The 115197-nt window shown below is 49.4% G+C and overlaps 3 protein-coding genes and 1 long non-coding RNA gene across 9 annotated transcripts; 3 read left to right on the top strand and 1 right to left on the bottom strand.

The window, feature by feature from the left end:
• The first annotated feature begins 26963 nt into the window (after positions 1-26963).
• MMP9 (matrix metallopeptidase 9) lies at positions 26964-34555 on the top strand. The gene is made up of 13 exons (XM_045444405.1): positions 26964-27398; positions 27895-28127; positions 28487-28635; positions 28920-29048; positions 29137-29310; positions 29567-29740; positions 30386-30562; positions 30664-30819; positions 31651-31924; positions 32047-32186; positions 32504-32654; positions 32747-32850; positions 34242-34555. The coding sequence occupies exons 1-13, from the start codon at positions 27261-27263 to the stop codon at positions 34358-34360; spliced, it is 2118 nt and encodes a 705-aa protein (XP_045300361.1). The 5' UTR covers positions 26964-27260; the 3' UTR covers positions 34361-34555.
• A 4750-nt stretch (positions 34556-39305) lies between these two features.
• Positions 39306-75915, top strand: SLC12A5 (solute carrier family 12 member 5). Of its 4 annotated transcripts, none has more exons than XM_045444398.1 (26): positions 39306-39482; positions 52584-52678; positions 52984-53115; positions 53427-53573; positions 54994-55048; positions 55544-55674; positions 56780-57021; positions 57761-57972; positions 59587-59757; positions 60052-60150; positions 60292-60349; positions 62210-62384; positions 62978-63096; positions 63406-63504; positions 64444-64563; positions 64826-64930; positions 66076-66244; positions 68058-68253; positions 69137-69306; positions 69730-69861; positions 70798-70905; positions 72025-72147; positions 72246-72445; positions 72735-72749; positions 72990-73123; positions 73330-75915. In XM_045444398.1, exons 1-26 carry the CDS (start codon positions 39362-39364, stop codon positions 73419-73421), a joined length of 3420 nt encoding a protein of 1139 aa, XP_045300354.1. In that variant the 5' UTR covers positions 39306-39361; the 3' UTR covers positions 73422-75915. The 4 variants fall into 4 exon arrangements, with proteins under 4 accessions (XP_045300354.1, XP_045300356.1, XP_045300355.1 ...); XM_045444400.1 differs by lacking the exon at positions 39306-39482 and adding an exon at positions 46531-46698; XM_045444399.1 differs by lacking the exon at positions 39306-39482 and adding an exon at positions 46705-46965.
• Positions 75916-76569: 654 nt separating this feature from the next.
• Positions 76570-108078, bottom strand: NCOA5 (nuclear receptor coactivator 5). 3 transcript variants are annotated; one of them, XM_045444404.1, is made up of 8 exons: positions 107922-108078; positions 94699-94765; positions 85680-86006; positions 83923-84059; positions 82819-82945; positions 80775-80974; positions 79083-79426; positions 76570-78643 (listed from the first exon to the last, which is right to left on the bottom strand). In XM_045444404.1, exons 2-8 carry the CDS (start codon positions 94734-94736, stop codon positions 78596-78598), a joined length of 1221 nt encoding a protein of 406 aa, XP_045300360.1. In that variant the 5' UTR covers positions 94737-94765; positions 107922-108078; the 3' UTR covers positions 76570-78595. The 3 variants fall into 3 exon arrangements, with proteins under 3 accessions (XP_045300360.1, XP_045300358.1, XP_045300359.1); XM_045444402.1 differs by having other exon boundaries at positions 79106-79426; positions 107922-108076; XM_045444403.1 differs by lacking the exon at positions 94699-94765 and having other exon boundaries at positions 79106-79426; positions 107922-108041.
• Positions 108079-108238: 160 nt separating this feature from the next.
• LOC123580099 lies at positions 108239-112933 on the top strand. The gene is made up of 2 exons (XR_006703133.1): positions 108239-108472; positions 112660-112933. It is a non-coding gene; the product is annotated as an uncharacterized LOC123580099 (long non-coding RNA).
• The last annotated feature ends 2264 nt before the right edge of the window (positions 112934-115197 follow it).

Raw genomic sequence — 115197 nt, 5'->3', positions numbered from 1 at the left:
ACAAAAATTTTTTAAGTCTTTATTTATTTTTAAAAGACAGAGGGGTGCCTGGGTTGCTCAGTTGCTTGGGCGACCGACTTTGGCTCAGGTCATGATCTTGCAGTTTGTGAGTTCGAGCCCCGCGTCGGGCTCTGGGCTGACAGCTCAGAGCCTGGAGCCTGCTTCGGATTCTGTGTCTCCCCCTCTCTCTACCCCTCCCCTGCTCACACTCTGTGTCTCTCTGTCTCTCAATAATAAATAAATGGCGAGTGGGGAAGGGGCAGAGAGAGAGAGAGGGAGATACAGAATCCGAAGCAGGTTCCAGGCTCTGAGCTGTCAGCCAAGAGCCCAACGCGGGGCTCGAACCCACCAGCCGTGAGATCATGACCTGAGCCGAAGTCAGACACCCAACTGACTGAACCACCCAGGCGCCCCTAAAAATTTTTTTTTTAATGTTTATTTTTGAGAGAGAGAGAGAGACAGAGTGCGAACAGGGGAGGAGCAGAGAGAGAGACACACACACAGAATCTGAAGCAGGCTCCAGGCTCTGAGCTGTCAGCACAGAGTTGGATATGGGGCTCAAACTCAAACCAAGAGATAATGACCTGAGCCAAAGTTGGATGCTCAACCAACTGAGCCACCCAGGCGCCTCATAAAAAAAAATTTTTTTTAAGTTTATTTTGAGAGACAGACAGAGTGGAGGAGGGGCAGAGAGAGAGAAAGAGAGAATCCCAGGCAGGCTCCATGCTGTCCACCCAGAGCCTGATGCAGGGCTTGAACTCATGAACCATGAGATCATGACCTGAGCCAAAACCAAGAGTCAGATGCTTAACCAACTGAGTCACCCAGCAGCCCCAACATTTTTTAAAATTTTATTTATTTATTTTGAGAGAGAGTGGGGGAGGGGCAGAGAGACAGAGGGAGAGAGAGAATCCCAAACAGGCTCCTCTCAGCGCAGAGCCTGAGGTGGGACTTGAACTCGTGGACCGCGAGACCTATGCTGAAATCAAGAATCAGATGCTTAACTGACTGAGCCCCCCAGGTGCCCCTTCATAGTCATTTTTAAACTGTAATCATCCCAACAACCAGAGATCCTAGAGACTCTCAATATTCCCATGTGACAGATGAGGAAACTGTGGGGCAGGAGCAGTGAAGTGACTAGTTCAAGATCATGTGCTTGATGGTTAGCAGAGCTGGGATTCAAACCCTGGTTCCCTGACTCCCGGTCCAGTGCTCCTTCCACTGTACTAGATGTCCCAGGAGGGCAGCAGAGCTGAGAGTAGGCACTTAGCAGGTGGGTGCTCCAGGGTCCATCTCCACCTGCTGTCCTGGTGCCACGCCATCTATGGATTTAGCTAAACCTGTTCTTAAAAACCTATTTATAGCTTGAAAGTGTACCACCACTTGAGATAATGAGTCCCTTAAGTTGACTTCCCATGGTGTAAATTAAGGTTTCTTTTTATTTGTCCTAAATTTTTCTCTTTTAGGATTGGTGGAAAGGTGGGGTACGGCCTTGGGACCAGAACACTTGAATTCAGAAAACAGGCTGCAGGCAAACAGTGTTTGCCTGTGGCGGCAGTTCCTGAAAACCAGGCGGCAGGTGACATTTATGCAGACATCTCATCTGATCATCACAGAGACATGAAGGATAGGCAGCCCCTGGATTTTCATGTCTTTTAAGGTGTCTTGTTGCCTGTGATATTCCCAATACTTAGCACAGTTTTGCATCATGAGGAAGCCACTACATTCCTATTTGTTGAATGAATCAATGAGCCCTCCTTTTATAGGTTGCGAAGCAGAGACACAAAGTATCAAAGGTCTACCCAAGGAAAATAAGATCTGTGCCAGATGATTCTAAAGAGGAATCTAATATGGAGAGTTAGTTACAAAGTTTGCTGGGTGAGCAGAAAGATCGACCCCCTGGGGAAGGTGAGGCAAATTTGAGATTATCAACCACTCAGGAAGCCATGACCTCCCCTAGGGCTGGAGCCCTGCAGGGAAGAGATGGCATTACCAGTGACTGGGGCCACAAAGAGGAGCCTTTGTAGCCTTTCCAGCAGAAGCTGCAACTCTGGAGGAGACATCCTGGCTGCTACAGCCATCCCCTGCCCTCCAAGGCTGACCGGGATGGGGAGAAATGCCCTGACTTCTCCTTTCATTTTACTCTCATCTCTCACCAGGGCTTCCCGTTGGTTGAACCCAGCCAGAAGCCAGTTGGCAAAGGAGCCCAGGAGGCATGGTTTGCAGGGACCAGCCTCTGCCATAAGAAGAGGAGCAGGAGAAGGGCAGTGAATGGATTTGAGATAAACAGAAAAATTAAGTGGCCCAAATAGTCCCACACCTACAAAGAAGCCACATCGTGTGTATGCCGTCCTTCTCCCCCCAACTCCATCTGATCCTTCTAAGGCTCTTCATCTTCCCACGTTCACCTTAAGCATTACCTCCTCCAGGGAGCCTTCCGGGACTCCTTCCCAGCAGAGTTGCTCTCTCCCTAGTGTATCTTCCTCTAGCACGTTCTACATGCCTCTGTCATAACATATACCACGGTGTAATGCTGCCAGTTATCTCCCAGCATCCTCAACAGATTTGGCCTCCCAAGGCCAGACCCAGGTCTGATTTTTTTTTTTTTTTTTTTTCCTCTACTGGGAAGAAAATGGTTGTTGAATGAGCCAGGGGTAACATGGGGTCTGGAGTCGGGCTGCACCTACGGTGCCAGTATTCCAGAACCTACATTTATATGTTGTGTGACCTTGGCCGGCCCTCATTCCCTCTGAGTCGTAGTTTCCTCATCTGTAAAATGGGAATAACAATACAGACTTTGAAGAGTGAAAGGGAGAATGTGTGGCAACCCAGTGAAGCTCAGGTCCTGGTCTACAGTCAGCCCCCACCTCTTCAAGTTACTTAACTCCACATCTCCACTGCCTCACCTATAAATTGGGGATGGTTTTAATACTTCACATGGTATCTCTGAGCATTAAATGAAACAGTGTAACAATGTGTGGAAAACAGTGCAGGCTCGCAGTGAATATGGGCTCCTAGCATCATGTATGGGGCCCCACCCAGCAGCTGAACACTGAACAGGTAAGTTCTTAGTGCTGTATGGCAAACAGGGATCTTGATTTTCTTGTTTCCCCCTGGAGCCCCATTACCAAGAACAGTTTCCGGCACATAGTAGGTGCTCAACCAGTCTTTGTTAGGCCATTGACCAATGACGGAGCCTATGTCGTGATGATATTCTGCTTCTGAGCCAGGGCTTGTGTGCCTTCCCCCTCAGTCCCCGGCACCACAGAGGATGCCTGTTCTATGCCAGCTCAGCCCAGGCCTGCAGACATCTACAGGTCAAGTGACCATCGTGGAAGGGAAGGTGGGGACTACTGGGCCTATCAAGAGGGGCCATGAACAACAGGAGACAGGGGTCCGGAGCAAAGGGCTGGCAGAGGGATCGAACATTTATTGAGCAGGGTGTACCAGATGCTGTATATGCCTTGTTGTGTTTCAGCCTCACAGGAGCCTGCAAAGTGTCAATCTTCCTCCCCCCTCCACCGCCCCCCATTTTAGAGGTGATGAAATGGCAGTCCAGGGAGATGAGAAAACTCGCCCGAGGTTGTGCAGAAATGAAGGGGCATGGCTAGATTTAATCCTTGGACTGGGAACTGTTTGGTTCTAAACTCCTGCTCCTTCCACGGTCCCAGCTGCCTCCCGGAGGGCAGGAGAGTGGATTCTGAGCCTTAAGCCAGACAGGAAGCCCCAGCACCCAATGCGGAGGCCAGGCTCAGGCTGAGTGACAGCTGGAGTGCGCAATTTTGACAGCTGTGCTGAGGCTGGCCCAGAAGCAAGCGGTGCTAAACTCGGGTGCCTGGGAACTGGAGCTGGGATCATACAGACAAGAGATGGCCAGGGGCGGCAGCAGGGCGCCAGGGAGGTGCTGGGCCCCAGACAGAATATCCTTGGGCCTCGCCACCAACAGACAAAGCTCCCCACTGACTGGCTCTGTGACCTTGAGCAAGGCACTCAACCATCTCAGTCCAGCATCCTCGCTTGTCACACAGGTCCACCATGCCTTCTGGCTTGTCGTGGACTTACATGAGACAACTCAGAGAGACAGAACTGGGACGAGTCCCGGCCCGGGCACTAATTTTGTTGTTTGATCTGAGGCAAGTCACTTCGCCTCTCTGAGCCTCCGTGGTCCCAGCGGTATAATGGTCGTCGTACATGCCTCACCAGATTACTGTGAGGACCTAGTGATTAAAAGTATCGGCTAAAAGCATAAGAGACTCTTAAAAACTGAGAACAAACTGAGGGTTGATGGAAGGTGGGAGGGAGAGGAGGGGCCGGTGATGGGTATTGAGGAGGGCACCTTTTGGGATGAGCACTGGGTGTTGTAGGGAAACCAATTTGACAATAAATTTCATATTAAAAAAAATAAATAAAATACGGGCACCTTTTAAGAAGGGAACTTCACTATCTGGAGAAAAAAAAAAAAGTATGGGCTAGGGGCGCCTGGGTGGCTCAGTCGGTTAAGCATCCTACTTCAGCTCAGATCATGATCTCATGGTCCATGGGTTCGAGCCCCATGTCGGGCTCTGTGCTGACAGCTCGGAGCCTGGATCCTGCTTTGCATTCTGTGTCTCCCGCTCTCTCTGCCCCTCCCCCACTCATACTCTGTCTCTCTCTGTCTCTCAAAAATGAATAAATGTTAAAAGAAAATTAAAAAAAAAGAACTATGGGCTCTGGGGGTGCCTGGGTGGCTCAGTGGGCTAAGCATCCAACTCTTGGTTTTGGCTCAGGTCACGATCTCGTGGTTTACGATTTCAAGCCCCACATTGAGTTCCATGCTGACAGTGTGGAGCCTGCTTGGGATTCTCTCTCTCTCTGCCCCTCTCCCGCTCATTCTCTCTGTCTCTCTCTCTCTCTCTCTCTCAAAAATAAATAAATAAAAAGTATGGGCTCTTGGGGCCCCTGGGTGGCACAGTCAGTTAAGCATCTGACTTCGGCTCAGGTCACGATCTCGTGGTTTGTGGGTTCGAGCCCCACATTGGGCTCTGTGCTGACAGCTCAGAGCCTGGAACCTGTTTCAGATTCTGTGCCTCCCTCTCTCTCTGTCCCTACCCCGCTCGCGCTCTGTCTCTCTCCGTCTCAAAAATAAGTAAACATCTAAAAACATTAAAAAACAAAAGCATGGGGTCTGGAGTGCAATCGCCTGGATTCAAATCATGGTTCACCGTGACAGGCTGTGAGTCTTTAACCAAGTTGCTTCGTCCTCTGTGCCTCAGTTTCCTCCTCTGGAAACGGGAGAGGAATATAAGCATGCTCATTTCATGGAGTTGTAATGATTAAATGATATAATCAACAGAAAGAACATAGAACAGCAGCTGGCACCAGTAAGCTCTCTGTCACTTTGAGTAATCAATAGATGCCTGGGTCTGGCATCTAACAGTGACTGGTCCTTGCCACATGCCAGGCATCACTTTAAACTCCAATCCTCAAAGGAGTCTTGTGAGATCAGTGACATTACTGCCCCATTTTGCTCATGGGGACCTGAGCTATTCGGGGGTTCAATGACTTGCTGTAGGTCACACAGTGATCAGAGGACTGGACCAGGACCTGAGCCCGCAGATCTTGTGCCACAGCACTCCTTCATTCCTAATAAAGGCTCCGTAAAAGGAAGCTATTAGAATATCTGTGTTCCGTGCACAGATACTGCCATCTTCGTAGAAACGCAGGAGGCAAAGAAGATGGCAATTACTTGCGTCCACGTGGAGTCGGCCCAAATGCACATTAAAAGATGGAGAAAGCCTGGGTGAGAGTAGCCGAGCGGAGGCTTGGAGGGACGCATCCGCTCAACTCGCGTTTGTCCCCAGCAGGGGGCGCCCGCTGCCTCTGTCTGGTCCCAGATAGGGGAACCAGGCCTCTGGCCTGGTGGCGTGAGCCGTGAGTGGCCCGTCCAGGCAGACCTTGGGGACCCCATGGAGGGGCAGCAGAAAGTGACAATGTTAGCCTGTACAAAGCCAGAGGCATGGCCAGAGGGGCTCATCTCCCACGGTTCCCAAACCGGGCTGCCCAGCGGCTTCACACAGAGCTTCCAGAGGATACAGGAGCTTTCAGCCCCATCTGGTCCCTCCCCCACGTCAGAATCCCCTGGGTGATGGGCCAGGGATCCGAAACTTTGAAGACTTTAAAGAAATACTGTATAGGCATGGAAATCGATCACGCTAAAAAATGTAACGTTGAGCGGAGAAGCAAGTTGTCAAACGTACTGACTTTAACGTGTGTGTATAGGGGGGGGTTGTGGAGGGTGGGTGGGGAGCCCAAGGCAAGAATATAAACACAGGCCCAGGCCCCATCTGCATCCCACCTCACCGCCCCCTCCCCACCCCCCCTGCCGTGTGTTGCGCACTCCAGCCCAAGCTCCTCTCCTTTTACCCCCCCATCCCACCCCTTCCCAAACATTTGGCCCTTGGCCACCCCTCTGGTCTAAGGGTGCACATTCAGGTAGATGGCCCACCTTCAAGAGGAGGGATCCTGGAAAAAGTCCTGGAGGCAATCTCACTGGGAGTCCTGGGGTCCTGTGTACCCTGAGTGTCCTGTCACAGAGGCTCAGAGGCGTGACATGTGTGCATTCCCTTGGCCCCCCTGTCCCATGGAGAGGGGCACAGACACAGAAGAGCCAGAGGGACACCCCCATAAAGCTCTGGACCCAAGACCTGACTTGCCTGGGTCTAAGAGCAGTACTGCAAAACTTAACGTTATTTATATACAAAATATACCAAAAAAGTATATACAAAGATATACAAAACAGTATGTTTTTTACTGATAGGTATGGAAGTTTTTTTTTTTTTTTTAATTTTTTTTTTTTCAACGTTTATTTATTTTTGGGACAGAGAGAGACAGAGCATGAACGGGGGAGGGGCAGAGAGAGAGGGAGACACAGAATCGGAAACAGGCTCCAGGCTCTGAGCCATCAGCCCAGAGCCTGATGCGGGGCTCGAACTCACGGAATCGTGACCTGGCTGAAGTCGGACGCTTAACCGACTGCGCCACCCAGGCGCCCCGGTATGGAAGTTTTAAAAAGAATTTCAAGGCATAGGAATAAAAACACACATGTCTGATAAAACCAAATTCAGAATGGTGCTACTTTTAGGGAAAGAGAAGGGGGTGGGTCATAGAGAAATGCGCAGGGATCTTCAAATTGTGTCCCTCATGTTAAATTACTTAATCAGGTGGGGGAAACCGGAGTTTGTTTCATTTTTATCCATACTTTTCCTATGCCTAAGCTATTTCATAATTAAAAAAAATTAAACTTCAAAAATAATATATAGAGGCGCCTGGGTGGCTCAGTTGGTTAAGTGTCCCACTTAGGGGCTCAGGTTATGATCTCACCATTCGTGAGTTCGAGCCCCACATCGGGCTCTGTGCTGACAGCTCAGAGCCTAGAGCCTGGAGCCTGCTTGGGATTCTGTGTCTCCCTCGTTCTCTGCCCCTCCCCCACTCGTACTCTGTCTCTGCCTCTCTCTCTCAAAACAAATAAACATTAAACACATTTTTAAAAAGGAATATATAAAAAAAGCAATGTATGTTCATGGTTTAAAAATTCAAGAAGTACAAAAAAAAAAAGATACGTTAAGGTAAGAGTCTCTCTCCCTGTCCCTCAATGTTACTGTGACTTCATAGAGGTAACTACTGTCACCAAGTCTTTGCGTACTATCCAGAAACATTTTAAGAACCTGCATACACTGGGTATTAATACTAATTGCTGTGGACCTTGCTTCCTGTGCACCCCAACACACCCTTTAAAGTTCTTGTGTTGGAGGGGCGCCTGGGTGGCTCAGTCGGTTAAGCGTCCGACTTCAGCTCAGGTCATGATCTCACGGTCCGTGGGTTCGAGCCCCGCGTCGGGCTCTGTGCTGACAGCTCAGAGCCTGGAGCCTGTTTCAGATTCTGTGTCTCCCTCTTTCTCTGACCCTCCCCTGTTCATGCTCTCTCTCTGTCTCAAAAATAAATAAATGTTAAAAAAAAAATTAAAAAAAAAAATAAAGTTCTTGTGTTGGATAATTTTCCACAAGAACATATAGATACAACTTCTTTTTTTTTCTAAGTTTATTGATTTATTTTGAGAGAGACAGAGACAGTGCCAGTGGGGGAGGGGCAGAGATAGAGGGAGACAGAGTATCTCAAACAGGCTCTACACCCGGCCACAAAGAGCCAGATGTGGGGCTCCCACCCATGAAACCACAAGATCATGACCCGAGCAGAAACTAAGAGTAGGACACCTAACCTACTGCGCCACCCAGGCGCTCCCATCTTTTTCTTTTCAATGACGAAAGAAGATTCACTACCCAGTGGATGCGCCATATTTAACCAGTTCCCTACCAATGGCCACTTATATTCATTTGTTTGTTCTTATAAACAGTGAAGCAAAAAACACCTTTGAACCTGGATGGTCCCTTGAGTTGCAAGGATAATACAATGAACTCTTGTGTAAGGATATTTATAAAAAAAAAAAAAAAAAAATCTCAGCAGTGAAATTGCTGGGCCAAAAGTTATGTCCACTTAAATTACAGTATTTCAGGGGCACGTGGGTGGCTCAGTCGGTTAAGCATCCGACTTCGGCTCAGGTCATGATCTCACGGTTTGTGGGTTCGAGCCCTGCATCGGGCTCTGTGCTGACAGCTCAGAGCCTGGAGCCTGTTTTGGATTCTGTGTCTCCCTCTCTCTCTCTGCCCCTCCCGACTCGCACTCTGTCTCTCTCTGTCTCAAAAATAAATAAACATTAATAAATAAATAAATAAATAAATAAATAAATAAATAAATTACAGTATTTCAAAATTACATTCCCAGAAGTTCACACCAATTTACATTCTTACCAATGATATATATGAGGTTGTCTGTTATTCCATGCCCTCAGCAACCCTGGATTGTTTATCTTTGTCTTATTGATTTGTAAGAACTCTTTGTATATTAGGGAAATGAATTTTTTGTATCCCCTTTGTATTGCAAAATTTTTTCCCAGTGAGGCATTTGGAGTTTTTAAGTTGACTTTAAAAACTGCATTTCTAGGGGCGCCTGGGTGGCGCAGTCGGTTAAGCGTCTGACTTCAGCCAGGTCAGGATCTCGCGGTCCGTGAGTTCGAGCCCCGCGTTGGGCTCTGGGCAGATGGCTCGGAGCCTGGAGCCTGTTTCCGATTCTGTGTCTCCCTCTCTCTCTGCCCCTCCCCCGTTCATGCTCTGTCTCTCTCTGTCCCAAAAATAAATAAACGTTGAAAAAAAAATTAAAAAAACAAAACAAAACTGCATTTCTATTTATCGTTTTAATTGAAGTGAAATTCACATAACATAATATCAATCATTTTAAAGTTTGCAATTCAGTACTATTTAGTACATTCATAATGTTGGTTTTGGAGGCCGGAAATCTGAAATCTGATGTTGTGCAACCACCACCTCTATCAAGTTCTAAAATATTTTTATCCCCCCAAAAGAAAACCTCATACCCATTAAGCAATCTATCTTCATTCCCTTGCCCTCAGGGCCATTTGTTTTTATTTTGTTTTGTTTTGTTTCTGTTTTTGTTTTTTTGGCCATTTGTTTTTCTGTAGTACAATTTATTAACCTTTTTTTTGTAACAAATTTGTGATTTTTGTATTGTGCATAGAAATGCTTTCCTCATTCTAAGATTATTAAAAAGCAAAGAATTTAAAGATTATTAATGCTTAGTGAAATCTTAAAACCTGGGCACCAGGGATTTAGATCACCCTCAGTAGTATGATGAGCTCCTGGAGGCCAAGCACCCTTGTTCCCACCCATCTCTTAGCACCAAGCACAAAGTTAGAGAATAAGAATTCAGTAAATGTTTGTTAAAGGCAATTCCTACCTCCAGATTATAAAAGGAAAACGCCTCACATTCTCTTGTAGTCCTTTTAGGATGAGGTTTTTTTTTTTCTTAATTAACATTTTCATCCATCTGGAATTTATTTTGGTAGATTGGAATGAGGTAGAGATACAGCTTTATTTTTTTCCAAGTGGCTAGCCAGTTGAACCAACACCATATTGAGTAATCTGTCTTCCCCCACTAATTTGAAATGCCACCTTTAGCATATACTAAATTCCCACATGTATTCAAGTCTATTTCTGGACTCCCTATCCTTTCTCGGTGACCTCTGTCTGGGATTCTGGATTGTTTAAAGCCCCCCCGGTGATTCTGATGCAGTCCATCTGTAGCTGGTGCTTATCTGTGATGAGATATGTTTGCGGATTCTTAGGAAAATGAAGAAAAATAGTGTCATAAAGTTAAATTTCATTTTAAGGGTCCATCTTCTCTTTTGAGATTATGTCCTTACGAAACTTTTTCTTTTAAAATTTTTAGATAAATGAATGCTGATAGTAGTCATTCTTAAGTAAAAAAAAATTTTATTTTTTTTATTTTAAAGAGAGAGTGCATGAGGTGCGGAGAGGGGCAGAGGGAAAGAGAGAGAGAGAGAGAGGATCTTAAGCAGGCTCCACACTCACCACAGAGCCTGACATTAGGCTTGATCCCATGACCCTGGGATCATGACCTGAGCCGAAATCAAGAGTCCAACGCTCAACTGACTGAGCCACCCAGGCGCCCCTAAGTAAAATTTTAAAGGAGTATAACGCACATAGGGAAATGTGCACAAATCTTAGGTGTATACAGCTTGATGAATTTTCATGGAGTGAATACGCCCATGTTAGTGTCCTAGAGCTGCTCTGACAGATGACCACAAACCTGGTGGTAAAACAACAGAAATTTCTTTCTTGGTTTTGGAGGCCAGAAGTCTGAAATCTAGGCGTCAGCTGGGCCGTGCTCCCTCTGGAGGCTCTGGGGGAGAGTCCTTCCTTGACTCTTCCAGCCTCTGGTGGTTCCAGGAGTTCTTTGGCTTGTGGCCACATCCCTCCAACCTCTGCCTCCGTCTTCACGTGGCCTTCTTCTCTGTGTCTCTGGGCAGATCTCCCTCTACCTTTCTCTCATAAGGACACCAGTCATTGGATTTGGGTGCACCCTCATCCAGAATGACCTCCTCTCAAAATCCTTAACTCAGTTACATCTGCAAAAACCCTTTTTCGACACAAGCTCACATTCACAGATTCAGATGGATATAGCTTTTTTTTGGGGGGGGGGATACAATGTAACCCACTACCAACATGTAACCAATGTCCCATGTCAAGAACTAGGGCATCAGCCAGGCCTTCAAGGCTCCTTGTCTCTTTCCCCGGCAGCAGAGGAACCACTGTCTTGACTTCTGATTCCCCTCCCCCAACTTTTTATTTCAAAAGATTCTTAAACTTTCAGAAAAGTTTCCGGAATAGTACAGTGAGCACTCCTGTAATCTTCATCTCGATTCACCAGGTTTTTGTTTGTTTTTTGTTTTATTTATGTTTTGTTTTTGTTAGATTCACCAGTTGTTAATATATTGACACATTTGCTCCTTCTACGTTTAGATTTATGTTCATTTATGTTTATATTTATATATTTTTAAATTTGTTTTAATGTTTATTTATTTTGAGAGAGAGAATGTGCACGTGGGCTGGGCAGGGGCAGAGAGAGAGGGAGAGCGAGAGAATCCTAAGGAGGCTCCATACTGCAGAGACTGATGCAGGGTTCGAACTTACGAATCACCAGATCATGACCTAAGCCAGAAGTCAGCCGCTTAACCAACTGAGCCACCACATATACGTATATATATTTAATATTATTTTGAGAGAGTGTGTGTGCATGAGCAGGGGAGGGGCAAATAGAGAGAGGGAGAGAGAGAATCCCAAGGGGCTCAAACTCACGAACCATGAGATCATGACCTGAGCTGAAATCAAGAGTTGGAAACCAACTGAACCACCCAGGCGCCCCTCTGTTTATATTTTTATAAATATACATAATACTTTTTTCCTGAATCACAAGGGAGTTAGTTGCAGACATGTTCATATTTCACCCCTAAATCCTCCACCTCAATCACTGAAGAATATAGACCATCGTCTACACAACCACAGTACAATTATCCAATATAAAATCTAAATTCAAAATTCTCCAATTATTCCATGAATATCCCTTAATATGGGCTATTTAAGCCTAGGACCCAGTACGCGATTTCATATTACTTCTAGTAGCCATCTTCTTCTCCTTCTCCTTCTTCTTCTTTTAATTTTTTTAATGTTTATTTTTTGAGAGAGAGAGAGAGAGAGAGAGAGAGACAGAGTTGAGTGGGGGAGGGACAGACAGAAAGAGGAGACAGAATCCGAAGCAGGCTCCAGGCTCTGAGCTGTCAGCACAGAGCCTGATGCGGGGCTGGAACTCATGGACCATGAGATCATGACCTGAGCCAAGGCCCATCACTTAACTGACTGAGCCACCCAGGTGCCCCTCTTCTTCTTCTTTTTTAAATCATTACTGGGGCACCTGGGTGGCTCAGTCGGTTAAGCGTCCAGCTTCAGCTCAGGTCATGATCTCACGGTTCATGGGTTCGAGCCCCGCGTCGGGCTCTGTGCTGACAGCTCAGAGCCTGCAGCCTGCTTCAGACTCTGTGTCTCCCTGTCTCTGTTCCTCCCCCACTCACAGTCTGTCTCTCTCTCTCTCTCAAAAATAAAGATTAAAAAAATTTAAATCATTATTACTGCATTTAAATTTTTCTGGCAAAATGAAAATTTTTCAGGCAATTTTTTTTTAAATGTTTTTAACGTTTATTTATTTTTGGGACAGAGAGAGACAGAGCATGAATGGGGGAGGGGCAGAGAGAGAGGGAGACACAGAATTGGAAACAGGCTCCAGGCTCTGAGCCATCAGCCCAGAGCCCGACGCGGGGCTCGAACTCACGGACCGCGAGATCGTGACCTGGCTGAAGTCGGACGCTTAACTGACTGCGCCACCCAGGCGCCCCTTAGGCAATTTTTTTAAGTAATGTCTACACTCAATATGGCGTTCAAAGTCATGACCCCGGTATCAAAAGTTCCATGCTCTACGGACTGAGCCAGCCAGGTGCCCCAAAGAGTTGCCAATCTTGTGTCCTTTCCCAAATATTTTTGAACATGGACTGGTCCTTGACATTCAAAATCTGCCAGTTGCTGCTAGAGACTAGCAGCACAGTTCGGGGGAACTTTCTGTGATGATGCCAGTGACCTTTAACCTGCACCGTTTGGTGGGGTCGCCGCTAGCCACATGTGGATTTTGAGCACTGGAAATGTGGCTAGTCAGACTGGGGAACTGAATTTTACCTTTTATTTAATTTTAATTAATTTAAATTGAAACAGGCACATGGGCCTCGTGACCATAGGGTTCGGACAGCCTGGGTCTAGACCAGCCGGTACACAAAGCTGGGAGCTCAGGCAAGGTCTGGGTCTGAGTATTCCTGTCTTTAGCCGGTCATCACTGTCACGTTACAGACAGAGACATCCGAGATGCTGAGTGGTGGGGGGGTCAGAGAGGGAGAGGGAGGGGCTCTGAAGTGTCACTTGGCCCTCCTTCTCGTCAACCCACTGGTCCCCACGTCACTTCTTCCTCTGTGCTCCACACACATTGATTTAAATTTTTTTAAATGTTTATTTATTTTTGAGAGAGAGAGAGACAGAGTTGAGCGGGGGAGGGGCAGACAGAGAGAGGAGACAGAACCCGAAGCAGGCTTCATCCAGGCTCAGAGCTGTCAGCACAGAGCCCGACGCGGGGCTCGAACCCATGAACCGTGAGATCATGACCTGAGCCGGAGTCGGACGCTTAACCGACTGAGCCACCCCGGCGCCCCTCCACACATATTTATTGAGCACCTACTTTGTACCAGGCCCTGAGAATAAAGGATGCGTGGTCTCCACTGTGGCTCTATCAGAGGGGATTGTAAATGTCTGCGAATGTGTTTGTCTTACACACATCACTCTGTCACCCACTGAGGTGAGGGGCCCTGCTCAGTGCCTGAAGCTTAGAAGAAGCCTGGTAAACGCCTGCTGACTGACTGACTGATTGGGTAGGAGGAATGAAGGTAGGGGTAAAGTCTTCCAGTTGTATTCGAGAGGCCACGACCGAGAGGACAGGAGAGAAGGTGCTGTTTGCCGAGAAGAGTGCTGGTCCGATTCAGGAGACCCAAGTTCCCGTCTGGGTGCTGGCCCTGACTTGTCCTGCGTTCTTGTTCTTGGCAAACTTCTTCCCTCCTCCAGCCTCAGTTTTCCTAACAGTAAAAAGAAGTGGCTGGGCTAGATCAGGCCTCGGGGTCCTTGCGAGGGACATGGTCAACAGAGGTGGGAAGCAGAAGAACACCTCCTCATCTGTCTTACATACTGGGGATTTCTTGAGATCCAGTCGCCTAAAAGTGTTCTGGGCCTTTAAAAGTTGGGAGACTCCTGAGCCAGAAGAGGATCCCAGAGTTTGTTAGGTCAGGCTGAGGACAGCCTGCGTGGGGTTTTTGGGGAAACTCCTCGGTTCTTCTTACAGACTCCAGATCTGTGCTGGGCCTGCATCTGCCCAGAGATGCGCTTGCTGGGACCTTCCTTCCGAGGTGGTGAGCCAATCCCTGTGAGGAACGGGGGCACAATTCAGGAGGGAGCCTTGAGTCTCGGGGCAAGAGGGGAGGGGAGTGTACGTCTCACCCACGCAGGGACCGAAGGACCAGAGCCCCAGGGTGTGTGTAACCTGCCTCGCCCCACTCATGCATGACTCAGGCTGAAACTGGACGCTAAGGCAGTCACTCTGTCTAAGCCTCATAGGCCAGTATCTGCAGCACTGTTCAATTTCCTTCCCTTTGCCCTTGGGGAAAATGCTGTTGCCTTGACAAATTGGAGGTTATCAAGTCTGAAATCCCCCGCTCCTTTTCCACATGGCAAACTCCTATGCAGTCTTCAAAATCTGGCTCAGGTGTTGTTTCTGAAGCATTCCCTGACTTCTGACTTCTCCATAGAATCAATTACCCCCTTGGGCGCCTGGCAGGCTCAGTTAAGCATCTGCCTTTTGATTTTGGCTGAGGTTCGTGCGCTCAAGCCTGAGTTGGGCTCTGCGCTGCGTGTGGAGCCTGCCTGAGATTCTCTCTCTCTCTCCCTCTCTGCCCTCCCCTGCTCATACATGCTCCCTTTCTGTCTCTCAAAACAAATAAATAAACATTTAAAAAAAGAGTTAATCACCCCCTCTTGCAATATGCAGACTCTGGAGCCAGACTGCTTGGGTTTGAACCCCTACTTTGCCACTTAATAGCTGTGTTTCCTTAGGTGAGCTACTTAACTTCTCTGTTGTCTCTATTTCTTCATCTGTGAAATGGGAAAAATAATAGCACCCGCTCACTGAGTAGCTGTGAGGATTAAATGAGTTAATACATATAAATACTTAGGACAGTGCCTTAGGATAGTATGAATTAAAAAAAAGCTGACTAGCATGACTATTATTTTTCTGTGCTTAAGAAACACTTGCGAATATAGTGAACACAGTGGATAAAGGTCCTGTCCTCATAACCATCTCAGCCTGTGGGGAGAGATAGATGAATAAACAGGAAATTCACTCTGAATTATGAAAAATGCCACAGCAAGGGAAGTGGTGGAGTGAGGGGAGTCATGAGAGCACAGAAGAACCCCACTTCCCAGGTTGGAGTAATCAGCAGTCTTTTCTTGGAAGAAATGATATCTCAGCTGAAATCTAAAAGATGAATAAGATTTAGCCGGACACAAGAGCAGGGCAGAGAGGGGAGGTGTGGAAGGGTTGAGGCAGATTGGGGTGGTGGAAAGTGCAAAGATCCAGGGGCCAGAGCGTGATGCCTTCTAAGAATGAAGTAGGAGGAGTGGAGGAGGTGGGTGGGTGCCCCCCTGTGTGTATGCTGGTTATTGAATGCATGTCTTTGTGATCTGTCTCCCTTCCTGGTTTGTGAGCGCCTACAGGACAAAACTCACATTTCCTTTCATTCCATATGCCTGCCTGATGCCCAGCACCCAGCCCAGCACTCAGCAGGGCCCAATAAATGTTTACTGAATGGGAATGAGAGATGAGAACCTTGCCTTTCCCATCGGGGGGCCATCCCCAGCAACCTTTCCATTTGTTCATACTTGTGAGTTAGGCATTCTTAATAGCCCTGGGAAGTCAAGTTCATTCGTTTGTTCAGAATTGTCATCTGCTGTGCAGCCCCAACTCCTGTGAATTGGATGGTTCTGTCAGGACAAAGTCAAGTTTCTGACCCAACCAGGTGATGACAGGTCCCACTCCTGTGAGTCCCTCTCTGGATACCATTGGTGCCTGTCACCTTTCCAGCTTCTGTGTGCATACAGATCACCTGGGGTCCGTTCAGGTGACACAGATTCTGATTCAGCAGGTCTGGGGCCTGGCCTAAGTTTCTGCATTTCTTTTCTTTTCTTTTTCTTTTTTTATTTTGAGAGAGAGAGAGCGCTCAAACAGGGAAGGAGCAGAGAGAGAGGGAGAGAGAGAGAATCCCAAGCAGGCTCTGCGATGTCAGCACAGAGCGCAACGTGGGGCTGGAACCCACGAACTGCGAGATCATGATCTGAGCCGAAATCAAGAGCATAAGTCTTTTTTTTTTTTTTTTTAATTTTCTAAAGTTTATTTATGTTGAGAGAGAGAGCGCACATGTGCAAGCAGGGTGGGGGCATAGAGAGAGGGGAGACAGAGGATCCTAAGCAGGCTCAGCACTGTCAGCACAGAGCCTGATGCGGGGATTCCGCTCACAAACCAAGAGATCATGACCTGAGCCAAAATTAAGAGCGGAACTCTTACCCAACTGAGCCACCTGGACGCCCCACATTCTGCATTTCTGACAAGCCCCCGTGTGATGCTGAAGGTGTAGGTCCAAGAATTACACTTTGAAAAGCAAGGCGCTAGACGATGTTGTCATTTTTCCTGGTCACGGTGCTGAGGGTACAAGGAGGCCTTGGCTGCCAGGCTAAGGAGTTTAGTCTTTATTCTGGAGACACTGGGGGCATGGAAGCTTTCTGAGGGCTGAGCAAGAAGCTGAATCTGGGCTGTGGATGCTGGGGGCTAGGGGGGCTGACCTATAGCACTACCAGGTAGGAAATGGTACCTCCACGCAGAGGGTGGAGGGTGCTCTGGGCTGAATTGTGCTCCCCCCCCACCCCATTCATATGTTGAAGTCCCAACTCCTAGGACCTCAGAATGTGCCTGTATTTGGAGACAGGGTCTTTAAAGAGGTAATTAAGTTAAAACAAGGTCATTAGAGTGGATGCCAATCCAATATGACTGGTGTCTTATAAGAGGAAGAAATTAGGACATACAGTTGTTCAGAGAGGGGACCACGTGCAAAGACACGAAGACTGCTGTCTACAAGCCAAGGAGAGAGGCCATAGCAGAAACCAACCCCGTCAACACCCTGGTCTTGACCAGGATGTCCCTGGGGGGCTCAGCTGGGTATCCAACTCTTGGTGTCAGCTCAGGTCATGATCTCATGGTTCATGAGTTCGAGCGCTGCATTGGGCTCTGTGCTGACAGCGCGGAGCCTGCCTGGGATTCTCTCTCTCCTTCTCTCTCTGTTCCTCCTAGGCTCTGTCTCTCAAAATAAATAAACTTAAAAAACCCAAAAGGGTCTGTTGTGTAAGCCGCCCCCCCCCCCCCAGTCTGTGGTACTTTGTTATGGCCCCCGAGTAGATGAATACAGACGGATGGATTTAAGAGAATTATACAGTTTGTCACCTGTTTGGATGACACGGGAGATGGGGTGGGGGGGGGGCACACTATAGGATTATATACAGATGGTTGGGAAATTGGGAAGACCAGGGAGGAAAGAGTGCTATGAATGGCTTAGAAGCAGGCAAGGGAGCCTGGGGGGAGGAGCGGGCCTGGAGAGAAGGGCATCAGAACCAGACACTCAGGAGGGTGGAGGAGAAGGAACAGAATGGTCCTTGTGTCAACTGGGGGCCTTGGCTGCAAGCAGGCAAAACTGGTTGGGTCTACCTTAAAAAAATGAAAGGGAAGGGAAGGGAGGGGAGGGGAGGGAGGGGAGGGGAGGGGAGGGGAGGGGAGGGGAGGGGAGGGGAGGGGAGGGAAGGGACTGAAAAGGATTCTGGAGGCTCCCAGCAGTGATGTGAAGGCTCAAGACCCGACTAGGAAAGTGAGCCAGAGGCAAAGGAAGCTGGCCAGCTGTGAGCAGGGCGGAACCATGCTGCAGGGACAGCCCGTGAGGACTTGAGGGCTCCTGGCACCCCCTCCGCTTGCACCCGTTAGCAGAGTCCTTCCCAGCCTCCAAAGGGGTCTGGAAAAGATATTCGGTCCGGGGTGGCTCTCATCACTGCGTAATCAGATTATTGCTCCCGTTATAAAGATGAGGACACTGTGTGAGTGGGCAAGGGGCAGGGAGAGAGAGAGGGAGGGAGACGCAGAATCCGAAGCAGGCCCCAGGCTCCGAGCTGTCAGTACAGAGCCCGATGCAGGGCTCGAACTCACGAACCCTGAAATCATGACCTGAGTGGAAGTCTGACGCTTAACCGACTGAGCCCTCAACCTGGGTTCTTCTGAAGCTGGGAAGGAATCTCAACTACCCCTCCCCACCCCCACCCCCTCCCCCGCCCCGTCTCCGAAAGCCTCTACTGCTGCCCTCGTCTTTTCCCATTGGAGAAATCCCGCATTGCCTCTCATCAGGGGCTGGGCCCCAACCGCTGGTGCTAGACCTCGGGAGGCCTCCTGCGTCTGCCTTCCTGCTGCATCCACGCTGAGCCGGTGCTATCGGCCCTTCAACCCGGCAACCCGGCTTCAGGTGTATCAAAGTCCCAGCGTGGCAAGAGGTTCAAACACATCTCGGCAGGCTTCGTGAATTCATTAGTTTTATTTCTCTCCTCCCTTCCCCCCGCCCCCAACAAGCCACAGGGTTGGGCGTTGGAGGAGGAAGGGGGCCCCTGGAGCTCGATATGCAAATGTATGCAGATCACATCTAAATGAGGGTGTCCCAGGATTAATGGGAAAGAAAGGCAATCAGAGCAGGCCTGGGGCTCTGCTGAGGTGCAGCTAGGAAAGGGCTCCCCGGGGAGGGTGTCTTAGGCTGTTTCAGAGCGTGTTCTTTGAAGCAATGTCTCTGCAGCACAGGGGAAGGAAGAGCTGCGGAAATTGGTTCTGGATACTTCCTGGCAAAATGTTCTTGGTTGCTTCAACTACGTTGCGGGTGGGCTGGGGGGCGGGGGGGGGGGGGTAGAATCTCTGAGCCTCTCTCAGTTACCACGACCTGCAGGGGCTGCCCCTGTCGCTGATTTCTAAACCAGGGGAGCTTGGTAACACCCAGTTCTGGGCCCCACTGATTACTGAATCCGAATCTCTTCAGAATCTGTACTTTTTTTTTTTTTTTTTAAAGTCCACAGCCTTGGGAAATACTGGTACAAACCAGGGGTTCTTAGTCTGGAGTCTCTTACAGGCTTCAGGGAACCCGTATAGGATTGTTTTTAATCCTGAGTCACGGGTCCTTTAAAAAAATACAAAACCAAATAAACCCACAACGATGCCCAGGCCACGACCCAGACCAATTAAGTCAGAATCTCTAGGGGATGAAACCTAGGCATCATTATTCAAAAGAAAATCCCCGGAGACTCCACAATGAACAGCCAAATTTGAGAAGCACAGTTGAACAGGTACTCTCATTAGACGTTTGTTATGAGAACCTATGTTCTCTTTTGGGCTGTGTAGCTCCAGGCCCTCTACCCGATATGGAAGTTTCAGGAACCTCTCCTGGGAAGCAAACTACCCTTAGGGCTGGTGTTCAGCTGGTAAGCACAAGTTGTTAAAATATTGAAACATTTCCTTGCCTACACATTGGTAACAGGTCCTACTCCGAGCCTTCTAAATGCCCCAGAGCCCTAGCTAGCAGCCCCTTCTCCCAGACTCCTAGAACTGCAGATCCAGGAACAAAAGGGTTAATAATAGTCACCCCGTCACCCCCTTCCCCCCCCTCCCCCCCCCCCACCTCCAATGAGGGGCCTCTTGAAGTTCCTCGGATGGAATCAGTCTGATCCGTTGGGGTCCTGGTTGTTAAATATTTGAAGTCATTAGTCCTTATAGTGCTGCGGGAAGCATCAACTTCACAGTCAGAAAGGCTAATTTTAGTACTAACTGTGTGACCTCGGGGCGAGTGGCTTTTTCTCTCTGAGCTTCAGTTTCCTCATCTGGAAATGGCTCTAAAGCCCCTCCTGTCAGCAGGGGGATGCAGCTGTAAAGCAGAGGTTTCACACTTGAGCCTGCATCAGAACCACACGGCAGGCTTTTTAGAGCAAACATTGCTGGGTCCCACCCAGAGGTGCTGATTCAGTAGTTCTGACGTGGGAGCAGCGGACCATGTGCATTTCTACCAAATTCCCGGTGGTGCTGATGCTGCTGGTCCGGGGACTACACTTGGAGAACCGTGGAACTAGAAGATGCATAAGAAAGTATGCCTGGCCAAGAGGAGGGGCTCAGCGCAGGTTTGGGAAAGGGGCAGTGAAGTCACCAGTTGTCCTGTGTGCAGTGTGGACTTCTCCCTCCTACTCTGGTCCCAAGGCTTTCGACTCATCAGGCCAGGACCGACTGGATGTTTACCCTAGGGTTCATTTTTTTTTTTTTTAAGTTTTATTTATGCATTTTGAGAGAGAGAGAGAGAGAGCGAGAGAGAGAGCGCGCCCAAGCAGGGGAGGGGCAGAGAGAGAGGGAGAGAATCCCAAGCAGGCTCTGCACTGTCAGTGCAGAGCCCCGACAGGGGGCTCGAACCCAGGAAACTATGACATCATGACCTGAGCTGAAACCAAGAATCCGATGCTTAACTGACTGAGCCATCCAGGTGTCCCCCCCGCCCCCCTCAGCTCCCGGGATGAATGTTTGACCACTGAATGTTTAACCTGGGATTTCCAAGGAGTAAGGCTTTCCTCAACCCACTACCCATCGTGAACAGGACCAGATTTAGACCTTTAGGGGCTGCTACCCCTGAGAATATGGTGCCCTTCCCCATATGTCATTCAAAACAAAACAACGCCAAACCCTGAAATGACTATATAAGGAAATCCCCTGAAGATCCAACTTTTCCCATGCTGGCTACTGTAAGGATTTTTTTTTCCCCAAATATCGAAAACAGTCTTTGTGACAGGGAGCGATGAATAAGCGAAGCACAGACGATTTTTAGGGCAGCGAAACTACTCAGTATGATAGCACGGTGATGGTGGCACGTCATGCTGCATTTGCCCAAACCCACGGAACATACGCAGTGAGGCCTTGCACTATGTCAATGCGGGTTGACGGGTCATACCAAATGTCCTACTCTGGTGGGGGATGTTGATGATGGGGCAGCTCTGCCTGTGTGGGGACACGGGGCATGCGGGAACACTCTGGGCTTTCTTCTCAATTTTGCTGTATAGCTAGTAAAGCTGCTCTAAAAAATAGAGTCTTTTTAAAAAAATATTTATTGGGGCGCCTGGGTGGCGCAGTCGGTTAAGCGTCCGACTTCAGCCAGGTCACGATCTCGCGGTCCGTGAGTTCGAGCCCCGCGTCGGGCTCTGGGCTGATGGCTCCGAGCCTGGAGCCTGTTTCCGATTCTGTGTCTCCCTCTCTCTCTGCCCCTCCCCCGTTCATGCTCTGTCTCTCTCTGTCCCAAAAATAAATAAACGTTGAAAAAAAAAATTTATTTATTGGGACAGCGCAAGGCGGGGAGGGGTAAAGAGAGGGGGACAGAGGATCTGAAGCGGGCTCTGCGCTGACAGCAGAGAGCCCGATGCGGGGCTCAGACTCACAAACCGCAAGATCATGACCTGAACCGAAGTCGGACGCCCAACCGACTGAGCCGCCCAGGTGCCCCTTGAAAAACAGAGTCTTAATTTAAAATACCAACCCAACAAACAAAGAATCTTTTAAATGTGTATTTTGGGGCTGCACCTGCTTTGCCGGGAACCCATGCATAGCAGTGGGTGATACAATGTCAAGGGAACTGGTCCCAGGCCCAGTCTCTTTCCCGGTCAACTGGCACATCCCCTCTTATAGACACAAACCTCTCACTGTAACGGAACCTCCCTTAGACTGTTCTCTGCCCTGTCCAGCCCCGCTTAATATTTTATTTTCCTTTTTATCCCCCCATTTTTCTCCCTACAGAACCCAGCCAAATATCCCACACCCATTCTCTCTGTTGATCCCTCCAGCTTGACTTCTGGGGACCCCACCCCGCCCCAGGCTGCTTCCCCCACTGACTTCCTTCTTGTCAGATCCAGTGACCTGATCTTAGCACGGGATTTGGAGTCAGAAGGGCTGGGCAGGAGCTCTGTCACTCACCGGCTGTGTGACCATGAGCAACCTGAAGCACTTCTCTGGGCCTCGCGTCTGCCACCTTGAAAATGGGCCACAGTCTCTGCCTCCTGTGAAAGCTCAGACTCAAATAAAATGGTAAGAAGTTCTGCCATTGGATACAAATCAGAGGTAATAAGGTACGTGACAGCGCTGGAGAAAGAGTTAAGTGGATTGTGCATGGACTGCGGAAATGGATGCCCACCGAGGTGGTTAGCAGCACAGGCCGAATGTGGTGGAAAGAACAGGGTGCTGGTGCCAGGTCTGGGTGGAATCCCAGGCCTGCTCCTGGCTGGTTGTGGGGACCTGGCAACTCCCTGTGCCTCACGGGTTCCTCACCAGTGAAAGAGGTTTGTGAATCCTAACTCTTAGCAGAGAGAGCATTAAAATAGCAGAATCATGACGGCTAACGTTACTTTTGGTGTGTGTACCTACCGTGTGCTAAAAACTCGCAATGTACACTATCACTTGATCCCCACCACAACCTTTTGGGTGAGGACCGTCCTCCCTCATTTTACAGATGAGGCCATGGAGGCACAGACAGGCAAAGTGACTTGCCTAAGGTCACGCAGCCAGATGTAGTAGGAGCTGGAATTTGAACCCAGGAGGTCTGATTCTGAGGTCTACACTATATGGCCTCCTTTTGGAGGAGCTAAAGAGAGATCAGGGGGAGGCATGAGATTATTATTAAGGCCTCTGAGAATCGACCTGGTGATTGCCACTACCCGGGGCTAGTGTGGGTGGGGGCGGGCGCTTGGGTGGTGCTCTATCCCTGGGGCAGTGTCTTACAGTATACCCACACCTTTCTGCTTCATCCCAGACAGAAATGTCTTTCTCATTTCCTGCCAGGGCATCTCAGGCCTGGCCGCCCCTCCCTTCTCTGGCAGGTTCGGGAGGAACAGGGTTGGAATTCCCCATCCTAAATCGGGGAGAGGTTCCTCCCCTCGTGAGGCTGACCCCAGTCTGGGGGCCTGGTGTTACTAAGGGCAGCCCGCAGGGCTGTGTCATCCAGCTGGTGACTCAGGGCTCTGGGGTCAGCCCCCTCCCCATCTTACGGGGTCTCCACCTGAAGGAGGGGCTTAGAGTCCAAGCTATGACCCTGGTCAGGGTCAAGGGGTGCCCACCTGGAAGAATATCCTGCTCTCTGCCTCCTCCTCTCCCAGGGCCTTGGCTAAACTTGTGGTATTGGAAGGAGGGGCTGAGGGAAGTGGGGAAGGGGATGTGGTAACCAGAACCGCTTCCTGCCATTGCCGTGTTGAAAGCCAAGCTCTTCCAAGTTCCTCTTGATGGGGGCTGGGGAGCCAGGGGATAAAGGAGGAAGCTGGGAGGGGGGTGAGAAAAGGAGGGGTCTTGTTTGGATTAACTCCAGGAATCAAGCCAGAGGTTCCTGGCTAGGTGCCCTCTTCCTGTCCCCCCCCCCCCCCCACCACACCAATTTGGTCAAAACAGCCAGCTGCCTAGAGGCCATCAGAATTAAAGTAGCAGCAAGCACTTTTCCCATGTGCCAGAGACTTTGTACCTGTTAACTCATTTGATCCTTACAACTCCATGAGGCAAGCACTACGATCACCCCTGTTTTACAGATGGGGAAACTGAGGCACTGACAGGTTATGTCAATTACCCAGCTCACACAGCAAGTTGGTGCCAGAGCTGAGATTGGAACTTAAGTAGCCTGGCTCCAGAGGGCAGGCTCATAGCTGCCACTCCTTAGTGTCCCACCCATGCTGTCCCCGGCTTTCTCTGGTACCTAAGAGGGGTCAGTTCTCTACTCTGGGCCCGCAGTTTCCTCATCTGCATAATGGAGGTAGTTGGAGTAGATTGGTACACTTCCCTCTTGTGACGGTTGTCTCTCTGGTAATTACTTATTCATTCAATTTCTCCCGTACTGGACTCTGTTCCACTAGCACAGTGACAAAGCTATCTTGGTCACTACCGTATTCCCAAATTCTTAGCACAATGTTTGGCCCATAAAAACTCAACAAATACTTGAGTAAATGGTCTTTACAGACTTGAGGATCATCATCAACGGTTTGAGTATATGATAATCGTTTTGAACTCTGTATATAAAAAAAAAAAATCAACGTACATCAGTGGTTCTCAACTGGCAGTGGTTTTGCCCCTCCCACCCACCCAGGGGACATTTGGCAATGTTTGGCAACATTTCTGGTTGTCACAACTGGCGGGGGGAGGTGCCACTGGCATCTAGTGGGTAGAGGCTGAGGAGGCTATGAAACATCCCACGATGCACGGGACAGACCCTCAAAACAAAGAATTATTGGGCCCCAAATGTCAATAGTGTTAAATTTGAGAAACGTGACATACATACATAGATATGACATATTTTGTACAATTGATGGTAAGTTGGGGGTGGTTCGTGGATTCGCCTAAAGCTTGCGTCTGCCACCGGGTGAAGACCCCTGGATTGGAGGGTCTCTTTGTTTCCATCTCTAAAATGATATTGCTCGGGGCGCCTGGGTGGCGCAGTCGGTTAAGCGTCCGACTTCAGCCAGGTCACGATCTCGCGGTCCGTGAGTTCGAGCCCCGCGTCGGGCTCTGGGCTGATGGCTCAGAGCCTGGAGCCTGCTTCCGATTCTGTGTCTCCCTCTCTCTCTGCCCCTCCCCCGTTCATGCTCTGTCTCTCTCTGTCCTAAAAATAAATAAACGTTGAAAAAAAAAATTAAAAAAAATAAATAAATAAAATGATATTGCTCAATGACCTTGAACTCTCAAATCTGGAATATAGTTCCCCTGGGTCCCCTGTCCTAGCCTCTGGTTCCCCAAAGGTGTGAGCCTTCTCCCTGTTCTTCTGTGGGTGCAGGGAATTAGGGGAGAAGGTGCCGGGTTTGAGGTCTCTTCTTCCTCCCTGCCTCCCCTGGCCATGTTGGTTCCCTGTAAATGGTGGTAAATATGAAAGAGTTCAGAACCAGGCAGCCTTAGGCTTGAATCCTGGTTCTGCGAATTAACTCTCTGTGTGGTCATAGGTGAGTTCCTTAACTGCTCTGAGCCTCAGTGTCCTCCTCTAAAAATAGGAGAGGGTACTCATTAAATCTACCTCGCAGATGGTGGAATGAGATGCTTACAAGCAACTTCTCACAGTAGTCTCAAGAAATCTATTATTATTATTATTATGGCTTGGAGGTGAAGTGACTTGCCCAAGGCGACACAACTGGGAAATGGCAGAGCCGGGACTGAACACCAGATCTAAAGTGGATGCCCATTAATTAGTGAACTCTAGAGCTTCAGCTTTTCTAGAAGGGAAGCGAAATGTCCTCGTCTCGAAGATTCATTTATTCGACAAGCACAGAAAGTGTGTGGCACGTAGTGAGCCCTTTAAACCCAGCTTACTGGACGGCTAGTGTTGCCCTTCCCAAGGGATTCCTCCCGGAAGGCAAACACAGATCCTTCCCCACCAGGGCTGGCTGGGAAGAAGAGAGGGAGGGAGGCATAGGGGTGATAACCGGGGCTACAGCTTGGGCTCCTGGAGAAGGGCTGGAGAAATGAAGGTTCCCCAAGATCGTCCCCTCGCCACCATTTTGTAGTTGAAGAATCCAAAACCCAGAGAGAGGAAGACATTTGTTGTAGCTCACATGGCAGATTAGAACCCAAGACCCTCGGAGTCTCCCGATTCCAAGTTGGAATCACCATCTTCGCCCAGGTCATTAAAAGCAACCATGGCCATTCTTAAATTTTTTTTTTTCAACGTTTATTTATTTTTTTGGGACAGAGAGAGACAGAGCATGAACGGGGGGAGGGGCAGAGAGAGAGGGAGACACAGAATCGGAAACAGGCTCCAGGCTCTGAGCCATCAGCCCAGAGCCTGACGCGGGGCTTGAACTCACAGACCGCGAGATCGTGACCTGGCTGAAGTCGGAAGCTTAACCGACTGCGCCACCCAGGCGCCCCAACCATGGCCATTCTTGAGAAATTGCACCATACACTGGAGTAAGCACTGTGTAGGTATTTGATCTCTCTTTTTTTTTTTTTTTTTTTTTTTTAATTTTTTTTTCAACGTTTATTTATTTTTGGGACAGAGCGAGACAGAGCATGAACGGGGGAGGGGCAGAGAGAGAGAGAGACACAGAATCGGAAACAGGCTCCAGGCTCTGAGCCATCAGCCCAGAGCCTGACGCGGGGCTCGAACTCACAGACCGCGAGATCGTGACCTGGCTGAAGTCGGAAGCTTAACCGACTGCGCCACCCAGGCGCCCCAACCATGGCCATTCTTGAGAAATTGCACCATACACTGGAGTAAGCACTGTGTAGGTATTTGATCTCATTTTACCCTCCATCAATTTAAGGACAGAGGGTCCTTTTTTATAGCTGAGGAAACAAATTCAGAGTGCTAGGACATTTGCCCTAGGCCCTGAAGGAAGAGAGTGAGGCCTGTGTGCTGACTTCCAGATGCCCTAAACTTCCCCCTTTACTGTTCTGAAAGACTCAGCCTATGGAAGACGGCTGGGTGGGGGTGGGGGGGGTGCCCTGGGGGAATCCCAAAATTCCCCAATTCCTGCTGCTCCTTCAGTCCCTAGGTGAGGCAGGGAGAGGAAGCCCCCCACCGTCCCCCTTGGGAAAGGCTTCAAGGGAGGAGAGGACAGAGCCTAGCAGTGTGGGGAGGGGCCCATAGATGGGGTGTGACTGGGAAGGGGGAAATCTCTGGGTTCAGGAAGAGGCCTCGGGGAATCTCTCATCCCCTTCCCTTAGGCTGACCGCTTGGGGCCTTCAGGCACAGAGCTCAGGGAGCCCTCCAGCCTCCCTTCCTTGCTTTCATTCAGTTCTCCTAAGCTCTGCATTTTGCAAAACCCAACCCTTCCCCTGTGGGCCTGTGGTTTCCTGTGGGTCTGGGGTCCTGCCTGACTTGGCAATGGGACTGTGGGCGGTGGGGACAGGAGGAGGTGGTGTAAGCCCTTTGTTTGCCTGCTCATGCTGGGGCTGCCCCCCCCCCCCCCCAAACACACCTCATCCCCTGAGTCAGCCCCCGCCTGGCAGGGAGGGGCGGGGTTACTGATTCAGTTAATAGCGCCTGCTTAAAGCCCCCACAAGGACAGCTGCACCTAGACACCGCCACCCTCACCATGAGCCCCAGGCAGCCCCTGGTCCTGGCGCTCCTGGTGCTGGGCTGCTGCACCGCCGCTCCCAGACCACGCAAGCCCACCGTTGTGGTCTTCCCAGGAGACGTGAGAACTAATCTCACTGACAGGCAGCTGGCAGAGGTAGGCTAATACCCCTGCATGTAGTTAGGGAGGGCTGGCCAGGAGTCTCAGGGAGGGCGTGAGGCTTCAGAGGAGATTCTATCGGGCAAGTTGAGGGTGATGGTCGTGCCTGGAGGACAGAGGTATCTGGGATCAGGCCCTCAGGGGTCCTGTGGAGGCTCTGGATGGGCGATGGCCAGGAATGGCTAATAAGGGTTTCCTAGGTGGGTAATGGGACGTGATGGGGGTGGTGATGCTTTGGAGGGTTCTGGAGTGGGGTGAACAGGGGTAAAGGCTAGGAGGCCCTGAGGTAAGCTGGGCCAGGGGCATGCAGGGGTGGGAAGGAGATGAGGATGTCTACAGGGGAGGGAGTTAGTGGGTGGGCATAAGCACTGGTATCCAGGGTACCAAGTCCTGGAGAGCTGATAGTCCCCGAGTGCCTGGAGGATGGAATCCTGGCCCGTTAGGGCCGGGTAAGAGTCAGGGCTCTGGAGTATCTCTGCCCTTCCATCCACAGGAATATCTGTTTCGCTATGGCTATACTCATGTGGCGGAGATAAGCGACGACCAGCAGTCCCTGAGTCGGGGACTGCGGCTTCTCCAGAGGCGCCTGGCTCTGCCTGAGACTGGCGAACTGGACAGAACCACCCTGGAGGCCATACGAACCCCGCGCTGCGGCGTCCCAGACGTGGGCAAATTCCAGACCTTTGAGGGCGACCTCAAGTGGCATCACCACAACATCACGTACTGGTGCGCGGCAGGGCCCCGAGAAGGCGGGGGAGGGGGACTGGAGGGCCAGACCCCGCGCCGGCGGCGGCGAATTCGTCCCTCAGACAGACCCCTAGGTTTCGATGTGCAGCCTGGGGCAGGTGGCTCCGCCTCTGAGCCCTCTGTTTCCCCTTCAGGGAAGTGGGCCTGGCAATCTGAGTCTTCCTGCTAGGGCCCCTGTGAGTGTCCCAAGAGAAAAATGCGTCTGAAAGTACCTTGTAGGTGAGAATGTGGAACGCAGGGAACATCGTGCCTGCTGAAGTCGCTGAGACACCGGGTGTCGCTACCGCCCCGGCTCCGGACTCACTTCGGACCTCTGTCCTCTGGCCTTTCACCTGTAGGATCCAAAACTACTCGGAAGACTTGCCGCGCGACGTGATCGACGACGCCTTTGCCCGCGCCTTCGCGGCCTGGAGCGCAGTGACGCCGCTCACCTTCACGCGCGTGTATGGCTTCGAGGCAGACATCGTCATCCAGTTTGGTGTCAGGGGTGAGAAAGCGAGAAGGGGGAGGCCGGGAGGGTCTCGGACGGGGACAGCGGAGGGAGGGCCACGGAGAGAGGAGAGCGGGCACTGGACGCCGCTTGGTCTCGCCGGTCCCTGCAGCCCTGGCCGCCTCTGGCTTTATGCGCCCCCTCCTGCCCGACACGGCGCAGCGCTGGGACGCAGGGCTCGGACAGCTGCTGTAGGCGGGACCTCAGCCCACGCTCAGGGCAGCGCACGGTCTGCACGACTGCTCTCGGCCAACCCCCTCCTCCTGCACCTGCTTCTCTAGAGCACGGAGATGGGTACCCCTTCGACGGGAAAGACGGGCTCCTGGCACACGCCTTTCCTCCCGGCCCAGGCATTCAGGGAGACGCCCACTTCGACGATGAGGAATTGTGGTCTCTGGGCAAGGGCGTAGGTGAGATCCCGAGCCGCCCCGGCTCGCATTCCCTTCTCTTCTCACGCCCATTGCCAGCCGCCCTGACCCGGTGCCCCTTCTCCTGCAGTGGTTCCCACCTACTTCGGAAACGCAGGTGGCGCCGCCTGCCACTTCCCTTTCACCTTCGAGGGCCGCTCCTACTCGGCCTGCACCACGGACGGCCGCTCCGACGACATGCTCTGGTGCAGCACCACCGCCGACTACGACACCGACCGCCGGTTCGGCTTCTGCCCCAGCGAGAGTGAGTGCGGGGTCGCGACGGGGGTGAGGGGCTCCCACCACCCTCGAGGGTCCTAGGTTTCAATCCCGGCTCGGCCACTAGCGCTGTGTGGCCTGCGAGTGACCCTCCTGTTTTCTGGGCCCAGTTTCTCATCTGTGAAACGGGGAGAGGAGGAATGGAGTGCAACCGATGGTCTGTGGGTCAATAAACTCGTGACATCCTCCCCCCTCCCCCGCCCCCCGTCCTCCCTTCCCCGTAATTGTATGGGCTTCCTCAGGACTCTACACCCAGGACGGCAATGGAGAAGGCAAGCCCTGCGTGTTTCCGTTCACCTTCGAGGGCCGCTCCTACTCCTCCTGCACCACCGAGGGTCGCTCAGACGGCTACCGCTGGTGCGCCACTACGGCCAACTACGACCAGGACAAGCTCTATGGGTTCTGCCCAACCCGAGGTACCTCTGCCCCGCCTACCAGACTCAGCCTCGCCCCCTCGTTCCGCACTGGTCCCCGAAACGAGGCTCCCCCACCCATCAGCGTGTCTCTCCACTCTTCGTTGGTCCTCAGGATCACCGTGTCTCCGCCCGCGATCACGGCCCCTCCCCCTGACTTCCACTTGCCCCCGCCCCGCCGCATCCCTGTGCCTTGGCCTTTCAGCCCAGACAGCTTCCTCTCCCTTAGTCTCAGGTCCCCGGGCCCTGCCCACCAGCCTAGCCGGGTCTCGGCTGTGCCCCCAGCACCCTAGGCTTTTATAAAAAGGACACCAGGGGGCGCGCCCGGGTTACTCAGTCGGCTGAGCAGCCGACTTCATTTTGTCTCAGGTCATCATCCCAGGGTCATGGGATGGAACCCCGTGGCCTCCAACCCCCAGCTGGGCATGGAGCTTGCTTAAGATTCACTCTCTCTCCCACCCCCTCTGCCCCTCCCCCACTCGTGCGCGCGCGCGTTATCTCTCTCTCTCTCTCTCTCTCTCTCATAAATAAATTAGTAAGTAAATAAATAAAATAGGACACCAGGATTATCTAGCTCCTGTGCCACCAGCCTCTGGCCCCTTATTGGGCCCACTCAGCTGGTTCACCTAGCACCCTTTGTCTCTCCAGCTGACTCTACAGTGACCGGTGGCAACTCCGCTGGGGAGCTGTGTGTCTTTCCCTTCATCTTCCTGGGCAAGGAGTACTCAACATGCACCAGGGAGGGCCGCGGAGATGGGCACCTCTGGTGCGCCACCACCTCCAACTTCGACAGAGACAAGAAGTGGGGCTTCTGCCCGGACCAAGGTGGTCAGGGTTCCAAGGTTGGGGGCAGCAGTGGTGGGGGAGGGATGGCCAGGGCTGGGAGCTCGGCTGGGCTCACATCTCAAGGTCCCTTTTCCCTCCAGGATACAGCTTGTTCCTTGTGGCAGCCCATGAATTCGGCCATGCTCTGGGTTTAGATCACTCATCGGTGCCAGAGGCACTCATGTACCCCATGTACAGCTTCACGGAGGGCCCCCCCCTGCATGAGGACGACGTGAAAGGCATCCAGCATCTGTACGGTGAGGTTATTGGGCAGGGATGGAAGGAAGGGCGGTGCCTTTGCTCTTGTACCGAGAATGGGGAAATGGGGATCAGCGAAGTGGGGACCCCTCAACATTTATCTGCGGAAGAGCCTGGGGTCAGTGGGTCCAATTGCTGTCTGGTCAGTGCCTGGAGAAGATGATAAAGAGCCCAGATTCTAGAGTGAGACAGATGTGGGTTCAAAAGCCAGTGCAGCCACTTCCAGGCTAGGTGACCTGTGGTACGTGACTTCACCCCTCAATTTTCTCACCTGTGAAATGGGGCTAATAATGTTACCTGCCTCATTGGGTTGTGAGGAGGTTTAAGTGAGTTCCAATATTGTCTGACATATAGCAAGCACCGTGTAAGTGTTTAATATTTGTATTGTTATCATCACTATGATCATTAGTATTATTCCCTCATTTTAAAAATGGGAATATTAAAGAATCTACTTGATTTTTTTTAAGTCAAATGAGCTAATGTAATTTTATAAAGCTCTTAGCACTAAGTTTGCCACTCAGTTTGAGTGCTCAAAACCCAGTTCTTTCCCACTAGCCTGGAGAGGGGGAGAGCTCCTGCATCCTGCATGTCTTGTGTTCATAGGGCCTGGCCCAGACCTGACATAGCCCAGGGATTAGATAAGCATGATCGGAATGGAAGGTGAATGTACGAAAAAAAAAGCCAGCCTGTGATTGGGGGAAGGTAGGCTCCAACATCTAGAGTGAAGACAGTGAGTGCCAGGGGCCTCACTGATGCGTTTTGGGGAACATACGTTCCACCGGCACAGGTGTATGTAGCAGTAGAAGGTCTCATCCAGTGTCTCTCTTTAGGTCCTCGCCCTGAACCTGAACCACGGCCTCCAACCACCACCACACCTGAATCCCAGCCCACGGTCTGCGCTACGGGGCCTCCCACCACCCGCCCCCCAGAGCGCCCCACTGCTGGCCCCACAGGCCCCCCTTCAGCTGGCCCCACGGGTCCCCCCACTGCTGGCCCTTCTGAGGCCCCTACAGTGTCTTTGGATCCAGCAGAAGATGTGTGCAACGTGAACATTTTCGACGCTGTTGCGGAGATCGGGAATCTTCTGCATTTCTTCAAGGATGGGTGAGGGGCAGGGATATGTGGCTGGGGGAGGGGACTCAGGGGAGGGCCCTGCCTGTTCCTCTCCACCCACTGGCCTTCGGTTCAAAGTTCAGTGGTCCGCTGGTCCCTTCTCTCATTCCCAGGAAGTACTGGCAGTTCTCTGAGAACCCAGGACGCCGGGTGCGGGGCCCCTTCCTTATCACCAACAAGTGGCCTGCGTTGCCCCGCAAGCTGGACTCCGCCTTTGAGGACCCGCTGACCAAGAAGACTTTCTTCTTCTCTGGTTAGTTTCCTCCTTTCTCCTCCCCCGCCCCCGCCCTCCTCATCCTTGCGGATCTAGGAAGACCCGCAGATCGAGTAAAATCCGTGAAACATTTTATGCGGATTAGGAACAGGCGCCCCCTTCTGGCGGGTGCAATTGAGCAGCTCTTCACCGTCCTCGTGCACCGTCCGACGGAGCGGTGGGTTCTGCTCCTTGGGCACCCAGATTGCCGGCAGGTCGGGCGCGGAAAGGTCTCGCTGGGTTCTTCCTCTTGACATTCAAGGACAATGTGTGGCCACTCCCTGCCCCCACACCGATGTGGCTCTCCTCCCCCGCAGGGCGCCAGGTGTGGGTGTACACAGGCGGGTCGGTGCTCGGCCCGAGGCGTCTGGACAAGCTGGGCCTGGGCCCGGAGGTGGCCCAAATCACTGGGGCCCTCCCGCGCAGCGGGGGTAAGGTGCTGCTCTTCAGCAGGCAGCGCTTCTGGAGGTGAGAGTCTCGGCGACCGCCGGCAGGGGGACCCCGGGCGCCGTCCGCCCGCCCTCCGGCTCAGCACCTGTCTCTTCACCGCCTTCCTGCAGGTTCGACGTGAAGACGCAGACCGTGGATCCCAAGAGCGCCGGCCAGGTGGAGCAGATGTTCCCCGGTGTGCCCTTGAACACGCACGACATCTTTCAGTACCAAGGTGAGGGCTGCTGATGGGGGTCAGGTCCCTCCCCGGGACACTTCCCACACTTGCCTGCCTCAGTGATTAGTCAAATTCTGAGGGAGGAAAAAAAAATCCCCTGGAGATTGAGGCAAATGCTCCAGCACAGCTACATTCCCCATAGAGGCAGGGACCTTTCCCAGATCATAAAGGGACACAGAATTAGAACCCAGATTTCCTACCCACCCCACCCCCCAGCTGGAAGTTTACCGCCTCCCCCCCCCCCCCCCCCCCCCCCCGCCCTTAGTACAGAACAGTGGTTTGCATGGAGGCTCATTCCTCTATTAGACAATATTTATCAAGTGTTATAATATGCCAGGCATTGCGTTGACGCTGGAGATACAGTGATAAAAAAGGCACTTCATTACTCTGCGTCTTTGGGCCAGTCACTGCTGCTCACAGAACCTGTTTCCTCATCTGTAAAATGGGGACGCTAGCTGGCGTTTTCCTTGTCTTTCGCACCACTCACATGCAATCAACTGACAAGTTCTGTTGACTCCATTACCAAAATGTTCACTTCTCACCATCTCCCTTGCAAACACCCTGGTTCAAGCCATACTGGTTGTTCAATACCATTACGATATTCTCTAGGAGTAGGGAGTGGTTAGGAGTAGAGGGCCATGGTCTTGGGGGGAGACTCCAGACCCATTCCAAGGTAAAAACAAACAAACAAAAGAAAACTATGGGGGATCTGATCTGCTCCTCAGACCCTCCCAACACTCTCCTGTCATTTCCTCTGCTCCACACCACCCACACCGGCCTCTGGCTGCTCTAAACACAGCAAGGTCAAGGTCACACCGAGCATAGGGCCTCTGTGCCAGCTGGTCCCTCTGCCTGGAGGTTGTCCCTCAGACTGTCACTGGGCTGCCTCCCTTTTGCCCTTCGGGTCTCAGTACTTAGGCTACTTTTTCAAAGAGGCCGTCTCTGACCCTTGTTCTGTATTCACTGACTTGCTTTTATTTCCTTCATAGCTTTCTACGTTGCCACAGTCTCATTTATTAAGTGTTTGCTTGTTAATCATCTCTCTTACCCCACTAGAGTGTAAACAGCAGCAGAACTGAGATCATGCCTGCATTTTTTCTCTCTGCTGTATAACAGTGCTTAGCGCTATAAATATTTGATGAAATGAATGAACGAATGAATGAACGTTGAGTGACTTGTTCTGAGCACGTGCTGTGTGCCAGGCTCTGTGGCGGTGCTTTGGACATTGAGGTTTTCTGCCCTCCGGCATCTCTGTGGGGGAGATGGAGGCGTCGTATGAAAGATCTAGAAAGGGCAAGAGGGACGATTGTAGAGATCTTGCTCCTGTCTCTGTGTGTGTTTGTGGGAGGGTTGGAATCACCCCTCTTGGGCTTGTCTTTCCCCTGCAGAGAAAGCTTACTTCTGCCAGGACCGCTTCTATTGGCGTGTGAGTTCTCGGAACGAGGTGAACCAGGTGGACCAAGTGGGCTACGTGACCTTTGACCTCCTGCAGTGCCCCGAGGATTAGGGCTTCCCATCCTGCTTCAGCACTGCAGAGTGGGTCCTCTGGGGACCATCCCAATGGGGAAGGAGCCAGTTTGCCGGATACAAACTGGTGGGTCTGTTCTGGAGGACAAGGAGGAGGCGAGGTGGGCTGGGCCCCTCTCTTCCCACCCTCCTCTTTTGTGGGAATATTTTTAATAAACTTGAATCCTTTAACCTTGAGGAGCAGATTTCTTTACGTATGTATGCGTGCATGTGTGTATGTAACGGATAGGGCGCCTCCTGTGTGCCAGGTAGTGTTTTAAGCACTTCATAAATATTAACATTCATCCTTCCTATTAGGAAGATATAATGTGATTACTCCTCTATTTTACAGCTGGGGAAATGGCCGACCTATTATTCATTCATCAAACATTTATTGAGCCCCTGCATGGAGCCAGGCTGTGTGCTGGGCCCTGGGGAAGGAGAGATGAGTTGGACTATGTTTCTCTCCTCAAGGACCTCTCAGGGTCCTCCAGCCGCAGATCCATGAGTGCCCCCAGGACTTGCTTAAAATGCAGACTCCAGGCTCTGTCCCCAGAGAGTCCCACTCAGTTACCAGGATGATTCTTTGCGGGGTGGGGGTGGGATCACCCTTGGAGAGTGTGCAACGTGTGGTCCTTTATTCCAGAATAATGGTGCATCTCTGTGGTTCTGTATGTTGTGGCTGAAGGCGGGGAACGTTCCTCAGCCAAGGTGACGTCTGAACTTGAACTGAATCTGGAAACATGAGCAAGAGTTTCTTCCCGTGCGGGTAGAACTGTCTTCTTACGGGATAATCTACCACAAACCATTACACCTAAAAATGGGCCTACTCTAACTCTCACACACGTGTGCACAAAACGGCAGATAGAAGGACATTGATTGCAGCATGGTCCCAGTAGTGAGAACCTGGCAAAACCTCAGTGTGCCAAGGTCAGGCGGGGGATAAGTGAAATGTGGATCACAGACATGATGTTGGTACCTACCCCGGGCACACTGACTCTGCCAGACAAGGTTCCACGTGCTTGATGTGTGTTGACACAGCCAATCCTTAAAACAACCCTAGCAGACAGGTACTACTCTTACCTTATAGGTATTATTGCCCTTCCCCCTCCCCCCATTGTACAAATGAAGAAACTGAGGCACACAGAATTACACAACCCACCTGAAGTCCCAGAGCCAGTGAGCAGCCACAGTGGGATTTGACTGTAGGCTCTTGGGGCAAATGCTGGGAGAGGAGAAAAAGGGGGGGGGGCGTTTGGGGGAAGTACAAATGGCTCAGAACTCTTGTGTGTGGTTTTAGAGGGTAGATGAGAGGGGAGCAGAGAGGATTCTGGAACGGTTGAGGTAGGAACGTTGGTCTGGACTAGATGAGAGAAGGTCGGAGTGCCAGGCTGAGGATGCCACAGGACAGAGAGGGACTGGACTGAAGGGTTGGGGCAGGTGAGTGGAGGCGATGGGCATGTTCAGATTGGATTGCCTTCCGAACTTGGGCCCAAGTGGGAGCGTCCTCCTGAGATTCCTTTGGGTGGACTCACACCCACCTCATCCATGTTTTTTGAGATTTTATTTTTCAATAGTCTCTATACCCAACGTGGGGCTTGGACTTACAACCCTGAGATCAAGCGTTGTATCTTCTATCGACTGGGCCAGCCAGGCGCCCCTCACCTCATCCATTTCTTACTGAGAAATGACCCATTCCCATGGGCATACAGACATTCCCTCAGAAGGCTTGTTTAAAGCCCGTCTGAACCCCTCTCTCTCTCTCTCTCTCTCTCTCTCTCTCAATACAGTTCCATTTCTCTACCTCTCGCCCCCACCCATAGTAAAACTTCCCAAAGTACAGTCTCCACTCACGGTCTCCACTTCCTCAATTTCCATTCCCTCTTCAACCCTTTCCAGCCTGACTCGCGCACCTCTGAAATCTTTCCTTTCAAAGCCACCTATGCGTTTCCTGTAGCCAGGTGCCACGGGCACTCTGTGCTCATCCTACGCATCTCTCAGCTCGTTCGACACAGTTGGTAATGCCCTTGTTCCTGAAATTCTTCTTCACTCAATTTCTGGGTCACCCCTTCCTGGGTCTCCTCCCAACCTCACTGGTGGATTTTCCTCTTTGTGACCTCTAGATGACAGCACGCCCTTGCACTCAATCCTTGGACTTCTCTGTGTACACTCATTGCCTGTGATCTCGCCCAGCCCTACAGCTTTGTATCTCTCTACTAAAGACTCTCAAGTTTATATCCCTAGCTTTAACCTCTACCCTGAACTCCAGATTCCTATGTTCAAGGGCTGACTCCGCATGCTCCTTAGGTGCCTGACAGTCTTCTCAACCTAACGGGTCCAACTGAACTCTTTGGCTCCACCTTCTGAACATGGCTCTGTGTTAGTCATCACTACCTTGATAAAGACATCACCTGCTTTCAGGTCGGTCCTAAAATCTAGGTATCTGTTATACTCCTCATTCTAGTAAGCCCGGGCACTTTTGACATTTGGGGTCAGGTTTTTTTTTTTTTTTTTTTTGGATTATGGGGAACGCTATAGGCTGTTTGGTGTCTTCCTCCAGGAGGTAGTGGGATCGTGGACAGATGGCAGACCCACTCAGGGTCAGTCCACATCTCCCCACCTCATGTCCCAATGTGGGGGTGTGGAGATGTGATGTGCAGGGAGGAGATGGGGAATGTGTGGCCGACTTAGGGCAAGCCTGGATGGCACATGTGGCATCTACCCACTTGATGTTCAGTAACACCCCTCTCCAGTTGTGACGATCAAACATGTCTCTGAACATTGCAGGCGTTTCTTAATGGGCAACACTACCATGTTGAGAACCATGGCTCTAATACAGTAAACATACGGACAAGTCCACATGTCATAAGGGTACATTTCAATATACACTTTCACATACTGAACACAACTGTGTAACAGACATCCAGATCAAGAAACAAAACGTCAGCAGCACTGCGAGAGCCCCTGTCATTCCCCCTTGCCATCGCTACTCCTCCACACCAAGGGTTACCACCATTGTTCTACGAGCTTACATAGATTTTGACTAGTTCTTACTTTATTTAAATAGTGTTTTGTGGTATGTACTCTTGTGTCTGGCTTCTTATGCTCAAGGTTACATTTGCGATCATTCGTCTATATTGTTTGTGAATTATAGGTTGTTCATTCACGCTGCTGTATAGTTTTCTACTGTAAGGATGTTGTGCTATGTTTTTTATCCATTTATCTTTTTATTTGCCCATTTTATTTATCCGTTTTATGGTTACTGGGCATTTCGTTAATAGCCCAATTTGAGGCTCTTAGGAATAATGCCACTATAAACGTTCTTGTAAATGTCTTTTGGTGACCAGGGGCAGCCATTTCTTTGGGGGCATTACCTAGTTTACCTAGTACAGCGATTAATGATGCAATTAGAAATGTGTCGAGAAATTGCATAACGAGAAGTAGGATATTGTGTATTCAAATGTGTTAAATCTTACTTATTCATACAAGTGCTTTGGCAGGGCACATACTTGGGGGTAGAATTGCTGGGAAGATAGGTATGTGCGTGTTCCGCTTTAGGACGTATGACCAAACAATTTCCCAAAGGGGTTCTGCTCATCTGTACTCTCACCAGCGATCCATGACAGTTTCCGTCCATGCAACGTCCCAGGCAACGTCCAATTCAGCAACGGGGTCTGTAGGTTTTATTTCCAAAACGTGTCTTGAATAGGATACCTGCCACCACTCTAGCCAGGCTTTCATCGCCTCTCACGTGGGGTTCTGCAGGAGCCTCCGAACTGGACTCCCAGTTCCCACTCCTGCCCTTCTTTAGTTGAGTCTTCGGGCAACAGCCAGAGTGATCCTGTCAACGTAGAAGTCAGATCACATCATTCCTTTGCTCAAAAACTTCCAATGGCTTCTCTTGTAAATTAAAAAGGAATCTGGGCTCCTCCCTTAAACTTTCAAGAGAACACAGGATCTGCCCTCCTCCCCTCCTTCATCTCCTATCACTCCAGCCTCCGTTCTCTCTGTTCCAGACACACTGGCTTTCTTGCTGCTCCCTGAATGGTTCAGGCTTATTTTCGGCCCAGGGTCTTTCCACTTTCTATCTTCTCTGCTGGAGCGCTCTTCCCCCAGATCTTTGCATAGCTGGTTCCTTCTCATCAGTGAGGTTTCAGCTCAAATATCACATCTTCTAAGGGATCTTCTTAGATCACCTTCTAAAGTAGTCCTTCCCCCTAGTCATTAACCCTGGGCACTATTTTTTTCTCCTTAACATGTACCATAATCTCAAATTATCTTGTCTATGCTTTTGCTCACTTACAATCTTTCTTCCCTCACTCTTCATTAGAATTAAGCCACATGATGGGCGCCTGGGTGGCTCAGTGGGGTAAGCCTCAGATTCTTGTTTTCCGCTCAGGTGATGATCTCGCGGTTTCATGGGTTTGGGCCCTAGTTGGGCTCTGCGCTGGCAGCCCAGAGACTGCTTGGGGTTCTCTCTCTCCCTCTCTGACTTTCCCCTACGCGCGCTGTCTCTCTCTCTCTCTCAAAATAAATCAACTTAAAAAAAAAAAAAAAAAAAAAGAATTAAGCCACAAGAGGGCAGAAAGCCAGTCAATCTCAGTCTGTATCCCCAGTGCCTGGTACCTTTGCCTGAAACACAGGAAAGCTCTCAAGATGTGTTGAGTGAATGAATGAGTGAATAAAACCCAGGTGTTTAGGAGACCCCAGTAGAGGTGGGCCCAGGCTCCTGGAGCCACACACTGGGGCCCCCGGTGTAGGGACAGCTCTCAGCTGCGGGTGGGATCCTCAGGCGCTTCCCGGAATTGAGAGCCCATGGACTTGAAGCGAAATGGCTACATTCAGAGCCTCAGCACAGCGGGCACTAGGACCCTGCGCGGCGCCGCGCCCGGTGGGGGGCGGTGGACGGGGGGGAATCCGCTCTTTCTGTCTGCTGGAGCCGGGCTGCAGCCACTTGTGCGATCTGGGCCCGTACCGCCGCCGCCCGGCTCCTTTCCGCACCATGAGCCGCAGGTTCACTGTCACCTCACTGCCCTCCGCGGCGCCCGCCGGGACCCCTGACTTAGAGTCCCAACTGCATTCGGCAGCCGATCTCCGCCACCTCTCAGGGGAAGACGCCAAAGGTAGAGGCCGCAGGGGGCGGGGCCTGGCGGCGTGGGGGCGGGGCGAGAGAAGGGGCGGGACCTAGGTGGGCGGGTCTTCTGTTGGAAGGGGCAGGGCCAGGGATTTGACAGTGGGGTGGTCTCAGCCTAGGGCCAGAGATGGGAGAGGAGCAGGGACCTAGAGGGGAGGGAAGGAGGCTGGATGGGAAATGGTGAGGAGAGGGGCCAGATTCGAGGTGGGCGGGGTCACAGGGAAGAGGGTGGGGCTATAGGCGAAGGGGCGGATCTTGCGTTGGAGGGACTAGAGTCCAAAGGGGGCTGAACTGGAGGGCACCAAAGGGGCGGGGTCATTTCGGGTAAGGGGCGGGACCGGAGAGGAGAAGGTGAAACCAGGGAAAGAGGAGGGCGGTATGATTAAGGGGTAGGTCCAGAGGCAATGGGAGGAAGCAGGATATTTCTGTTTGGGGGCAGAAAAGGGCGGGGCCAGAGGGAACAGGTTGTGCCAGGAGGATTGGGGTGGGGTCGAGGGCGGGAGGTAAAATGAGTCCGGGTCGCTGAGGCTGGTGCCGGCTAGGCAGGTGATTGGTGCCTGGAGGATCTTCCAATCCTCGGCTTCCCTGGAGGGGACAGCGCCTGGGGATCCCGGGAAGGAGATGGAAGAAAGAGAAGTTACTTTTGGGCCGCTAGATCTTGGGAGAATTCTGTGGGGTCTCCAGTCCCGACCCTTGGGGACCCATTTAAGTCCCTCTGCTCCAGCCCCAGAAAAGGGTTGGGTGGAACAAGCTCAGGCTAGATTGGGGGCGTCTTCTTCGAGGACCTATTGCTGTTGTCTCGTAATGGAAGTTACACCCAGGGTACAGAAGAGGAGAGGGGAAGGATCCTTCTAGCTCTCAATGAAGAATTAGCACCCTGGATGCTCTCACAGCCTCCTCCCCAGGGGGCACTTGTCAGGGGTCCCCTTCCTGGCTCTGAGCCCCTCAGGTCTGGAAGAAACGCAGCGAATCGGCTTGGAGTGGCCCCAGCACGGGGAGGAGGAAGAGCCTCCCCGGGCCGCCAGGGGTCGCTGCTGAGCCGCAGGTGAGCTCACCCGGACTGCAGTAAAACTAAGCACCAACCACCCTGGAGGGGGCCCTTTAGGAGCTTCTTTAGCGAACCCCCTCGTTGTGTAGATGACCAAACGGAGGCCTGGATTTCCTCAGGGCTCCAGCCCCTGAACCAACCGCCTCCTGGACATGACCATTTGGATTTCTTGGGGTCCCTCCATTCTTCATTTTCTGTCAACTGTCTGTAGCCTTTCTTATTTTCATGAATGTCCTTTCCATCCTTATAATTTTAAAAGTCAGAACTCCAGGAGCTATTCTCAATGCCTCCTTTTCTTTTCCCACCAGATCTAATTGGTCCTCACATCTTGCCTACCCCTCCCCCCCAACTGATCCTGAATCTGTCCCCATCTCTCTTCCTGTCACCATCACCCTGTATAAACCTCCATCATTTCTCCCAAGGCCTCAGCCACAGCCACAGCCTCCTCACTGGTCTGCCTGCCTCCAATCCTGTCCTAATCATCCTCCACACAAGCTCCCCATCGCTTTTAGGATAAAGGCCAAACCCATAGTCCGTATTTGAACTCTTTTCCTCATTTGCTCCCGGGCATACCTGTCCGTGTTCATCTTCCCACCTCCATTAGCTGGGAAGCTCCTACTCACTCTATGGGTTATGGCTCATTTAACCTCTCCTGAAAACCCTTTTTACTTTCCCTTGCTTCCAGGCAAAGGCCGTCATTCCTCTCCTGCCCACCCACTGTACCATTAGAGCACGTGTCCCAGTGGATGCACGTTATTTACTTGTATGTCTCCTACAACTCAAAAGCAGGGACCATATCCTTTTATCTTTGTGTTCTGAGTTCCAAGCCCACAGCCTGGCACTTAGTAGGTGCTTAATGCTTATCAGACGAGAGGGGAGTGTCTGGAAGCTTCCGTTTCTCCTCCTCTTGCTCTCCTCTCCTCCCCTTTCCCATCCCCTGGCCTGAGAATAAGATGGCCCTCTCTCTCATTCCAAGGTGATTGATCGGTGTTCCCATTCCCATTTCCAAGCTCCTGAATGTTGAAGTAAAATATGGCTCTCAGTTTTGGGTGTGCAGGTATGTGTGCAAACTGGATGTGAATCTGGAATGCTGTATGTTCGTGGCAGAGGTGGTGTGTGTGTGTGTCTTTGTGCGTCTTGAGGGAGGAGCATCCCACGCGAGCTCTGATGACCTGTGGGGCGGTCAGTGAGTCAGAGCTTATATGTGTCACTGTATTCCGGGGTGTTGATGGGCATGTTGATGTATTTCCGTGTTTGTCTGTGGAGTGGGTACCTGTGTGTATGAGTTGATTAGAAGTTTCATCTTGGGAATGCTTTGGGTGACTTTTAACCTCTTTGGCCCCGAGACAGCGTCCAGCACCTCCTCCTTGCTAGGTTACTGCCTGGGGAAGTAGAAAAGGGCTCCCTAGGGGAACCCAAAATCTGGTGATATCTTTCCCACAGCTGTTCTCGTGTCCACCTCTGGCCCCAAGGAGATGTTTTCCCCACCTCTTGTCCTCACCCAGGCCCACGGGGACAGATGGCAGCATGTGGAAGGTAGAGTAGGGTTGGGAGACGTTTGGCAGGTCACTTGTGTACAAGCGTTGTCTTTAACTCTGGACCAAGCGAGTGGAGTTTGTCCCCGGAAGTTCCTCCTGCTGCCAGAGGATCACCTATAGTAGGAACATAGCTTAGAGGGGTGACAGCAGCAAATCAGAGGCTGATCCTTGAATCCACCACTAACCCTCAGCTGCAGCCCCCATACCTCATTTGCCTCATTGGTACCATGGGGAGATTGACGGTGACTTGGCTGGCTAGAAGTGGACCCAGGGCCAGTTGTTACAACTCTGAACTATTTCCCCATCCCTTTATACCACTTTCCACTGTGCCTCAGTTTCTGGTGGAGGGAGACAGGGCACTGGAAAGAACCCTGGGCCCGGGTTAAGGCTAACGGGAGTTGAGATGTGTTCCCATGAGTGACAAGGAGCTGCCTTATGCTAGGGGGTAGACCACGGTACAGCCCATCCACGCGCTAGCTCAGCCTCTGTGCTGTGGCCTTGGGCACGTTGCTTCCCTGTCTAGGCCTCAACTTCCTCATCTGTAGTAAAAAAAAATTTGAACAGGAAGCTATCTGAGGGTCATTCTAGCCCTAAAAATGCTAGGATTCTTTGATGATCTAGAAGGGTGAGGTTCTCTGCCTCTCCCATACCCAAACCTCATATTTCAGTCTCTCTATCTGTAAATTGGGAGGAATGACACTGAGTTATTGGTATAAATATATGATCCGGAGATCTCCAGCCTGTTCAGGTTGTTGTGCAGTCACCCCTTCCTCAAGCCAGGACTCAGAACCTTACAGCCCAGTACCTCAGCCCAAGGTGAGCCCTGGGAATCTCCATGGCAACAAACTGGTTATGAACGGGGCTGCAGTTGCCATGGTGACAGGCTGCTCTCTCTCTCTCTCTCTCTCTCTCTCTCTCTCTCTCATCCCCCTCATCTCCCCTCCCCTCTTCTCAATGAACCAGAGCGATCTGCGGGCACCAGCTCTCCAGGTGGGGTGGGGGTGGGGGTGGTGGGTGCAGTGAGAAGGGGGTCCAGATTGAGAAAGAGGGAAGACGGGTTGAATCTGTAGGGGAATAGGGGGCTGTTGGGGTGCCATTGCCATGGTGACAGGGCTGCAGCCTGTTAATTAAGCCCCTGGTTGCCACGGAGACGATGGTGGTTGACGTGCTCTGCGGCGAGCCCTGTGTGTGTGGGGTGTGCTATGCGCTGGACTCATCAATTCACTGAGAGGGTTTTGGGTCTGGAGGACCGGCATGTAGTTTGGGGAGAGAAGAGTGAAAGAGGGAGTTCGGAGCCTTGGCTCCAGGAGGCCAAAGCTGGGGTGGGTGGCTTAGGTCATGGGGGTAATGATATGCAGATAAGGATGCAGAGGGATTAAGCCATAAAGAGGAACGCTATGCCTGCCTCGTGTGGCAAGAAAATCCAGTCAGGTGGCTCCAGCTTCCTCCAAATGGCCTCCTATTCTGGTTCCCCGGATGGAGCCCTGGCCTGGAGGTCAGGGAGCTGGATTCTAGTCCCCAGTCTGCCACACGTTCACCCCATGAAGAAAATTTGTACCTTTCCGCTTCGAGGCTTTAATTTCCCCGTAAATGAGGGGTGGTCAAAAATAACTTATAAAGTCTCGTCCGGTTCCCACATCCTGACACTCAGGCAGCTTCTGTGAAATTTGTTTCTCTGTGAGAAGCATAAGGTGGGGCGGGGGGCCGTGAACTTTAGAGCTTTCAAATTCAGAAGCAGGACCCTTCCTAGCTCTAGCATCTTGTGTTGGTTTAATGAGAGCATCCCCCTAGCCCTAGGGGAGTCTTCCTAGGGCTCTGGGTGGAGATGAGATGCTAAGCTGACAGCCATGTTCCTGGGGCTCAGGGCTGAGGGTCACCTTACTGGTGACCTTACCGGCCAAGGCCAGGCTGGCAGTGCAGAAGATGCCTGCAATGTGTTTTCTCAAAGTCTCGTGGCAGAGGGTTGGCCTGAGGCCAGAATAGGTATCAGTCTCCTTCAGAGGCAGGGGGTATGAACTGAAGGGGCAGGGTCTCCCCTTGGGTCTGTCTCCTTATTTGGTCTGGGCTCCTTAGGAAGGGCTCCATGGCCTTAGTCTGAGATAAATGGAGTGGGCATTAAGAGCTTTCAGAGTGGGAAGAAGTCCCTTGGATTTATGTGGCCTCACCCTTTCATTTTGCAGATGGAGATACTAAAGCCCAGAAAGAGCAACTTAATTTTCCCCAGGGATACACAGAATTTGGGGGCAGACGGCAGGAGAACATCACTATCTCTTGAATCCCAGATGTCCTGTGAGATAGAAGCTCTGGTGAGGGTGGGCGGAGGGGGTATCCAGGGGAAGAGGTATCACTTCTGCCTTCACCTATACTCCCCTGGGATCTAGGTTCCTCCTGTGGGTGGGCTTAGTCCCCGAGTGGCCAGGGCTCTGGACCACAAATGAATGGAAACAGATCCAGGGGAACGTCCCAGATCTGAGATTGCTGGGGAAAAAAAATCTCAGCCTTTAATATATTTCACAGTACTTCTCAGACAAACATGCTACACATTTTGCTATGTTACCTGTCCCTACAGAGTAGTGGAAAACCACGATGCTGCTGCTCGTGGTGGCGATGGTGGGGTGTGTATGTAGTGGAGTGTTTACGAATTCTTGAACACTGTTATCCACCTGCTGTCCTTTTAACCCCTGCCACCACGCCAAACCCCTCTCACCTTTTTTGTGGTTTTCTCCCTGGGAAAGCCAAGAAAACCAATTCTTAGACCTTGTCTGAATAGCTAGCTCTCCATCCTAACAAGTCCTTCCAGCATCCACAAAACCCAGTGGCAGTGACACCTTATTGGTGGATCCCTCAGAAGCCCCTTTCCGTCAGCTGCCAAAAACTGTGATCAACCTGATCTGAAGCCACTGACAGGTGCGTACAAGGACTCTGAACAGCAGGCCCTGTCCGTGACTCTGAAAAGCCGTGCCCTTGAATGGGGTCTCCAGTCATGTGGATGGCTTTTTAGGACCCTTGAAGATCTTCTGGGCCTACCTCCAGTTGCAAGGGGTGCTTCAGTCCTGCACCTCTGAAGCCTGACCACCAGAGAAAGGAGAGAGCTCATTTCAGACTGATCCCTGCTCCCTTTTTAGTAGCCAAGGATCGGAGACGGCTGAGCAGTTTGGTTTGAATGTATCTTTGTCCCTTCTATTGGAGGCAGGACCAATTTTAAAAGAAATTATGTTGAAGAAGACTCCTAAATTGGAATAAAGCAAACTGGATTTTAGACCGAATCCTGCCATTCACTGGCATAGTGTCCATAGGCAGTAATTTCTCCTCTTTGGGCCTTAGCTTTTTTTTTTTTTTTTTTTTTTTTTTTTCAGTCCATAAGGTGAAAGCTGTCTATTAGATAAGATGATTGATGTGATCCTCTCCAGCCCTGGGGCTCTCCTGGAATTTAGAGGGCTAGTGCTGGGGGTTAGGGTGAGTCTGAAAATAATTTCCCCTTAACCTGCTCTTCCCTTTGGGTGTTTAGATCTTCTGGAGACACAAACGGTCCAAACCTGGGATGCTTCTTCCTGAGATGTCTCCACCACTGGCTCAGGTCTGGATTCTAGGGGTTGTGAGAGGTCCCAATCAAGCTTCTGGAGGACTGGTGTCAGGGGAGGGGGAGGAACACAGAGAGCATGCTGGCTCTGGAATCCTCAGAAAGCAATCCTGGATTAGGGGATTAGACACTCCTGCCCCAGGAGAAAATCTGGTCCCAAACCGACTGACGGCCTCATTCCTCCCTCCCCCACTCTGTCCCTGGCCTGCCTCCTACCAGTTTGCCCTCCCTGGAGGCTGTACCATCCTAGTGGGGAGTCCGAGATCCCTAGAACCTTACTGCTGCCTTCTCTCCTCCTCATCGCATCTCGTTCCCAGGGTCATTCTGTAGTCAGAGGGTCCCTGCCTTGGACTCCTGGGATTTGTCTTGGGGGTGAGATGCTGGGATGCAGTCTAAGCACAATGAGAGGGTTCACTGCAACTCCTCAGGTTCCACTCCTCCCATTTTAAGACAGAATGAGCCAGACATCTCAGCCCAGTGACCCTGAACCCCTGGGGGCAGCACAGGGCTTCAACTAAGGCCTCTGGCCTCAACACACCCCAAGTTCCAACCTCTTGACCAGCGATTTGGGAAAGGGTCTGGTTCTCCACTCTTCTTCAGGGCTGGCCTCCCCAGCTCTGCAGGCAGGATCCCCAGAGACCCGTATTCCATGGCGCCCCACCCCCGCCGCATCAGTACTCCTCGCCTTCCCCCTAGGGGTCACCCCAGACCCCTAGCCAGGCAGCCGCTGCGGGGCCGCCTCCCCGCGGCCGCGACCTAGTTCCCTGCCGTTATTTTTAGGGCGCGGGATGGCACCTGCCCACGTGCCGGCCCCGCCTGCGCCGGGGAGTGGGGGGCGGGCGGAGCTGCGTCTGCTCGTGGGAGGCGAGGCCCCCGTCCCCCGCAGCACCCCCTCCATCCCACCCGTACAAGCCCCCAGTTTTCGTGCGAGGGGGCCTCCAGCCGCGCTCTGCCCTCCCCTCGTCTCCTCTTCTTCCTCCCTCTCGCGCTCCCCCCCAAAACCCCGCCAGTGGCTCACGCCTCCTGCATACGGGATGAGGTGAGCAGCGCCGCCGCTGAGAGGGGGCGCGCGCGGGTGTGAGCGTGTGTCCGTGTGCGAGTGTGTGTGCGCCGGGCGGGCGGGCACTGCAGCTTCTTCCTCCGTGGAGCGGAGAGCGAGAGAGAGCTAGAGCGAGCGAGAGAGCGGCGAAGGCGGGCAGAGGGGCGCGGGCGAGGCGGAGCAGCCATCCCCGGGCCCGGCGCCGCGCCGCCACCATGCTAAACAACCTGACGGACTGCGAGGACGGCGATGGGGGAGCCAACCCCGGTAAGCAGCGGCCCGGGGGCGGCGAGGGAGGGGGCGACGAGGAGAGGAGGCAGCTCTAGGGTTAAAGGCAGAGCGGGGGCCGCCTCCTTCAGAGAAGAGGCTGGGACTGACCTGGGCGGTGGGCGCCCACGGCGGCCTGGATGGAGCCCTACTCCATTGGAATGCGCCAGGCGCTGTCCAAGGTGCTGGAATGCGCCGCGCCCGTGGCAGGGCTGGGGGCCGAGGGGGTTGCCAGTGCCCACGGTCCGGGGGCAGACGTGGGTTAGCTAAGCGGGGGAGGCGGTGGGAAGGGGATGGAAGAGCTAGAATGGGCTGACGTGGACCTCGACGGGCGGGAGGAAGGGTTCCTTTCCTCAAGAAGGGACCCCGGCGTCCTGGCGCAGAGCGTTGACCGGCGACGCGGGGAGGGGGTGGGGGGGGGTGCAGTCTGCTGCAGTCCCTCGCTCTGAGACTTCCAACTGAAAGGTGGGGGGAAGGTACCCATGGGGGGTTGGAACCATATGACAGCCCCCGTCCGGGCTGTGGTGTCTCCTTAAGGGGACACTTGGTGCAATCGGGGGGCCCCCTCCCCCAAAGCTGCCGGAGGTCCGACCTCAGACTGAAGCGTACCTCCTCCGGAGATTTTCAGCTCTACTTTGCGGAATCTCCCTCTCCCTCTCGCATGCCCATGGGTTCCTATTCAGGACGGGAAGCAAGATCACCCTCCTTTCTTCCCTCTTTCCCCTTCCTCTCTCGGTGCACTGGGATGGCAGTGAGGTTTCCAGGGCGGGGCAAGGGGGAGGTTTTCTAGTCTGCTCTGCTAGCTTCCCCAGCGAGGCCTCAGGAATGGGGTCCCAGCAGCTGAATCCCCGGCGCCGCCGCGGCGCGGACACTGCGGACGCGCTGCGGTGGGTGCGGAGACTTGCTAGGAGCTCGGGGGCTTGAAGCAGGTCCTTTCGCCGCTCCTGCTTTCTGCCGCCCTCCTCCACAGTTTCCCCGCTCTGAGGTCTTCGGGCCAGCCACCCCCTCGGGCTCCCAGGCCCCCCGCCGCCCCCCAGCGGTCTCAGCCATCCATCACGGCTGTCAGCCGCCCCCACCCCCCACCCTCCAGCGGCGCTGCGTCCCTTGCGCACTAGCGCGCCTCCCGCTCCGGCTGTCTGCGCTCCGCGCTTTCAAACGGTCCCCTGGGCATTGCTTGACCCTCTGGGCTGAGATTCTTGCAGACCTCCCCGGGGGATGACCAAAGAGCCCCAAGGACTGAAAGAGCGAGGTCTTCCAGGGACTGGCAGCCTAGACTTGAAGTCTTCCGGATCCTGGATCCAAGTCAGAGCCAAGTGGCCGCTTGGGAAGGCTGTGGGCACCAGGGTCCCCAATTCTTTGCCTGAGACCCTCTTTTCCTTCCTGACGTTGAGTGGTATACAGAGGTCAGAACCACCAGCTAGCCAGCTAGTTCATCCATCTCCCGGGTGACCCTGGGGTTACCTCATCCCGTAGCCGACCCCCTCCCCAGCAGGCTTAGGCTCCGGGGGAAGAGGGTTTGGCAAAGTCGAGTCTGCGACAGATCCAGGCATCCCGACGCGGTGCCCCGGGAACGAGTGTGTGTGTGTGTGTGGGGGGTGTCATTTCCATCTGGGATCCCCTTCAGATACCTCCATTCTGAAGACAGGGACTCAGCCTGAGAGAGAATCTCTGCTCCCCCCAGATACAGGGTATGGTCCTATCCCCCAGCCCTGATTTCTCTATCCTGAGATTCCTGCCTTACTGGGCCTTGGGGTTTCCATGGGGTCTCCGGAGGCCTAGAAAAGAGGCATCTATCTATGTGTGTGGAACAGGAGTCCAGCTAAAAGCTCCCTTCCGTTCTACCCCCTCCCCATTAGTTACTAGACTCTGAGTGTAGCAGGTCCATCTGGAGACTTTCTCTCTATGTGTAGGGTCCAGGACCTGGTGAGGAGTTTGGGGTCCCAGAAAGATAAGGCCTCCCGGCGATGCCTGAAGGTGATGGTAGGGGGCTCTAAGGACCTGCTGGACTTGAGGGAAGAGGGACTATCAGATTGAGAGCCTCTGCCATCTCTGATTTTAGGTTCTTGGGGATGTAGGGGAGGACCTGGGAATTCGAGGTGCTGACCTCAGGAAAGTGGGAATAGCCTGAGCAGGAGGGTTCATCCGGACTAAGGAAGAACCCAAGGATACTGTGCCTGGCCCCCACGCCTCCTATCCCTTTGGGGTCTGACGCCCTCCCCCACCCCAATCTGGCTTGGGGATTCCCCCAGGCCTGGCCCCAGGCCCCCGGGGGAGGCTCCTTAGCCCTCGCCGCTCGCCTGTTTCCTCCCCGGGAGCTCTGGCCGCCGCAGCTTAATTGAAAGCCGATTCGGGCTGAGAGCTCCCAGGGGGCGGGGGCGGGGGCGGGGGCCAGGCGGAGAGGGCTCAGCCTCAGTCTGGCCCTGCCTCTCGCGCGCGCGCCACTCGCCGCTACCCGGCAGCCTGCGTCCTGGCTCTGGGGATTCGGGGCGAGTTCCCCCTTCGCAGTTCCCCCTGCTCCTCTGAGAACTCCTGAAGCTCACCCCTCTCCCCTCGACCAGTGCGCCCGCCGTTCCAGGGAGGGGACGAAATCAGCCCCTCGGCAGAGGAGGCCGGCGGCCTGGCATCCCGTCCAGATGGCAGGTGGAAGGGCGGGACCCAGGACCAGCCTATCGAGCCGCCCTCTCCCCGGCCCTCATCTCCTAGCTGGGAAACGGCCCCGAGTCTGGCTCCGCGCAGCGCGTCGCGTTACATAAGCGGCTGCGGGCGCGTGGCCGTCTCGGCTCGGCGCTGCGCTCTCTGCCCGCGCGGTCGCCATGGAGACCGGCGCGGGACTCCCTAGAGCCGGGTCTCGGGCCAGGACGACCCCCTCGCGGCCCGGCGCGTTCCCTGGGACCCCAGGAAGGAGGAGGGGCTTGGGAGGGGGCGGGAAAAGTAGAGGGGAGGGGCTCTCGTGGCCTGTAGTCCCCGCGCGGAGCTGACGCGGCGGGGAGAGGTACCCAGTCCCACAGGAGGCAGGGCCCCTAAATCTTGCGGCTTGGGGAGAGGTGTGGGATGCGGAGGCCGGGCTGGGTGGGGCACCACGAACATGAATAATAATCGTACTTGTAATAGAAGCAATAGTTACGCTTATGTGCCAGGCACACCCAATAGGCGTTATTCCCTTCATCCTCAGAACAGCCCTGTGAGTTAAGCACAATTATTATCCCTTTGCAAAGGAGGAAACTGAGGCTTAGAGAGTTTAAGTGACTTGCCGAACATGTCGGCACGGCCAGTGAAGCTGGGACTGGAGCCTAAATCTTGACACCCCCCCCCCCCGCCCCAGCCCTTTTCCAAGAAATTTGTTATCCCCCTGAACCCTTCTTGTTCCCACAACCCAGTGTGTTGATGAAGCATCTTGTCGGCGTTTTTAAAAGGAGGAGGAACCCACTTCTCTTTTATTTCTCCTGTTCTCTGGCCCCGGGCAGCTCTTCTGAGATCCTGGGGGTCAGGAAGGAAGCCGGGGGGAATTTATCTCCAAAAACTTTTTCCTCCTGAGAAAGACTTTTTCCACCCCACCCCCCCCCCCCTTAGCATCTATTATGTGCCAGGTTCTCACTGGGAGGACAGATCTGCTATTTCCAGGCACTCAGATATGTGAGGAGAAGAACGAGCTGATGGTGGCTCCCTGTTTAGGGACCAGGAGCTCCTGGCTTGATCGATGAGGTGGAGGTGGTGGCAGGAGAAGGTGGTGGGTGTCCCTTGAGCTGGTGAGGCATCGCTTCCCCCTTCCACAACTTTGAGTCAGGATGAGACTGGATTTGTAACAGGTCATGCTCTAGGGGTGGACCCTGGTTGGGTGACTAAGGAAGATTTCCAGGAGGTAGGGAGGAGAAAAACGGGGGAGGATTGGGAAGATGGAGGTGGAGAAAGACATGACAGGAGACCAGGGGACAGGAAATTCAGAATATGTAGGGCCTCAGGTTCATTTAGGATTTGTTTATTGGGGACTTTCTCCAGATGTCTGCTACTGGGATTCAGCCCTTGAGCTGAGAAAGGGTGACGGCTGAAGCCAAGGGAAAGTGCCTATGGGGGTCTCCTATGTCTCTTTGAAAGGATCTCTGCTAGGGGCCCAAAAGACTTACTCCTTGGGTGATCTCCTCCAGATTCATGGTTTCACACATTTCCTCCACACATTGTCATGGGTTACCCTCATCTCCTTCTCCTGCCCAGCCTTTCTTCTAGGGCCAGGCTCTGTATATCCAAGAGCCTTCTGGATGTATTCACTTGAGTGTCCTATACTGCCTTTCCCTCAGTCAAATTCACCCCCAGTCTCTGCCCTTCCCACATCTATTAAATAGCACCATCACCCACTCATTGACCTATGCTAGAAACCCCAGACATTATCCTAGGTTTCTCCTTCTCATGTCCCCAAACATCTGGCATAAAAATATGTGCCAATAATTCTTGGGTCTGTCCATTGTCCTGCATTGCTCTGGCCTGGGTCATCCTCAGCCCTTGCCTGGATTACTGAAAGTCTCAAACTTTCTTTAGATGAAATTCTCCATCTAAAGGCCAGAGTGATTGCTCTAAAACACAAGGCTGTTCATGGCACCTCTTTGGCTGAAACTCTTCAATGACTTCCCATTGTCCTCTGGATGAAGTCCAAAATCTTTAACATGGCCTGCTAATCATTTAAGGACTGAGTCTACACCTTCTGAGGCTCGTCTTTTCATAGGTCACTCTCCACCTTTCAGCCCCTCCCTCCATGTCCCTTCTTCAGACTCCAGCCAGATCAGGCTTCTTTCAGCATCTCTGACCCACTCTCTTCACTCTTCCCTCTGGGCCATCGAACATGCTGTTCTGCAGTTCTCTCTGCCTGGAACACCCTCCCGCCTCCCTCCCAGCGTAGCTCTTACTCATCCTTCAGTTCTCAGCCTACTTGTCACTTCCTCTGGGAAGCCTTCCGTGACCTCCCAGGCTGGGCTGAATGCCTCTCCTGTATTCCCACAGTCCCTTATTCATCTCCTATCACAGAATTTACCACTCTGGGTTGGAAATTCATGAATACTGTTTTATCTCTTCTGCCTGTGGTTTCCCTGAGGGCAGAGATTGTGTCTTCGTGTGTGTTTTACTCCCTCTCCCTCCCATGCTGATTTTGGCACATGGTAGAGATCCAGTAAATATGTGTTGACTGAAGATGCATGAGGGGCATAGGGGATGCCACATGGGTCACTTCTCCAAGAGGTAAAGTATCCTTTGGTCCTCAGGTTTTAGTATTCTCTGCCTTTGTCTCTGGGAAAGAGCATGCTTTCACCCCAGAACACCAGCGTGGTCCCAGTTATGGTCGAGGAGGGGCACCTGGAGAGTCTAGAGTGACCTAGTGAATGAAGAAGGACCCCCCAAGGGCAAGGAAGCACTCACATCTTCATTAAAAACCTACTACGTGCCAGGGAATGCACTAGGCTCTTTACACATCCTGTCAACTAAAATTCTACAGGGGGGGGGGGCATTACTGTTAGCTCCGTTTTTCCAATGTGCAAACTGAGGTTCAGAGAGTCAAAGTGGCCACATAGCTGGATGCCCAGGCAGAAGGATGGTAACCCATTGGAGCCAGACCCCTGACTCCTCTGCCTTCTCAGGTGATGGCAACCCCAAGGAGAGCAGCCCCTTCATCAACAGCACTGACACAGAGAAGGGAAGGGAGTATGATGGCAAGAATATGGCCCTGTTTGAGGTGGGTTGCTAGTTTGTGTGACACCCCATTCATCCGCCACTCCCTCCTTCTCTCCTTCTTTCCCTCCCTCAGGGACAGTGTCCTCCTCTCCATTTCCTTTTCCTTCCCTTTACCCCTGCTACTCCCTCTCCTTATCCCACATCCACTTTCCCTGTTCTCTGTGCTTTTTCCTCCTCCTTCCCCATCTCATCTCACCCCCAATGGTTTGCTTTCCTCACCCCCATCTCTCTCTGCCTCCTACTATGTAGCTCGCCTCTCCTTTCCTGGGCCCTTGTGTCCTAACTCTACCACCCCCACCTCCACAGGAGGAGATGGACACCAGCCCCATGGTGTCCTCCCTGCTCAGTGGCCTGGCCAACTACACCAACCTGCCCCAGGGAAGTAGGGAGCATGAAGAGGCAGAAAACAATGAGGGTGGAAAAAAGAAGCCAGTGCAGGTGAGGGCCTTGGGGGGAAAAGGGATGGGGGAGGAAGAAGGGGTGGAGGGGACAAAGGGTGGGGGGACAAAAGAGAGTCAGTTGAAGGGTTGGATGGTGGAGGCAGAGGGATAGGTGTTGGGGCTGAGGGTGAGGAAGGGATAGAGGTGGAGGGAGGAGTGGGGAGGGAGGGTAAAGACCAGAGGAAAGAGGGATGAAGGGATGGGGACGGAGAAGGGAGGGGAGTGGGGGATTGAAAATAGGGGGGAGGAGGGGTCTGGGTGTTCGTAGTGACTACGGGCTGCAGAAACTGACACTGGCTTCCCCGGCAGGCCCCACGCATGGGCACCTTCATGGGTGTGTACCTACCATGCCTGCAGAACATCTTTGGTGTCATCCTCTTCCTGAGGCTCACTTGGGTGGTGGGCATCGCAGGCATCATGGAGGCCTTCTGCATGGTCTTCATCTGCTGCTCCTGTGTGAGTGACACCTCCCCCTCTCCTGACCGTTGTGGCAGACCAGGGACCTGGGGTGGGGGAGGGGGAGGGGAAGCACGAGACCTGAGTGTTTTGTAGGAATCACTGCGTATGATTTTTGAGAGTAAATCAGGTCTGATTGGTCCTTCCTGCATCTCACAAGCTGGTCCCTGATAGCCACTAACCAGGTTTTGCCTGGATCGTGTGTGTGTGTGTGTGTGTGTGTGTGTGTGAATGAGTGCGTGTATAATTACACAAGTAATGCAGATTCATTGACGAAAAAGATAGGTGTACAGAAGGAAATAAAATTCACCTAGAAAACCCCAGTGGTTAACATTTTTGTAGGCCCAGACTCACAAAAAATGGGATTATGTGTCACAAACAGCTTTGTAATAGAATCCTTTCCATCCTCCCTAGAAAATCAAATATTCACGGAACACCTACTTCTCATCATGTTTACATTTCTTCACACATGACCCTTGAGCCACCTCTGCATGTGAGGTGGCCGCTACTGATGGTAGAACGCCTATTTTATTTCTTTTTAAGTTTTTGTTTTCACAAAATTTCAGACATGCAGAAAATTTGCAGGAATAGAACAAATATCCCTTCCACCAGACTCCCAAATGTTAACGTTATTGTATTTATTCCATCCTCTCTGTAAGTACCTTTTTCCCCTGAATTTGAGAGCAAGTTGCAGACATGATGCCTCTTTATCCTAAATCCTTCAGTGTGTGTTTACTAAAAATGAGGACATTCCCTTATGTAACCACAGTACAATGATCAGAGGCAGGAAACTAACACTGATACGTTAATAATGTCTTAATAGTAACACATTAATAATGTTTTATCTGCAGGCCTTATTCAGATTTTGCCAACCATGTCCTCACTAACTGAAGAAAATTCAAGATCACGTTTATACTCATTTATGATATCATGATTTTAGCCTCCATTAATCTGTAACAGCTGCTCTTTCTTTGTCTTGCATGACATTGACACTTTTGAAGAGTATGGAGCAGTTAGTTTGTATGATGTCCCTTGATCTGGGTTGGTCAGATATCTCCTCATGACCAGATTCAGCTTAAGCATTTAGGCAGGAATACAGTATACCTATTTCATAGATGAAGAAACTGAGGCTTAGACAAGTGAAGTGACTTGTCCCAGATCAGACAGCTGGTCAGAGGCCAAGCTGGGATTTCCAGAGCTCTCTGATGCTATAGCTTGTGCTTCCTCCATGTGCATGGTGAATAAGAGATTTTCTTGACCAGAAGGACTTGGCAGGGGTAGAAGTTGGAACAGGACCAGAGAGAAGCTCAGCAAGGACTTGTGGGTTTGGCAGGTGTTTATGGGGTATAAGGTTTGGCACTGACCCAGGGCACTGCGGCCCCTGCCCGAGCTGCCACTCTGATGATCTCTCTCCTTGCAGACAATGCTCACGGCCATCTCCATGAGTGCAATCGCAACCAATGGTGTTGTACCTGGTATGTGATGGGGCTTCTTGGAGGGGAAAGGGGTCTGGTTGGTCAGGAGGGGGCCCAGATAGTTGGAAGGAAGGACAGGGCCATAGGCTTTGGGGTCATCAGGACCAAGAGAGGCAATATTGAAGACCTGGGGGCTGGGCTATGATGTTTGTGGGGTAGGTGGGGACAGTGGTATTAAGGGGGAGGGAGGGAGGGAGGCAGTTGATGGAGTTGAACAGGGCAATGCAAGATCTCCCTTTGCCTGAGACCCTCCTCTCCGTCATCCTATTTTTCTGAGCCATGACCTCCTTAGAGGGGTAATTAGCAACATGGTAATTAGTGCTGCAAAATCCACTCAGAGTGGCTGGCTGAGTCTCCCACCAGTCGTAGGGCTGTAGCCTGTAAGACGTGAGGCACAGAACAACCCCTTTCCCACCTCTGTCCTGGAGCTCCTTCACCCCCAGTGGCAGCCCAGTGCCCCTTGAACTTCTCACTGACACTAGGTTCTTTCTGCAGCTGGCGGCTCCTACTACATGATTTCCAGGTCTCTGGGCCCAGAGTTTGGGGGCGCCGTTGGCCTCTGCTTCTACCTGGGCACTACATTTGCTGGGGCCATGTACATCCTGGGCACCATCGAAATCCTGCTGGTGAGAGGGGTTGAGGAGGAGGTGTGGGGCCCCAGGCTGTCAATCAGTTAACCAATGCTCCCTGGACACCTCCTAGGGAGAGGTCCAAGCCACTTAGTAAGGCCAAAAGGAAATCAGATGTGGTTCTGTCTTTAAAAAATTCACAGTCTAGTTGGGGAGACAAGATACAGTAATTACGTAACGTGAACAGCTGTCGTTCATCAGGCACCCACTGTGCTCTCAGCAGAGTTCCAATTGCTTTACAGTCATTATCTTGAATCCTCACAAGGATTAAGTATTATTATGCCCATTTTACAAATGAGAAGCTCAGAGAGGTGACATGACTTGCTCAAGGTCACTCAGCTACCAAGTGGCAGATGTGGGTCGATAAGAGTTAATAGTGGTAGAAATAATTAAAGTAATGTCACACAATAGCTATATCTGGTGATTGCCTACCATGTGCCTGGGACTGTGCTGATTTCTCTGTGAATGTTAATTGTGCAGGACTGATGACCAATGGGTTGCAAAAGAGAAGAAGGATGTGAGGGAGCCAAGTAAGAGACATGTTAGGAGTAGTGACTGATGAGAAGAAATCAGGGTGCTGGGCAGTGTTTGAAGGAGAGGCTAGTGATGTGGGTCTCGGCTCAAAGTAATTCTGCTCAATGCACAAAATTGGAAAAATATCAAAGAATGTAAAAAAGGAAATAACAACTGCCTGAAGAAAATCACCATTAACATTTTGGTGTATTTCCTTCCCTTTTTTTTTTTTTTTTTACCATGTGAAATTGTATTCTGTCCTTGTAAAATAGACTCCATAGATTTCCCTAAGTAACTAGAAACTCCCTTTGTAATATCATTTATAAGCGAAAATAACTTTTTTAAGAATATAAACATATTAACATTCAGTCTAAAAATTTTAGAAAATACAAATATGCCATAAGAATAAAAATGATCACATTTACTCCTATCATTGGATGTCATTTCCAGTCTCATACTACTGTAAATATACCGTGATGAGCAAGTATTTTCCAAAGCTCTTCCTGCACGTCAGGTTATATCCTTGGGGGTGATTCTTAGTTGGTTCTTGCTGTGTCACTCACCTGACCTCCTTGCCCCATTTCCACAGGCTTACCTCTTCCCAGCTATGGCCATTTTTAAGGCAGAAGATGCCAGTGGGGAGGCAGCAGCCATGTTGAACAATATGCGTGTGTATGGCACCTGTGTGCTCACTTGCATGGCCACTGTGGTATTTGTGGGCGTCAAGTATGTCAACAAGTTTGCCCTTGTCTTCCTGGGTTGTGTCATCCTCTCCATCCTGGCCATCTATGCTGGGGTCATCAAATCTGCCTTCGACCCACCCAACTTCCCGTAAGTGCTGTTGCTCTGAGTCTAAGGCATCGTCCTCCTCCTCCCTGGTTAGGTTTCAGGGTCTGCGACGCCAGTCTCTGCCAACCTCCCTCTCCTCATCTCTCAGAATCTGAGTCCTTGTGGATTTAGAGCAACCTCCCTTGGGAAGTAAAATCTCTCCTTGTTTGGGGGAAATCTCTACAGGGTGGGATAATGTTTCTGGAGGTGGGCAGAGTTTCCCTTGTGAGGGTCAATTGCTTGCTGGTGGAGCAGAATTGGGAAGAACCAAGTGGGATTATTTCTGAAGGGATGATTCTGTGTTAGAGAAGCATTTCCTGGCAGGAGACAACTTCCTGGAATAGGGCACCTTATTAGTGTTGGATACCTTCTCTGTTGGGGGAAAGGTCACAGAAGAGAGGGTCTAGAGTCTCAAATCTTTGTGGGTCCTGCCTCTTTCTTGAGGACAGATTCCCTTAAATCCCACCGCCCAGGACTGCACACAGAGACTGCTGTCCATGGTTCTGAAACATAGCATTGTACTAAAGTCGTGGTTCTTTGCTGTGGCTGCATATTAAAATCACTTGGGGGAGCTTTGAAAAAAAAAAAAACACCGATTCTGGGCTCCATCCCAATTAAATCAGGATCTCTGGATATGGGGCCCTGAGATCTGTGTTTTTTAGAGCTCCCCTGGTGGTTCTATTGTGAAGCCAAGGCAAGGTTATGTCCCTCCCCCATCTTCCTCCCTTGTTGCTCTCCCTAGGATCTGCCTCCTGGGGAACCGCACACTATCTCGCCATGGCTTTGATGTCTGTGCCAAGCTGGCTTGGGAAGGAAATGAGACGGTGACCACACGGCTCTGGGGCCTCTTCTGTTCCTCCCGTTTCCTCAACGCCACCTGTGATGAGTACTTCACCCGAAACAATGTCACAGAGATCCAGGGCATCCCTGGCGCTGCCAGTGGCCTCATCAAAGGTCTGGGGGGAGGGAAGAAGGCTCGTGTCCAGGGAACACTACAGGGATTGTGGGTTAAACAGTCAGGATTAAGGAACTCTACTTGGGATTCACTTAAACTCAATCAGTTTTAATTGAGCACCTACTCTGGGCCATCTTTCCTTGGCGTCTTGGAGGAATAGAGATGAAAGGGAGCCTTCAATATCTTACTACCTAGTAGGAAAGAAAGTCATCAGTTTAAACAAGTATTCACCACTAATCATCTCCGTGGTGTCTAGCACTGTGCTAAGCACCAGGAACATGATATAAATGTCACAGTCCTTGGCTTCAAGGAGTCCAATGGTGGACACAGATGTATAAGCAAAAAAATTACAATATGAGTTGATGTGCCTTCAATGAACAGAGACCTCTCAGGGGAGGGAGTGGTCATGTGTATAAAGGGGCAAGACAAGGCTTCCTAGACTCATCTGAGGAGGGTTTTGAAGGAAAAATAAGAGATTTTGATTTATACTAGGGGGGTAAAGGAATTAAGGCAGAAGAACAGCTTGCCTGAAAGCATGCAGACAGAGAAGAGCATATTGTGTCCTTCCAACCACAGATAATTTGGTATGACTGGGGCATAAAGTACAAAGGAAGGAGGGGCAAGAAATGATGTTGGAGAGGGTGGCATAAGCCAGATTGTGGCAGGCCTTGGAAGCCATATTGAAATGTTTGAACCATGTCCTGAGGGCAATGGGGGCCATGAAAGGGTTTCAAATAAGGGATGGACATGGTCAGTGTTATTTCTAAAGGTTCTTTTTGGCTGTTAATATGGATGAGGTAAAGGGAGAGAGAACAGGGAGTCCAGGAGGAGGCTGATGCTGAGTTCAGGTGACGGATGATAGTTTTCTGATCAAGAGTAATCAAGTGATGTCCATGGGAGTGGAGCAGTGGTTCTCCCCCAGGGCTGTTTTGCCCCCCAGGAGGCATATAGCAATGTCTGGAGACATTTTTGGCCATCACAACTAGATGGTTGTTACTGACATCTAATGCATAGAAACCAGTATTTTGCTAAACATTCTACAGTGCTGTAGGACAGCCCTCCACAACAAAGGATTATCTGGCCCCAAATGTCAATAAGGCCGAAGTGAGGAAATCCTGAAAAGGAGAGGAGGGGCATATTTGAGAAATATTTAGAAGGGATAATAGACAGAAATTGGAGATGGTTTTGAAACAGATATGGGGAAGAGGAACAGTTGAGGGCAATGTAAAGCTGTCTGAATTAATGGTGGTGCCATTTACTGAGATAAGGGATACAAAAAAGGAGCTGGTTGTGAGGTGGCTGGCCAGTGAGACCAGTTTGGGACATATTGAATCAGTCTGAGATAGGTCTTTCTGTGTCTTTTTACCCCACTAGACTGAACTATTTGAGGGCAAGGGCTAGATGTGATTCATGTGCAAAGCCTTTGCACATGGCCTGGCCCAAAGCAGGAGCTTAGGGAATGTCAGTGGAAATAAAATAGAGCCAAGGCCTTGAAGGAGTGAGAAGTGGTTCACCTTGACCCTTCTTTTTCTGCCCACCCCACCTCCTGGCCCTGGAGCTCTGGTACCCTGACTTCTGGTTTTCCTCCTAAGCATCATATCTCCTCCCCACAGAGAACCTCTGGAGCTCCTACCTGACCAAGGGGGTGATTGTGGAGAGACGTGGGATGCCCTCGGTGGGCCTGGCAGATGGCACCCCTGTCGACATGGACCATCCTTATGTCTTCAGCGACATGACCTCCTACTTCACCCTGCTGGTTGGCATCTACTTCCCCTCAGTCACAGGTGAAGGGGAGCTCAGAGAGGGAGGACTCTGCCTGAGAGTGATGGGTGGAGAGAGTCAATGATGATGTGGGGAATTTCTTAGTCCAGCAATCTCATCACATAGGCAGGAGCCAAAATCCAGTTCCCATTGCACAGATGAGGGAATTAAGGCCAGGAGAAGCCATGCCCAAGTTCTCACACCAGTCAGTATGCCAGGACTAGATCCCAGGCTTCCTGGCTCTGAGGCTGGTGTCCTTTCTTCTTGTTCTGTCTTGTCTCCTGTGGCCCCTGTACTAGCTGCTCCTCTATTCACAGGGATCATGGCTGGTTCTAACCGTTCTGGAGACCTACGGGATGCCCAGAAGTCAATTCCCACTGGCACCATCCTGGCCATTGCCACCACCTCTGCTGTCTGTATCCTGCATTGCTGGGCTGGGACCACCGTGGATAGGGAGGGCTGGGAGGAGGGCAGCTGAAGCTGCTGCCTCACCCAGCTGGCCTGGGAGCAGAAAGGGGAATGTCATCCTGGGGATTCTCCTTCATCCTCTGCTACAGACATCAGTTCTGTTGTTTTGTTTGGGGCCTGCATTGAGGGGGTCGTCCTGCGGGACAAGTAAGTAAGGGAATTGGGGGTGATCCTGTTCTGGGTAGTGGGTGTATGGGGCCAGGTTTTGGGAAACAGACCCCGCAGAGAGTGTTGAGTCTGTGCAAGGGGACTTGTGGGAGGGAGATCACAGGCGATCGCTTGCAAGCTCACCTTCTTATATTTTATCTTTCTCCTGTCACTCCAGCTCAAGAAACTTGGATGGTGTCTCGTTGTTTTTAGGATAATGCTACTTTCCTTTTTTTTTTTTTTTTGCTTTAAAATCTATTAACCCATTTAACATTTCTTAGATATCTATATGTTGGTCGCTGTCCAGTGTTCTAGGAGAGAATAAAAATAAATAACACATGCTTTTTGTCCTGAAGGAGCTCTTTGGGGGCTGATAACCACGTTCAACAACAGACTTGAAATGTAGAGCAGTAGGAATGGGCTCTGGTAGTGCACAGGAGGCCGAAATCCAGTCTTCAGAGGGTTGGGGAAGAGGAGGTGATGCTGGAAGTGCCTTACACACATTTTCCCACTTATCTTTCTCACTTTAAATGTTGAGTAGAGATTAGTTAGGTAACTAGGAGTGGGAAGGGCATTCTAGGTGGTGGGAACAGCATGAACAAAGGTGGAGGAGAGAAACAGTAGTGTGTGTGTGTGTATGTGTGTGTGTGTGTGCGCACACATAGGTGCCTATAGCTGTAAGAAATTCAAGCTTCTGGAGCCTACACATTTGAAGGGTATGGGCACGCACCACTAGGAGGGTAAAGTAGGAGGTCTTGTCACAGAAGTCAGTTTCCATGGCTCCATCCTGGCTTCTGTAAGGTGGGGAATGGGGACATGCGTCTGGAGCCAGTGCTGGAAGCCTGGTTTTTGGTACCAGGAAATTAGAGCTTTATTTTATTAAAAAAAAAAAAAATAGAGGAAACCCTGAAGGGTTTTAAGCAGGGGAGTGACCTGGCCAAGTGGACAATTTGCATATATTACACTTATTAGCTTTTAGGGGAACTTAATCTCCACTTATTTCATTTAATCAGAGACCCCCCCCCCTTGGGGCGCCTGTGTGGTTTAGTTGGTTGAGCATCTGACTTTGGCTCAGGTCATGATCTCACAGTTTGTGGGTTCGAGCCCCACGTTGGGCTCTGTGCTGACAGCTCAGAGCCTGGAGCCTGCTTCGGATTCTGTGTCTCCCTCTCTCTCCCTCTGCCCCTCCCCTCCTCAAAAAATAAATCAACATTAAAAAAATTAATCAGAGACCTCCCACAGAACTGCAAGGGATTCAGCAGGCCATCCGGTAAAACCTTTCATCTGATTTTGCAGTCCTTCAGCAACAGCCCATTTGAGCACACCTCTGCTTGCACACTCCAGCCACAGGGCTCTCTCTACCTACTGAGGCAGCATCATTCAATTTAAGATAGTGTCACTGTTAGAAAATGCTTTTCTATGCTTCTCACATTAGATATCATTACCATAAATGAGGCCAGAACCCTATTTTTCAGATGGAGACACAGGTTCTAATAAGCCAAGAGATTTTTTTCCAGCTTAACATATTACAATATTGACCATTTACTAGAATCACTATTAGTATCTTGTTCCAGGCATAGTGCAAAGCATTTTACTTGTGTTGGTTCCTTTTATCTTGTCACCAATCATACGAGATAGGTTTATAATGATTCTCATTTTATAGCTGAGGCAACTTACCCAAGGTCACACAGACAGAAATGCCCAGGACATTAGGAGCTTTGTCTCCCCCCTTGCTCCTAGAGAGCCTAGTCTTGTGATGGGTGTACAACTGGTCCTGGGGTTGGTGTGGGAGACACGCCCTGGAGATCCAAGTGGCATTGCTCACCCAGCATCTCCTGTCCCCTTGCTGCTTCATTCCAGGTTTGGCGAAGCTGTGAATGGCAACCTGGTGGTGGGAACACTGGCCTGGCCATCCCCTTGGGTCATTGTCATCGGATCCTTCTTCTCCACCTGTGGGGCTGGGCTGCAGAGCCTCACGGGGGCCCCACGCCTGCTGCAGGCCATCTCCCGGGACGGCATAGTGCCCTTCCTGCAGGTCAGTGAGGGGTGGAGTGTGGGAAGAACAGCCCATCCATTATACTGGTCAGCTAAGCCACTGCCCAGAGAGGCCACCGGGTGAGCCAAGGCCCCCTAGGGCCCTGCTGCTCTGCACTACCAATAAGAAGAATGGGTGTGCCTTATTTGGGATTTCGCCCATGGTCAGTACTATCTCTTTGGGCAGAGTTGTCTGCTCTTAGGGGAGAAACCATTAGCCCTCCTTTGGCTGAGTGATCAGGCAGGGCAAGTGTGGCTCTCTCCATGGTGCTTAAAAAAAAAAAAGATTTATGGAGCACACAGTCATGGCCACTTGCTGGCCCCTGTAGCTCCTCTCCATCTGTCCTACAGGTCCTTCTTTTCCCCTTAAGGAGTCATTTGAACTTCATTAACTGAAGTACCAATGTCAGAGTGGGAGAGACACAGCCAAAGACTGGCATCCCCTTGGGTAAGGGTGAGGAATACAGCATCCTCTCCCTACTTCCTCACTGGTTAGGGGATTCCTGCCTCCATTGCACTGGTCCCCAAGACTGGACAAGAGAGACAAGAAGTGCCTAAGATCTCAGACCTCTATGATGGTTGCTCTGTCCCCAGGTCTTTGGCCACGGCAAAGCCAACGGAGAGCCAACATGGGCCTTGCTCCTGACGGCCTGCATCTGTGAGATTGGCATCCTCATTGCATCCCTCGACGAAGTTGCCCCCATCCTCTCTATGTGCGTGCTGGCCTCTTGCCCTCCCCATCAGCTCTGGGGGGGGGGTATCTCTACCTGGATTCTCCAGTTGTGACCCTGGATAGCCCACCCAATAGTGTAACAACCTGTCTTTTGTTATATGAAGATTCACTCCCACACACATCAGGGTGTGCTGAAAGGGGATCTGGCCCTTGAATCCCATTCCAGAATGTGATCTGGCCACCTCCTCAGTTTCTTATCTTCTTTCCCCCCTTTCTTTCCCTATGTTTCTCTTTCTGTTTCTGCCTCCCTTTGCATCTCTGCCTCTCCTGGGGCCTTTCTGTGTTCTAGGTTCTTCCTGATGTGCTACATGTTTGTGAACCTGGCCTGTGCCGTACAGACACTGCTGAGGACCCCCAACTGGAGGCCACGCTTTCGATATTACCACTGGTGGGTGCCCTGTGCCCTTCCCTGCCTAACAGAACACTCTCCTATCTCCACCCCTACCCCACCTCACCCTAGCCCATCCCCTAGGTCTAGGGGTCCCAAAATTTAAAAAAAGGAGTCTATTTCTCCAGCTTTTGTAGCCCAAGTAGCATGAGAAAGGTTCTGGAGAACCTTATAACCACAAATAATAATGTAACACAGTTGTGAACAGTCTCGGCTATAGTCCCTCCCTCCCCACAATGCCCAACGTCTTTCAGTCTAGAAGAGGAAACCTCAGTGTCCCCAGCTGTGAAATGGGGATGACAACTGCACTGACCTCAGGGGCCCTCGTGAGTGGTACAGGGTTTAGTGTATGGAAGATTCTTATTATGTGGAGCCTGGGGCTCTTCTGATCATTTTACTTTATGGTCCTTCATCCTCACAATAGGCCTGTGGGGCAGACAGGGCAGGAATGGCCATGCTTGGTCTACGGAGAGGGAACAGGCTCAAACAGGGGAAGGGAGTAGCCCAAGGTTACTCAGAAAGTCTCCGACAGACCTGGACTTGAACCCAGGCTGCCTGACTCCCATCTCAGTGCTCCTGCTTTGCCAGTTACCTCCTCCTGGGGACACGCTCTTCCCAGGAGATCTTGCCTACAACTCTCTCCAGACACCTGTGCCTCAGAAACCATCTGGCAGGGTGGTGTGGCAGGGTCTAAGGCACTGGGACAAGGCAGTGTGTTCTCAGGAGTTGGGGGAGGAGGGTCATGGAGTGGCGCTGTCTGTGGCTGCTCATTCACTCAGAAGCTCCCAGATTCCCATGGTGCTCTTGGAGATGATGGTGTGAGTTCCCCCAGACCTGAGCTGCCCTAGACCTCCCAGTTCTTGCCTTGTTGTCTGAGCCCCGGAAACCAGTGACAGTCCTGCTGGGACTCAGAGGCTGGGTCTTCCTCCCATTGTTCAGGACACTCTCCTTCCTGGGCATGAGCCTCTGCCTGGCCCTCATGTTTATCTGCTCCTGGTATTACGCCCTGGTGGCCATGCTCATTGCTGGGCTCATCTACAAATATATCGAGTACCGCGGGTAAGTGCGGGGAAGTGGGGAGGGCTGGAAGGGGGTAGGGATGAGGTAAGAGTGGGGAGAGGCTGGGGCTGGAGGGGAGGGGGAAGGGTGATAGGGGTGGGATTGGGAGATAGAGGACAGGAGTTGAGGGAGGGGCTGAAGCTTCGAGAAAAGGAGGTGGCAGAATGGCTGCACATTGTCTGCTGGGGCAGCCACTTCTGTGTGGGTGGTTCTTCCTGACACCCCTGGCTTTCTACTCTGGTTGATCCCCTTGGGTCCCCAGGGCAGAGAAAGAGTGGGGTGATGGGATCCGAGGCCTGTCCCTCAGCGCTGCACGCTACGCCCTCTTACGCCTGGAGGAAGGGCCCCCACATACCAAGAACTGGAGGTAAGTGGCCAGGTGCACGTGGGAGGGCCCAGGGGAAGGACAGGAAGGGAGCAGGGCCTGACTCTCCCTCACCTGTTTTGTTTGCTGGGTGGTGTTCCCGCCACAATGGTGTGTCCTTAATGTCTCCTCCTCTGCTCAGCCTAGTCCGAACCTTTCCCACCTGCGGTACCCGGGGTCAGGCTGAGCTACCATCCATTCGTCCCCCGTTCACCTCATCATGTGTTTAAAAACATGTGTGAATGCATGATCTGTATCGGGCCCCTTTCCAGTCTCTGGGGACCTAGAGAGTGAATAGTTCCACGGAGCAGGCACACACGGAGACAGATAAACGTAATATCATGTAGCATTTGCTCTGGGAAAGGTGGACCCATTCACTTTGAGAGTTATAGGGGGCTTCTAGAAATTTCTAGATTAAAAACAATCCCTCCGCTTTATTCGTGTGAACATCGGGGACCAGAGAAGGTCTCAGAGGCCACGGAAGGCAGAACCGGAAGCAGAATCTTTACCTCCACCTCTCAGCCCCGCCTGCTTTCTAGCTGATTGCTCTGCAAGCCCAGCCCTCGCTCACCTCCCTCAGGTCACTGTGGCGAGAGGAAGGCCTGAACTCTGAGCTCTGACTAGGACACTGTTGGCTTGCACTTGCTGATGTCTACCAAACTGGGTCTTCCAGAGACCAGGGCTTTGCGTTGTTTGTGGATTCTTAAATGCTTGCCACAGGGTCTAGCCCAGAGTGCTCAGAGAATGCTCTTAAACTGATGGTTGGTTGGATGGATGGGATGGCCAAATGAAAAAGGAAGTGAATGGATAAACAGATGAGTAGATGGCTAAGTGTATGTATGTATGGGAGGGTGATTGGTGAATAGATGAACGTGTGAATGGTTGGTGGCAGGTGGATATTAGATAACTAGGTGAATAATGCCTATATAGGTAAGTTAATATGGATGTGAGTGGGCGGCTGAAGGATAAAATGGATGGGTGGGTGACTGGGGGGATGGATAAGTGAGGTGGACAGCGAGATGGGTAAGTGGGTGGGGGTATAGCGGATGGATGGCTAGTAAGCTCACCAGTGTTTTGGTGTGTGGGGGCGTGGCGTAGGGGGGGGTAGAAGTTGGGTGGGTGTTGAATGGATCTTGAACCCTTTTCAGGCCACAGCTGCTGGTGCTGGTGCGCGTGGACCAAGACCAGAATGTGGTACATCCACAGCTGCTCTCACTGACCTCCCAGCTCAAGGCAGGGAAGGGCCTGACCATTGTGGGCTCTGTCCTTGAGGGCACCTTTCTGGACAACCATCCCCAGGCCCAGCGGGCAGAGGAGGTGAGAGGAGTCCCTGGTGGGAAGGGGGCAAGGACAAGTCCCTTGACTTGACCCTTTACACTTGGCCTTCTTACCTCCTTTGGGGTCAAAGGTGGCTCATGCTTTTCTTTCTTCTTTCTTAGAAGAGGAATCTAAGGACTCAGAGAGTGAGTTCCTTAGAATCCAATTCTCAGAACCAAAGACCATCAGAGCCACAGGGGCCCCATTTTATGGATAGGGAAACTGAGGCTTAGAGAAGTCAGGTCATTTGTCTAAGGACAGAAAACAGACTCAAATCAGGACTGCGTGACTCCTACTCCAGGCTTCTCCCTGCCAACGTATAAATCTTTCAAAGTGTTTTCACATCTATGATTCTTTTGACCCTCACGCCGCGTGAAGTTGGCACATTTAGTACAAGGGGAAACAGGCCCAGAGAGGGAAGACAGCTTGCTGAAAGTCACAGAGCTGGCTGGGAGCATAGGCAGAATTTGAGCCTGGGTCCCTGGCTCTGGGTCACCTGCTTCTAAGAGCACCGGTCTGTGCTCGTAGCGTACAGGGCCAGCGTGGGCAGGGGCGGCTGGCTTCTGTGTTATGGGGCACTAACACGTGTCTGCAACCTGGTGGGTAGCTGAGCAGGTGGGTTCTGTCTTCGATCCAGGCTTCTCTCCCCTGGGGGCTGTGACTAGTTGTGGAGAAAGGAAAGGGGGCCGGAGGGGGGAGAGGAGAGATGGGGAGGAGTACCCCTAATGGCTTGTGACAGTTGCTGTTTCTGCCTCACTGGGCCGTTCACACCAATCTGTCAGGGCCCAGGGCTGGAGGCCTCCACTGGTCAACTTCCTTCAATATGGAGTGGGTGAGAAGGTGCTGCGAACCACACAGCGGGCTGGGCCTGGGGAGATGGGGGGTGGATAAGACCAGATCCCAGGCCTCAAGGTGCTCACAGGCTAGTGGGAAGATAGAACATACCCAGAAGGCTCTCAAGCCTTCCTGCTGTTGGTAGATGCTTCACTAGGGTTCATATCATCAGAATAATAGAATGTGTTGCGTGCTTCCAGTCTGTCAAGCAGCAGGCTACCTTACCCACATCATGTCCTGTAATTCTGCCCGTTCCTCAATGAGGTAGCTGCCATCCCCATTTGACGGATGGGCAAACTGAGGCTCACAGAGGTTAAGGGATTTGCCTAAGGTCACACAGCTAGGAGGTGTCCGAGGTAGGAGTTGAAGCCCTCTCTGCTTGACATCAGGGTAGGGGTTTAGAGTGTGGGGGATGGTGTCAGAGCCCTGGAGTTGAACCCCCTACAATAACATACCCATTAGCTGGGTGGCCTTAAGGAAGGCTTAATTTCTCCGAACCTCAATTGCCTCATCTCTAACATAAGACTAATAAGAACCCTACCTTCATAGTGCAGATTGAGTGTGCATTGAAAATGCTTATCATTATGCTAACTTTTAAAAGTTGTTAAAAACAAATCGTCGGGGCACGCACAGCAGCCGAGTTCCGTTCTGGTCTGGGTGGGGGGTGGTTTCTGAGAAGGTGACATTAGAGTTGGGCCAGCAGGGTGTGATATGCAATGGGGGGAGGGTCCCGGTGGGGGTGGAGGGCTTGCCAGCGAAGGCAGGGTGCGGGAAGTGTGGGCTAAGGTCACGGACGGCTTTGCCGGATCCACAAGGAATGGGGCTATAGGTGATGGGGAGCCATGCGCGATTCTGGTGCCAGAGGCTGACGTGATCGGAGCTGAGCTTCGAGAAGATGGGGACAGTGAAGGGGAGAGACAGCCGGAAGGGAGGCCTGAGGCTCGTCCTTGTCTGACACGCCCCTCCCCCCATCTCCCAGTCCATCCGGCGCCTAATGGAGGCAGAGAAAGTGAAAGGCTTCTGCCAGGTAGTGATTTCCTCCAACCTGCGTGACGGCGTGTCGCATCTGATCCAGTCCGGGGGCCTCGGGGGGCTGCAGCACAACACCGTGCTGGTTGGCTGGCCCCGCAACTGGCGGCAGAAGGAAGATCATCAGACATGGAGGAACTTCATTGGTAACACTGGGTGGGCCGGGGACAGTGGTGGGCGGTGGGCTCTCCCTCTTGGGCCCGGGGGCTCTTTCCTGGGTGTTGCACATGCGGGGGGTCGGTGCTCAGAGCTGGCCATGTGCCAGGCGCCGAGGACTCAGGTGTGAGGGAGATAGTCTTGGGCCCTGCAGAGCTGACTCAGCCCCGAGAGAGAGAGTCAGTGGAAGGCAGCAGAAAGAGCTACAGCCGCGAAGTCAGAGAGGCCTGGGTCTCAATCTCACCTCCGGCCCTTCCTAGCTGTGTGATCGTTCACAAGTGACTCACCCTCTCTGAGCACTAGACGCCTTGGTAGTAATATAATAGCGGACATGTATGGACTGTGTTCTGTCTGCCAGACAAGTTGAGCCTCTCTCTAAGCCTCTTATCCTCTCAGCAGTCCCGTGTGGGCTGGCGAGGCAGTGTCATCTCCCCTTTACTGGTGTGAAACGGAGGCCCAGGCCCGGAGAGATGGAGGAATTTGCTCCAGATCACACAGCTGGGCGCCTAGAGGCTGCCCTGTTGACTCCAGGCTAGTCTGGCTCCTTTCCGGGTAGATCATAGTTAAAGGCAGTTGAGAGGATAAACCAGGCCGTGCACGGAAGAGCTCCTGATAGGAAGGGCAGGTGGTCTCATTGCCACTTGACAGGTGGGGAAACTGAGGCCCAGCAAGGTCGAGAGGCTTTCCCCAACCCAAACAACAATTCAGTGATGAGACCTACGTAGATGCTGGTTTTCTGACTACTCAGGCCAAGGCCAAGGCCGGGGCCGGGTGGGGTGGGGGTGGGGGGGGTGCTGGGTGCCAGGAGCCTTGGTGCAGGAAGGGACCGGGGTCGCTCTTCTCCCCTCTGGCCCTCTCCTTGGCCTTCCCCAGAGCTGGTCCGGGAAACCACAGCTGGTCACCTGGCCCTACTGGTCACCAAGAACGTTTCCATGTTCCCTGGGAACCCCGAGCGCTTCTCCGAGGGCAGCATTGACGTCTGGTGGATTGTGCACGACGGCGGCATGCTCATGTTGCTGCCTTTCCTGCTGCGACACCACAAGGTGAGCGAGCGTGGCTCTGCGTGGCTCGTGGGCTCTGGCCAGGGCCAGCCTCCACGTGAGCCCCTCCCCGGGAGCTCCTGGAAGAGGGGGGCTGATCGCCTCCCTTCCCCTGAGATGTTAGGACCTGAGTGTGTCTCCTCTGGCGGGTGTCCTTGCCTTGTAAAGGAGAGTGCTGCTTCACCCTTGCAAGCGATACTTTAATGGGGACTCTTACCCCCCCAAAGCGGGGGAGGGGGGTGGTTTGTAGGGAGTGGCCTCCCAGGTAGAGGATTTTGGGTCTGTGTGTGTGTGTGTGTGTGTGGCGGCGGGGGGTGGGGGAAGGTGGGTGGGAAGGGTGAGGGACAGGGTCCTCTCTAGGTTCTGACCTTGAATTTTCTCACTGCGTCTGGGCTGGGCTTTTCTGGGTCCCCTTCACCCCTCCAGGTCTGGCGGAAGTGCAAGATGCGCATCTTCACCGTGGCCCAGATGGACGACAACAGCATCCAGATGAAGAAGGACCTGACCACCTTTCTGTACCATTTACGTATCACCGCGGAGGTCGAGGTCGTGGAGATGGTGAGTCCCTACCAGCCACCCCTGAAGTTCTGGAGTCCTAGCCGGCCCTCTTTCCTCTTGGCCCTAGTACCAAATAGGGCGACCCCCAAATCGATCAGCTTATGATGCTGGATCCCATCCCCATCTTACCTACCTCTTAGCCTCTCTTGGAGTAACCCAAGAGTCTGCCCATGTATCCATCCATCCGTCCCTCTCTTCTTTACAAGAATAGCCAAGTCATTATACGTAAGGCACTGTTTCACGCCACAGTTTATATATATGTGTGTGTATATATATATATATATATATATATATATATATGTATATATTCTCACGACAACCAGTGAAACAGATACAAGTATCAGCATTTTCATTTTACAGATTAGGAAGTTGAAGCACGGAAAGGTTAAGTAATTTGCTCAACAGGACAACCAAATGGCAGAGCCAGGATGCAAACCCTGGCAGGCTGACTTCAGAGTCCAGGCCCCTAGCGATTACACCGCATGGCCGCTCATCCATTCGTCCCCCTCGGTTTATTTACGCATCCACCCATCCCTCTGTGTATTCATTAATGTAGTCATTCACTCAACTACCCATTCATCCATATATGTATTCATTCATCACTTTGTTCCTTTAAAATTTCTTCCCCTTCTCCATTCACCCGGGTAATTAATTAATCTGCTCATTCATTAATTCACCCATTCACACCCTGGTCCTGTGCTGGGCTGAGGGAATGAGCAGCATTGTCTTCAAAGAGCATTGTCCTCTGCTTCGTCCTTGCCTCCCACAGCTATTGGTTAAACTGGGTCATTAGAGAGAGAAGCCCTAGGCTGGCAGAAGGAAGGGGGTCCGCCTCCCTTCCCTTGGCCTTGCACCTGAGCTCATGCTTTCCTCCCTTGCCCCTGTCACTCTACCCTGCCCCTCGCCCCCCCCCCCCCCGTCCCTGTCCGCCCACAGCATGAAAGCGATATCTCGGCATACACCTACGAGAAGACATTGGTGATGGAGCAGCGTTCTCAGATCCTCAAACAGATGCATTTAACCAAGAATGAGCGAGAGCGCGAGGTGAGGTTGCCCTGGCTGGGCTCTGAGAGCCTCAAGCTGCTGCCAGTTCTGGGTCTGCACAGGTTAGGGATGGCCCGGGGCTCACACTCCTGGCCATTGGCACGGCCTTCACCCTAGAGCATTACTCATCACCCTATTCCCTTCAACCCCACCTCCCTAGCAGCAGGGGTACATGGCACCTACCAAGCCTTCCAGCCAGGATGCAGAGGGCTTTGGCACGGGTGACAGATTTTCCTCTGTATGTGACTTCTGGGGCCCAAGGGAGAATCGTGGAAGCTAAATATGTATGGATGATGATTCCTCATGGGCGTGGGCTCCGAGTGTGGGGGATCATGTGATAGACCCTGCGAGAGTGGGTAACAGATGGTTATTTAGGGATATAGCTGATGGTTGGGAGTTGGGGGCATACCTCCTAGGGTACGGTTGATGAGTTCTCAGGGGGTAATGATGATGAGCCCCCCACGGGGTATGGGTGTAAGATCTCCCAGGTGTGAGTCACGTGGACCACTAGCGCCCCGAGATGGGATGAAAGCCCACCCCTTGGTGAAATGAGTGATGGTAACTCTGTGGCAGGGGACTGAAGAGCTCTGGGGGGCAGGCGACAGGTTGCCTGTGGAATGGATCCTGTAGGTGAGAGCGACAGACCATGGTTGAGGGGGTCTCCCAGGTGTGGATAATATATTTCTCAGATTTGGTTAATGGATCTTCAGGGGAATGAGTGGTGGGTACCTTTCTGAGCTGGGAAAGGTGAACACTTTAAGGATGTTGTCCAGGGTGATAGTGAACACTATAAAAAAAAAAAAAAAAAAAAACAACGGCATGTGCACTGACCAATTAGAACTGACACTGGACCACGGTGCTAAGATAGAGCTCTGCTGGGCCCAGTGTTAACCCTTTGCTTGCTGGACGGTGGGGAGGTCAGGGGTTCTGCGGATGAGTTGGAGCCGCCAGGCCAGCGGGGCAAAAGCTATTTGGTATGGAAGCCTCGCAATGTTTTAACAGCTGGTACGGCTCCCAGAAGTGTGCATCGTGGCTGAACATCAGCTCTGGAGGTAGCTGTTTGCAGGGCACGGGTGGTGACGCCTAGCCGAGCCGGCGCTAACCTGTGTCACTCCGTAGATCCAGAGTATCACAGATGAGTCTCGCGGCTCAATCCGGAGAAAGAATCCAGCCAACACTCGGCTCCGCCTCAACGTCCCAGAAGAGACCGCTGGTGACAGTGAGGAGAAGCCAGAAGAGGAGGTGTGCGCCTGGGTGGTTTGGCCCCAGCCGGTGGGAGCCGCGTCTCTGGCCTCGGCCAAGGGAGTCACGTGCTGCCTGCCCCTTCCTTCATCTCCCAGGTGCAGCTCATCCACGACCAGAGTGCTCCCAGCTGCCCCAGCAGCTCTCCGTCCCCGGGGGAGGAGCCTGAGGGGGAGGGCGAGGCCGATCCTGAGAAGGTGCATCTCACCTGGACCAAGGACAAGTCGGTGGCAGAGAAGAATAAGGGCCCCAGTCCCGTCTCCTCGGAGGGCATCAAGGACTTCTTCAGCATGAAGCCGTAGGGGCCTGGGGGCTGCGGGCTGGGGGCTGGGGGCTGGGGTGAGCCCGCAGGGTCTTTGCTCCCCGTGGCAGAGCAGATGAGCAGAGGAGGTCCTGGTGGGGGCTGATTGCCGAGGGTCGGCGCTCCCAGGGGCGCCATGAAGAAGCGAAGGGGGTGTGGCCGGGAGAGCGGGACCGGCGAGCACTGGGTGGGGGAGGGGGAGGATGGTGGCCCAAGTGCTCAGCCCCTCCTTCTTCTGACCCCTCTCTTGTTCTTCCTCTCTTTGCTTCTCTTGTGTTTCCTGAAGGGAGTGGGAGAATTTGTAAGTGCTTCAGGATTTTTTAATTCTCTCTTCTGGGTTGGCCAGGGTCCCTGCTCTCCTCAGTCTATCACGAACCCTCAGCGCGGGCCCCTGGCCGTTTGGGGTCTCTGAACGGCCCAACTTGGAGAGGTCTGGGGTTGACCGGTGCCAGCGACCCAGTGCGCCTGGGGCTGCAAGGGCACTGGGTCCTGCTCTCCGGCTTCGGGCTCACGCGCCGGTCTCCCCTCCTGCCTCCCCCAGGAACCAGTCCAACGTGCGGCGCATGCACACTGCCGTGCGGCTGAACGAGGTCATCGTGAAGAAATCCCGGGATGCCAAGCTGGTGTTGCTCAACATGCCTGGACCTCCCCGCAACCGCAACGGTGACGAAAATTGTATCCAGGACCTAAAGTGGGGCGTGCGGGAGGGAGGCGGACGTCAGGGGCAACGGGGTCCTCGTCCTGGGAGGGAAGAGCCGAGGCGTTCCCGCGTCAGGAACCTCAGAACGGGAGGCGGGCCCAGGGGTCCCCGGCGCCCGATCGCGACCCTCCACTCCGTCAGGGCGAAGGGGACGCGGCTTTTCTCCTTGACTGGCGCTCAGACATGGAGTTCCTCGAGGTCCTCACCGAGCACCTGGACCGGGTGATGCTGGTCCGCGGCGGCGGCCGCGAGGTCATCACCATCTACTCCTGAGAGCCAGGACCTGCCACCCGGGCCCGAGCGCGCCCGGCCGGCGGCCCCGGAGCCCTCGCCGCGCCCCCCGCCGCTGTCACCGTTTACATACAGACCCTGTGCCCGCGCCCTGGCCCCTTTCCCCGCTGCCTGAAGCCCGGAGGCCACGCCGCTCGGGGCTGACTCGGAGGGGACCGCCCCGCGCGGAGGCCGGAGCCCGAGCGCCCCGTTGGCTCGTCGCTCTGCGGGCCCGGCCTCGCCCCGCCGGAGGAGACGCTGCAATAAGGCCGGGGAGGCGCGGAGGGCGGAGGCGCGGGGCCGTGAGGAGCGCCCGCGGGCCGTGCGGCCGCGTCCCCTCCCCAGCCCCGCCCGGTCCTCCTCGGCGCCCCGGCGCGGGCCCGGCACCCGGGCGGCCCGAGGGCGCGCGGTGGGGAGGCCGCGCTCGGCCCGACCCGCCGCCCCTCCGCGCGGGGCCGCGCCTATACATAGTGTACAGGAGACATCGCGTGTATTTTTAACGTCCCCATATTTCTGTGACTAGAAGCGCAACGGACTTCTCTGCTCGCCGCCTTCGAGCTCTCCCGCTAGGGGCACGCGGGGGAGGCGGCGGCCTCGGGAGGCTAGGTTTTCCTGGACGTCCGCGAGTTTGGGAGCAAAAGTGCTTTCGGCCCAGGCGGGAGTCGTGGTCCTGGCCCCTCGACACCCCCGCTCCGCTCTCGCCTCCTCGCCCTTTCCGCGCGCCCCCGGCTTCCGACCCTTCCCGCAAGTTCGTTTTGGAGATGGGGTGAGACCAGCGCCCGGCTTTTCCTGGATCCGCCTCCCAGCGGCTGCGGAGACGCGCGCAGCCGCCTCTCGGCTCCCCGCGAGCCGGAGCCAGGACCGGGGAGGGGCTGCTGGGGGCGGGGGTGGTGAGGGGATGGGGGGGGCGGAGAGACCGAGGAAGCCCCGCCCCCGTGCCTTCATGGGGGAGCGGGCGTCGCGTCTCTCCTCGTCGGCTGGTCGCCTGCTCCCCCTATCCCATGGCTCCTCGCCAAAGACTGAAACCGGGGAGCTGGAGGGCGTCCCCTCCCCGGAGTTGCGTCCCTGGGACAGGCGAGGGAGGAGGGGAAGCGATTTGGGTTTAGGGGCCAGACCCACCGGGGAGGCCCCAGCTCTGCTCCTGATGTTCCCTCCCCTGTCCCCACCCGGCAGCTGGCAGCTCCGGCCTCGGGGACCCAGCCGCCTTCTCCCGCGTGCCGGGGCCGGGCCTTGCTGCCCAGCAGCGGCCTCTAGCTGCGTCTCCCAGGCACCCGGGCCTGGGGGGAGGGCTGGAGTCGCCGTGTGCTTTGTTCTAAGCGCCTCTCTGCCCTCCTCCAACCAGGACCCAAAGCCTTTCTTTGGCTTCTCCAACTCCAGACCTTGGCGCTTCTGCTCCACGCAGCCCGGTCGGAGGCGCCGTCTATCCCTAGAGAAGGCGCATTGGGCGGGCTCCCTTCCCCCAGGGCACGTCATTAAGGGGGACAGGCACTGCATGCTCGTTCCAGCGCCCTCTGGGACCGGGTTCAGTACCTCCAGCTCCAGGTCCCTGACATTTGCACCTAGACATCCTGCCCACCTCCCAGAGCTGGGGCTACTGAGTACTCCTGACCTCACCACCTCCTTCCCTTTGAGCCCAAGGCGGAGAGCTGGCGCTGTTGCCGTCTATAGACTGGGTCAGGTGTGGCTGGAGGTAGGTCTCAGTATCTGCCTGTTAGGCCAAGGCCCTCTGAGATTTGATAAGAGGGCAAGATGGACTCTCCAGAAGGTTGGAAATATTAAGACACCAGGCCCCCCCACCTGACCCCCCTGCATCTTTCAAAAGACCTCCGAGAACCACAGCTGGGTCTAGCCTTCTGGGGGCCTGAGCATCCCCAGGCTAAGTGGCAGCCTGGGCAGAAGGGGAAGGGGCTGTATCAACACCACCAATTAGGGAACCAAAGTTGCACTATCTGGGCCCAGAATGTCTGGTTGGCAAGAGCAAAGTTTCTGTTGAAGACAAACATCCCATAACAAAACCCAAGTTTTCTGTGCTACATGTGCAATATTTGTTATGAATGTTATCACAAGTCATTCATCAAATTATCTTTATAATCATTGTAGCTAGATGTTTCATGTCCATTCAAGTGACTTTTATTCTGAGTGCAATATTTCAATAGCCTCGTAGTGAGAACTAGTGTTGCTTTTGTTTTAGCCGATCTATGTGCAGGGCAATGCAATGAAGTTGAAAACCCTTGTAAATAGGAGAGGTTGCAAACCAAATCAAGATTATTTATTACTATTATTAGGCCTGCCTTTAATTTTCAGTGTGTTTCAGTATTCCGCATTCCGCCTCAGTACTGATCTTGTGTTCTTTGTGCCAATATGGAAAGGAGCGCGTTGGTTCTTTCCTTTCTTGTTGAATGCTCCTCCGCTCCCATTTAATGCTTTACAGCTTTTACTGTATTTTTTAGACTCCCGTCTGCACAAAATGCAATAAAAATAATTTTATTATACCCTTCACAGCCTGAGGTGTGCTGTATGGACCCTTGAGGGGGAAGGAGCGGAACTCAAGGTGGCTCTTCGGAAGGAGCCCTTCCTCCTCACACCCCGACCCACCGTCCCTGGCTGGGCTGCTCCTCAGGGTCTGGTTGCCTGGGACAACCAGGTCAGGCCCGTGCTGGTCCGACCTCGCCCCCTTCCCCAGGCTCCTGGCCCTTAAATGCTCTTCCAGGCGCCCACTTTCTATGACTCTACGGTTCTGCCAACTCCCCACATAGTGGGGAGAACACAGGGTGGCAGCTGAGGCCAAATCAAAGCGGAAGAGCACCCTGCTCCACCGGCCAGCGGCCAGAAACGTCCCTTTCCCAGAGTGAGCGGACAAGCCTGCTGCCACACTGAGAGTCCACCACAAACAAGCACGTTTAACACAGCATCATAATTAGCCAGCAGGCTTTTGCTCTGACCTGATGTTAAAGCTTCTGACCGGGGGAGGTGTGGCACAAGAGGACTAGGGTCAGAGGAGGTTTTCGGGGCTGACCGCAACCACAGATGAGGACAAGAGGGGGCAGGCGTCACAGCAGACGGAAACCAATGTTCCGTCAGGGGCCCTCACCTTCTGACTGGGGAGGGAATGCCCCTGCAGTTATTCACACCCCAAAAAGACAACACAGCCTTTACTTTTTCATTTTAATAAAAAGTAATCATCTCATCTTATTAACAACACAGAATTCCAAAGAGGAAAAAAACACTATAGAACACAAACAGGTCAGAACATAAAACGCTGCCATCGGGGACCTTGAGTTTTTGAAAGCATTGTTTGCTCAGCCACTGGCAAGGACTCAGCTGAGGTCCCTGCCCTCCCTCATCCCTGCAGGGGACCCTTGAGACTGTGACCCACAGGGCTCTGATGAGCACCATCCCTAGGGAGAGGGCAGCTTCCTTTGGCTCCATAGAGAGCAGCAGCCAGAAGTCCTCCCTCTAATAATTTCACTCTGGCTCAAAAGTTATGAACAACCACCTGTATCAAGGACATGTCCAGCTACCAAAAGTCTGACATCAAAATGGTCCCTACCTCCTGCTGCTCAGAAACAGAAGAGTCCAAATGAAAATAAGAGCCTGATTTCTGAGCCAAAAGCTCAAAACAATCACTGAAAAAAAAAAGGGTGTTCCCTGCCAGAGTCTAGAGTTGCTTTCTCAGAACCTCCATGAAACTAGCACTGGAGAGGGAGAAGCTGACAAAAACGTTAAGGGGGTGAGAGTGGTCAGGGCCCAGATTACAGTTCTTGTTGAACTGCTGGTGACTGGAGCTGTTCAATCCATTGGAGATCCTCCAATGAAATGAAAAGAAAGAGAAAAAAAGAAAGGAAGAAAGAAAGAAAGGGAAAGAAAAAAGAAAAAAAAGGAAAGGGGAGGAAGGAAAAGAAAGAAAAAGAAAGAAAGAAAGAGAAAGAAAGAAAAAAGAAAGAAAAGAAGAAAGAAAAAAAGAAAGGAAGAAAACCCCAAACTAACAACCCTGGATTAGGCAGAAAAGTGCCTGCTTCCATGGCCGCCACGCACTCTCCTAGACAAACTCCAGAGCAGCTGCTTTATGAATCCTCCGGCAGACCCCATACACATGGAATGGGGCACGAGGACACCGTGCTTGCCCAGCCCAGGCTGGCTTTCTGCAACCCTAGGAAGCAGCTGCAGACAGGAGCTTGAGCTCTGGTCGGCCTGTGTGAAGCTGAAAAAAACCTTGGTAGGTTCAAAATGAACAAAGGCGGTGGCGACGGACATGAAAATGCTGTTCCAAACTCAGTCGATCGGGGCGTGGCTTCTTCCTTCTCCCCAACCCCCAAATCCAGCTGACAGAGACCAGAGAAACCCATGAAATATAAACTGAGCCCGGACACCTATACTGCCCAAATGACCCCAGAGATATTTATTTTCTACAAAAACCAAAAACAAAAAAGATATACACCCCCAAATGCAGTATAAACTCTGACTCTGGAAGGAATAAGCAACAAAGCCTTGGGCAGAAGAGAGAGCAGGTGGTAGAAACATTCGATGTAGACCTGGAGAGGCGCAGAGAACATCCTCCAAATAACTCTATTTGAACGCAGTAGGTGGGAGGAGGCCAGGGGATGAGGGGACTGGGGACAGTTGAGAGACTTAGCCTCAGTAATGCCTCTGGTAGGATCCCAACGGGGCCGGGGGCCGCCCCACCTGTGCTGTAGTTTGGCTAACCAGGTGGGAGAGAGCAGGGCCACTCTGGATCAGGGTGTCCAGAGCCTTCTGTACACTTGGATTGTCAAAGTTGATACCTGTGGAAGACACGGGCCTCTGGCTAGCCATGTTGCTAGTAGGTGCCAGGCGACTGGAAGGCTGGCCAAAGAGCCCTTGGGAAGGAGCCCCAGGCCTGGGGCCCATGTTCCGAGCAGATCCCGCCTGTCCCAAAATGTTTGGAGGCTGATTGCCAGAGGCCTGTGATCTTTGCTGAGGCTGGCTGTTCGCTGCCGTGGAAAAATTTTGGTTCTGGGTGTTTCCGGCAGCAACTGAAGGGGATGCAGAGCTGCTATTGGCCACAACCGTGCCACTATTGAAGAGGCTGAGGATTTTGGCCTGAAGCTCTTGCTGGGAGGTGGGGGGTGCAGCTGGAGTGGGTGTAGCAGAGGGGAGCACTTGGCCGCTCTGGAGCGGTTGGGAGCTTGGCTGTGTCTTCAGCGAGGCACCCGAGGTCGCCCCGAGTGGTTGGCGGGAAATCGGGCCTAAAAGACAGAAGGAGGAGGTATCTAGTTGAAAGTACCCTCCGTGGGCAGGAGGCTTAACAGCCAGGGAAGAACAACAATCACTGATCACATCAATCACATAGTACACAGACTATAACATCAATTTCCCAAAGGAGCTACTTCATGGTATATGCTGTCTCCAGAAAACAGCCTAGGTGCCCCAGAGGACTACTTAAAGGAACAAAGGGCATCCATCTCGGTGACCAGGTAGCTGGCAATCTTAGCCCACCCATCGCCACATTAACTACAGGGACTGGAATTCAGTACCCAAATGTTAAGTTATCATTACATCAGCAAGGATGGCCCGTGGGAGAACCCAGGGGACGGGCTCATTCCCCTTACCCACCCCAAAGAGCTTGGGCCTGCCACCCTCCCAACAGAGCCTGGGGGTTAGAGAAATGCAGAGTCAGAACTTCACCTCGGCCCTGCCACGTAGCTCACCAGGCAGAGAGTCGGTGCTGCTCCTCATAAGGCGCTCCTTCCGCTCTCGCAGATAGTTGATGATCTTGTCAGTCTCCTCGGCAGTGAGGTACCTGTTGTCTGCCAGTAGGTTGATGAGGCTTTGGATGGCTGGAGGGTGCCCTCCGCGCACTCCTTCCTCGGGGCCTCCGCGCTCCCTTTCCTGCAGGATGGCTTCATCTGCCATCTTGGCTGCCTGTCTGGCAATCTCCTCTCGCTCCTTCTCCCGGCACTCATTCTTATAGCGCTCATAATTTCTGGCTACCAGCACCATGGCGTCTGCCTGGGGCATGTTGCGATGCTCTGTAGGAGAGAATGACAGGAGTGATTTTCTCCCATGACGGTTGTGAGTGCCCAACTTCTGGACTCTACCAAGCCTTTTCTAACCTCAAACCAGCAAGAAAACCATTCTGGTGACAAAAAGCCTTACGATGCGGAGCAGAGTGGGGGAGACGAAGGCTGGAAAGACAGGGGAATAGATTTCTTTGGTGGGGAACACACACACCTTTCACAGAGCTGGTTCTTCGGGGGAATTCCTAGATCACAGACTTGTAGTAAAAACCAAAGAAACATGACAGTCTCCCACAGATTCAAAAAGACCACATGGGGAATAACCATGGGAGGCAGGCTGCAGGGGGCCAAAAAGCTCTTCCGTAAAGTCTGGCTCTCTACTGTGACACTCAGGATAGAGCTGGCCTACTGTTTCTGAATTCATCAGTTCAAAGGTCATGCATTAAGATCAAATATGACCCTAAATAACCTCCTCTCCTTACCCATGGGCAACGTGACCTACAGGGTGGTGAGAAGCCTCAGAACGTCACAGAAATGCCCTCACACATCTTGAGAACTACTGCTCAGAGACACAAATGACCTAGTGAGAGCCCTATGTACTTTATGGTTATGGGTAACAAGTCAGGCAAAAAGATTCCGATGTGGTGGAAAAAGGGCAAAGTCCAGTCTGGGCTGGAAGAGCAATGGCCAGGGCCATCGGTTGGCTGAGTCCTAACATCCTGAGTGCGATGTACTAAAAGCATCTTCAGGGAAGGGCTTCAAGGACTTCCTGGGCCTCCTCCCCGCTCTCCTGCCCCCTCTACTTCTCTAGCACACTTGCAGACTGTCCCATCGCCTGTCGTGTCCTCAGTCCCTTATTACAAAGTCTAATGAAAGCAAGGGTTCTAGCACGCTCCATGCGGTGCACGTCTGCCAGAGGTGTGCCAGCACCTGCTCTCAATGGTGAGGGCTGATGGTGCATGTCTCTTCCCAACCGTCCCTGAAGTGACTGCATGTTGGTGGCTTGAAACAAGACACACAGGGGGAGCATTTACACCATCAGCAAATGCTGTGAACCACAATGCCTCCTGCCCCCTTCCCAGAACTAGTGGTTACACATTTACCAGCATCCCGCTATGTATACCTGAGAGCTAAATATAATGTTTTCCATTTAGCAGACCCAGAACTGCATCCACTGAAAGAATATCAGACGAGTAAGTGACTATGCAAGTCTCCTCCAGTGTGCTTATAAAAGGGACCCACCATCTTTGAGCTGACATACGAGTCATTTGCCCCAAACCTGCTTCTTCTCAGTAGGGCATCAAAGAATTAATGGACTAGTGACTATCTCTGGAATTCTAACCCACTTGGGCCTCCGTACCTTGTGGGGTTCCGAACATGATGTTGACTGTGCACGAGCGGTGAATCTGGTGTTGCTGGGTGATGACGATAGCAAAAGGAGACCCTCCCCTGCTAACATCCTCCAAGGCTTGTGACAGTGACACCTCTGTGTTGAGGAAGATCAAGTCCACTACCATGCCTAGGTCTCGTACCTTCCGCCCCACAGATTCAGCATAATCTCTGTAGGAACAAACAGGATCCAAGTGAGCGCTCCCTGACCAGCTCCCAATCTGTATACTGTTGCACCTCAGCCAGCAGTGTGTGCTCCTATGGAGAGTTCAAATCTTAGCACATTCCATGTCTCCCTAGTGCCCTCTTCAGGCTCCAAGAATCTAGACCAATTCCATCCCATACACCAGAGTTCAGAATGGTTATGCCTAGCTCAGAATGGTCACATATTAAGCTACCAACAGCACAGTCCTTAGTACCCAGGTCTTTTTCTTGATCCTGCAGAGCAGTGGTCTTTCCTTAAACACCATCCTGCTGCCCAAGACTTGAGGCATGTACCGGTCTCTGGGGTGCTGCACAATAGAGTGGAAAAAGCATGGGCTTTAACGCTAGGAGGAGTCTGGATCCCAACCTTATCATTTACTTACAAAATTGTGAGGATTTAAGCAAATCCTTCAACCTCTTACAAACTTGTTTCTTTACCAACAAAACAGGAATATGGCTCCACTCATGTCATTCCCTTGACCTTCTCTCCAATCTAAATTAGATCCTTGATATATTTCTTCTCATAGGGCTCATCACCAATACCCCCATTTTTGTTGTCATCTGCCCAACTAGGGTGTAAGCTCCACCACAGGAAGGGGCCCTATATACTTGCATCCCAGTACCTAGCTTCGCCATACATGTAAGAGATGAGCTGAATGAACACACATGTAACGTGATGACTGCGAAGATTAAAAATAATTTAAGTAAATCGCCTAGCAAGGGATAGCAGAGTAGGTGCTTAGAAAATAACAGCTATTATCCTGTGTCAAGAAAAAAAAAAAAAAAAAAAAAAAAAGCTATCCACAGTTAAAAGTGGCATCTATCTCTAAACAAGGCAGCCCAGAGCCTGGGAACTCTGCCTGCTGCTTGGTGTCTCGACACCTATTTCCCTAGTCTCTGCCTTGAAATTAGCTCTTTAACCTCAAACTGCTAAAAAACACATGAAGTTATTTACTAACCACCTGGGGAAAGGGAACATAGCCAGTGCCAAGCCTGCAAGCTGCTACGCTCCCTTGTGCCTCTCTGCTCGGTCTCTTCAGGAAACAATGTGAAAAAGAGGCAAGCAAAGAGGTACTGTGAACTCTGGATTGGCTAGAACGGTTTCCTGACAGTTCTGCAAGATCACGGCACTTCATAAAGGCGGCCTGGCAGGCCAATGCAGAGACACGTGCCTCCCGAAGTGGTGGGGATTTGGGGTGGCTCCATGAAGGGGGCATCTATTGCTTTGCATGACCAACATATATTCCCTCTTCAGTTTTCCTTTGGGAAAGCACCCTTCTCCTACTCAGTCCACATGATTCCACAGGCCTAATTCCACCTGTAGCTCTAGGAATGGGGCACATGACCCAGCCCTAGCTAATCGGGAATCTTAGCACCGCTGGTTCAAGGATGGGACAGTGAGCCAGGTCAGTCCAATGAGAAACAATTCCAGGCCTTTAAATGGAAGCACTGGGAAACAGAGGCTTTTGCTGAGACAGATGTATAGGGTTAGTGCCATTCTGCCTTTTCCAGTAGAAAGCTTGCATGAGAATGAGGGTAATACAGGGACCAAGTCTTGATGACGTGGTTTGACACTGGATGTGGCCATACCTGATATTCCCAGTCAGGCAAACTAAAAATTTCCCTTTGGGGCGTGAGCCAGTTTGCAATGGGTTTTCTGTCAAGCCACAACTGACAGAACTCTGGCTCAATGTAGGAGAGCAATGCTAGAACCCACAGCCCAAGTTCAGTGGGTACGGCTGCCAAAGGAAGTCTTCATTTCTCTTCTGACCATTCTCCTTACTCAGGAGAAATAACCGAAGGATTCTTACTTAGTCTGCTTGTTGACCACAATCACAGAACAATCAACAGGCCTCTCAGCATCAAAGCGTCTCTGGATTTCCTCAAAATACTGACGATAAAGCTCTTCTCTACGCCGTTCCTCACGTTTCAAACGTTCTGTAAGACACCGACAAGGAAAACTGAAATATGGACTGTGCCTTTCTATAAAAATAAGCCACAGACCTTATTTTAACTCCTACAAGTATGTAGGCCAAGGTCGTAATATACATATACTCTGTCTGAGTTACTCTTCTGGACTACCTCCTAAAAATAGCCAGTATTATTATTTTTTATTACTATAAATTCATTGAAATGGAATGGCTGGATTAGAGGGCATGGTCACTTAAATGCATCATCTGCTGCATACTGCTAAACTGCCCTCTAAAGGCTGTTAACTTATCCCTTCACAGGGGTAGATTACCTAGTGCTAATTCTCTGCATCTTGGTCAACATTGGGTGTTATCATTTTTAAACATTCCTGCCAACTTGACAGGTAAAAGATAGTATTCCATTACTATTCTAATTTGCATTTTGGGGACAACTATTTAAGACTCTCATTGACAGGTATTTGTTAATTTGTTCCGGAAAAAAAAAAAAATCACGTGGTAAAGTTTTATTACAAATTAAAAATGAGGCTCTTATTTCAACTACAAAACAATTACGAGATCTTTAAGGATGTATTGAGAATAATCAGGCTTTGAAAAAACATTTTGTCTTTATCTAAAAAAGAGACGCTATTAAGTAAAAACTACATATAAAACAAAAAAACCCCACATCACATGCTGCACAGAGAGTGCAGACAGTTGTAGTTATTTGGTTAACAGGCAAAAAGCAAGCACTTATTAACCCTCTCCAGCTGTAATCTTTTGTTCATTTCTTATTGCTACAATTTTGTATTTACTTCTTGTTACATGACTAAAGCAGATGATAGTAATCTTGCATTTTACAAATTATTTTCAAGCTAAATGTTCCCTACATACTAATAGGCTATCTGTATTTCTGCTTTTTGTGGATTGCTTAGCCAAGTCGTTAGTCCCTTTCCAGTTGGTTATTTGTAAAGTGTTCTATCAGTAACAAATAAACTGCTACTTTACCTTTTGCACGAGACTGACTTTCTGGGCCTGGAGGGCCTCGTCCATCAAAGCTATCTCTGTAACGGTCAAAGTAAGGGTCGTCCTTCCTCCTGCAATAGTCATCCATTCGCAGGTATCGGTCATAAGAGCTTTCTCTCCTGAAAAGTGGGAGAAATTTGCACGAAGTTAAAACTCACCTATCCTGCAAAACTCAGATATAGAGAATTCTTCAAGACCCAGTCCCCTGTGAGGAAACAGCACAGTAAGGCAGTGGACTCTGGGATTAGACAAACGAGATTCACTGCTTATCAGTTCGGTGGCTGTGACTCTTAACCTGCCTTGCAAAATGACTGGGAGGATGTACAGAAAGCTCTCAGAATAGTTTCTGGCTTAAAGTAAATGCAAAATAACTAATAGTAATGACTGATATTAATTTTGAGGACTCCCATCCCCCCTGCCTGTGCTTCTTAAAAAATTGTTGTTTAAAATACATACAAAAATACAAATATTTCATATAAATCTATACATAAATTTCTCATCACCCTGAGCAGAACACTCATTAAGCAGGAACTCTTCACTTCCCATCCCTATAACCTCTGATCTATTTTCTGTCTCTGTGAATTTGTCTTCTCTAGATATTTCATGTAAGTGGAATCACACATTATTTGTTCTTTTGTGTCTGTCTGGATTACTTCATTTAGCATGTTTTCAAGGTCCATCCCTGTTGCAGCAGGTGTCAGAATTACCTTCCATTTTATGGCTGAATAATATTCCACTGTATGGATATATCACATTTTTTAATTCATTCACCTTTTGACAGACTTTCGGGTTTTGTCCATCTCCCAGCCACTGTGGAGAGTGCTGCTCTGCACATTTACATGCAAGTATCTGTTTGAGTCCCTCTTTTCAAGTCTTCTGGGTACACACCCCAGAGTGAAATTGATGGGTCAGAGCAATTCTACTGCATTTAATTTTTTAAGGAACCGCCTGCCAACTGCTCTCTACAGCGGCCATACTATTTTACATTCCGACCAACAATGTTTGAGGCTTCTAGTCTCTACACCTCGCCAGTGCTGGTTCTTTTCTTTTGTTGTTTTCCTTAGTAAATTATCATAGCCGTCCTAGTAGGTATGAGGTGGTATCTCATTGTGGCTTTAATTTGCATTTCCCTGTTGACTAATGATGTGGAGAGTCTTTTCACAGACTTACTGGCTACGTGTGTATCTTCCCTGTGTTTTTGCACTGCCAAAACAATTTGCACTCCATCTTTTTTGTCCATTTGCACAATACTACCTTTCATAGGCTACAGGGAGAGATCCAGATTCATTCACTAAGCATAAGCATAATTCATTGAACATTCACACATTCAGCAAATATTTTTTTTTTTTTTAATTTTTTTTTTTCAACGTTTATTTATTTTTGGGACAGAGAGAGACAGAGCATGAACGGGGGAGGGGCAGAGAGAGAGGGAGACACAGAATCGGAAACAGGCTCCAGGCTCTGAGCCATCAGCCCAGAGCCTGACGCGGGGCTCGAACTCACGGACTGCGAGATCGTGACCTGGCTGAAGTCGGACGCTTAACCGACTGCGCCACCGAGGCGCCCCTCAGCAAATATTTATTGAGGAGCACATCTGCCACTCGCTAGACACTGGAAACCTAAGGCTGATAAAGTCACTGTCCTTACAGAGTTTCCAATTAGTTCAGCAGAACACCCATAAAAAAAGACTGTTACAAAAAAACCCCAACAAAGATCTACGCGGATGGCTGAATACGTACCTGTACATGGGCTCTCGGGAGTCTCTCATATCTCTGTATCTGTCATACATGGGGTCCCGGTGATCCCGAAAATCCCTAGAGTCTCTTAGATCACGAAAGTCTCTAAGGTCCCTCATGTCCCGAGCATCACGCATACTTCTGCTGTCTCTGTGATCCCGAATGTCTCTGCTATCTCTGTGGTCCCGCAAGTCTCGGGGGTCTCGAATGGCTCTGCTATCCCGGGCATCCCGGCCATTTCTGCCATCCCTGGGCTCTCTCCTTGGACTTCCTCGAATTGGGGATCGATCACGTCTTGTATCTCGACCATCTCCAAAGCCATATGGATCTCTGTGGGAGGTAGCAAGAAGAAGCTAAGACAAAGAAATTGAAGGTAGCCAACCCTTCAGCTCTTTAATGGAGGAAGCCCCCACCCTTTCCAAGCATTTTTCTCTAAAACACAGCAGCCAAACAGTGAGAACATGACTACAACTTTAAAGACAGTCACCCATCTCATCAGCGAATAAAGACTAGTAGGTTCCAGGATCTCAAAAGATTAGGACATCAGAGGAAGAATGTATGACCCAAAGCCAAATGTCTTGACTGCGGTCATAGTATTTGTCAGGTTTCAGGGAGTAATTCGGTATTCCTTACACCATGTTATCATCTCCACAGGTTTTCAGAGTGAAAGCATCTTTCCCCTAGAACCTGTTTTTTTCCAACCAGACTTGTTTGAAAGAGATTTTAAAAGGGGGGGAAAGTTGGAGGGACACAGTAAGGGGCAAGACTCATGAAGAAAAAAGGAGCAAATGCACAATCTCATACAAAGGAACAGTGATCAAAGTAGTTGTCCCTGAAGTACAGAAAACTTCACTTAAAATATATAGTACGATAATCAAATTAAGGGAAAAAAGAAAAAGTACAATATGATACACACACAGTAAAGTAGAAGAACACTCAGCTTCTGTCTTTTCAACATAGTTATTGAGTAGTGGTCTCTCTTAATCTGAGTTTAATGCAGAGCCCAGTTCCCTCCCCTCTTTTTAAACAGTGTTTGAAGTCACAGACATATTTGTGCTGATCTCATTCAATATTCTTCATGAGACATTCCACTCCACTGGAAACTCAACCTACCTAAAATTAAACTTCTTATTCAACCCATTTCTTACTCAGTCCCATTCCCGACTTTTTCACTTCTGCCGAGATTCATTCTTCCTAGTTACCAAGGTTTAAGTTTTTGAAAATTAACGTTGATTCTTTCTTTCCTATCCCCATTAAGTCACCTGAATCCTGTTCATTTTTCCTTTTCATTCCCCCTGGATTCATCAATCCAAACCCTTATTTTTATGCTCGGTACCAACAAGTTTCCAAAACACAAACCAAAAACCAATCTTCCAGATTTCAATTCATTCTACACATAAATATCAGATTAACCATCCAAATTTCCACCTGTTGCCAATCACAGCTTGACAATCACATTTCTGTGTACCCCTCCATAACAAATCTGGACTTTCCAACTATTATCCCTCCCCCATTTCCTGATTCAACCCCCTCAGGTCTGTTCTTATGACTTAACTCATATGATTCTTATCTGCTTCAGGATTTCTGTTCATATGATTTTTCAACTTGGAATATTTTTCTTGCACTTAATGCAAGTATCATCCAATCCTCACAGGCAAATTCATGTCTCAAATCGTCCAAGAAATCTTCTCTAATCTCCCTAGTAACTGCTGATCTTTCTGGCTGCTCAATGCTTAGAACACTTACTATTTCTATTACTCATCTTGATATAGTTACGTTTTTACAACAATGTCTTGTTTGACCTACTTTAAGGATTACCTCCTCCATAAAATCTGCCCTAAACTCTTGAACTTCCCCAACAAATATGTTCCTCCTCCAGTCCTTTCCATCTCGATAAATGCCACATCTACCTACACTGTTGCTCAAGCTAGGAAACTGAATGTCATCTCTTCCAAAGTCCCAACTGCTCTTCCAATCATATTTTCAAATTCTGTCCATTCTTTTTCTGAAATTGATTATCAATTCTGCCCATTTCTTTACCTTCATTAATACCACTAAAGGCCAACTCATAATGATCTTTCCCTAACAAAGCAAGAGACTTCTAAAGTGGGGAAAGATTTCCTCATTTCTGCTCTTGCCTCTTTTTCTAATCTTTTTTCCAGATTATTCTAGGGTGATCTTTCAAATACATAAAACCTTTTACTGGTTTCCCACAGTGTTCAGAATTCAATCCAAAATCTCTACCAAGGCTGGGCAGGTGCTGCATGGTCTTGGCTGTTTTCTCCAATCTTGTCCCCTCCCCTCCCAAGTTCACCATTATCTTGCCACATTGGCCTTTCAGCTAGAACTAGCCAAGGCTTTTCCTGATGCCTCTACTTGAGCGGCAAAAACAGATCTGCACTCATTCTCTATGTCTCAGCACAATGAATGTTTCTTACCCCTGATTCTAACAGTCTAAAAGTTTACTTTCTGCCCTTAAATCCTGGCCACGTTTTCCCATAGCACTGTTTTTGTCACTTATCACAATTTGATACATCTATTTACTTGTTTAATGTCTGCTGTCAGACTGTGAGTCCATGAGGACAAGGACTGTCAGTGTGACTCTCCACTATAAACCCACTATGTAGGTTTATAATGTCTGGCATATGCAGCGAATGCTCCATGACTATGTGCAACGAACCTTGCTCCTGTACATATTTCTGTCGCTGCACTTATCACACCGTTCTGTAATTATGTTTACATGGCTTTTCTATTAAAGACTAAGCTCTTTTGAAGTCTTTGGATCCCTAGGACGACAGCACGGAGCTCAGTGTTTAATGAATTGAATTTTCCAACTGAACTATAAGCCTCTCATGAGCAGGCATCCTGTTTCGTTTATACTTCCGTCATCTATCATGATTACACATTACTAGGCAGCCATCATGATGCCTTGCCATCAGCTTGGTAGAGAGCCTCAGTTCCACTTCATCCACAAGGGCACAGCAAAACCAATTTAAATGCCAATTTTGCATCTATGAAAAGTCCTTGTCATACATTTTAAGGCTCACAAGTACTCCTGATTTGTGGGAGCAAACATATGGGAGACCAGGGAATTTAAATGAGGTACTAAGCAGTTTTCCTATTAAAGTGCAGACTGACCAAGATTCTTACTCTGGTTTTTCTTATTAGGTCATATAATCTTCCTCACATGTATAACATCTGCTAGAGTATATAATGTGGGCAAACACTCAAGATTCTATGGGAAGGGACAACCATTAAGTATTTTTGGATTAATGATCGGTGGATAAACCTGCCTTGGGGAGCAGTTGGAAGCAGTCATTAGAGGTAGAATCAGATTTCAAGTGTTCTTGGCAATCAGGGATGAGAGATATCATGAACCTGACAGACCACAGACCACACACACAGCCTTTGGGTGTTGGAAATGAGGGGTGGGGATATGGATAAGAACACCGAGTCACAGCACATTATCACAGCCTTAGGATAACTACAAAGGCTGTATCACTGTCCTTCTTTTGAATCCACTGAAGCGCCTTACTTACCTGTCAGAGTCCATCCCTGGAGGTTGACCATAACCCGAGATTCCCAAAGTCTCGGCTCACGCTTCCAGTGTGAGAAGGCAAGCACTCCCTTTCCCTCAATGAATCTAAAGTCCATGTGCAACAAAACTACTAATTCCCCCTCAATTGCCTTCTGGGTAAAATGTAGAAAAGATGATATTCACAAGGTGGAAAGAACCAAAGGAATGGTGGAAGTAGGAACAGAGAAGATAACAATTCTCTAAAATGAAAAGGCAAAGCTTTTCTCCTTTCTCCAAAAGATGAGCAGTATGGCAGAAGCTGTTCTTCTGGAGACAAAAACAAAAAACCTTTTAGGGTCACTGTAGGACCCAAATCAAGAATTCCCCAGAACAAAAGGGCTTCTGCTGCTGGCCCCAACATCTTTCTCAAAACAAGAACCAGCTAACAAAAGGGAGGTACAGTGTGCAGGATTCAGAGTGCCGCAAGGACGAAGCCCCTGAACAAGATGCGTGACCTTAGATAACAAGTGGGTTAAAAGCAAGTTTCTGGAGCCCAATAAGGCTCAATCTCATCCCATGGCACCAGAGGTGTTTTACTTAGACCAAATGCAGTGTACCCTTAGGTACCAGGTCACTAGAGGCTAAAATGAAACCGAACCTTTAAACTGAACCAGTTAGAGAAATTTCAGCACTGGAGTCCACAAACTGAAGGCAGATGACAAACACTACTAAAACTGTTATAAATTTCTCATCTACTCAGCTGGGAAAAAAAGCCAAGTGCTCTTTGCCTTGAGAGAAATATCGTCATATCATTTGGAAACACGTGACAGGGAAGGGAAGGGTGGGTGAAGGGAAAAGACATGGCTCAGGTGGCAAGTGATGCGCTTCTGGTAGAAGTGCTTCTCTTCCTGGGGACTAAAGAGGTGCGCAGAGCACTAGGCGTTTGAGCGCCTACAGAGTAAGAACGACAAACGACCATCTTGGAAGAGCACGATGGACTTTGAGCTTTTCTTCCTCCAGAGAATGAAACCTCAAGCCCAGGATGGTGTTCTTTGTCCTTGGCTCCACAGAACATTCCGGAGAAAGACCTCTGTCCTTTTTTGTTGGCATCTCCGTTCCGCCTTTCTGTTCAATGGAATATTTTCCTTGGGAGGGCCAGTTTTTTGTTTACTCCTGAAAAAAAATTCTCCAATAGCTCTTGGTACTTCTGTTCTGTCACAGATACTGTCCACAAATATCATGATCTAAATGGCTGGCTGCTGTGTGATGTCGATCCCCCACCACGACGGCTCCGTGCTACTGAGAAATGGAGATAACAGACTTGTGTGGAATTTTGCCATTAGGTGACAGCAGGATATGGGGTGCAATGAGGTATCATACCTCACAGATCCGAATTTTGTTAAGTGTCCACGCTTCTCCCTAGGAAGCACACTGGTGATTTTCTCAAGCACAAATATGACTTTTCTGTCGGTGGAGGTGGCACTTGCTCTGAGAATCGACGGCTGTTCTTTAAGTGTTAGTGCCTGGTATCTTAACTTGTGAGGCTCACCTAGAGCTAGCGCTGTCTCATACCCAAGAGCAAGTGGTCATCAGAGGAATCAGCTCCGTGGATATGCAGAAATCACCTTGGGCCACGTAAGAAAACTGTCTACAGCTAGGGTATTTCTGAGGAACCGATCTTGGACCACCTTCACCAAAGAGGCACCAGGCCTAACATCCTTAACAAATACGTGGGAAAAATTCTCTGCAGAGCTTTTGATGTACACAAATTAGTTCTATTTGCTCTTTTTTATGCCAGGCAGGAAGATTTAGGAAATACGGCATCTCATTTGGAGGTCACATCTGTGTCGGGGTATGCTCCCAAGACCTGGATTGCCAGGGTGTTGAGCTGAAGATAGAAACGGAGAACATCTGAGGTACAGTCAGAATCACGGTCCAGTCTTTAAAGAAGGTAAAGGCCAGCGCCTAGTACCAAAGCTAGACAACTTATGTGGTAACTAAGCAATGTGCTCAAGAGTCCAATGAGGCGGTCCAAGGGTTAAACGATGAGAATTCAGGCCGAAATTTGATCCAGAGCAGGGATCCCTGATGCAGCCATTCTGTGCTTGGCTGGACCAATACTGTTAGAACTACACACTGACAGCTGGAGTCATCAGGGAGGCACATTACTGAACAGAGAGCAATGCCAGCAGAACTGTGGCTTACGGAGACATTTGAAGAGGTGACAATCCTGTGAAAACTCCCAAAGATACGGAGGTGTTTTGACACTCAAGGTTAACGTCCAGCAAAACAAGGTGTTACAAAGGTCTTGCCAGCATGCTTAGAAACTATTTTATCAAAAGTAGCAACACCGAAGACATAAAAGTACAACTTAAGGGAAATATTTGCTACAAATACACGCCCCCCCCCCCCCCCCCCCCGGAAACATTGCATTCCCTATGGCAGGGGACACACAAATGATTAGGGTTGCCAAATGAAGGTAGTTTGGCTGTTGTCAAGAGACTGGAATTACTTCAAGGCTTTGACTGGAAGTATGCACCCAAAGAGTGATATCTAGTGTTCACCCTTGAGGAAACGATTAGATTCTTCCAGGCTCACTAGTCATCCATCTTGCCTACTTATTCCATTTTATTTCTGCCCTCTTGGTACACCTTAAGAGACAATACATGATCAGTACGATGATCAAAATGTTAGTATTGTTTTGAATATTCAATTTTTCTGGCTTTAGAGTTTCTTTTTTTATTAAAAAAATGTTTTTTAATGTGTATTTATTATTGAGAGAGACAGCATGAGCATGGGAGGGGCAGACACAGAATCTGAAGCAGGCTCCAGGCTCTGAGCTGTTAGCACAGAGTCCGACACAGGGCTCGAAATCACCAATTGCGAGATCATGACCTGAGCCAAGGTCGGACGCTTAACCGACTGAGCCGCCCGGGCACCCCTGGCTTTAGAGTTTTTACATTTTTATTCTTAAAGGTAAAAAACTGGGACTCTCTGCTCAGGTTTGAGATGGGGCTCAGAATAGATTTTATTAAATGCGAACATCTTTCTTCCTTGAACTTTATTAATAAGCATGACAGTATGACACTTCATCACGTTAAATAACATGCTGAGGAACCCAGTTAGGGACACAGCACCAAGGGGGAAGACTGACTTTTGATGGAAATTGAATTAGTCTAGCTGTGCCTCCTAATGATTGTAAAAAAAAAAAAAAAAAAAAAGCAGGAAGCTACTGTCCTATCTATATCCCAAATAATCTCATTTTAGAAACTGTTACTGAGGAAGGGGGGATTTTAAAAGGATCATATGTATGTATCTAGTAGGGAGAACGTTTTAAAAGGCCCCCTCTAACGTTGTTTGTATGTTATTAAAAAAAGAAGAAAAGCATACAGCTGTTTTTTCCATTACAGATGAAATTACAGAGTGGCATTTTAAGTTGGGATGAAATTAATCTTTTTAACTTAATGTCCTGGCAATAGCTATACTGGATTCCAAGCAGAGGAGATGGTTATTTCCCCAACACTACCAATGTTTGTTGAATACCTATAATCAATTGGAAATATTAAAAGCAGTTGGTTAAGTGTCATTAACAGGATGACATAAATCTACTACTCTGTATTTTGCAATGTGCCTTGGTTTTTTGTTGTTATTTTGGTCTGTTTTTTGTTTTCTTTTTTTTGCCTGAAAAAACACACAGATATCATCTAGAGATTATAAGTATTGTGGGGAAAAGAAAGAGCGGAGAGGATTTTACTAGTGGAGTCAGGGTCTACATAGTTACCAATTTCATACTCCTTCTGGTAAGCTACCTAGTCCAGAAACACACACATCAGAGCTCCTTGGAAAGTGGATACACACTGTTATCTACTTTTAAGCCACTTGGCAACCACAGCTTCCAATGGAAGCCCCATATTTCTGACGGTTAGTTAGATGCAAACTCTTAGCCCTCTGTAGTCCATGTTTACTGGGGCAATGAGGAGCACAGATGGGACTACCCAACATCTCCAGCATGGTCTGATGCAGCATAATGGAAGCAGAGATCATACGGAACTGCTGCAGTTCTACAGGATTCCTTTCAGTTCTTCAGGATGCTCACACATACCCACAAAATCAACCAACACAGTATTTACCTGCAAGCTACAGGCATCCCTTATGGTGTTAAAGACAACAGACATAATGCCAACGTATATGCTCACTTCTGCAGTGAGACTAATGGAGGGCCAGGGCATCCACGTGGCAGCTATAGTGTAGCTATAGTTGTGGTGTCAGATTCAACTCCTCTGCACCGGCAGAGTGCTCAAAGAATCCAACTGAAACCACCACCTTGCTGCTACAATCTGCTTGAACTCTGCCGAGCAGTCGTGTATAATCTATTCCCGCTAGCGTAGAAAATACCCATCCTTCACATCGAAGTGGGACAATATACACCAAACATACAGCAGCCATTCTTTCCTATAAGTGGGTAACAAAATATAGGTGTCTCAAAGGACAGCTGTATGTTATGTGTAAGTGAGTTGGGTATATCCCGGGTGACCTGTGGAGCTCCTAGTACATTGCGGACTAGGATTCATTGTACTCAGCAGTGTTCAGTTCATTATAGGAAATGTAGTCTATCATGGTATATAGTTTAGGTATATAGTTTATTGTGGAAAATTGGTATTTTTACTTAGAGGAAAAAGCAAAATCCATACTGAGTATTCATTTGGGCCATGAAGAGACACCAGATATGAAATACAGCGTATCTGCCTGCAATCCACACAAAAGTGCACACACTGCATCTGCTAGTTTGGAGACTGTATCTTTGATGTAAATGGCAACATTACTAACACCCTTCTTTGAGAGAAGGGGCCAATTTAATGCATATCTCAAGGGTATACATCAGGACAACCTCTTTTGTGTATATTAGAAGAAAGAATATATTAGGGAAATGCCTTTTATTTCCAGAAAAGCTAAGAAAAAGGGAGACTTTTGAGAGCTGGAGTGTTTTTTGCCCTTTTTTATTTCCCCTCGAACAGTAACCCAAGCATGCGAGCAAACAGGGGATCTGCAGCACAGGCACAGCAGCAATCTCTCAAGCAGCACTTTCCATAAACCTGGGTTAACATCTGGACCGGCAGCCATGTGGAATGAAGAGTCGAATCTCTGATGCCCGCTGCAGTGCAGCAAAGCACACACCAACGACCCCGGGGCACTCCTCCTGCTGTGGAGGCTCCCATTGACACGTGAGCTGGGGACAGAGAGGTTTATCCTCTTCCAATTGCCTGCAACTCATGTTGCAGGCTGAACTTGCTGGGTTTGTCACCGAAAACACAAAGCTTCTCTGCATCTCCTGATGTATGTTTAAAAAAAGCAGCAAGGCCTTTCACACAAGGTTCATGTTCTTATTGTTTGCTTGAGCGTTTCTGATTTGTTGGGGGGAAGAAAAGACCCTTGATGTACGAAGTTGGGCTTAACTCCCCAGAGCCCAACTCTCCCAAGGTAACTCACTGCTTCAGGGTACTTTACCTTCGTGTGGGGCTGGGTCTTGATGGAGCCGTATTCATATTTCTTCTTTCCGCTGCCTTATTAATATCTGAAAAGAATAATCAACCCATCTGTTCAATGCTACGGAATAAAAACAAAATCATCAGCACATTTCAAATGAAAGCAACAACAAAAAAACTACAATGACAACCAGATGGTGTAAGAAAATCCATTCAGCAGACACACCGTCACTTGGGCAATTTTTATTAAGTTACGGCAGTACATTGTCACGGTTTCGTAAGGAACGTCCCTCAGTTTTCTAGCTGACACAGTTTGTATAAAACGGGTTATGTCAATGCTTAACACTCTGCCAAGTCACAAACTTAACAACTGCCCCTTCCAAAAGGGGAAACGGTTGTCTTCTAAACTCTTGGAGAGCCAGCTCTAAGATTTTTTTTTGAGGGAAGGAGAGTGGGAGAAAGAGAAGAAGAGAGTTAAAAAAAAAAAAAAGAACAAAGGCAAACAATTCCACTTTATGTGACAAAGAAGTAACAACTGGACCCTGCTGTCTTAAAACTTCCAATATCCCATGAAGCAGGCCTACTTTTAATGTGCCTTGTGTTGCATTCCATTAGATAGAATCTTCCAGAATGACATGTAGGAAATTAATTTTCTTCCTAAACAAAGTATATTATATGTTAACATCTATAGCCCTCACAGATAAGTAGCTAAGAATAAGAATTGGCATTTGGTATAATAGGGTTAGATAACAAAACACTTCACATAAGAAGTTTTCATTAGAGAAGACTGGCATTTACAACTAGGTAAGGGAGAACAGTGGAATCGTACAAACTTACTTAGAAAAGCCAACTTGTGCAGTTAAAGCCTGCTTGCTAAATACAAATCTGCTTTGCAAAAATGAAGTGAATAATAAAAACACCATGTGTAAGAAAGAACTGATGAAGTATCTAAAGAAATGTACCCATCTATATCCAAAGATAACACAGACCAATTTTTATATGACTTAAAAATGAATAAATTCATTCATAATTTCATTCTTTAGTTGAATGAAGAAATAAAACTGTGTCCTGCTATGGTGTAGTTTTGTTCCCCTTGTTCCATGTTAAGTGATTAGTAGTGTATCTAATGACATTAAATGGTATTAAGCACTCACATAATTAGAGTGCTTTAAAATTGTAATTATGTATTTAAAAAATTCCAACCAGAGTCCTATAGTGTGAGAGACTATAGTAATAACCAGAAATTTAAGAGGTCTGGCACAGACTTTACCCCGCTATGTTGTCAACTTTTGAGTTCCTGTTCAAGTGAGAACGATCTTCACTTCCATTTTAAGTCAGAGTTTCTATTATGTCTAGGAGAAGAATGACTTTTGATAAATTGAAGGTAACACAAATTTAAACAGTAAGAGAAGCACAGTCCACCCTAAACTGCCTCTCACATTTTCAATTAAGCAGACACAAGCTATCATCCAGCTATATATCCAAGAGAAATGAAAACATGTGTCCACACAAAGACTTATATGCAAACTTTCATAGTAGCATTATACATAATAACATATTCAAAACTGGAAACATTTCAAATGTCGGTCAACTGGTGAATGGATAATCAACATGTGTTATATCTATAAAATGGAATACCAGTCAACAACAGAAATAAATGAACTACTAATAAATCAGAAAATAATATCTATATAGGACTTGGCCTATAATCTCTGATCATGGCTTTGGTATGGCAAGTGGCACTTTCACAATTTATAACCCTCAAAGTTAATGAACATCTGAATTACACATTATATAATGATAGGCCTTACAGGGAACACCTAACTCTCTTCTCTGTAATTGTGAAGAATATCAGTTCAGGTTTAGAAGGGCCTACTGACCTAGTCTGCTCTTTAATATGGAGTGACTATGATTCAGAGAGAAATGTAATCTCTTCGATTGTTGAGGTAGTTTTCAGAGTATCTCTGGAATACACTGAGGGTGGTGGTGGTGGTGTAAAGATTTCTTCTAAATAAACACTGTAACTCCCAGTAGGATTCTATATATTATTAATTGGTTGTGAATAAAGAAAACTCACCTAAACATTGATTGACTTGAATATTGATTATGTTAGAGTACAGAACATAGGGTACTATTTTAGTAGGGAAGTTTCTATCAATGCCAATATAATTTGCCCATATGATATGAAAAGGACTATTACATTGTGTAATTATATCCTGTTCTGTGAGCACCTACATATAGGACTGCAGAGACCAAAGCGGTCATGTATGACATACCTCTGGGGCAAAACTGGTTCCAGTTAGACTGAAGGAGGTAAATATTTTACTTTGAAGTTAGTGAAAAGTTTTTGTAATTATTTGAAATATTATTTAAAATTCAAGATTAATTTATCTTTTTGTTTTTTACTTATTTTTATTTTTTAGAGAGAGCACATGCACAAGCGGGGGAGAAGCGCATAGGAAGAGAGAGAATCTTAAGTAGGCTCCATGCTCAGTGTGGAGCCTGATGCAGGGCTTAATCCCACGACCCCAGGATCATGACCTGAGCTGACATCAAGAGTTGGACAGACGCTCAACCTACTGAGCCACCCAGGCATCCCAAGATTATTGTATCTTTAAATGATTTTGATTGTAATTTGCCTCCTCATCGAATAGTCTAAAGCAATTATACTTTGATGGTGTGACTTACGTTTCTTCTGCAAAAAAGAGAACTCTCAGACCATTTTCTTTTTTCCCTTATGCCAAGTGTTTGGTTATTCACAGCTATTTAAGAGTTCCTTATACTTCCATCTTGGATGAGTTATAGAGAAAATGAGACCTGGAAATTTCTGATAGTTTCAGTGCCACCCAAGAGGGCTGCTCAGGTTACAGGAGAGCTGGGGGGCAGGTTTCAGTGAGAGTTATGAAAACAAAACTATCGTCACCACCAATCCCAACACACAAAACATCCTAACACATGGTCACCCAGAACTTCTGGAAAACCTATGAGTTCAGAAATACAGGAAGAATAGAGAAGCTACAAAAGTACAACTAACTTCAGGGAGCTGATCAGACAGTATAGCAAAGATTTAAAAAGTCAAGGGAAAAAACCCTTGCCCCATTACTTTTTTTTTTTTTTTTTTTTTTTTTTTACAATTTTTTGTTATACAACTTAATAACCCATCAACTGGGAGGCTGGAGGTTCATTTGAACAAGTTTCTCTTTGAAAATGCAAATACTGGGACTGGGAAAGAGGGCTTTTGTATTAATTAGTTGAATCAGATTATTTTCTTCCTACATCCTTTCAGAGACATATAGTCCTATGCCAAGGAAATAGAAATGACATTAATGTAAAGGAAAAGAAAAAAAAGAAAGACAATTTGGGCACCTTTCTGGACATTAGGTAGGGAACACAATGGGAGAAAATGTAACCAACAAGAGGGCAGTGGAAACTTTAATGCTTCTTTCTCCTCCTGCTCTGTCTCATTCTGGCCAAATGCCTGTAAGATCAAAAGTCAGTCTCTTAGCACCTCTTTCACCTCGGCCTGGTTGGTACCTCTATACTTTGTTAACTATACTAGCAATGTGAGCACCACTGGAAATCACCATCCCTACGAGGTGCCTTGGCCTGAATATTTTCTAAGTGGTTTTCTGAAAATGGTTAAAAGCACTTTTCAGGTAAGGATTTTTAGACAAGAAAAATAACACCAACTGAAGGGATCTACATAAAAGGAAAAAATTAGAAAATAATCTAGAAAACATTTTGTCACAGAGGAAGTGGCAGAGCTGTTTTAAGTCACAAAAGACTGGGTTAAAGAACTTTCAAAGAACAACACAATGCCTAATGTACAATTTTATTTTAGACTAATATGCTAGACAAGGTTCACACAATGGTTTTTGTATAATGCTATAAATAAAAATGCATGTTTCATTCACAGCACCAAGAGCTGCTTTGCTCTTTTTATTAAAAAATTTTTTTTAATTTTTTTTTTTTTGAGAGAGAGAGAGAGAGAGAGAGAGAGAGAAGGAATGTAAGGAGGGGCAGAGAAAGAGGGAGACACAGAATCCAAGGCGGGCTGTAGGCTCTGAGCTGTCAGCACAGAGCCCGATGCAGGGCTCAAACCCATGAACCGCAAGATCATGACCTGAGCCGAAGTCAGACGCTCAACCGACTGAGCCACCCAGGTGCCCCTTTAATTGTACTATCATAAAATCAATTCCTTTCAACTTAAAACCAATTAATTTTTTTTTTTTAATTTCTGAGACAGAGACAGAGACAGAGAGAGAGAGAGAGAGAGAGAGAGAGGAGACAGTGAGAGCAGGGGAGGGACAGAGAGAGGGAGACACAGAATCCAAAGACAGGCTCCAGGCTCTGAGATGTCCGCACAGAGCCCAACGTGGGGCTCGAACCCATGAACTGTGAGATCATGACCTGAGCCAAAGTTGGACGCTTAACTGACTGAATCACCCAGGTGCCCCTTAAAATCAATTTTTATCACAAGCTATCACAATGGAAAACCATAAAGACTATGCTAAATAAGTGCAGTCTGAATCGCTGCACTTAGTGACACCACCACCATTGGCTGTTGAAAGAATCCAGAAGCCTATACAATTTTGTCAAGTGATTACAAATGAAATAAAATTCTCCAAAGCCTTAGCTGAAACCACCTAAAAATCAGTTACTACTAAATTGAAAATATGTGATTATAAAGATAATGCCACTTCAAAAATCACACTGACAATAAAGTGGTTATCACACATTAAACGCCCCAAATCGGGAGAGGAAAGGACAGCACTTCTCATTTAAACTATACTTGTGAAGATGACGTTGACGGTATAACATCAGGAATATTATAACCAGTTATACTATAATGAGTTAAGGATAAGAGAATGCTCTGCTTGTGGTTTCTAAATCAACCCTTTAAGCTCACTTTAAAAACTATGCATTCCCTCTTATTTGATCATCTCCTTCATTCTCTAATTAAAATAATTATTCTATCTTTAACTGTATTAGATTATTATTCCTCAGTATAGGAACGGGGGAAACAATGATAATTTATATTTACAGAACGCTGACTCTGTCCGAGTCTGAACTAAGAACATTATGTGCATTACCTCATTCAATCCTTTCTACAACTCTTGGAGTTAAGTACTATTATGATCTCTATTTTGTGAATGAGAAAATTTGAAGTTTAGAGAAATTAAATGACTTATCTTAGGTCACATGATCATCAGAAGACAGAGCTAGGATTCAAATCTAGGTCTGTCGGACACCAAAGTGCTTAAACATTATGCTATGCTGCCCCAACAGGGAGTGGAAAGACAGGGTTCCCATTATGAACACTTGCTAAGACTCCCGGATCAAACTGATAGAACCTGGAAAAGGCCCAGTCTATGCTAGTCACTCCAATGTTTAAGTACCCCAGACACCCACCTATCACCTCAAACCAGTGTTGGTCCTTGAACAATGCAGGGGTTAGGGGCACTGGGCCCCAAGGACCCCAAAAACTTAACAATAGCCTACTGGTAACCAGAAGCCTTACTGGTTACCAATATAAACAGTTGATGAACACATATTTTTGTATGTTGTATGTATTATATAATGTATTCTTACCATAAAGTATGCTAGAGAAAAGATGTTATGAAAGAAATCATTTACAGTACCAAAAAAAATTTTGCACATAAGAAGCCACACAGTTCAAACCCATGTTGTTCAAGGGTCAACTGTACAATGTTTCTGGCTTTGCTACTGATATTCTATTCACTTCAACACTTCACACAAACATTCTCTATCAACATTTAATTTCCTACCCCTTTTACTTCTTTTCAGGAAAGAACACTTGCCTGGGATCAGCATATCAGAGTTCTAGTTCTACTTGGTGTGTGTGGGGGATGTGGTTAGTCAAGTCATTTGATTTCTCTGAATCTGATGAAGTGGATATTCCACCTGTGTTGGTTATGTTGATTCAAGGAGAACATCAGCTAAGAGAAAAAAACTCACTAATTTGGATTCACAAAGATTGAGCTAATCTAAACTAGTAAAATAGTCTGAGCTACAAAAAATTTCAAGTATAGGTTTATTTAACACAGGTAAAATTTCAACTAAACTGTCCAAGTAGAGATCCTTAGAGAACTAAATTAATAAACTGGAAAGGATAGTTCATAACCAGCACCAAATGCATCTAGGCCTACTATGTACTATGTACCATGCCTTAGACATATGGAAATAAAACGGGTAAAGTCTCTGCTTTAAAGGAGTTCGCTGCTTAATAAAGGAGAACAGGACACATACAGATAATCATAATATAATCTAAAATGGGTTTATAGCAGAGATAATAAAGGCCTAACTCTGTGTACATGGGTGTCGCAGGGGAGAGGAACAGGACACAGAGGAGACTGGAAAGAGTAAGGGGCAGGGATGGCCTAAAAGTAACATTTAAACTGAGTCCTGGAAGATGAATAGGAGTTTATCAGAAAGAGAGAAGTCATTTGGCACATGCAAAAGTGAAGGAATGGCGTGAAGAACATAATTAGAAATACTATAGGAAGTTTAGTGTAGGGAGTAGGGGGATAAGAGGAAGAAAAGAGGAATTACAGATGCAAGCCAGAATCGGAAAAAGGTCACAAAAAACTTTGTTACTGAAAAGCAAGAGATTGGTGGCAAGAGGGCCTATATAAATTGAGCTACCATAAAAGAGTCTCAATGAAGCCAAACTAATGAAGGCTTACTGTATGTATATTATCTAAAAGGGGGGGGGGGGGGCGGCCAGAGTATTTAAACCTCAGACCTTAAAAATATTGCCTATTCAGGTACGAGACAAATATTTAAAAGGTTATCTTCAGTAAAGGGATATAAAATAAACTGAGGGCCAGAGTCAGTAATTAATAGCTAACAAAAATGAGTTAAACCCACCGTTCAGGAAGAAACGGACAACCAAGCACCCTTCCTTAGTTTTCTTCTAATATCTTTTAAAAATTTTAATGTGGTAAAAAACACACAATATACAATTTATCATATTAACTATTATTTTCTTAAAAAGCAAGCTCTACACCCAACATGAGGGTTGAACTAAGGATCAAAAGTAGCAGGTTCTACTGACTGAGCCAGCTAGGCCCCCCTCATATTAACTATTTTTAAGTGAGCATATTAAGTTTATTCACACTGTTGTACAACAGATCTCCAGAACTTTTTTATCTCATAAAACTGCAACTCCTTATATCCAGTAAACAATTCCCCATCTCCCCTCTCCACATTTATATACATAACACATTTTTTCACTCTCCACACTGCACTCCTTTACTGAAGATGTATCAGCACCACCTGAGAAGATAGTTAAACACATTTTCAGGCCCCATCGCAAAGTTTTAGAATCTCAGGATGAAGCCTAGGAATCTGTATTTGAACAAGCTTCTCAGGTGATTCTTGGCAGGTATTTGAGAACTATATTCTGTTTATCCCTTTAGCTTATGTACAACATATACTTAGATCCTCCATTTAGAAACCTCTTTAAACTCCTGTATTCAAGGGGTAATAACCCATGAACATAATCTGTTACAAAGAAAATGTCATGACAATGGTTAAAATCTGTCAAAGTACAACCGCTGGAAACAGTAAACATAATCACATAGCTATCCCCAAAGGAAATGGAATCATCAACCCAAGTTTCCATAGTACTAAAGATAGTATCCAATTATAAGGTCTGTGCCCCTGCTCCCCAAGGAGGAGTGTGCACCAACACCTTCTCTTCGATTTCATCTGACCATTTTAAAAAGTACCCTGAAAACGTACGCGTCTTTTCCCTATTACCTAGTTATGAAATAGCAAGAAAAATATTAACCACTGAGCTTGCCACTTTTTGATAGCATATTATCCACTTCTTTGGCTAATAAATGGCAAACTACCAACTCAAGTTTTCTCTAAATTCTGCCAACTAGACTTGTTGGTATTGGTTTGCTGGCAGGGGCTGAAACTCCTGCTTCTTCTGAGGCAATTGGTTTTCATATCTAAATGCATCTCTCTGCAAGAAGAGAAAAATGGTCACACACAGAATTTCATATCCACACCGCTAAAAGCAAAGTGGAGCAAACCTAAATTTAATAAGCAGACCATGGAATCTTGGTAAGTCTGCTGTCTTTGTTCACATGAAAGTGAAATCATCCTACTGATGTGAATGGAAGGAATAATACTGAAAACTGCACAGATATTCTAACTATTGCTATTACCTCTAGTCCAGACTATCAAGTCAAAAAACATTTTACTTTTTATTTTTTATTTATTTTATTTAAAAAAAAAATTTTTTTTTCAACGTTTATTTATTTTTGGGACAGAGAGAGACAGAGCATGAACGGGGGAGGGGCAGAGAGAGAGGGAGACACAGAATCGGAAACAGGCTCCAGGCTCTGAGCCATCAGCCCAGAGCCCGACACGGGGCTCGAACTCACGGACCGCGAGATCGTGACCTGGCTGAAGTCGGACGCTTAACCGACTGCGCCACTCAGGCGCCCCTCAAAAAACATTTTAAATTACAGTTTTGCTTAAAATGTATACAACCATAAACCAGAGTTGTTAACTCCTATTAGTAATCTGAGATACGAACAGATTAGTACTAGAATCTACTTCAAACTTCTATTTCCAGTGAAAACTCATTTTCTAAAGCCTAAATCAGAGGTCCTCAAACCTTTAATGTACGTAACAACCGCAGGGGTGAGTTCTGAAAGGCAGATTCTGTAGCCCCCAGAGCCCCTCCAGAGACTGTTCAGTTAGCAGGGGAGGGGGTGGCGAGCTGCATCCATGGATATGTATTTCCAACTAGCTGTTCTAGTGACTCTGATGCTGTCCTACTATAACTTTTCCAAAAAAAGGTTCAGTTCATAATCTTAAGTTTTTGTACTGAACGGAATCATGTTTTTCTTAGTTTTTCTTTTTGATATCAAGAATAATTTCCAAAGAGAGATTTAAAAATAAATTTCTTGTATCATCTCTGATGCTAAATACATGTTGTTATTATCTCAATCTCCAACTGCATAATTAAGTATATCCACTTAAGGCCAAATTACTCATAATTCAAAGTTCTCCAAAGCTTGCCCACTAACTGTAGGATCAACCTAATCTTCAGTAATTCAATCATTCTAGATCCAAACCAGGGAACCACTCAAGATATTTTATAGAGATAAAGGTATAAGACTGCTTTATAAATGTTCTCCAATGCAACCTAAGTTTTCCTGATCTTTCCCTAAAGTTGTCGGTCTTTAGGCAGGTCGGTAATAACGTTGTTTTGATTTGAAATACAGGGAAAAGAGTCTTATGGTGTGCAAAAGTGCTGATTCTTTGAAGATAATTATTTTCTTTAAAAAAAAATTTTTTTTTTCAACGTTTATTCATCTTTGGGACAGAGAGAGAGCATGAACGGGGGAGGGGCAGAGAGAGAGGGAGACACAGAATCGGAAACAGGCTCCAGGCTCTGAGCCATCAGCCCAGAGCCCGACGCGGGGCTCGAACTCACGGACCGCGAGATCGTGACCTGGCTGAAGTCGGACGCCCAACCGACTGCGCCACCCAGGCGCCCCTGAAGATAATTATTTTCTTAACAAAAAAGTAATTCGTCCAGCTGACCTATTATCTCTTATTTTTTTAGTGATAGCATAAAGAATGAAAATGACCATCCCTATAAATATTCATATCTGGTGGTAATAAAACCACCATTTAAAAAGCAGCAGGCATGCTGGTATTATATATTTAGCTGTCAGTATACTTCATATTTCCCTAATGTGCTGCTGCTTCAGACAGTGGCCTTACCCTGATCCTTTCATTAACACTTCTCATTAATGAAAGTGGAATAGAGGGTAATTTTCTGTTGGTCACTGCCCTTTTAGCTTCTTGAGAGTTTAACTCTGCTTAAGCCAAATAGTCTACACAAATGCCTATGCTGTTGACAGGACAAATCTTTTGGCACAAAAAAAGCTGACTGAGCTTTAGAAGCACTTGTCTCAAAGACTCACGGTAATCATTAGTAAACCACAAGGTATAGAGAAGAAACAGTGTGGCAGAAAGAGTAGTCAGGTTTGGGACAACACTAGGACCCAAGATGTTTGTAGGAGGATAGCAAGAGAAAGGCACCAATGATATTTTCCTCTCTTGGACATCTATAGTGCACATGTTTAGCATATTAAAGCCTCTGAGAAGTTCTAGAGTAAGGACACCTCTTTATCTCAAAATTTCCCAATTTTGCTTGAGCACAAAATCTTTTATCTTCAACAATACCTTGAGTATGTTCTACTAAATATGTGATTTGGGCAAGAAATCTAACCTGAGTCATTATTTCCTCACACGCGAAGAAGATACAACATCAGCCTACCTATCTTACAAGATTGGCGGGAACAAACGAGTTGGTATTGTACACCTGCTTTGTAAATCATACGTGCTGCTGGTTGTATGCTATCATTACCACTAAGAGTAATAGTGAGTTTCGGAACAGACCTTTCATTCTCTACGTGGGGAGTCAAAAACAAAGAAGCAACGACAGTTGAAGGGAATATTAAGTACATTTCCTCCAAAGGTTTCTCATTCTTAAAAGCACAACTGAATTCCAATAATTCTCACAGCAGTAACAAGCCATACAAAAGCACTGCCATCTGCAGGCCACAGGGATGGAATGCTTGCAACGGTTCTTGAGAATGAAGTTTCAAGCCACCAGGCACTCCTGTTCAGCACACGCCTATAGCCTCTGCAACAGACTTAGCTTTTGAGCACAGGGAGACTGAGGCTCCTTTTGCTGAAGTTCTGAAACTGACTTGAGTAAAAAGTTCTCCTGTCTTCTCTACACAGGACCAACGCTGAGAAATGGGAAGAAAATCACTCTGGCCTTCTGTAAGTACTACATTGCGCTCATACCAAAGTAACCCCAAGGAGTATGGATTTTTTTTTTTTTTCCACACAGCCCTTGAAGAAACACTTTAATGATCCGAACAGACTTTTCTGAGTTTCCTTTCAATGAATTAGAGTAAATCTGCTCTCTCACACATTAAGTTTATGAACAGACTACAAACAGAACAGGCTGTTTACATAAGTTAACCGGTCAATGCCTCCCTTTCTTTGGAGGACCTAATTAGCTTTATTCAACAATTCACCAATATGACCTAGCAAATCAAAAGGAGCTCCTAATGCCTTCCTTTTTTTTTTTTTTTTAAACGTTTTATTTATTTTTGAGAGAGACAGAGACAGAATGCGAGTGGGTTAGGGGCAGAGAGAGAGGGGGACCCAGAATCCCAAGCAGGTTCCAGGCTCTGAGCTGTCAGCACAGAGCCCGACACGAGGCTGGAACCCACGGACCGTGAGATCATGACCTGAGCCCAAGTCGGACGCTCAACCGACTGAGCCACCCAGGCGCCCCTAAAGTATATTCATTTTTGAGAGAGACAGACGGTGAGTGGGGGAGGGGCGGAGGGACCCAGAATCCGAAGCAGGTTCCAGGCTCTGAGCGGTGAGCACAGAGCCCGATGCGGGGCTTGAACTCCCAGACTGCGAGGTCGTAACCTGAGCCGAAGGCGGACGCTCAACCCACTGAGCCACCCAGGCGCCCCAGCCTAATGCCTTCCTTAAACGTATGGTGTTCACCTGCCTGTAACATTGGACAACCTGCACCTAGGAAAAATTTTTCCACGGGGCCTTGAAATACGGTTTCTCCGGCACATTCTACAAGGAAAATTACTGTTTCTATGTTTTAGGTTAAAAGATCGTGCCAGAGGTTTCAAAGAGCATCTGGAAGGTGACAAGAGGAGCTGAAAGAAACACAAAGAAACCAGAATACGGGAAGAAACATGTTAAATAGCCACGTGATCTCCAATACCCACAGTGCAAAAGCTTGGGTTTTACGGGTTGGAAAAAGGCAACACGAAAGTTAGTTTTCACACCCAGACCGACTCACACAGAAAACATTACATCCACAGTCGTCAAAAGCCCAAACGGCTCCATCGTCGGGTGCAGAAAGGGTCAGGAGGCTACCACACCACAAGGCAACGAGAAAACGGAGGCGGCACACCCCGTGCGCTCGAGCCGACGCTTCGTGCAACTCCGTGGGACTACCACTTGTAGGTCAACACCGACAACAGTTTGCAACGAGAAAGCTTCTCATGTTACCACCCCCGAAGATCCTGGGGGGCTTTCACGGAATCCGCTATGCTTCAGAGAGAAATCCTGTGCACAGAGCGAAAGCCAGGACCGCAATGAACCCCACACTCGCAGGGCAGCGTTTCCCAAAGCGTGGAACGCACAATAATTTCAGCAGGAACAAGGACGCGCTGTTTATTTTAATAGACAGGTATTTATTTATTTTTTTATGAGCATTGGAAAAATAACTGGCTTCCATCATACGGTTTGGGATTTACGTTTCCACCTTAAACAAATGTATTTAAGAAGGAGGAAAATAGAGGCAGTTCAAAGGAAAAAATTAACATTTGGGAAATAAACAGCAGTACAGATGGTACACGGACGTAGAGGTGCAACGCGAGAGACTGAAATCTGGGAAGCGCCGTCTTAAAAAAAAAAAAAAAAAAAAAAAAAAAGACAAAAAAAAAACCAAACAAAAAAAGCCCCTGGCGGGTAGTCGGGAGCGGAGTGCCCTGGGTCACACTTGGGGCGCTGGCTCTGTCGCTAATTTCCGCGAGAACCTCGGGCACAGTTTCTTTCCCCGTCCTTTGGGGCCGGGGTCCGCGTTACAAAATGGGTGGGGGCGTCACACGACACGGAGGCGCCTCGAGGATGCTGTCAAGGGGCGGCGAGGAGGCGGCGACAGGGACCAGCGCTCGGTTCGCCGCACGGCGCTGCACGCCCCGTAGAACGCCCGGAGAGGCGGGCCGCCTCGCTCCGAGTTCGAATCCCGCCTGCGCCACCGACTCGCTGAGGACCCGCAGGCGAGCGACTTCACCGTTTCGAGAACGGGGCGCGGGGTGTGCAGCCCTACCCTACAGAGAAGCTCGGAGGACTACGGTCGGCGGTTCGCGCACAGAGAAGCGGCCGCGGTGCGGCGTCGCCCGGACCGGAGCCCACCACGGGCCGCCCGGGCCGGCCGGGCCTGGGCTTGACGGGAGCCAGAGGCCGCGCCCCGCACCGGGCATGCGCAGCTCCGCGCGCACCCGGAGAGAAGCCGAGGCCGCGGCCGCGCGTCGAGCGGGCCCTCCCGCCTCAGCCTCCCCATCCGGCCCCGGCCCCCTCAACCGTCGGCCGCAAGCCCCACGCCTCGGCAGACGGCCACCGCTTCCCGGCACTCACCGCTACCAGCGCGGCGGGCTCTCGGCCGCTCCTTCGCCTCAGGCCCGCCCCTGCCGCCTCCACCTCAGCCCACCTGCCCGCCGTAGGACAAAGGCGCCACCAACCGACCGGCGCGGGCACGAGGCAATGGCGGCCGGGGCGGAGAGTGGGGGCAGAGGGCGCGCACGCAGCGGCAGGCGCGGCAATGTCGCAAGAGCGCGCGGGTTTACGGCAGGGCTGAGTTGGGCGTCGATCTCCTTAGCAATGAGAGAGAGGAAGTAGCTGTGGGGCGGCGGTTGAGAACGCTAGGGGTTGCCTAGTAACGGCGTCCCCCGCTAAGGATGGGTCCCGGGCCTGGTTCCCTGATCCCAAGAGGCTGCGCCTTTCTTCTAGTCTTCGGAGCGTCTTCCTTCCATTCTAACTGTGGAAACGGCTCACTTAAATCCTGAAATACTTTATTTAGTTTTTTATAAAACGAAACAAAACCCGAAACACCGTTAGATATGTGTATTGGAGAGTAGCGTACATACTCCTGCAACCTCCGGATCTCAAGGAACAAAGACAGCAGAGAGGTAGAGAAAATGTTTTATTTAAATTCACATTTAAATAGGCAGTGTACCCTATTAGTTTCGCTGGCAAGAGGCAGCTTCTGGTGATAGAGTCACAGGTTCTTTTTGAGTTATTTCTTCCTGGAATATTTATTCAACGTCAAAAAAAAAAAATTCACGGAATGTAGGTGCTGACTGTGAAGCATGTAAAATGTTGTATCGTTCATTTAACTCCCAGAATAATTTGTCGGAGGGAATGGAGTTTGCTCACATGATTGTAAATATTATAATCACAGCTATTGCTATATGAATCAGGTAGGCTTTTTTATTAGTTAGGAAATGCCTCACACCCTGTGGGGGTCTAGTTTTTCTCCTTGTGAACAGTGCATGCCAAGCAAACACGGTGGCTGTGGAATTTGAACGCTATGGGAAGTCAGATTTCTCTGACAACCACTCATTTGCTCATCCCTTCACTCGTTTGCTCATTGAATGTTTACACTTACTAGGTGGCCCTATGCTTTACTAGACACCTACTTTCAAAGCACTATTATGAGCAAATGCAGACCCATGTCTGCTATCTTGGAGATTATTGCCTAGTGGAAAGAGAAAATAGGTGAATTATCACACTTGAGTGTGTAATTACAGGTAAATGCTTGAAGGACAGAAACAGGGATGCATTGTATTGTCTACTTTTTCTCACCTGTGACAAATGCAGGGTGTGCCTGATGCCTATGGACAAACACACTTGGTCTTTAGATCTTTAATAATTCAAAATTCATCATGGCTCATTTTCTTCATCTATAAAATAAGGATAAGAATAGCACGTGCCTCAGGGGCGCCTGGATGGCTTACTCGGTTAAGTGTCCAGCTTTACCCAGGGTGGTGATCTTGTGGTCCGTGAGTTCGAGCCCCGGATCCAGCTCTGTGCTGACAGCTCAGAGCCTGGAGCCTGCTAAGGAATCTGCGTCTCCTGGTGTCTCTGCTCCTCCTCCACTCACACTCTGTCTCTCTCTCTCAAAAATAAATAAACAAAAAAATTAAAAAAGAATAGCACGTGCCTCATAAAGTGTGAAGTTAAATTAGGTAGTAAGTATCATACACAAAGCTCTTAGATTCATGCTTAGCTCATCGTGCAGGTTCATCAGCTCATAGATTTCTTATGATCCCACGGTTTGTGTCTTCGTATAGATTTGTTTGTGTTCACAGTTTGTGAGACATCCCTAGAAAACAGCGGCCCTTGGGTTTTCATCGGCTACTCTGTTCACAGGTGGAATAAATAGAATAAATGTCACTGGGAATTGATCAACGAGTCCTTGTTCCCCAGGACACTGGGGTGGGAGTGGAGGGGACTTTGTTGTGATATTAAGTTCCTGGTGAACCCCAACAAGAGCTAATAGCTCCTCAGAGCAAGATTCTGTCAACAAAGTGGATCAGAATGGGGCTATCTCCACTCAACAAGTTCTGTTGTATGTTGAAAGGAGTGGCTCAGGGAACTATGGAATAGCCGCTCTAAGACTCCTTTCAGCCATCAGGGAGACCAGTCTCTATGACACAGCCATCAACGTCAGTACCGTTTTGTACAGCTGTGGAAGTCAGAGTAATGACCTCTGAAGGGTGTCCATGTCCTAATCTCTGGAGCCTGTGAGTGTATCCCCTTACATGGCAACAGGTGTTTTGCAGATGTCATTTGGTTAAGGATCTTGAGATTGGAAGACGATTCTCAATTACCCAGGTGGGCCCAATGTCATCACAAGGGTCCTTATAAGAGGGGGGTAGGCGGTCAGAGTCAGAGATGTGATGATGGAAGCAGGGGGTAGTGAGGGAGAAAGAGAGAGGGGGAGAGAGAGAGAGAGAGAGGAAGATGTTACTACACTACTGGCTTTGAAGGTGGAGGATGGGGCCTTGAGACAAGGAATGCAGGAGGCCTCTAGAAGCTGGAAAAGGCAAGAAAACAGATTTATCCCTAGAAACTCTAGAAGGAACACAGCCTTGCTGACTCATTTTTAACTTTTGACTTTCCTCCCTTCAGAAAACTTAATAAATATATATTTTCCTTTTCTTTAAAATTTTTTTTTCAACGTTTATTTATTTTTGGGACAGAGAGAGACAGAGCATGAATGGGGGAGGGGCAGAGAGAGAGGGAGACACAGAATCGGAAACAGGCTCCAGGCTCTGAGCCATCAGCCCAGAGCCTGACGCGGGGCTCGAACCCACGGACCGCGAGATCGTGACCTGGCTGAAGTGGGACGCTTAACCGACTGCGCCACCCAGGCGCCCCTATATTTTCCTTTTCTAATGTTACCATGGTTTATCTTTCCCCTTTTAATAATTTAATCTGATTAATATTGATTTTGATGTATGCTGTCACATCATACATTATGTGTTATTTTTGATTCCAAATTAGATTCCTTCTTTCCCCAAGCTATTTCAACACCAAATAACAGCTCCAAACCATTTTTGTATCTCTTCTCTATCATATAGCACTTTTTATAGGAGGATTAAATTCAGGGCTCCTCATTGATTCTGTAATATCTCTTTCTTTTGGAGACAATTCACGGAGTTTCAATTATTATTACTCTAGATAGCACATATTTAGTTGTTTTGTTTCCAGAGCCAAGTGAAATATACTTATGAAAGTGTTTAAAGAGCAGGTAATGTTTGAAGAGAGAAAATGTTTAAAGAGCAGGTAAATAAATCTTTTATGCTACTCAGATTGCCAGGGCAATCTGATTAATCCCTCCCTTCACATGAAATTCTCAAAGGGTCCATCTCTAAATTTGCCTTCATATGTTGGGGTATAGAAATACAATACAAGTATAATAATTATAAAAATGGTTAAGGATGATGGCAGAGAGTAGGACAGTTCGGTCGAGTCCTGGCTCATTGTTTCCTGGAGATTCTGGTTCAGTGAGTCTAGGGTAGAATACTTAACAACAGCAACAACAGCAAAACTCTCCTCCCAGGTGTACACACCATGGGGCTTGGTGATTACAGAGATAACATACCTAAAAGGCATTTACCATGTTTCAGGGTCTCTCCCAAATTACTCAAACTGAGAATGAGAGTTGGAACTGGATAACTGGCCGAGTCAGTAGAGGCAGCATCTGAAGGATGAATGTTCCAGATTCAAAACTTGATGATGTAAAGCAAAAAAGCATTTTATTCGTGTGCATAGTTTCTGGGGCCCAGGAATTCGGGAAGGGCTTGGTTGAGTGGTTGTGGCTCTGAGTTAGACAGTAGCTGCAGCTGGAACAGCAGGGTGGGGGCTGGAGCAGCTGGGGGCTGGCTGGACGTCTTTCTCTCCCCACATAGTCTCTGGGTCTTTCCATGTAGTCTCTGCATGGGCTACTTTGGGCTTCCTCATAGCATGGTGATCTCAGAGCAGTTATGCTGCTTACATGGTGCTCAGGGCCCTGGGAGAGTGGCTGAAAGAACCAGGCAGGAGCTGTATTGCCTTCTGTGACATAGCCTCAGAAGTCATACAGCCTCATAATGCTTGTCATATTCAAGGCCCTCCACTCAATGGGAGGAATAGCAAGGACTCGCTGGGAGCAGAGCCTGTGGGTGGAAGATGAAGCTGTGGCCACCTTTAGGGAATACAGTCGGCCACAGAGTTACCCCTCGTCCCCATATCCAGTGCACCAGATCCTTCCCCTAACGTTTCTCGAATGGGTCCGCCCTGACCACCACCTAGTTCAAGCTGTCAGCACTCCTAGCTTGCACCTCTTTGCTTATCTCCAAACTAGGCTCCTTGCTTTCACCTTTTCTTCTCTCCAGTTCTTTCTCTTCTATAGCTAGAATATTTTTATACAACAAATCTATTGTCACTCCCCACTGTCCTTGGGATAGTGATAAAGCTGGTCCTGATGGTCTGGAACTTTGCCATTCAGACTCCCATTATGCCACTGTCTCCCTTGTTTTCCAACCTGCAACCCACTGGTATCATTTCAGGCTCTACATTCACCACATTCTTTCCACCTCAGGGCCTTTGTACCTCCTGTTGCCTCCGCTTAAATACTCTTCCAACCCTTTTCCTGCATCACCATCCTCCCTCCTCCCTTCTCTGCCACCTCTTTAACTAATTCTATTCATCCTTAAGGTTGTGAAAGTAATTAAAGGGAAACCTCACTTAGAGTGGAGTTGGGAAGCTCTCAAGGGGAAGCTCTCACCCACAAACTTTCCAGCGCAGATCCTTTTGCTTTCCTGGGCAGGAAGAAATTCACTGGACTACCCCAACAGGAAGAAGGAAGATTTCCTCCTTGCCCAGCAACAGCCCAGTCAATGAGAAACTGCCACCACTCAGCCAATGAGAAACCATTATCACCCTGAACTCCTGCTTTGCTCCAACGGAATTTTGTTCAGAGCAGCCCCCTCCAACTTCCTCCTTTCTCTCCACGGAGTAATGTTCCCCCATTTTGTTCTCCAGACTCGCCCTCGGTTTACCATAGCTTGTATGTCCCAAATAAATTCCTCTGCAATTCCCAAATAAACTCATTTTTTTTTGGTAAAATAACTGGCTATTTTATTTTTAAAGTTAATAACATTTTCTTTAAATCGTACTCCCCCTCTCCACTAGAGTAGAGAGACAGTATAGCCTGGTAGCTAGGATCACGGACCATGGGTTCAGACTTGAGTACAAATTCTGCCTCTACCATCTACTCACTGTGTGACTTAGGGCATGTTGCCTAACCTCTCTGTGCCTCGGTTTTTTCCTTTGTAAAACAGAGATGGTAATAGGATCTATCTGTCTAAAAGGATTATTGTGAATGTTCAAACCCGCATATGTAAGTCAACATCTGTAAAACACTTAGGGGGCACCTGCCTGGGTGGGTCAGTCAGTTAAGCGTCCAACTCTTGATCTCAGCTCAAGTCTTGATCTCAGAGTCCTGAGTTCAAGTCCTGCATTGGGCTCCATGTTGGGCGTGAAGCCTATTTAAAAAAAAAAAAACCCACGAAAAACACTTAGCACACTTAGTGCTTGTCGTGAACTGCACAATAAGCATTAGCTGGTCGTGGTTTGTCAGCCTGTTGCCCACTCGTGTAGAACTGTGCCCTTCTGTCTTGAAATTACTCTTCCAATCAGAGGCCATTTAATGGGATGTGAGGAGAATTTGGGGAGTACCTCCTAATCTGTGACTTTGGACCCACAGCTGAGGATAAAGGGGTGCTAGATATTTTACAAAGCAGAGGCTTTAACCCGGGGTTCATGAACTTGGGTGGGAAAAACCTGCTTCTTTACTTTCATTTACCTCTGACTAAAATGAAGCCTTTCTATCTTCCTTTCTTTCTCTTTCTTTCTTTCTTTCTTTCTTCTTTCTTTCTTTCTTTCTTTCTTTCTTGTTTCTTTCTTTCTTTCAAGAGCATGAACAGGGGAGAGGGGAAGAAGGAGAGAGAGGGAGAGAGAGAAGGAATCTTAAGCAGTTTCCATGCTCAGCATGGGGCCCAATGGGAGCTCAATCCCACAACCCTGGGATCATGACCTGAGCCAAAATCAAGAATCGGATGCTCAACCAGCTGAGCCACCCAGGTGCCCCAAAGCGTTTCTTTCACTTATGAATGCAAGCAACAAACCGTGATACTGTCAGAGCCTGCTACACTGTCTCCAGTAGAAATCACAGATATTTCATATCACATTACAGTTATTGCAGATGTCTTGAATTATTGTTTGCACTCATCACTGCTTTGAAATTATGGAAATTTTAGAATTGCCACTAGATCTTATTATGTAATCCATTAATGAAGATGCTCAGTGCTACATCACAGATTTGTCTTTTTACTATTTTGATGACTGTATTTCAATATACATAATTGGTTTTCTTTGTACCTCTATTTATCATATTTTATGCATTTAGAAATGTTTTTCTAAAAAGGGTCCAAAGGCTTCTCCATATGGTCAGAGGACTCCACAACACACACACACACACACACACACACACACACACACACACACACACACACACACGAGAATCCTGCTCTAAAGAAAGTAGTTAATACCTGGGATGAGCAGCTCTCCTTAGGGCATTCTAAGAGGTGAGCACTTTCTTTGAGTCAGCACTCTCTGAGGACTCTCTCTATATATATATCCTTATTTAATCCTCCCAGCATTTTAAGAGGTAGGCATTATTACTATCCCTGGGATGTAGGGAAGAAAATTGAAGCTTGGGTAATTGGGTAAATTACCTACGGTCACAGAGCAGTGTACCAGTGGTCGAGTTCATGCTTTTAATGCCTCCAACGTCCTGCTTTCCGTATAAATCTAGTCCTCCCACTATCCTGCAAAGCAATTCTCCCATTCTTTCATTTTGCAGATGGGGAAACTGAGTCTCAAAGAGAATAAGTTATTTTTCCTCACAGTTAAGCAACATAGGATTCAAACCCACATCTGTCAGGCTCCAAAGCGCACGTGTTCCACTGTGCTCTGCAGAGCGAATTGAAGGTGCCGTGCAAATGTAGCCTGGGAGAGCTGACAGTTTATCAGATATATGACTCAGGTAGACCTTTCTATGCCATCCATCAGGATTAGACGGTTTGGAAAGAAATGACTGCTTTTACTGCTCATGCTGTGGGGTTACGGAGCAACGCGGGGCACGTCTTCATGGATGTGAAATACACACTGGCATTTGGGAAACTCCATTAGCCACTATTGTCTAGACAGAGAGTTAAAAGTGGGAAGCCGGAGATGTAAGAATACACAAGTAGGAAGTTCTGTGTCGGCCTCACACTGAAACAGAAAGAACCATGATTTTGAA

Source organism: Leopardus geoffroyi, chromosome A3 (genome assembly GCF_018350155.1).
Source record: "Leopardus geoffroyi isolate Oge1 chromosome A3, O.geoffroyi_Oge1_pat1.0, whole genome shotgun sequence".
NCBI lineage: Eukaryota > Metazoa > Chordata > Mammalia > Carnivora > Felidae > Leopardus > Leopardus geoffroyi.
Note: the sequence above shows the minus strand (reverse complement) of the source record. Positions and strands in the feature narration are given on the sequence as shown.

Excerpts from the sequence above, each read along its gene's own strand:
- SLC12A5 (XM_045444398.1), top strand. The coding sequence starts at position 39,362 with ATGAGCCGCAGGTTCACTGTCACCTCACTGCCCTCCGCGGCGCCCGCC. Across the intron at positions 64,564-64,825 it reads AAATATATCGAGTACCGCGG|GGCAGAGAAAGAGTGGGGTG; the intron begins GTAAGTGCGGGG and ends TTGGGTCCCCAG. Across the intron at positions 73,124-73,329 it reads CCGCAACGGTGACGAAAATT|ACATGGAGTTCCTCGAGGTC; the intron begins GTATCCAGGACC and ends ACTGGCGCTCAG.
- NCOA5 (XM_045444402.1), bottom strand. The coding sequence starts at position 94,736 with ATGAATACGGCTCCATCAAGACCCAGCCCCACACGAAG. Across the intron at positions 80,975-82,818 it reads GTGGTCAACAAGCAGACTAA|AGATTATGCTGAATCTGTGG; the intron begins GTAAGAATCCTT and ends TTGTTCCTACAG. Across the intron at positions 79,427-80,774 it reads CATGTTCGGAACCCCACAAG|AGCATCGCAACATGCCCCAG; the intron begins GTACGGAGGCCC and ends TCTCTCCTACAG.
- MMP9 (XM_045444405.1), top strand. The coding sequence starts at position 27,261 with ATGAGCCCCAGGCAGCCCCTGGTCCTGGCGCTCCTGGTGCTGGGCTGC. Across the intron at positions 32,655-32,746 it reads AGCAGGCAGCGCTTCTGGAG|GTTCGACGTGAAGACGCAGA; the intron begins GTGAGAGTCTCG and ends GCCTTCCTGCAG. Across the intron at positions 32,851-34,241 it reads CGACATCTTTCAGTACCAAG|AGAAAGCTTACTTCTGCCAG; the intron begins GTGAGGGCTGCT and ends TTTCCCCTGCAG.